The following is a 144,179-nucleotide window of genomic DNA, read 5'->3' as shown; positions in this document are numbered from 1 at the left end:
GTCAACTTCTTTCACTGCCGCCCATCATGCTACCGCAGCGACAGTTGTTGTCCAACTTTCGGCGTTACAATGTCACGCTAATGATCATAGCGTATAGCTTCGTTATGATTTTTATTCGTGAAATTGTGCACTTTTTTTGTTCATCTCGGTGTGAGCCCCTGCACTGTAAATCGGTGTGACGTCATTGGCTTAGTTCTAGGTTCGACCGAGAATACGGCACGATTTTTGTTTTGTGAGATTTACAAGTATTACTAAGGTCATAAGCGCCCGTACATAACAAAGCAAAACATTACGCAAGTTTCACAACGCAGCCACACAGGCAAGGTTCCACAAAGTAGCGTTCTCTTTAAACGGGCTAGACATACCTCGTAGGGAAATGAAACCCCATCGCCGATACAGATCTGGATCTGAGTGTTGTAGTACGGCTATAAAATCCTACTTCACTGAGCTATGCTTCTCACATTGCTGTAGTGGGCATTCAGGCTATGGGGAGAGTGCCCTTAGCAGAAGGGAAATAAATAGCTAACCTTAGCGCTCCCCTATCTCCAGGGCAAACCCTTGAGCAGCTCGAGTGTCTGCCCGATTGCCTGCGCATTGTCCGTATTGGGACGGTGTATTTTTCGAACATGGCGCCCGATTGCGACAAAGCAGCACTCGAAAAAGGCGCAAAAGTTGGCGACCGCTGTAGCAGCGGCCCCATGAATTACGTGCGAACAAGGCCGGTGGAAAGGAGGAAGGTCGCGTAGTCCCCTTGTTCGCGCGTTTGATGTAACGTACTACATTGTTGCAGCCGCATCCTATCACTGCTTTTGTGCGAGTGATCCACCATTGAGCGAATGCGCCGTTAATTGTGTCACTTTTAATCGCACGGCGGGATCTACGCCTGGTTCCAAGAAAGAAACTGAAAGTTCCGGCTTTGCGAAGGCGGATGTCCAGCGGACCTGTTGGGAAATGGGGATATAAAAGCCTTCACTGCTTTCGAGCAATGGTGGTGATACCCGCATTGTAATCGCTGTGGTGCACCGTGATCGGTTCTGTTGACGGCTTTGGTTGCATTCTTGACGAATACTTAATGCAAACACGATTTGTACCGCGTGGTTCACTGATCGTTGTAGCACGCAAGCCCAGAGTTGTTTCTGCAGTCCAAGGTCGTCGCGATGTCAGCTTTAACGTCGCCGATGATAATCACTTGTGTGTCGTCTTGTGTGGCCCATGCAAAAGAACATTTGCGTGAAGTTCTCACTGCATACGTTCAGGTGCTATGTTCGTCATACTGCGCGAGCTTTGGGACATGCACGAAGTGCAGAAAACCCGGAGTAAGCGTTGGAAATGTTACACCACTACGTTGCTCTGAGGGTGTGTATTGTGACGCTGTGGGAGTTAATTTTTGCTGGCGTACCTGCGGCGAAAATGCCCCGACCCACTAGAGGCTAACAACTTCGCTGTAAAATTTGCTTCGTTCTGATGTACGCAGTTGCGTAACTAAGGGGGGGGGGGGGGGGGGGTACACGTACCCCAGGCGCCACTTGGGAGGGGGCGCCGAGCCGAGTCTGCCCAACTTGTGGCCGAGGGGGAAAAATGGCAGCGGGGCTATCTTTCAATAGCAGGGCGGCACAGCTGTGCAGAAGTCGCTGTTGGAGATAGTTCTTGCTTGGGGTTATTGGTGCGGCATTGTAACACAAGGATAGCCCTGCGGAAGACGAGGACGAAGAGAAGGGACGCACACGAGGCGCCGGCGCCCCCCGCATCCCCGGCAAAGCGCCCCGTGAGTGTCCCCCTCTCTTCGTCATCGCCTTCCGCAGGGCTATCCTTGTGTTACAATGCCGCTGTTCAAGCAGTTAAACTGTTCTCCTTGTCGAGAAGCGCCGCACACATGTATGAATACTTATAGTTCATCTCACAAGCTAGCTGCAGCACTGTGGAGGCTACATTGTTATCAATAGTGCGCCCACTGAGGGCGCCTAATCCGCCGTGAAGGGGGTCCTGAAAGGACACTCCCTTCTCCCCTCTCGGCAAGTGGCACCGCACGGCCCCGGTGCCTTTTGTCGCTTCCTTCGCGGTGAGTTAGGCGCCCTGAGGGGGACAACAATGTAGCCTCCACAGTGCTGCAGCTAGCTTGTGAGATGAACTATAGGTACGCCCGGATGATGGAGTTCGGGAGGCAACACGGGATGATATCCGGTGTGCTTACGTGCGTGCTGTTCGCATGTGTTTTCATGTGTTCTCGTTTGTATTCCAGCAGCGTCGAGAGGGGGGGGGGGGGCGTGCTTAAAATTTGCGCTCTTATATTTCGATTAGCCTTTTGCAGGTATTCTTACAAGGCGAGGGGAACAACGTGCAGGGAATTGTATACAGATCCTGGTATTTAAAAGTCGCGGCGCCTATTGTTGTCAAGTATGAGTCGGAGACGGAGTGCCAGGGTCAAAGCGGTAAAGCCAGTCAGTAGGTACCTTGAAGACATACTTGGAGTTTTCCAAGTTATGGCAAATAACGACGAAGAAACGAGGGAAACGAGAAGTAATCGCACACTAGCTATTGCACCAGTGGATGTTAAGATATGATGTTTTATTTCGCTCGGCTTTTGGAACAAGATACTGGTTCGAATAGATCCTGCTTAAAGGCTGCAAGACTCAACAATGAACTTTTACGAGGCTGCTTTAGACACGGACGCTTTTAGATAACAGTTTCGTGACGAATGGGAAACGCTGGTGAGTGAGTCACTCGATGAAGGGCTTGGTGTCTGTGAGTCGTGGGATGTAAATGTTGAAAGGCGTTCGAGACGAGAGAAAAAAACAGATGGCTGGTGAGAAGTGGAAAGAAGAAGCGTGAACGGCTAAGCAGAAAATACAAAGGGTCATGAAATCCACACTCGACCATCTTCATCCTGAAATGGGCGAGAGGTTTACTCGCCTGCAGGATACCGATGCCAAGTTTGGCTTTCTCCTGGACATAAACAAGCTGTGCTACGGTGACGACGAGAACGAACTAGGAACAAATTGTTACACCTTTGACGAGTTTTATCGATCCGACGGTAGCACGCAGGACCTCTATGAAAAGACTTGAGATTGCCACTGCTGCTTTCACGGCGTGTTGACCGGAGATTATCAAAACCTGAAAAACTTCTGCAATTTATTATACGGAATGACGAAGACAACGTATTTCCCAACCTTCGCATCGCGATTCCGTTAAAGTTAGCTATAGCCGTTTCCATATCCCTGGCTGTGAAAAGTCCTTCAGCAGGCTAAAACTAATACTTTCCTGTTTGCGGGCCACAACGGTCCCCGACAGACTTTCTTATGTTTCTCTGCTGAGTGTGGAAAGAGAAGAAACTATAAAAACAAACTTCGATGACCTTATAGAACAGTTTTCTTTATCGAAAGCAAGAAAAGTGCTGCTCTTATAGTTGTTACGGAGTGCCGTAGTGTATATAATTTTTCATATTTCTGTTATTATAAACAACTGATCTAATTAAAGCGTTTCAAACTCAAAGAATGCGTTTCTCGACAACTTGTTCATAATGAACATCAGCACTGGCGTCACAAGAGGCAATGATATGCTACTAGGAGACAACAGTGACTGCAGGAACGAGTTTTTGAATGCATCATTAGCAGTTATAACACAATGTGGGCATACTATGCAGATTTCAAGTATGATTAAATATTCTGAGCAATCCGTTTAACGGTAAGGCAGCGAAAGAGAAACGATAACAACTGTTTACACGCGTACTTGGTCGTTTTCTTATGAGCGTCGCCTTATTCGTGTCATGCGAGGCCACAACAGCTGACCAGCAAGCTCCATTTCTTCTTTCACTTTTTCTTCTACGCAGTGTCTAGAATTGGCTCCGAGTGATCCCGAAATTGAAAACAAAAAATTTTTAATTGTCTACAGCCAGTGCCTACAGTTACGTTCGACGGAACCCCAAATTGCCAATTAAAGTCACATTTGACGTACCTTCAACCGAATGATTTCAGTTACGTCCGGCCTAGCCAGGTATTCCACAGTAAAAAATTAGAGGGCGAAATAGAAATTGAAACGAGCACATCGGCCGTACGGGACACTACATAGGCGACCCGGAATATCACAAAGGAGCAGAGGACGCCGCACCTGGCAGTCGGCGCCCGATAAAAGAGGGAGTGGCGGCAGTGTCGCACCATTACCTCCGAGACAGTAGAGGTCGTACACTATCCTCTCAAACAGGAACGAAAGCTCGTTCCTCGTTCCTTCCAAAGTTTGAAACGAGTTCCCGTTGCAAGTTCATTGCGAAAGGAACGCGTTCCAGTTATATTTCCAACATCAAAACTTATCGCTACATTCACGTTACATTTGATATTTCTGTATTAAAATACAGTGCCGGATAATCCCGACGCGAAATAAACTGAGCAATTCAAAACTCACATCGAGCTTTGTATATTAAACGAACACCACCGTATATTATATATTATGAACACCACCGGAAGCAGATTATCTGGCGATCAAAAGAACCAAAAAACTCCCACCTCCCCTCGCGGGAACCCCTATGTAGATGCGACGCATAGGGGGTTCACGTTGCAGCGTTGGACAGCGGAGGAACGGCGCTGGAACGATGGAGCGGAGCGGCGCAGGCACCGCGTTTTATAGCGCGCATAACGGTGAAAGGACGCGCCGACGCCAGTGTGGCTGCCGCGGCTATGACGCAACACAATCCAACACAATCCACTTTAATCCAATCCAATCCAATCCAAGCCAAGCCAAGCCAAGCCAAGCCAAGCCAAACCAAACCAAGCCAAACCAAACCAAACCAAGCCAAGCCAAGCCAAGCCAATCGAATCCAATCCAATGCCCCTCGCGAGAAAGTGCTCGCTATCGGAGAGGAGAGGGGGTGAGCGGCGGAGAGCGCAGCTGGCGCGGCGAGGAGAATGGGGGAGGGGTGGACGCCGACAACGCCGGATGGATGCAAGGACAAGGCGAGTGAATGAGATGCGTTCGCATCTAAAATCAACGCTCCCACACGAATTTTTTTAGGGAGCACCCGACATACTCCAGACATGTCTAACTCCAACTTCCTATGCGGCATGCCGGCATGGGGGAAGGAAACTACAGGAGGGACCGTCACGGGACAAGCTTGAAACCTACCCAGCTCCCTGTTGTGTTACCTAGTCATAAAAAATATAACAGAGAACTCACGAAAAAAAAACGCACTATAGTCAAGTGACAGGCAAGTGGTAGTAGTTTTTTGCGCCTCAAGCGGTCACCAATCCTAACTGTATATTACGCGCCGCGTACGTGCGTGCCAATTCAATGCCGTGTGCGGCGAGCGCTGCGCGGCTTGTAAATCCGAGACGCGCAGATGAAAATGCCAACAAAGTTGTCGTACGCACCTGTCCCATACGCACCGCGCCTTGGCCATAAAGTGTCGCGTGCCGACGCGCACACCTGTTTTATAAAGCAATTAATATTCCAGGTAACTCATTCCATCGGCGTATTACGCAGGATTACAGCTCGAACAAAGGCCTTAAAGAAGCAGAGAGAATCCACCTCATACGGGCATTTGTAATAAGCCGCACTACGTTATCTCTGCCATACGTAAATACCGCTCCGCCATAGCGCTCAAGCAGAGTTCGCAAAAATTAATTGTCTCATTCACCGGATGTGCAGGATGGCGTTGCAGTTACCCCTCCCTCTGCCAGCTTGGAACAGCTGGGCATGTACACCACTGCAGAAAAAATAGTCAAGACCCACCGACTCAAACAACTTGAACGCCTATCGGCAACACCCACTGGTCAACAGATCATGCGTAGATAAAACCAGCGAGCTCCTCTAGTAGCTGATCTTAAAGTCCCTATTCCCCCATTCATGCACACCTCTGCATACGCCCTCTCCCACGCAGTTATAACCCAGTGGAAACCAACACACGCAGGGAACAACGAGCCCGGGCTTTGGCCGAGAAATGCCCCGTTAGGCGGAGCACGCTTTACGTAGACGCGGCAGACTACAGGCATCCCGACGCGCACGCTGTGTCGGCAGTCATCATCATCATCGTCGTTGTCGTCATCATCATAAGCCTGTTTGTGTCCACTGCAGGGCGAAATCCTCACCCAAACATCTCCAGCCACGCCCATCGAGTGCCCGGAGGCACATTGTGTAATTGTATAACCATTAGGAGGTTTTTAGCGAATGTACTCAACCAGTGTTGCCAAATCTTTGTTTGGTGAAGAAATTCCGTTTCGTGTCCCAGGGAGCCTCACTTAGCATGGTTGAACATATCTAGTACAGCTTCCCGTGGTATCCGGCAACGTTATGACCGGACCAGGCAGCATTTCGGACCTGGTAATGTGATGGAGGGCGGTTGCTGAGCATCGGTGTGCTCAGAAATTGTGATACCCTCCGTTGATGCTACTAAACTGTGACACATACTATACGACATGTGGCGGCAATATTCAGCCCTAATTTCCCACCCCCCAGCTCCCTCACAAAACGCACCCGTCATCCCGCAACAGCGGAGGAAGCGGCAATAACGCAACGACCAACCTCCACAATCATCATCTCTTATTCGAAAACGGCAATTCAGGACTTTTGCAGAGGTATCATCTCTCCTCAGGCGCTCAAAATTCTTATTCAAAATACCCCTTGCACACCCCGTGGAGCTGCTCTGGACTCCTACCCATACAGGGCTGGGGCAGCCAACGAAGCACCTCAAGAACTCACTGTCCGAGCAGGCCCAAGCGTCGTCCCCTTTCGCCCGATCGGTGCGAGGCAGCTTTCTTAGCCATGGGGAAATAACTGTGCATTACTGCCTCACCCTCCGCATATTCCAGCCCGCTCATCGTGTACCATCTCTCACTCTGAAGAACGCTTATGGCGCCTCATGCAAACAAAAACTTTGCCCTGTCGCGTTAAACTGCCCCTAATTCACCTCACCCTGTATGAATTCCCCAACTGTCCCGCATGTGGCTTGAAGGACACCGTCACTCATACCACGTGGGAAGGTAACAAAGATCCCTTCCCATTAATCCGTAACAGCGACCAATAGGCCGTACTGGGTATACCGCCGGCCCACAGATGCAGAAAAGTCTGACGTAACGGGTTGCCTTGGTCACCGGCAAGCTGCAACTACCGGTCACTCACTGCCCCCTTCTAATCATGACTTGCAATAAAGTTTATTTCATCTCTCTCTCTCTCTCTCTCTCTCTCTCTCTCTCTCTCTCTCTCTCTCTCTCTCTCTCTCTCTCTCTCTCTCTCTCTCTCTCTCTCTCTCTCTCTCTCTCTAACGTCTGCTAACTTCTTACTCTCCCCAGCAGAAAAGTTCCAAGCCTACCCCTCAATCTCCCTCCCTCCCTCCTTCCCTCCCTCAGGAGAACAGTAGCGGTTCCTCTTCGTCCTGCATTTCGAATCTTCATCTGCCGCCTGGCACCACGTCCGATGAAAGCTTTTTCCTCCTCTTCTTCCTCCTCATCTTCTTCTTCTCTTTGACCACGTTCTCTCCCCCTTCTCTGCCCAGGCGGTTACGAAACAGCGATTGCAGATGTTGCGGCGCTGCGTCGGAAACCGTGACGCACAGTTACGAAAACGGCAGAGCGCTCACGAGTGTGTGCATCTCTCTACAGAAAACTTGCCAAACCGGTGATTCACCGATGACGAACGCCTCGGATCTCGTCTTCCGAGCGTGATTCTAAAGTTTCCGCTTGTTTGGACGCCGACTGCGAGTTAACGAGACTCCAAAGGAAAAGCAGAGAGAGAGAGAGAAGGAGAGAGAAAGAGTCGATATCTAGAGCAACCCGTGGAGATGAGACGTGACAGAAATTTTAAAACAACCGCGACCAGCTCTTATTGTTTTCCGTTCTCGCCAAAACACCATCCGTAAAATTTTGGGTTTTAAACGACCTGGAAGGCTGTTTGCTGGCAATGAACTTAATAACACGACGCGTGCGCATTGCACCAAATACATTTCTTTTGATCTTTTTCTCTAGTTCAAATAAAAAATACTGCAGCACCTGCACTGTCACGCGGCCACTGACATCAGAACAGGTAGTGCCAGTACCACTTATCACATAAAAGAGCCTTGTGCACTGAATCGCAATGGTATGATCTTTTATAAGAAATTTATGACAGGCTTATAATTCTTCATATTCATAGATGTCAATACAGAAACATAACGACCATTCCGGAGAAAGCCTCAGGTGCAAGGGTCGATGAGAAGGCCTATCTTATATGTACAAGGTGTTCGCTGAGCGATCCTCGTGAGGCAGGCTCGAATATCGCTAGTATCGTCGCAGGTGCGAGATGACAAACACCTCGGCCGGGGTATCAGAAGAGAGCTGAAAGAGGCGATGACGTGGACGTGTCGATGCTGCTTGTGTGGGACCTGAGCCACGTTTGCCGCGTTGGTCGATGCCTTGCGACGCTTCCAAAGCGCGAAGGAGGCAAAAGACTTCACAGAAAAAAAAGAAAAAAAAAAGGCTGGAAAGGCTTCCCTAAAGAGCCACGGAAATATTTTCTTAAACTTCTTTAAAGATGCAAAAGGCGCTTAGAACGCGGTCAACGAGCGGGTCTAGTATTTATATTAGGTCACGAAGAAACATCTGAGCCAGAAATTGCTGCTCCATGCAGGTGAGATAAGTTTAAAGATTGCTCAAACTTTTTCTCCCTTTCACGAGTTCTACATTGTTTAGTGGCCTATGTGATGTCGTGAAGGGAACATGGTAGCTGTGGGCCGACTTTCCAGCATCTGCAGAAATAAGAGCATTCGATGGCCGCTTTCAATCATATTCCCAACATAAAGGGAGGCATAGACTGAGAAAGGCCTCATCTGCGTCTAACAAATTGTCTATCCGGGTAGGCGCTGCCGATAACTATTTTTCGCAGTCGCTCGAGACACGAAGAAAAAAGGGGCGTTATATCGTCCTTATGCCCGCGATTATAGATTCATACTCTCTCACCCAAGTCTAGTTTTAACAGTAAATCCCCGTCCCAGGTTCGTGAATGGACATTTCTTCAAAAAACCCCATCACGGTATTTTGTTGTGGTCGCAACGTCGAGGTTTCGATTCTTGGAAGCATCGGTCGGATTCACGATAGCGGGTAAACACCGTAATGCCGGCGTCCGCACAAAATTTGACACGCGTTAAAGCTGCTTGAGTGAACCAAATAGCTCGCGTGTTTTTTTTTTTTTTTTTCGACTCTCGGTAAGACCCAGATTTGAATACTGTAGAACGCGATCGCTTTTGACGCTGTTGCGTCATCGCCACAGTTGGCTGTACTTATGCCACCTTTTTTATATATTACCTATGCGTGCCGCTCCGCGGTACGCTGGACATCGCTAGCGAGAATAAACACGTTAGTGACGACATCTTTAAATAGATTATCCGGACGACACACACGGACTGTTTGTATCGAAAAGGGCGAAGCCCTTGCGAATAAAAGCGAAGAAAAGTAAGCGGCCAGCTTCGCGGAACCCGTGACTGGCACCGGGCCCAGAAGGCGCGGAACGGCCGAACACGTTCCTCACGTGAGTGCGACCGACGCCGGAGCGGCAATCGAGGAAGCGAGACCGGTCGAGCGACAACCACGACGGCACGCGCGGCGTCTTTTCTCCGCAAGTTGCAATAGCCGGCCGAACGCTTAAGACGCGAAAAACGCAGGTTCTTTATCTTACATTCACGTCTTCTCTGTCGCCGCGACGCGACGCGTAAAACGTGGGTACTGTGTCAAACGGTGTATCCTGCGACGTCACGCGCGCAGCAGTGAAATCACCGCTCTTCCACTTAAAAGAGTCAGTGTCACGGTGCTCGCCGAGCCAATACTGCAGGGCCTGCGCGGTTATATTTAGCAGAGCTTAGTGCGAATTCGCACCAATCTCGTTCGCGTTAATGCGATATCTCTTGGGGCGGTAATTCGATCGTTTTCGGAGGCAATACCGCGCACATCTTGTAGGTGCGTAGTATACGCGGACTTTCGCGAATATCAAAACCTTCAGGTTGCGCTGCTGAGCACGAAGTCGTGGGTTCAATTCCCGGCCGCGGCGGCCGCTTTTCCGATGGAGGCGCGAAACGCAAAAACGCCCGTGTGCACGAGGTTTTGGCGCACGTTAAAGATCCCCAGGTGGTCAAAATTAATCCGGAGCCTTCCAATACGGTGCGCCTCCTCGCCTGCGTTTCGTCGGCGCGTCAAACCCTACACGCAATCAATCAATCAATTACAATCAACCACTATCAATCATTCAATATTTCAACCAATCAATTTATCAACGAAAGCCTTCAGGGACAGTCACCTTTTGGTCCAGTCGCGCGCACCCGAAACAGGAACGGAAGAAACAGCAGCATGGAACTTCTGCGCAGGCTCGCAACAGCCCAAAAAGAGCATGGTTGGTCCGTGCTACATATCTTGGCGGCTCGTTTCTGTTATCGCGATATTTGTATACGCCAAGCTTTGAAACGCGTGTACTCTCGCGGGTTGCCTGACAAGAGCAGCGTCGTAGACGCCGAACCTGCGTGCCTGTAGAAGACACGCGCCGCCCGCTCGAATAGCCCATTCAGCGTCTCAATAAAGCTAGCCATTGTGACGAAATGGGATAAGTCATCAGCAAAGCGTTGCACCACCTTAGCCTTCTTCGGAACGTTCTCCTTCTGCATTTAGCTTTCCCTGGTCTTTGTATCTGCACCGCCTGAAACTTGGCCACGCGATTTTACGAGGTACTTTAGCGCTTTGATCCATAATGCCTAAAGTGACGTCAAAGTCTGCGGACGTTCTTTTTTTTTTTTTTTTTGTGCCGCATCTTGCTCCAAAGGTGTTTCCCGACTATAGGAAGACCCCTCAAAAGCACGGGTTCAACTGGCTTTAAGGTTCAACTGGTTTTTTTTTAAAATCAGTGACACATTGTCTTTACTCATTGGCTCCTCTCACTGACACATTGGATGTTTTAGTGTAAAATTGCCTTTTCGTAACAAGCGTTTATTCAATTAATCAATTTTACTGCATACGGTCTGGAATGGCCGCAGTGGCGAGACTCGTTTGCATTCATCAAGTTCGTGCATCGCCCAATTTGGTTTATCCCGCTACGTATATGCAACAAAGACATTGATCAAATATGAATGAAATTGCCAATTAGATAAAAAAATATAAACTTGTGTGTTGAAATAATCAACAGTTTCAATAAATAGCAGCTTCCCTTCATGCTGAAATTCCCAGTACCGCTGCGTGGCCGTCACTTGGAGAAAGAAGATTGGCTAAAACTAGATCAAGCGGCTGATCAAATGAAGTCTCAATCGATCGATTGCAATCAAAAGTTAAAAATCACTCAGTCAAGTAACTCCAAGTAAAAATGCTTTCAATCAATTCTTTATGCATAACGTCGTGACCTTGTCAAGTGGTGCTTGTCTCAGCTTTTTACCCTGGCCGCCATCGCTTTTGTAATGGCCGTGTCCAAAGCATAGAGTTTCTCACTATGGTCCAGAGTGCCGTCCGACGGTATTATAAGCACTCCACTATATCGACGTCCCCCGGCGCTTTGTAGCAAAATTGCCGCGTCTGGCACTACATCCCTCTAGATAGCATAAAGCTAGGCAACCTAACCTGAACATAATATACCATGACCTAATGTACACAAAGAAATAATTTAAAAAACCAAAAATAACCTAAGCCATAAAAATCATAGTTCAATTTAAAGACAAAAACAACCTAGGCAACAGCCGCTCACGAACTACCGTCCTTGGGATAAAAAAACTTAGATGGATCCTCTACACCACAACGGCAACCACTTTCGCCTGTACTAGCCAAGTCTTAAATATTCGAATGTCGTCGGACGTCACTCTAGGCAATGCGTTTTGTAATTTAAAGAACAAATTTCTTCTTCTCCCTATTCTTACGCTGAAATTAACATCTCGCCATGTGCGGTAAATCCCTATTTTTTTCATTGTTCTTGAGTTAATGTTACGTAATTTCTCGCAGCTTAGTTTCGACTTTAGGAGAAGTTCCGCTATAGAAGCTTCAGTCCCTTCGAAATGCCGGATACCCCGTACGAAGCGAAGTTTGCCGTCAGCGACGGTTTCCGCTGCAGCACTCAATCGAGATAGCACACCGGAAAGCTAGTTCCGACAGCGAACAGTGAGCAAATCTTCCGCGGTGGCAACAGACCATCTGCCGCCGAGCAAAACGCAGCACTGTAAGCATACGCTGAAGTTCTCATTCAGACTTCATTCTTAGTTTTTACTTCGTGGTGCTTCCTGTGCGCCCGATGAATTGAAGAAAAAAAAAGCCTGATTTGCTCCCTTAACTCACACTCATTATGGGAGAAAACTGCATCCAGTCCCACCGGTATCACAGCGCAGCCCGAGCTCCGAACACGTCATGGGAAAGCTCAGTACTTTCCTACGGTTGGGTGACAGAAAAGGATTGATTGATTGATTGATTGATTGATTGATTGATTGATTGATTGATTGATTGATTGATTGATTGATTGATTGATTGATTGATTGATTGATTGATTGATTGATTGATTGATTGATTCTAGGGCTTAATAACGCTGCGACGCTACACAGGCGATGAGGCGCGCTGTAGTGGAGGGCTCGGGATTAGTTTTGTCCACCTGGGGATCTTTAACGTGCGCTGAAATCTCGTACACACGGCGTTTTCGCTTTTCGCCTCCATCGGAAAAGCGGCCGCCGCTAGCGGGAATCGTACCCGCGCCCTCGTACTCAGCAGCTCAACCCCTTAGCCACTGAACCACCGCGGCGGGTCAGAAAAAGAATTCCCCAACCAGAAACGCCTCTCTCCTGCGTATACCGCCTCTTACTACGTCAACTGACTTCGTTATAAGCGATAGTTCGTTAAATGTGGATATGTTGCAGTGCATCGGTGACCATAAAGCAAGATTTCGCATAAAGCGAGATTTCGAATAAAGTGATTTCGGTATAGCGAATGTTTAATTTTCGCGTGCAAGAAAGCTAGAAATATCAATAAGGACTCGAACTCGTACCTGTTTACTATGAGGCGGCATATTGTTGCTACGCAAAGGAATGCCAACTCAAATCCTTCCGGCCAGGCAAGCTGTCGAATATTGCGGACGGGGAACACACGAACGAAGGGAATGGCGAAGGAGGAAGCCAATCGAGGGGAAGGCAAAGGTGCGGTTGAGGACTTCCACGTCGACGTCAACGACGTGCGGACGCTCGTAATCCCGTGGCCGCTCCACATCCCGCTGCCGGCAATCCGCCCGGAAAGCAAGGAACAGAAGCTCCGACCGGGAGGTTCACGTCTGTTGCCACAAACGAGAGAGTCACCCTGCGGCCAAGCAAACCAGCGCAACGAAGCAGACGCCCTCAGGCCGCCTTCTGCCAGGGGTGGAAAGACATCGACTAAGGAGAGCTGTGCAGATTGGCCTCCCCTTCCCACACACGCACAACATACTCAACAAAATGACGAGTTGCAGGCACTCCGAAAAGAGAAAAATACTCTTAGAGCGCGCTTAGCAGTAATGCAAGCACGCATTAAGGAACTCACAAATAAAAACACTCAGCAGCACGGTATGATTCAGTCCAACACGAAATCTTCCCCCTGCAAGCCCAGCCGCGGCAACATGGGCAAGTGCAACCACATCTGCCACCTTCTCTGGGGGACATCTACCAGTAAATCATACAAGAGTTTAGAGCCTTTCAAGAAGAAACACAAGCTCAGCTCCAGAACACATAGCAAAAATTCACAGAAATGGGAGAACAAATTGCAGAAAACAGAAGATACATCCAAACGGCCATCACCGCGACACGCAGAGAAATGCAGGGAAGGAAAAAAAGACTCATGAAGCCAAGATCTGTGCCAGGAGGCTGGTATATACAGACTCCATGTGCCACACGCCTTTAAGTTAAGCGTATGGCCGTGGAACTGCCGGGGCTACGGGCGTGAACGATCTGCCCTAAGCCTCTATATCTCTCAACAAGGCAGACCCCGGCAGCCATTCTCCTACAAGAACTCTATGTGACGCCTATCAAGTTAAAGTATTACATAACATACCAACAAGATCAGTGCACGGCCACAGTAACGCGCAAACAATACACGGCCATTTCACAAGACTCATTGTGGACACATCACACTGTCATGCGACCATCCTTCCCATCAAGAGAAGTGCAGCCGGAATGCATATCCCCAACGTGTACAGCCCTCTTAAAGACCATAATCCGAAACTGGCTGAACTCATCAGAGGCTTCTTGGGGCGAGCTAAGAGGGAACCGGCCATTACTGGGGGCGACTTCAACGCCCCGCATCCCGGATGGGGATACCCTAGTACTACCCCCAAAGAGAGGAAATTGGAAGAGGCGATCAACCAGGAGGGCCTGACTCTCCTGACAGACATTGAATTTCCCACCAGGATGGGCAATAGTGTAAGTAGAGATATATACATGCCCAGACCTTACAAGGGTAAGAAACGTCAGAAGCCCAAACTGGAAAAATCTCGACCAACACCTAGGTAGTGATCACTATATCCTGATGACCGAATTCGGCAGTATTAGATGCAAAAGAAAAATTGGAGAAGCCAGAATCACTGAATGAGACAAATAGAGAGAAAGTAGAGTCAATGCGGCTATTTCTATACGAAGCACCGAAGAATGGACGAGAAACGTAATTGAAGAGATCAAGGCATGCACTAAAATCCTAAATACTATGGAGGATACCCCGGCTGTAGATTCCCGTCTCCTGCACATATTGGAATCTAGAAGAGCCCTCACAAGGCGGTGGAAGAGACAGAAACATAATAAGAGGTTGAAGAGGAGAATAGAAGTGCTCAATCGAGAAGTGGAGAGCTGCGCCATCAGCATAACGAAACAAAACTGGAGTACACTGTGTGATCAAATTCGAGGAAAATTAAGCGTGTCGAAAAATTGGAAGCTGTTAAGGGCCTTGATAGACCCGAACGGGACGTGAACGGCCACTCAAGAACGCCTCAACAAACTTATACATCTAACAGAATGGTCAGATGAAGATGTTATAAAGCCCTTATCAGACAAATACCTCTGTGCCGATTCCCCAGAAGATCAGCTCGAGTACGAAGGTGACCGAACGAAGAACTAGACAGACTGGTAACCACTGAAGAATTCAGAGCGGCACTAACACTCCTGAAGAAAACAGCAGCTCCTGGAGCGGACTGGACAAGTGTTCACCTTGAACGACGCCACAATCACTCAACTCGTGGAACACTTTAATCGGCAATATTGGGATCTGTGAATCGCGACACCAAGCTAGAAGAAAGCCGAAATCAGATTTATCCCGAAACCCAACAAGGCACTAAAGCTAGAAAGCCTGAAACCAATATCGCTTAGGGAACATATTGGAAAAGGTAATAAACACGAGGCTCACTAAACGTACTGAGAAGAACTCGCAATTGGCAAACTCGGAACATTCGGATTCCGGCGACTCATGTCCACCCGAGACATACTGCTGTGGGTGGACAAAGATCTCCTAGAGAAGCCAACCAGGGCCCAGAATAAGTGCATCCTAGCTCTCGACTTAATGGGAACGTTCGATAGTGTGCTGCACAGCAGTATACTCAAGGGGCTAACAGAGATCGGATGCGGGCAGAAGACTTACCGGTACATCAGAAGCTTTCTCACAACGCGGCAAGCTGCAATATGCCTGGACAACCTCAAATCGCAGCCGATAACACAAGGTTCCAGGGGTACTCCACAAGGTGCGGTTCTTTCGCCCCTTCTCTTCAACTCGGCTATGAGAGAATTCCCCGTTGCACTGGAAAACATTCCCGGGATTCGTCACGTCATATATGCAGACAATATCACGGTGTGGTGCAGAACAGGGAACGACGCAGTAGTGGGGAGAGCTTGCAAAGGGCCGCCGTTGTAGTTGATGACTATGCTAAAAGCAGGGGTTTCAATTCGCCTCGGAGAAGTCTGCTCTACTAATCTTAGAGAACACCAGAAGAGGAACAAGCGATAACATCGAAGTTCACATGAATGGTGAGCTGGTCCCTCAACCCAACTGTATCAAAATTCGGAGACAACACATTCCAGAAGGCATGGGAAATGGAGCTACGCTAAAAAAACTCGGGGCAGCAATAGAACAACTCCTCAGGATGATCAGAAGAATCAGGAATAAACGCCACAGGCTTGGTGAACGGGAGGCTACACGGCTAATAGAAAATTTTGTTGTATCGCGTATCATCTACGGGACGGCGTACCTCCTACTCACCAAGGTCGAGGTAGAAAAACTAAACATTCAAATTAAAAAAGCGTACAAGACGGCCCTGGGGATTCCAAACTTGACATCTACCATCAGACTTCTGGAGCTCGGTGTTTATAACACAGAGGAGGAGCAGTGGAAAGCTCAGAAGATAGGCCATATTAAGCGGCTCAACCAAACATCCAATGGAAAGTGCCTATTGGAGCAGCTAGGTATCACCATGCCCGGCGGGCAGCCAGAGCCGCTAGAAGATCTTGCCCTAGACGTGAGAGAAAAAATTACAATCAGTCTGATACCTAGGAATATGCACCCCATACATAACGCCCAGTAGAGAAGGGCCATGGCCGAGTCCCTGGGGCGATTACGGGACAATAACAGGAACCCCTCATATGTGGACGCCGCCGTACCTCAAAAGGGAAAGATGGTAGTGGCAGTTGCGACACCAGATGGAAGAGTTGTAAATTCGGCCACCCTAAAGACAAAAACCGCCACCCAAGGGGAAGAAGTAGCCCTCGCTCTATCCATCGCTTCCAACCCCAGGGCAATAATTTGAACTGATTCGCAAGAGGCCTGCAAAAACTTTATAGAGGGCAATGTCATCAAAAGCACTCACCAAATTCTTCGTACGGAGCCGCCGGAAAATGTGCTCATCACATGGACGCCAGGGCACACGGGTCAAAAGGGGAACGAAGCCACCGACGCCACAGCCCGAGGTCTTCTTATCCCGGCTCCTTGTACCAATCCCCGCCCTTGGAAATGGTGAGCGTAACCTTCGAACCTTGACCGAATATTTAAGCGTATTGAGACTAAACAGAAGAACATTTCCACTACCGGACAAAAGGCTCGCTGAAGAAGAATTACAGACCACACACTACCCACACTAGCTAAACTACACTCCTGGTGCCCCTATCTATATTATCCTTTTGCCCGCACTGCAGGGAGAGGGCGGACGTGTACCACACAGTATGGGCATGCCAGTACACACCAACAGTACACCCACTCACAAACACGCAAGGGAGCAGTGGGAGGCCACCCTGCGCAGCGATGACCCTGCCTGCCAGCGATGGCTGGTAGAGAGAGAGCCATAGCGGCGTTAGAGGCCAGTGGAATCCTGAAATTGGGACAGCCACCTTCTTTCCTCCTTTTTTCTTTCGAATAACGATGTTTTTAATCAATCAAGAGGTGGTGCAATTTGTTTGAATTTTTTCTCAACAAATTTGATTATGATGATGATGACTGTGATGGTGATGACGATGATGATTATGATTATGATGAATATGACGACGACGATGCATGATGTCGCCGGGCTTGGACGAAATACTGGAAATGGATAAATAATGTAAAAGCTTCCAACATAAAACTTCACATGGTGTACACCCAAGCATGGTGCCCCCTTCGGCAACGATGTGGCATTGTCGTCCCCCTGAGAGTGATGTGCAAAAAAAACAGACATTTCGAACCTTTGTCACCATTGTCTACGCGTATGCACCCCAACTTTGCACGCGTGGAAGCGTCTCGATGGAGGAGAAAAACTTCACCATCCCTTCTTAAAGAAAGTCGAGAGAAGCGCGAAGGATAGAAGTGAGTCGTATACCTTCGCTCTGAAAGTGCGTCCAATCGATCGCCAAACCTTCAAAGACCGAAAATCGCAAACGAAGAAGGAACCCATGCGACGATTTTTCGGGCACTATACGTAAACGCATCTACGAGTGATCTAAATGTATAACGATACGTGGTTCTAGGAGATAAAGGTATCCTATCCTGCTCCTCCTTCATGATCCATGCAGGTATTACCTTATCTGGAACCGCGCTGATTTTTCGCGATTTTCAAGTAACCGGTTTGACACAATGGAATCCCGGATTCACGTACGCGCCGTGTGTCCGGAGATCTTATCAGAGCTTTTCGGTCGACCAACCGGTCTATGGGGAGATGCTTTAGTTTTTCGACATGACGCCATCGGTCCCAATAAGAAAGCTTTCGCGTCAAGAGGATGGCATCCCGCGTGAAAACATTCCGCTGGCACTGCACTTCGCGGTACCACAGTGTTGTGGCCGATACCACGTGATCTATTTCTAGACTACCAGCGGCGTAAAGTAAGTATAGCTTTAGCAAAAGGCCGAACTGAAATCGATTAAGAACGTGCTCCTGCCAAGTTCCTTGGCAATTCTGCGTCGGGTTTTCTTTGCCGGTGATCACGCAGGGCACGACGCTGTTGCAGGAAAGAGAGCAGAAGGTGGGGATTGGAACTTGGGGGAGGGCAGCAGGATTACAAATGCGTGGGCAGAACGTAAAGCGGTGCCTCGCCCTACAATGAGATAACATTGAAAAATTAAAACGAGACCAAAAAAATAAAAGGGAAGTCTGGTTAAGTGCTCGTGTCACTGACGTCTTGGCAGTGAAGCTTAAATAGTCAGGGCCCATCTTGAAAATCTGATCCTGAAGTCTTGGTTCGCATTCGTTTCAACCGCGCACGTTTCTAGTGGGTATGAAGGGGCCACGAACACAAAGTACAAGTTCGTTTCATTCAAAAGACGGCATTCTTCAAACAACAGCTGATGCCCGTTTCAACGCTAACTTCAGGCAACTAAGCTAGATTTTAAGGAAATCAGATAAAGCAATGGTGACTCCTTTCTCTCCAGGTCCTTACGACGTCACAGGGACTCCTTCGTGCGTTAGTCGGCCGCTGATCGAACCCACCACCAATAAAACTGGCCACGCTATTGTAGATGCCCCTATAGTTTCGTTTTATCGCACCATTTGGATGCTAACACGCTGGCAGCTGTTTCTTGGACTTCCCTTAGTACGTCACCTTTGGCATTGTCAACCCTAAATTTCAGTTTTCCAGTATTTCTATGCTTCTAACAGCAGAGCTGTATAATTAAGCTTTTAGTTCCACCGTGTTACTAAAGAACTCAGCCCAGCCGAGCTCACGTGAGCGTACGTTTCGTCAGGAGCGACCGGCGTCATCCAGGCTAATATGTGGGCTTGCGCACGTGAGGGGCTCGCAAAAATATACCATGAAAAATTGGTCGCCATACCGCCCTCCGACAGTGGATGTCCAGCAAATTAAGCTGTTTGTAAACCACTACAAATGGTGATAGAGGAGGGTGTGACATGTCTAGTCGTCCATACAGGTATAGTCATCTAGTCATGTCTACTCGTGTAATCGTCTATCGTCGTTTGCGCTCGGCTGGTGTCACTAGGCTGATGTACAGAGTATCGGCACTCTTTCCTCCTATTGTCCCGTGCCGCCGCCATGATCCTTGGTCAGTCCTCAGTCCGTGACATTTGTTTACACTGCGACGGTTTATAGGCGCCGCCATTTTGTTGTTTGTGCGTTTTATGCGGTCAACTTTGGTAGGCTTAGCTTTTCCACCCTGCTCTGCGGCTGCGCGCGACTGACGTCGTTCCGAATGCGAATCAAAGATGACGCGTGTAACAGCGTTTCTGCTGCAGAAGTGTGTTCAAAGATGGGGCAAATCCTGCCTAGCCTGACGCACGCGCTCGGCGTCTTGGGCAAGAACTGCTATATTTAGTGACTCGACTCCGTCCTAGCGTTCAAAGATAGTCTGCAAACGTAATCTTTAGCAAGAGCACATGGTGAATGGTCCCATTTTTCACAGGCGCCTTGCCATCCATAATGCGGTTTCCATGTTTGTTTTGTGGTTTCCTTAAACGAATTCTGAGCTCTGTGCCGTATGCCTGATCAGCATGCGGCATGCACTTGGCGTCTTAGGCCTTGGCGCGTTGGCGTTTTTGCCCACGGTGATGAAACCATTGGGGGGTAGACGTATACAGCTTTGCTACAAAACTACCGAGCACGCACACGTGAACGTGCACCACGTGAGGAGTACCCGGCGTCGTCCAGTTCGACCTTCGAAAACACTCTGTCCAGCGTTCGATCTCTCGCGTGGTGTTATTCTCACCAGTTCACGTGCGTTTGCGCCTGAAGTGGGGAGAACTACGTCACTAAATAAGCTGCGCTTGAGAGTACTGTCACTTCGTGCACGCGGAAGCGTCTGGGGGCCATTTTGTTCCTGGCTTGCAGTGTTGCCATCTCTCCCAACGAAACCGCCGCTGGTTGTGACGGGCAGAGTGTGACCGGCCGCTCTCTAGCGTCCGCACAGCAAAGAGAGAGGAGAGGCGCCCCGAAACAAAATGGCTGCGCCCCTACGTAAACAAATATCACGTGGTGCCGACCGACCAATAAAAATCCTGGTGGCCCATGACAATGAGAGAAAAGAGTTGCGATACTCTAAAAGCATTTATTTAGACGCTAGGGAGAACAGGACAGCTCGCGCTACAGACGCCGAGTTCGCGAATCCGGTTGCCGCCGCTTCTAGCGAGTGCTAACGCGGTCAACTTGGGAGGCATGTGAAAGCCCGAGGATAAAACGATCCAGGCCTGCTAGTCATGGAGAACTTTCAGCGGCACGTTCGGAAATAAATGTGGTCTCCGACGAAGAGAGATGGACCGTCAGCTCCGCTGTTTCTCCTGCCTTGCACAGTCCAAGCTGCACCACTTTTTGTTAGAACGCAGACTTCAGTGCATGAATACGGTTAGTGAGTAGGCTAATACTTTTAAATTAAACAATGAAAGCTGTATTCTGTTTTCCGGGCTCCTGCTCCATTGTTGGTACGGAAAGGGACGCTGAAAATGTGGGCTTTCCGTATGCAGCCGTCAGCCGCGCACAGCGCGACTTTGCTCCAGGCGGTCGCTTTCTAAGCGAACACAAACACGGAAATCTGCTCCTGGTGTGTGCGAGCAGTCGGACCGTCTGAGCTTCTCTCGGCTGCGCTGACTGTGTCAGGCTGACTGTCTGCGCTGGCGCGCTGTGTCAACGAACCTAAGTGGCAAGCGTCAGGGCTTCCGTCTCGTCAGCCTGTTAATTGTTATCGAGTTCCTTGAGATAAAAGTTTCCCCAAGAATGATCTCATTGTTTTGTTTACCTTCGCCGTTCGTCATTCACGGCGAATTCTGCGCCGTTAGTTTATATTATCTTGCCCGTCATTTTATGGCTGTTTGTTACGCCTAACATAGAGTAAATTATTGATACACGTAAATTAATAGAATAAATGCCGACTAAATGTATTTCCCCCGGGTTTGCTTCAGCTGCGTGCTCCTTCTCGGCTGTTGCTCAACCTTGGAAGTTTTACGTTCTGAGCTATATAAACCCTACCAGAGCTTTATAAAAAGTTACGGCAACTGTAAGCGCGGCCTTGACGCGATTCGCCTTGCTTTCTTTGTACAGTAACAGCTGCGTATTAGAGGGTTATTGCGTTCCATAGCGCCCCCGTACGAGTGTGCGCGATTACCTTAACCCACCTTAACAGTGTTCCTGCTACAAGGCATGCCTGGGACCTGTACCGGTCCTGTACGGTTCACGACTGTCTATATAGGTGCGAGGTATACGGGACGGAATACTGCAGGGAAGTGCAACCATTTCGATTTTTCTGGAGCTGTTTGGAAACTCCAAGGTCACTCACAGGCCCCGTAAGTCTTCTCAACGGGTGACCCCACAAGGCAAACGCAACATGCAGACTCAAGGGTCCCCTGAAAGTGCCGAGAGTTTGGAACAGCTTGCCAAAGGAGCAACGTCACCATGCTTCAACTACTGCAACAAATCGCTGCAATCGTGCGCGCCATTTTCCTGATATGCGTTTACTTCGCCGTCGACGTCTTTCCAAAACCAACGCAGCTCGAACAGGTTCCGTCCAGCAGGCTTATGGAGGAAAGAGAGAATAAACTTTATTGTGTTTGCCAACTGTGATGCATATGGAGGAGGAATAAACTTTTATTGAACAGCAAAGTGGTGGCGCTGGGGGCACCCGCCTGGTGATAGGAATCCTGGAAAAAGAAAGCCCCTTGAACTTGACCCTTGATGCCAAAAACTAATTTTTTTCCCTAAGATTGTGAAAACGTTTTTATGGTCTAAAAGAACTTCCGACATCACAAATATGTAGAGTAAAAAAAAAGTATGGCTCATTAGGACGTACACAATGACCCACTGGACACTGGGAAACACTGGGCACTAGCTGCCCATAGATCAGTTGAACAAGAAAGTTATCTTGGTCAGCATGTTTTAGGGTTCAAGTGAAGGCAATAGCGTAAAGTTTTTTTTATTGCTATCACTTGTATTAACAACAAAATTGCATAATTCCGCTGACCTGTCACGCGCCCATTGAGCCCCCGGGCTCGATACGAAATGACACGCATAAACAAGATTTTTTTTAGCACACGGAAGTACGTGCTGTCCTCTTTTTTTAATTTCAGAAGGTCTGGGAACCTTCATCTGTCAACATGCAGGTGGTGTTAAATGTAAAAAAAAAAGTACAAGAATGGAATGGAATGGATGACCTTATTAGGAGGAGGCCAATAGGCCCTGTTGTGGGGCATGGGAAAAAAAGGGTAGGGGAAGATGGTTCATATGAGTCTTTTCGCTGCACTGTGAACGTCCACTGAGCACTATACGCACAATTGAAGTAGTGGCGAGGACACTCTAATACGACAATCATGACCCCCCCCCCCCCCCCCCAAAGTACGAGAGAAAAAATATTGTTTGAGTTGTTGCTCCGAGCAACATGAGCATCGAAGGGTTAACTAACACACGCAAGGAACAGCGAGCCACTCGCTTTCTCCGATAAGCTTAAAAACGGATACCGGTTTAGCTTCCCGGATCACGCATACGGACTCGCGATTGGGCGCTAATTGCATCAGCATCGAGTGTGTAGGGGTGACCGAGCCATTCCGTAAGAACTCCCAGCACCCGGGCCAATTAAGCGTTAAGACGGCCGAGATTGCGTGAGCGCAAAGGCGCTTAAACCAGCTCGCATGGGACCAGCTGAAGGGGGAAAAAGAATGCGCTTGACCCTGCAGCGTTAACTGCCACCGCCGACGCCAAGAACACGGCCAAGCGTGCAAGGCTGTAGTATCTCCGCCACGCGGGCAGCGTTTGTTGTTTCTTCGGCTTTTCTTCTTGGCACGGCGCCCGCAGGTGTTTCGTCTCGTCGCGGAAGAAGAAAGTAATGGTGACCCCCCGCCGCCGGTCGTTTGGCTGCCCGGGCACGCATATTCTCGGCACGCGCGGAAATCGGGGAAAGCAAAAATAAATGAGGAAAGGGGGAAGGAACGGGCGATGCTTACGCTTCTTCCTCCTCCGTCGTCGTCGTCGATAATTGTAAACAAGCAGCACAAATGCCACTTTCGCTTTGCTCAGTGGTTTCTGCGCGCGATCGCGCCGCTCCCCTCTACAGCAGAGCATGCGGCGGCACTCGTTAGTAACTCTGCTGTGATGATGCTGTCTGCCCGCGAAACTGCGCGAAATTCAAAACAATGGGGAACTAGCCAACATTTATCGTGAAATCTCCAAATGGAGCAACTACACGTGCGGCTTTGATGTCTTAAGCTGCGCATGCGCGTAGCTGTATGCGTCGTCGCGAGGATCGGAAACGATTTTTTTTTGTGCGGTCCATTAGCAGCATATTCAAGCGTGCTTATATCTGAAACCGCTTGGAAGTATCAGAATTGCCATTATGCATCAGTTGGAGGAGACGGGGAATGGGGGGTCTGCTATCGTAGTAAATGAAGCACTGAAATCGTACGCTTTTGATTGATTTTAGGGTTTAACGCGCCGACGCAACGCAGCCGATGAGGCGCGCCGTTGTGAAAGGCTCCGGATTAATTTTGACCACCTGGGGATTTTTAACGTGCGCCGAATTGTCGTACACACAGGCGTTTTTGTTTTTCTCCTTCATCAGAAAAGCGGCCGCCGCGGCCGGGAATCGAACCCGCGTCCTCGTGCTCAGCAGCGCAACGCCTTCCACTGAGCCACCGCGGCGGGTAAATCGTCCGGTTTTACATGAAGCATACATTCCTGCATTTGGATTAATTTGGGACGGTCGGTTATAGATTAACATCAATTTACTGTGTGCAGGACTTTCTGGTATTTCTCAGGAATGTTTAGTTAGTGGGTGCATATATTACAAGGCGGCGCATCTCAATCGTAGGTCCTTTCTACATCGCTGCATCCTCAACTTGCGTTCTTTTCTTCTTTTTATTCCTATTTTATGTAAGACAACTCCGAAAGCTTTTTTTTTTAATAGTCCCTAGGAACTCATTCGTTGCTATCCGAAACGTGCGTCTGCCGCAAATGACGCAAGCGTGGATATTGACCGAGCTGTGAATGATTAGCCAGTCCCCTTATCGGAATTACGGCCGGGTGCTTGCCGGTTAATCGCTCTTTTTCTGTGAGTTTTTCGCAAGCATTCTTTATCGACACATTGCCTCGACAAACCTTGGCCGATCCTCCGTCACTGGAATGCGTCACACTGGAAATTAAGGGAGAATGAAGAGGATGGGAGAGTACGCAGACGAAACTTCGGTAAGGTTGTTTCCTTCTTTGAACGCCTTCTTCCTGGACTGTCCTACTGAGTGAGTGTGAACCATCTGTCCCCGGCACCACCACTTCTGGAAGTATATTAGGAGTGAAGCCCGTTAGGGGTTGGGGCTGTTGGCGTCTCCTGTCGTCGTCGTAATCATTGTCTCATGTAGTCACGGTACTAAAACACCGGGACACTCGTTTACACCTCGCGCTAGAGATCTTCGTGCTTCAAAGACAAGGCACTTTTACAGATAAAGCTGTATACATCTACCCCCAACTGTTTCATCTCCGTTGGCATAAGCGCCAAGGCGCCAAGAATACACTTGTACACTGCATGCTTCGCCCCTCCCGCTAGCGGAGATCTTTTCTGTGTGTTTTCTTCAACATTTGGACCCTATGAGCTTACAAATGAAAAACTGAGCTTGTGACGCAAGTAACTAGCAATTTAATTAAGTCATCAGGCAATTACAATTTAAATTTACATCAGAAAATGTCTTTTCTCTGTTCAGGACAGAACGCTTTCATTTTCCTGCGCCCCTGAACCACGGTTTTATTCTACAAAGCACGCAAACATTTTCCATTGTATCCTCATCCGGGCGAACTGTGTTGCATTCTTCCGCGCACAAACGAATTATCTTTTGGCCCACCAGGTAAGAATACTTCTCTATGAAAAGGACGCACTTATCGTTTCTTCTTGTGAAAGTAAGCGCTATCATTGTCAGCAACGTGGACTTCTTTAAAGATTTATCTCTTGAGGAGGCGGAATAAACATCTCTATCTTTGACGAGTTGTGAGCAGATTCTTCGCGAGGCGAAGCCCTCAGTACAGGACCCCATTCTTAAGAGTACACACGACGCGACCGAGATTGGCATCTGGCTTGAAAACGAGCAAAGCGCCGGCCCAGTGATCAAGCAGAAATAATAAATAGAAAGAGAGAAATGCGTAAGTGTAAAACCCAAGGACGTCCCGCGTCTCCCCGAAGCTGCGTCAACTTGCTAGGACAACTGACGTTTAGGGCTTTCTTTTTTTTTTTTTTCATTTTGTGATACTGTTACACCGTTAATGACCCAACACGGTAAAGAGTTTCGTCATGTTTTGCGTGAGACTGCAGGCATAACTGTCTAGGCCGCCGGCCATAAGGAAATACGAGACGAGGTGCACTTTACGCCGCAGCGAATCCCTGTGCCCCGCGTATATGCGCATAGTCGGTTACAGTCTGCGAACTGATATGCGCACGCAGGAAGCATCCAGACTTGTTATTTTTTTCAGCAAAAACCGAGGGTTTATCACAGAGCTCAATCGAGCGCTCCTGAACGTGAAATAGATTGTCCTTAATGTTGCCACAGCTGCAAATAAAACCGCGGTGTTTCACCTTTTTGTTTTTTACAGCTGCTTTTCGCAGAGAAGGGGGCGCTAATTTTGTAATGTTGGTTGGCTACAACCTTAGCGTTAATTAGTCAGTGTATTACTGTCCGCGGTGCTAAAAAGAACATCCGAAGTGTTAGCGGGCTACTAAAAGTTCAATCTTGGATTCAGGGAAATGGGCCGTTGACACTGTAATTTCATTCTGGACGGCATTTACGAAAAAAAGCTTACCAGCAATAAGGAAGCAAATTTTATCCCTTTGCGTCAATAAGGGAGAAAATTTGCTCCATTACGGGCAATAAGGGAGCAAATGACCAGAGGGGTCAGATTTCGGAACTATCCTCCGCAGCCTCAACGAAGGCCAGATACTGTCCTGGCGCATGGTACTCAAAAATTCGGCGCGGGTGTTTTAAACGTAACTTTTCTATTATTTCTTTGACAGTTGTCCGTTTTTCATGGGCCTAGCACTGCCTACCTCAGGTATTTACGGATGATGCCGTTGTGTCTTACTGCCGCAGAATTTTAATCGACCCGGCCAGTTCTAGGCTCACGTGTTCATCTCCGTTCTCTCCAACACGTTTACGGAATAGCTTGGTCGAGGCACCCTGCCGATTTGTCAAAAAAAAAAAACAGTAAACCGGTGAAACTTGCCTTTCATAACCGCCGTAGACCACGGACAGCGCATACCATTGTACGAAACAAGCGAATAACAAAGAAACGGCGAAGGCAGCGGTAAGAGCCGGGCCCAGAACAATGAAGATATTACGTATCGACGACATTCGACGCCCTATCAGCTCCGGTGAGGGCGATCGCTGAGGCGAGCAATACCGCTAGTATCGCGCGCGCACTATCGTCGCGGGATTCGCAGTACACGCTCACCGCCGAGCTTCATTCAGTCCGGAGTGAGCCAAGTGCGCAAACGCACATCGTAGTCGGCACGTGCTTCGAAACCGGAAAGGCGGTGCTTCGAAACGTATCGCTTCCATCACGTGCCCGCGCGGCCGCCAATGAAGTCGGGGAGAGTGTTCTCATCTACGTGACGTGCCGCGCGACGCGGGGGAGAAGAGTAGACATCGCTCGGGAAACGCCAGAGGCTGTGCCAACCGGCCGTCGTTACGGAGAGCGCAGACAACACGCCGCTGGCGGAAGCGAGAGCGCGCTGCCCCAAGTCGTTCGTCGCTCCTGCGAAAGGGATGTGTTTAGCGAGTGACTGAACAGTGCCGTCGTTTCCCAATGCCTGCCGCCGCCGAGTTAGCGATGGACGGCGGCCTCTCGACGGTCGCTGCCGGCGCCTTCTCCTTCGAAGACCTGTCCCTGGACGCCCTGGGCACGGACCTGGACTCGCTCTTCTCCAGCGACAGCGGCAGCCTCGGCCACGACGACGACAGCAGCGCGACGGCCGCCGGCAGCTACGCCGACATGGTCATGCAGCTGCCCGAGTTCGGCATCTTCACCGAGCCCTGCTACCCGTTCTCCGAACCCTCCGGTAGCGGCCAGGGAGTCTGCTGCAGCGCGTGGCCCGCCGAAGACTGCGGCCGCGACCTCCAGAAGCCCGCCGACTTCAGCCCGGACTCGGGTTACGAAGACGCCGCTTCGGCCACGTCCTCTTCGCCGACTCCCGACGGCTTCCTCGAGGTGGACTGGTGCGACGAGCTGGCCACCGACGGCCTCGACGACTTCGTCGTGCTCGGCGTGGGACTGAAGACACTCATGTCCAGTTTCAGTGAAGGTGAATCCTTTTGCGGTTCTCTGCCTAGTCCCGCGCCGGTTCTGCCCGCGCCGCCGCCTCCACCGCTTACCCGAGGAAGACCGCCGAACCAGAGCTGGTTGCAGCCGCGACAACGGGCCGGGGGCCGCAAGCCCAAGGCGAGTGTGCTTCTGGACAACCAGCCGGCCGCAACGCGACGGCATGGCGGAGGACGGGCGCCGCAGCAGCCGAGTCCCGTTGCCGCTGAGGAAGAGAAGTTGTTTTGCTGTTCGTACCCAGGTTGCAGCAAGGTGTACTCCAAGAGTTCGCACCTGAAGGCGCACCTGCGCCGGCACACGGGGGAGAAGCCGTTCGCGTGCCAGTGGCCCGGCTGCGGCTGGCGGTTTTCGCGCTCGGACGAGCTGGCTCGCCACAAGCGCTCGCACTCGGGCATCAAGCCGTACCGCTGCCAGATCTGCGACAAGCGCTTCTCCCGCTCCGACCACCTGGCCAAGCACCTCAAGGTTCACCGGAGGGACAAGGTGGCCGCGCCGGGGGGAGCGCAGACCGCCCGGTCTCGGACCGCGCACGCATCGGCCATCGCTCGCGCCTGAAGACCCTCGCGTTCTCATCGCGCCATCGTCACCGACAACTTATACCGTTAATACTCTCGGACACCTACCTGTTAGAGCGGCCAAGCCGCGTGTTTCTTCCTCTATTTCTTCTTCTTTCGCGTATTTTGTCAAGTGCCAATCTCAGGACCCTTCGCCCCCCTCCGTCATTTTGTGTGTGCGGCGGCTTCCCGCTGGTCGGATTGAGTGAACTTGCGGGCGACAAGAATCACGTGACGCTTTGTGGGGACCACGGGGGGGCCTCAAGACACGACCCGGGGCTCTGAACTGGAATAAAGCGCCGTTGACTATTTCTTTTCGTTGCACATTGTACCCATGCGTGCCCTTGTCTTCGTTCGTTGGCCGTCTCCGACACGGCGCATATCGGCCGCGTGGTTGCCGCGCGGCAAAACGCAGCTCATTATCGGCCGGGCTGTCGTGCGACGCTATCCGTTGCCCCATTAGTCAGAGCGTCCGGAATTTGCCCTCCCGCCGGCCTCTCTCTCTCTCTCTGCCTGGCGGAAAAACTTCCGCGCGGATGCTGCGCCTCGGTCTAACCGAGGGTTCTCTTTTTTTCAACCGAATTCGTTCGAGCGGCGGTGCACAGTCAGCCAGGATTTCCGGAAGCTCTCGCTAGCGTAATGATGCGCCCATAGATCCCGTTAACAGCGGTCATTGCTTGCTCACTGGCTTCCGGTGAAAAGCCGATCACCAGCGCTGAACTTGTCCTACGTGGGGCTTTTACCGGCAGCAGCACTGACACGATATATTTATATTAACAGAACGACCAACAGGAATTATTTGACCGAACAGAAACGCTTAATTGATACACTAACTTTGGGTTGTGTTCTAGATCGTTCATATTGTTGCGCTCTTTTTATTACGAATCCTACGAAAAGACGACGCGTTTGAAAGTTCAGTGTGAGCTTCATAATTGTTAACGCCATTCCATCTAAATTTCAATTCGGTCCTGTCTCAGTTCGCTTCACGTTATCTGCCCAAGGCATTCAGGATTCCTCGCCGGTATTTTTCTTTACACTGTTACGTATGGTGAGGTGCGCCGTGGCATGCGCAAATGCGGAAAAAGAGGCACCATCAATGGGGGGAAAAAAGACATCACATCTGGTGCGAGTAAGCGAGCGCGGTTTGAAGAACGAGCCAGATACTGCCTCATAATCACGAACAGCGTGCTACCTGCTTCAAGCATGAGCCCACGTGACTAAAAGAAAAAACTAAGAAACTGGAACTCCCAGTCTACTTGCATAAATTTGTAGTAGTCCAATTAAATGTACCCCCCAATTATCGCTTTTTGTATTTCACAAGGAATGCATGCATATATTTCTTTACAAGATGAAAGGTCAGTGACCCCGTGTTTGGAGAAAAGTGGGGAGTACGGTATCATGTTGGAAAAGTGACCTCTAAGTAAACAGGAAGAATTGTACACGCGCCTCGAAACTGGTCGTTGATGATACACATGTTATTGCGTGTGTAATTGGATGCACCAAACCATGTCGCTAACGAAATATATTTCTATGCCGGACGTCATTTCTGTTGCGTCGCTAATGCGCGCGGTTGGGGGCAAGCTACGGCAATTTTCGCCACCAACATGCTCAAGGCAAAGATAATCTCTGTTCCGGCAAAGTTATCGAGCAGAAAGACTGTGTAAATGCGAATGGTGAGTTACAGCTGAAACCACGTTCCCCTTCCTTCTATCTCTTCGCTTTTTTCTATTTTTCTTTGTTTTGTTTTGCACTGGAGGTATCGCGTGGGGTTTTTTTTTTTCTTTTTTTAAAAAAGATTAGCTCGCTTACTGTCTAGGTCACTAATCGTTCCCCCTTCATCGTCAAAGTTTTCAGGATCCCTCCGAAGAAGAGTTGCCAAGCTGGATTTAGTAGAAAGTTGCGCACCACCACCTTTTTTTGTTTTTCTAATGGGAAGCATGTTTAAGCAACCAAAATTTTAAAACATTTTTTCTGCGTTTTAGCGTGGCGCCTCATACTTTGAAACAAGAATGTCACGCTTGCCTGTATAAGAAAAAAAAACACCATGTGTAACTGCGTCGATATCATACGCCCCAGTACGCACTAAATAGCTTTGTTTATAAGTACGAATAAGTCGTTAACTCCTCTCGACTAACCTAACCTAAACGTGATTTCTGTGCACGCAGCCTTAAGGCTGAGGTGGTCGAATATGACCGCATTTTTCGATCTAATTAATGCACCTGATCTTCAGACATGTAACGTCCCCTGTGGCCTGAAAGTGTAAATTGATTGATTGATTGATTGATTGATTGATTGATTGATTGATTGATTGATTGATTGATTGATTGATTGATTGATTGATTGATTGATTGATTGATTGATTGATTGATTGATTGATTGATTGATTGATTGATTGATTGATTGATTGATTGATTGATTGATTGATTGATTGATTGATTGATTGATTGATTGATTGATTGATTGATTGATTGATTGATTGATTGATTGATTGATTGATTGATTGATTGATTGATTGATTGATTGATTGATTGATTGATTGATTGATTGATTGATTGATTGATTGATTGATTGATTGATTGATTGATTGATTGATTGATTGATTGATTGATTGATTGATTGATTGATTGATTGATTGATTGATTGATTGATTGATTGATTGATTGATTGATTGATTGATTGATTGATTGATTGATTGATTGATTGATTGATTGATTGATTGATTGATTGATTGATTGATTGATTGATTGATTGATTGATTGATTGATTGATTGATTGATTGATTGATTGATTGATTGATTGATTGTAGAGTTTAACGCACCGACGCACCGCAGGCGATGAGGCGCGCCGTAGTTGGGAGCTCCGGAATAATTTAGACCACCTGGGGATCTTTAACATGGGCCGAAATCTCGTACACCTGGGCGTTTTTGCTTTTCGCCTTCACCCACCTCCCACCTTTCAGAGCCGAAGCGACCACACTCCGCCGGCTACAGACCAACTCCTACCCGCACTGTACCCTCCTCCACCATATCTACCCTACCCAGTATTATAGTACCTGCCACTTTTGCCCCCAGCCAGGCACCCTTTACCATCTGGTCTTGGAGTGCCAACAATCCCCATCCCTCACACCCAATCCCCGTCCCACGTACGAGCAGTGGGTGGACCGGCTGTCCAGCTCGGACGTCTCGACCCAGCGCATGCTGATAGAGAGGGCACGAGCAGCCAGAAAGGACCAGGGCATCCCGGACTAGCGGACGCCCCCCACCGGTGGTGCTTTCACCATCCTGCACCATTAAGCTCCAAATTAAAGATGTTTATCCTCTCTCTCTCTCCATCAGAAAAGCTGCCGCTGCGGCCGGGAATCGAACTAGCGTCCTTGGGCCATGCATTTCGAGTTTTTGGGACACATGACCACTCGAAGTTGTAGATGAAACGCACGTGGCGACACACCATCGTTCAAACGATGGCGATGATTCATGAAGGCGATAAAGTACCGTTGTTGTTGTCAGCGCCACTGCCGTAGGTTGGCGTTTGGTAGACGGTCCCGATGAACACACCGCCCGTCAGCAGTGCAGTACCAGAACATTTACTATCCCTTATTGAAGAAAGTTGAGAGAAGCGTGAAAGCTAAAAGTGCGCCCAACCTTCGCTGAAAGGGCGTCCAGTCGATCGTCAATCCTTCAAAGACACTATTCGCAAACGAAGAGGAAACCCATGCGACTATTTCTCGCGCACTACGTAAACGCATCTACGAACGATCTAAATGTATACCGATACATGGTCTGTGAAAAATGGTAGACTATTCGGCTCCTTCAAGTCATGATCGATGTGTTTATTATCGTATCTAGAACCTTCCCTTTTTCGAGATGTTCAAGTGACCGTTTTTACAGAGTGTCAGCCCGGTTTTGCGCATGCGCCGTGTATCGAGATATCTTATCAGAGCTTTCGGTGGACCAACCGTCTATGGGGAAACACGTTACTTTTTTAATAAAACGCCCTGGGTCCCACTAAGAAAGGTTTTGCTTTAAATTATTTAGGATTGCCTGGGATAGAACCCCGTTAGAACCACGAACTCTGCTTGAAAGCCACAGAGGTCAAGCGGCGAATCGTTTTGAGCTGTTGGTGAAAAGACGGGCGGAAGGTCGTTAGTGTAGAAGGGGAACCAGGAAATGGCGCTAGGTGCTTGCCGGAAGCGCCACTGCTGTGTCGTGAAGGAAACGAAATGCGACGTCCGGAGCAGTTCACCCTGCTATCCACAGTGCTCATTTCGAGCTTTACCATTTCTGAAATAAAGCAATAGGAAGGATTATACAATTGTAAAATTACCCGTCAGTTTCTTTCCCTTTTGTGACCGATCACCAGAGGTTGCCAATCTCTACAGCTTCTCTACACCCATCATTTTTCGCTGGTTCTACTATCCCCTTGAGCCACGTAGCTCAGTTGTTACGCCTCTGCACGCAGTATCTGTACGCATAAGCAACGCATAGTATATGCTTGCGTGGTGTCTTGTCACCCCTGGGGTCATGTCGCGTCACCAATGTTGTTCTTTCTACTTCCACTGAAGATCCGTGTGGTTTCATTTTGTAGCGTGAGCTACACTGGCCGAGGTTGAGCAGTTTCGAGTGGCTACTGGAGAGCCGTGCGGCGCATGCGCGAGGAACAGTGACGTCACACGGCGCACAGAACGTTGCTCGCTGCCCGGCGTCTCTCACACACCCCACGCGCCCAGCGTCCTCGCCGACCTCCGTTCCGCACGTGGCAGCCCGGTCCACTTGATGATCATGCGAGGGGTGGCCGGGTGTGCAACCGATGGCTCGTGCGTCGCAGCAACACCGGCGTGCGCCTGTGGAACCAGCTTAGCTTTGGGGCGATTGGTGACGCTGCGCCGGAGCCGCTTGATAAATATACATGTGTTGAATAATGCGTATACCGTGTGTGTATCATTGAAGCGGCAGTAAGCATGATAATCAAGCTAATCCTAGATAACCAGGAAAGCTGAGAATAACCAGCTGAACCTTAACTCACGCTACGTATATCCTGGCATAGCCGAACTAAGCCACTGGTAATTTTGTTATTGTTCTCATTCCTGCCATTCGCCACCTGGCCCACTTTTCAGAGCGTCGGTACATTGACATGCTCGAACGAGCAACGAATTTATTGAGCAGACGTTGTAATGATAGGGCGACTATTCTCCTTTGGGCGCAGTACCTCAGTCCAGGTAACTGTGATAGATGGCCGCTGCCATGGCTCGAGATACCGGAGTCTTGCAGCCTTCCAGCCGTGAGCTCTAAACGTCGCTTTCTTTCGAATCTCAAGATATACATCGCCAATCTACCTGCGCAGGAGGAGGTCCCCACCATTTTCCTGTTAAAGGCAGTTGTTCTGTTCGGTCCTCCAGCGTGGCACTGTCTTCCATAACGGTTCTAGGGATTTAGTTCCGAGTTTTAGTGGTTTTACTTCCGACGCCACGCTGCTTCAGGCTTTCTGCGCAGTGTTGAATTCTTATAGACGCAGTGCAAAACATGAACACAGGACAAAAAAATGGCAGCATTTTCACTCCGTGGATGATGGCGAGGGTGCGGAGTACGGGGACTCGAAATGACATCCAACATCCAGTGACAGCCGATTTGTGCCCCGGCCGTCATTCTATTTGAGCCGTGAGTTGCCCCTTGATTATTCCCTAAATGAAACTGCAACTCACGGCTCAAATCGGTTTTCGCTTGATGGTGGTGTGCGCACGGATGGACGCGGGCGGACATTGGGAGGTCCTAAGGTACTCCGCACCGTTACAGGTGAGGGAGTAAGCCGTTTGACTCTCGGATACTAACTCACGGTCGTAGCCCAATGGGTAAGCCGACTAACACTAACTCCTTTTGGGCTACCAGACACAGGCTCGAATCCTGCCGGTGCCTGTGTAACTTTTCGCGATTGTAAGTGCTATGCGCGCGGACGCAGACGGACATTGCGTGGTCCTAAGTTACTCCGCACGAGAGCAAGCCTTCGCGCTCATCTTCGTCTCTTCTTGTCCTGTGTCCATTTTTTGTTGTTGTTCTGCGCCTGTAATAGTGCTTCACCAACAAGCCCAACTTCACACTCTGGTGTTGGATGTGCGGGGCTAAAAATAGCAGCAGCCACGACGGCCGAGAAGGCCTCCCATCCGCGTCCTGAATGTCGGGGCTCAATCGGAAGCGTGCGTGCGCAGCTGTGGTTGCTCTCCCCAGCCGCAGGACACGCGGCTCGACCTTCACGCGTCCCAGTCACGCACCGCACTGTTTTGCCAGCGTTGCACGGGTGTTCTTTCGCAACAGACCTCCCTTTGCCGCCTGTCCGCTTCCAAGGCGGAGACTTTCGGTGAACGCTAGAGTCAGAAATCAAAAACAAAAAGACACATTTGAACAGCTTGTTTGCAGGGTTTAACGCTTCGCAAAAGGCCGCTGTCGAACGTGGGCTCGCGCGTGGTGTCACCAGACTCAAGGTGTTGCGAACTACTGTAAATGCATAACGTAATCTGTATAAGTCGCACGTTTGCAAACGCTGTGTGCTGTAGCGGCTGTTGGGTGCTAAGTCCGTAGCAGTGGCGCGGGTAGTGGTAGCTAAGAAGCTAAGGGCTTCTGTTGCATGCACCTCACTCGTTCGAAATCAGAGGTGACTTTCAAATACGACGGAGGCCACGTCCCATCGAAGAGTGCAGGTTTTGAGTGCCTCTAACGAGAGCCAACTGAACCGTAACTACAGCGAGGATACGCGTTGCCACGACGGCTGAGAACTCAGCGGATCAGTGAAACAAACATTTTTATGCTGAATATATCTCACTGGAGACTTTAAAGGCAAGATCTCTACCGAAGTCTCGGTCTTTGCCGTAGAGCTAGCACGAAGCTTTTCGTATACTGCCGCTGCCGTGGCGTTATGTGACTTAACCGTAGTGATCACGGGACAACTCTGACCCCTTCCCATACCAGCACATGTTTGGCGTGTTGCGGCCGCATTTTTGAGATACAGCCAGCTGACGTAGAGATGGTATAACTGTGAGCTCTGAAGTTGGGCTCACTGTTACAGACAAATACGTTGGCCACATGACGAGAAACCTCTCCCCAGGGACCTCGGTAGCCTGAATGGAAGAGATAAAAACACAAAGCCCTTCCACACGTCGCGTACACCCTTAAGAAATCTGTTTAATATCATTTCTTACGAAGCATATGTGGTCCTCCTGGCAAATCAAAAGAAGAGCCTCGGTCCGTCTAGCTCCAAATTTGAATGTATTACAGCGTTGGCTGATATAGGAAGCATGCCGGCTGTTCATCCTGTCCGCGTCACTGCAATCAATCATGGTTGAAGTGATCCCCCATTGGAGAATATGATAAGAATTTGTGCTAACAACAGTGATAATGTATGTCAATTTATGACGGAGGAGGCTGAAAGAACCTGCAAGGAAATTCCAAAGCTAAATTGATTTGATGGGGGGGGGGGGGGGGGGGTTAACGCGCTGACGCTACACGGGCGATGAAGCGCGCCGTAGTGGAGGGCTCAGGATTAATTTTGACAACCTGGGGATCTTTAACGTGCGCCGAAATCTCAAACATCTCAAACGCCGAAATCGCCCCATCAGAAAAGCGGTCGCCGTAGCCGGGAATCGAACCCTTGTCCTTGAGCTCGGAAGCGCAACGCCATTAGCCACAGCCACCGCGGCGGGTTGCCGAAGCTAATGATTTCACGTTATGTTCATGTAATCGCGCGGCCATGTGCGTTTTTGCTCACTCACATGAAAAAGCCGCGAAACCGAAGCCATAAACAGCTTTGCTGAATTAAAAAAAATCTCCATAAAATCGCGGCGCGCTGTCATCTCGTGCTGGTGCATTGGTCCCCCCTTCAATAAAAAAGACGAAAGGCATCTTTTTTTCCTCGCGTCCGGCGTGGAAATGATCACTGCGATATTTCACTGACGTCAGTGCTACTGTTGCTCACTGGTGACGTCTCTGAGGTTTTGCGTGAATGGAACATGTTATCGCAAAGAGCGCCGCAAAACAGCCTCCACCGCACGTGAGGAGCACGTTAATTTATACCGCGCAGTTAGTGACGCTTCTTTCGTCCGTACCGGCGGCATCTTCGCAACTTCTACCGGGCCACTCGGGACTCTCCTCTGGGGGTGCTATTCCGGAACACGTCCAAACTCGTGGTACCTTTATTGCGAGTAGAAAATATTGAAGCAGTAAGGAAGAGTCGGGAACGACCAGCTTGAGAACAACCGACAAAATCGTGTGTAAGATCATCATTTCCGCTATAGAGCCAATCCTTGTCATCATCGTGGTCATCATCGGGGATATGTGCCCGTAACCCGGGCACATACGCCCGAACTACTAGAACACATAGCTGAGGAAGCCTGTAATTATGAGTTGGGAATGCGAGAGCTTTAATGCCCAATTTAAGGGGTACTCATCCGATCATATTCCTATGGGAATTACGAATTCATGACTCACGGGCTTAAAAAGCACCGTGTGCCGCTTGGAAAGGTTTTACGGATTCATAAAAATGTTCCCAACAGCCTACTTTGCTTGTTTTAGAAATATTTCACTTCTCTACTCAGACAAAAAATAATCAAGAAACTCATTTTGGCTTATCCAGTTTCCACTAGATGGCGCTAATTGTCAAGCAACAAGAATTTTATTTTATTTCTTATTTCATTACAGAAATGACATATATCTCGAATAAGAAAACTAGGCCACTGTGAACATCGATATGTAACTGTGAAGCTTGTTGTGTTGGTGTACGGTGGTTTTTAAGTCCGTGGGCCATGAAGTAGTTGACAGGTGAGTCACCCTTTTAACAAAGCGAAGTGCTCCTTCAAACTTTGCGTTCCGAGTGGCGAGATTCCATTCCCTCGTCGGTACAAGCCAGGTATTTCCGGTGCGCACTCAACACCATCTATTGTTCGCTTGGAACATTCATTCTGCTCGGTTATGCAACTGCCAAAAAAGCTGCGCTTCTCTGCCTCAGTAGCCTAGGAGTAGAGTCATGGGTTTTGGAACGAACGCTCCGGGTTCGAGCCCCAGCGATGTCAATACTTTAAAGCGAAGCTTTCTGCGCCTCAGTGATCGCGATGTATACTTACGCAAAAACACACTGCAGGAAATCCATCTCTACACAATGGGTTTTCACAAAGGCACAGCTAAGTCGTGATGCTGTTCCAAAAAAAATACAGCGTCTCGAGAAAAGAAATGTTTCCCGTGGCACGAATCGAGCCTGGCTCCCTCGCGCTGTGGAGACGACGTCTATCCGATTGCGTCATTCCGATACGGTTTTAAACGTTCCATCATCGCATTCAGGCCCTTTGGGTTCGTTAGGCGGGCGTTTGCTACGGTCTTTGGCTGAATTGGAGTGGACTTTGGCAGTTTCACTTTCGGACAAGCGTGAATTTGGGACTTTGATTTGACTTCGTTTGCATTCTGAAAGTTTCGCGTGTTAACCATCTTCCTCTTAAGAGAGGGGTTTCAATTTTTTTCCTAGACGCGTCATTTTTTATTGTAGAATGTTCTTTTTGCTCAATTCTGTTTGTTATTTTTGTATATAAGTGTGGCTTGGTATCTTTGAGTTTAGTTTAGAGGTGGGGCCCGGTATATCAAGACGCTTAATAAACGTTCTGCATCGCACGGGAAGCTCCGGGCTTGTACTTATCTTGGAACGGAATATCGCTTCCGAGCAGCGTTCGCTGGGGGCCCATCTGGCTGCGCACTTCAACTCGCTTACTTCGACTGTGGTGTACGGCGTAGAAAGCCAAGAAGAGCGCTAGCCTCGTGTCGCTGCCACCGGACGGAGCATTCACATTCCATATCCCGTGGCCGGCCAACAGGGTGACTCGGTGAGCGGCGGTTCTGGCATTGAGGCACCACAGGGGCCAATTATGTACCTCTGGGCACGCTTGAACATATATCGAAGTGCCTGTTACATTCTGTTTAGACAAGCTTCGGTAGGCTGGTCTTGTGATGTAGTGTTTCTGATTCTAGTTAGCGATCATGCGAACCAGGTTCAAATCCCGCTGGCGGAGGTTCCTTTACTTCAAAGCTGTATATGGCTAGGATCCCAGTGTCTCGCGCCGGCGGCAACAATTTACCCAGCGGCGTACGTGTGCTCAGCCCGCAAAATAATTTATTAAGAACAACAACAAAAAAAAAACCGTCTCGGAGTCTCCAATTTTGATATAGGACGGGTTTTGTTGCCCCTGGAAAAGTTTTTTTCCAGCAATGCATTCGTGCTTGGATGTGAAGCCGACTTTCAGGAACCGGTGTAACCTTGTCCTTTGTAAGCTGGCTTTCTCGCATCGTGTGTGGCGAAGGGAAGCATATGGCCATTTATGGAGAGAGTGTGGATACAGCCCCATTGTATACTTCTACCCGTCGCGGTGGCTCAGTGGCTAAGGCGTTGCGCTGCTGAGCACGAAGTCCCGGGTTCGATTCCCGGCCGCGGTGGCCGCTTTTCTGATGGAGGCGAAAAGCAAAAATGCCCGTGTGTACGAGATTTCGGCGCACGCTAAAGATCCCCAGGTAGTCAAAATTAATCCTGAGCCCTCCACTACGGCGTGCCTCATTGCCCGCGTTTCGTCGGCGCATTAAACCCTACAATCAATCAATCATCGTACACTCCTCTCCACCGCCACCACCACCGCCTCTTTCCGGAGTCGTGTACACTCCTCTCCCCGCGTGGCGTCTTATCTCCCCCCTGCCATTGCGCAATACCACGCGCTCTTCGGCGGCCATCTGTGCGTTGCAACTGACCCTGGGCTGTGATTGGCGTAGCCGCACTATAATAAAACGTCATTGTCTTTAACCACCAATCGTGTGTGTCCGTAGTCTGTGACGGAGAGGTCGGGCCAATTCAATTTCGCAAATTCCGAATATAGGTTAACTACAACATAGCAAATCCAACGAGAGCGCCAGCTTCGCTAAACTTCCCCCTGCACAGGGTGGAAGGGCTCTGATTTTTTTTTAATTGTTTGTTTTACTTGACACATTTTTTTTATCACTCGTGTTGTTCATTGACGGCGCATTCGTGCATAATGAACGAAATTTCGGGCAGTTTTGCTGCCTTTAGGTCAATCCCTGCTCTTGTTTTGTACGTTTCAGCGGTTTAGTCCTTTTATGTCGCTTTTGACCATTGTTCTTGAATATTTTTGGATATTCGCTTAATTTTATCCGAGGCTAGGTGGTTTTTTGGTTCAGAATTTTTTTTTTAATTCGGTGGTTTGGTTCTTTAGGTCGGCTTCAACAGGCCAGTAGCTTCTCGAGCGAGGGCTAGCTGGAGTACGGGTAGTGCATGATTGCTTTGTTTTGTTGTCAACTGGGGCTGTTTTGCCTGTTTTAGGTCAGTTTTGACTGTTATTACTTCACTTAGGATGCCTTTTACGTTCTTCAGGCGTGTTTCTGCCCAAGCAGGCACGGGTCTCTACGGGGTATCAATTGTGAATACGCCAACGGACGCCGAACGGAACTCGTTCCAGCCATGCGAAATCTTCACTTGAACGGAAATAATGCCGAAACATGCCGTGAGCAGAACGAAACGCAGTGATGCTCCATGCGTGGACTGTTCTATGCGGGGACTGTTTGCGGCGTAGATTGGGGCCCAAAAAGGATCCTTGTTAGTTTTCAGGGAGTGTCAAATGATAGTGGCGCATACGCTGAAAACAGTCACGTGTTTCGCCATTTCCTGCGCCGGGTCACCTGCGCCTGGTCACCTACAGGCACATTATCGAGTCGGGTCTATTTGTTTCCCGTCGGCTGCAGGGCTGGGGCATTACGAACTAATGGGATTTTTCTACCTCAAAAACAGTCGCTTATCTATTTTGTCTATACTGTAATAAATTGTTGTAGTTGGTGGCAACTGCACTCAATTTGTTGCCGAACTGGGATGACGGAAACGGACCAGTATATAAAAGCGACAATATTTACAGCCAGAAAATGATCTCATTTTTACGTATCTGCAGCTCAAATTGCGGGCGTGGTTATTCTCGGGAACATTTTGACCTAGTTTCGCCTCAAAAGTTTTTATAGTCCCGCTGTCCACACCATACCATTCAAGTCTGTTTTGCTACTGCAAACTTTTGCTACCTTTCAAACTGTAGTTACTGAGAACTAATATTGATTAAGATGAAGTAAGATGAATGAGGGTGGATTTATGTCGACTAAGTGAATTAGGATGAAATAATGATTGTTTAGTGATCGTTACTAATGATTAGTAAAGTGGGATTAAGGTGCATTAAATGAAGGTAGATTACGATAAATTAAGACGAATGAAGGTGGGTTAAGGTAGAAATTTGGATCGTTAAAATGCATCCCAGAGGATTAAGATGGATTAAGGTGGATTTAGGTGAATTATGTTGGTGCTAAGGAGGATTAAGATGGTATAATAGCGAATTGAGTTAAGGTGAAACAAGGCAGAATAAGGTGGAATAAGATGTATTGAGAACGGTAAATTGGCGTGGCTACTATGTCGACGCGTGGACGTGTGTATAAAATTTACTCGTCCCGACAGTACTGAAGGCTTTTTCTACCTGAAAGCATGTAAGATGACTTAAGTGTGCCGAGATTTCTTTTGTGTGTGCACGTGTACCTTGTATTAATTTTATGATTAGTTAACGCACTTACCAATTTTGATCATTCCGGACGTGCGTCCCAGCGAATATATTATTCGCCGTTATTATCGCAACAACTTGTTATTTTCAAGCACGCGGTTTGAATACGCTTTTCTAAGGTAGCCTCTGCCAAGAATTTTAAACAAAAGCCCCATTAGGTTAGGCCTAATGTCGTGCCGCTGCGGCCGCTCCTCCCTGTGTTGCGCCAGCAGTTAGGACGCCGGCTCATATGCGCGTTCGCATCACATGCCGAGTCGAAGCCAATAAGGATGCCGTGTGTGTCTGTCCTCACTCCGTCCGTGTCCCTTTTTAGCGCAATCATTTTATTTACCAATAAGGACGTCAGGCCGGCGCACACCGCTTTCGCGGCCAATGCATACTCCCGTTCGCGACCACACGGAGCATCGCAGCCATTGAAGACGTTAGCAAGAAGTGTTCCTACCTTTGCAGCCAGCTGGAATTTTTCGCACAATCTTGCGGTTACGCTGATCAGGAGAGGGCGTTTTTTGTCCGCAACTGAACCAAATAATGCTTCAGGGATAATTGTCTGTGTTCAGGAGGAGAACTGTAGTAACTGCCATGTGGTGAATAACAACATCAATAGTATTGCTCAGATCGAAATACACAGTATCGAGGTGTTTCCGCCAGTGAGTCACTTGTGCGCTTATTGCAAGCAAGAAAGGGTTTTAGTAGTTTCTGTTCGAAAAGCAACATGCATTTAGCAGTGGAAGGCAAAACAGATCATGTAAAACAGACCCAAAAAGCTTAAATTCCGCGTGAAAAAGCAAGATACATCGGTAGTTCGTAGCATTAGCTACAGCCTCTGCATGTTTTAATTAAAAACCGGTACTACGCGTGCTACCTAGGAATGCAGCAGATTATTAATCTTAGTGTGTGTGTGTGTGTGTGTGTGTGTGTGTGTGTGTGTGTGTGTGTGTGTGTGTGTGTGTGTGTGTGTGTGTGTGTGTGTGTGTGTGTGTGTGTGTGTGTGTGTGTGTGTGTGTGTGCGTGTGTGCGTGCGTGCGTGTGTGTGTGTGCGTGTGTGCGTGTGTGCGTGCGTGTGCGTGTGCGTGAGTGTGTTTTCCTAAAGTGTGGCAACACATATGCTAAGTACTGAGCGACAATTAGAACACTGGGGGGGAGGGGGGGGGTAACCTCATCACCTATGACCATCGCTAATCGAATATGACAGACTGACAGTCACCCGCCGCGGTGGCTCAGTGGCTAAGGCGTTGCGCTGCTGAGCACGAGGTCGTGGGTTCGATTCCCGGCCGCGGCGGCCGCTTTTCTGATGGAGGCGAAAAGCAGAAACGCCCGTGTGTACGAGATTTCGGCGCACGATAAAGATCCCCAGGTGGTCAAAATTAATCCGGAGCCCTCCACTACGGCGCGCCTCATCGCCTGCGTTGCGTCGGCGCGTTAAACCCTACAATCAATCAATCAATCAGACTGACAGTCGCTCGCGACCCAGTGCACCCTGCGAAGACAGGCGTGAGCTCAAACTTTACTTATTCAATCCGTCGTACCATACCAAGTCAGCAGTCAACCATCCATCATTCGTTACAAAGGGATCGGAGTTTACCATCGCTTATACCATCATCATCATCATGATCATCATCATAAATGTAATTGACAGGACAACAGGGAATACATTGCATCCGTGTTCGATCCCTCTGCGTACAGGTAATCACAGCGTGTCAGTGTTACGTTAAAGTGGCTTTCTTCACACAAACCGAAAATAGGTTGTATGATCTAAAGCCTATGCGAGATATATGGCATGCTCAGATGCGTTGCTAGGAAATCGCCCTCGTATGCGACCTACTGGCGAAAGCAAGTTTTATTGAGACCTACTTCGTCCCGCAATCGCGCTCTATATTGAGCATACGATGCACACTCGCTAATTTTAGTCTCGCCTTCCATTACATCAGTGGCTCCCACGTAGACAAATTAGGGTCAGAACTCAATGTGGGCTGGTGATAACCGCTACACCGTGTGGCTTCTATCGGTCGCTGAGCTCAGCGATAAATGTCGTGCGATACACTTGTATATCCCCGTTGAAGCTCGCAGTATCTCGTGTGGCAAGATATTCCACTTAAGTGCAACTGTCTCCTCCGTAATCAAATTTCTAGGAGAGCGGAGGCTGCGGTAGAGAGAGGGGGGGGATTGTCTAATGAAGGGAAGGTCGTCTTGACGAAGTGCTCTGACCTGCTACCATCCGTTGAGAGGAGTAAAATGGAAGTAGAGGAGGGAAGAAGCGGTATAAAGATGGCGGAGGATGGTATTTATGTAAAAGGCGTCCATGATTACAGTCAACTGCTCCAGGTATGGACGCGTGACAGTCGTTGCAGGGCGGCGGGGTTTACATGCTTCCGAAACTCACACGCGAAGTCTTAACTATGCAGCAAGCAGTGCACTCTAGCTTTACGAATTGACGCTCCTTATTTGCCAGGGACCACTTCGTAATCACAAACCTCACAGGATAACTCTAAGAGGGAGCTTCACAGCATCCAGTACTTGCACGATTAACTCGTTGACTGCACCCGTATTGCCTTCCTTCACTTTGTGGTTTTCGCCGGCAACGGTTTCGTTAAAATTTCTCCAGGTGACTTTTATCCTGCTGTCCCGGTCGATGGGGAATCATTAAAGCGAAGTTGCATTTGCCTCTCTCGCGGCTTTTTGAGGCGATGCTACTGTTCCCTGACCAAATGCACCGCTGGGATCCAGACGGACGGCCTCTCCCCGTCCAGAAGGAACATCCTGTGTTTCTAACCGAACCTCCAGATGGTGCACTAGTCTTCGAGAATATCGGCCGCCGCCGCCGCCACGGTTCACTGTAGGCGCTTCAGTTTCTGCTTAATTATGTGGGTCTAGCGTCAGTAAATAAAGGCTTTTAGAGTATCGGCACTCTTTTCTCTCATTGTTATGTGCCACCAGGATTTTCATTGATCGGTCGGCACCCCGTGATATTTGTTTACATGTAGGCGCAGCCATTTTGTTTCTGGGCGCCTCTCCTCTCTCTCTCTCTGCTGCGCGGACGCTAGAGCGGCCGGTCACACTCTGCCCGTCACAACCGGCGGCGGTTTCGTTGGGAGAGATGGCAACACTGCAAGCCAGAAACAAAATGGCCCCCAGACGCTTCCGCGTGCACGAGGTGGCGGTACTCTTAATAAGCGTAGCTTATTTAGTGACGCTAGGTGGGTCCGAAGAGCATGCTGGCAAAGTATGCAAAAGGAGCACCTAAAGCACGTGGCAGCAAAATTGCTCAGCAACATTCCCGCAGCGTCCAGGACATCGAGACCAGAAAGAAGTGTCGCGCAAAACAGGAACGTCTTCGCTAGCAGCTAAACGTTCGCTAACAGTGAAACACGCCTGGTGGCATTGAAGGACGACGAGCCTCGTGGGAGCTACGCCCAGAAGCAGCCAACGGAACAAAAATGCCACATGCACTTTCGTCTCAACCCTGTTTTGTCACGACGCCCGTGCAATCACTTAAACCACGACGTAAACATTAGTGAATGGTTCGCTTTACATCGATTCCCCCATATGTGTGCGATACGCCAATTTTAATGCGGAAGCATTGCTCAACTGTGTGGTCAAAATCCGGCGTCCGTGGCACGCAAAATATGTCCGGCTGCTCAATCACTCGGTGTTGCCTAGTGTCGCTAGATAAGGTTACACAGTATCGGCACACTTTTCCCCTATTGTTCCATGCCGCCGCCGTGACCATTGGTCAGTTCGCATCACGTGACGTTTGTTTACACTGCGACGGTTCATGGGCACCGCCATTTTGTTGTTCATGCGTTTTGGTCGGTAAACTCTAGTAGGCTTAGCTTGTTCTCCCTGCTCTGCGGCTGCGCACGACTGGCGTAATTCCGAACGCGCATCAAACATAACGCGCTTCGCAGCATTTCAGCTGCAGAAGTGGGTCGGAAGCCGCCGTGCTGCTGCGTCTTCGGCAGTGTTGTTAACACGTGACCTCGTCAAAGTTAGCGCTAAGCCCGCAGAAGCGGCAACCTGGTTACACTGATAAACACCAAAATGTCCGCCGTTACTCACTTGCGTGCCTCAGTGACGGTGCTCTGTATCTTGTCTGTGACACTAGTGTTGCCTTCCCCGTGAAGCCCGGGCTCCTGGAGCGACGTTTTTGCCGGTACCTGCAGGCACGTTCACATCCCAGACGGTAGCCCCTTTATGCTTGCGCGCTTGCGGCGGCTGGACGAAACGCACAGGGGGCGGCTTACCACGTGGCGCAACACGGGACGCCAACGTTACGTCATTGTGACGTCATAACAACGTGACGTCACACGAGCATGGTAATTACGCAACTAGAATTAGGCGAGTTGCAAAGTATGCCCCGCTGAATGTCATCTTTGCTTGCTTGGCGATGTGATTGCGGGCGTGTGCTGAGTCAGTAAACGGAAGAAGCAAAAGGCAGATAAGGTGAAGGACGATGAAAAATCCGAGCCCTTCCGCTCTGGGAAGAGGAACTCCAGCGAAGCTGGCGCTCTAGTTAAATGTGCTATACTGGAGTATATTGAACTAAAATGACAGTGGCATGATTTCTGTGTCAAAGACTAAGGACACACACGATTGTTTTGTAGGGACAGTGACGTTTTATAGTACTGTGGCTACGCCAATCACAGCGCAGGTTCTACAGCGCCGCACAGATAACCGCCGAGGAGCTCGCGGCATTGTGCAATGGCAGGGCGAGATAGGTGGTGGCGGCGGTGGAACGGAGCATAAAGTGAAGCTGTAATCATACTCCCTCCATAGATGACCGTGCTTCACTGTGAAACACACAATGTGGGAAAGCCAGATAACACAGGCCAAGCTTACACCGATCTTCTTAAAGTCGGCTTTACCTCTAAACACAGATGCATTGCAGAAAACATATTTTTGCAGGGGCAATATAATACATTAATATATGAAGGCCCTGTTTTTAATTTAATGAGCATTTCCATATCCTGAACGCACGCCGCTGAGAGAGAGAGAATAAATACTTTTAATTCGTCGAGCAGAGGCTAATGTTATGGGCCTCCCCGTCAAAGGCATCCCTATACGCGGGTACAACTTAAGAACGGCAATGGAAGTTGCCGCTGTGCCTCGTCACCGCAACCGGATGTTAGTCCGCGTGACTCAAGTAGTGCGTTACTAGGAATATTTTGAACACGGCACGAGCCGTTTCCGTGACTTTTTGGACTTGATATGCTTATACACTACTGCACCGACGACAAGTAATGTGAGAAAAGGCAGAGAATGTCACGCATTCATTGCAAACTCCTTTCAAAACGCGCGCGCCAATTGACATCCTTGTCCGTCGCTTATAGTCCGGGATTCCTTGACTTCGGCTGGCTATCGTTGCCCGGGGCAGGTCGATCTGAATAACCGGGTACGGGCTGGCCAGGGAAGTAGGTGGGGTTGGTAAGTAAGGGCAAGTCTGGAGTGCGTTGGCACACCCATACTATGTGGTACAGGGTGCCAGGCTGCATAAAGGGAAGGTTGTGGGGTGGGGAAAATGAGGTAGATGTGGGTGGAATAGGGGTAGGTATTCGTCTGGAGCTGCCGCCAAGTTGTAGCGTCCTCTCGGGAGATGCGCCAGTGTGGCGGTGGCAGACTGCGGCGAGTTTGCCTGTAATGGGCTCGAATGTCTGCGTGGCCACTCAGTGGTGGGCAGGGTTGATCTTGAGGGTGGTTAGCGATTGGCCACCACCGGCACGGGGTCGGCGTATGAAATCGCTAGCCGCGGCGTGAGCCGCTTTAATGCCGGGGAAGACGGCGTGTCTAGGAGCCCAGACGATGTGGATGTCAGGGGTCGTCGAGCAATTTTCGAGGATGAGCTGGGCTGATGAAAAGATGCGGGCAATCTGGTAGTTTCGGCAGGCTGTCTGCGAGTCCGTGAGAATAGTGACTGGTGGTTCAGCGCGGGAAGTGGCGGCCAGGGCAACGGCTATTTCTTCAGCGACACCGATTGAGGTTGTGGTAGTAGTGGCGGCATTGATGCGTTGACCAGCATGCGTAACTACACAGGCTACGTGGCCGGCGTGCCCAGGGTAGCATATGAGTATTCTGCAATGTGACAATAATGCTTTCGCCATCACTACATTATTAGCAGTGCTTAACCGTACTTTTTAACAACGAAGCTGTTTAGCAAATCGCAATTTTTCGTGCCCGCAGTTTTTCGTGCCCGGGTGGCTGAGGCCTCTGTCAGGCCACGTTCGCCTTTAGACTCAGCCTCCCCTTAGTTTTTGCCAAGAAATAAAAAATCAAATAAAAAATACCAAGAAATTGCCGAGCGCGTGCACATAAGCGCGGGCCTCGCGGCTACAGCTCGGCAGTTCACATAACCAAGAAAATGCCTAGTGTTACGAATGAACCCGCCGCTGGGCTTTGTTTCAACACTCCACGGCTGTGCGGCGAAGCCTCCACTACGTGCGCCTTTCAAACAGCCCCCCCCCCCCCCCCCTGTCGGTGACTCACGCTTGCACGTGTCGACTTGTCTGGATCCCTGGCGCCTATCTATCGGCGTGATCAACCTTCGATGGCGTGTCGACGCAACACGTAGAGGCCTGCCCCAAGAACATAGAAGCCCCGCGTTCGCTGCAGAGACCTCCTCTCTCCCCTCTCTCGGACTCAGCGTGCGCCGCTACTACCGACTGCTCACGAACTCTGGAAAGAGTGTTGTGTGTGTCTGTGCCGTTCGTGTCGGGTGCACAATCTAGATGGAACGCTTGTTTCGACCGTTAGCGCTTTGGGTATAAATACGACCGCCCTCAAGCGCTATAATTCATTCCTGTTTGAGCAGTGAATCAATGCTGTCACTCTGCTCGAGTACTGTAGTATAACCTCGCCCGTCGGAGCATTGTTCTTTGTCTTCGGCTCACCTCTCGCTATGAAGTAAACAAGTTACGTTTTGCCTACGGCTTCTGGGCTTCTTCACGGCTGCAACATTGGCTGGCCGCTCGCTTCAAACCACGCTACCACACGTACGTCGGAGGCGACGGAGCTCAGCTCGGCTCGGCCTTCCCGTACGCAGCAACGGGTTGTCAACGGTGGGATAACAACGTACGCAACACTAGGGATAGTGTGTGCGTGCCTCGCGACGACCACCCAGCCTTCCCTACGAGCGTTTGTCAAGCCAAGAATGCCCACTTAGGAACATTGACGAAGATTGCGGCGACCGCTCGGCAGTTAAAGAAAAAAACAGGAAAATGCCGAGCGCTCATGTGTTCGTGCCTCGCGGCGACCGCAGAGCGTCCCCGGCGCTCGCTTGTCAAGCCAAGCATACCCACTTAGGGAGATTGGCCAAGATTGGCAAAAAAAAGTCTCCAGCGTTCGAAGTAATCGTGGCAACACTTGGTCGGAACGAGAAAGACGCGTCAAAGTGTACGCCCCTCCAAAGTGATGTCCAATGATTATCACTTCAAAAAAAAAAAAAAAGGAGGAAGCTCCAAGTTATAGCAACAACGATGGAGTAAAAGTCGTTGCGGCTGCGAAGAAAAGGAGAAAATCGGCTGCAGTCGTGGACGTAAACTTTCGTGACCGTTCGTGATGCGTACAGCTTCGCTACCTTGAAGTCTGACGCGTTTGTGTGAGCTTCTTTAATGTTTGTTCAAAAAAAGTTTGTTAGTATTCCACTGTGCGTCTCCATTGTTTGAGGGGAGTGGTCTGTCCATAAGGAGTTATCGCATTCGTCGAAAATTTGTAAAGAGTAGCGAAAAAATTCTAATTTGGGAGCTTCGTAATTCAGAGAAGGTCATTCATTGGGAGCACTGAAACAAACCGTCAGCGCACATTCCTGGCCGCTGTTGCATGGAGATGTTTCGGATAACTACATGTGCGATTCATCTGATGTCAGCGTGCAGTATTAGTCTACATTCTTTCTGAACAGCACAGCAGCGGCATACTAACCTTTTTGTTGCCCACTCTCACTTCTCTTTTTTTTTTTTTCCATGTGCTCTTACAGAATGTTGCCGGCTCTGGTTACAACTCACTCGGATCGAAGGAGTCGTCGTTGAAGAACGGCAGCCCGCAAACAAGGAAGCGAGTTAAAATTACGAGCGTAGTGACGAACAAGGCCACGCTACAGAGCTGCCAACGCGGCCGCCGATGCCAAGGCAGAGACAGTTCTCACATAGGACTAAACTGTCTCTCACACACGCGGTTCGGCGAGACGACCTGGCGGGGTATACCTCGTTGTTGACGTCGTTTAGCGTGAGTCAGTCGAGCGCCTCGTAGTCGCAGCCTGATTTACAATGACGACGGCGCCCGTGAATAGCAAGGACAAGCGACCTCTCGCTTGCCGCGCCAGCCCCCCCAACGGCGCTGGATGAATGTACCGCACCTGACGTTGGCAGTTGGCTCACGTCTGCGGTGACGACGAGGGGAGAGGGAAGCGAGCGCAGGGCTGTTAGTGTTTGCGAGCTTGAAATTCAAGACCGATCGGCGAGGACGTGATCGCGGCTCACCTCAAAAACACGCGCTGAACGGTCATTCCGGCCGCCGCCGGAGGGGACTACAAAATAGAGCACTTTGTTTTGTTTTGTTTGTTTGTTTTATACAGCGTACCCTTTTGCAATGACACTCAGCTGTTATCGCTCATACGCTAGCACCCGGCTGTAGAATGAGGTGTAGTTCGACTGACTCATATGTAATCGGAACTAGCTATGAGGGTTGTATTGCATCTTGGTTGCCTGGCGGGAAGAGCGGCCGCATCTGACATACTTTTAAGCAGCGCACGGGCTGATGAGATGGCCTGAATTAATACAGCCTTTGCAGATAGATCAGGTAGCCTTTGGGTGCGTTCCAGCTGTCCCTACTCCGTACAGAACTGCACTCACAAGTTGAGTGACCTGCGATTTCTTCTTGAGGGTAGTCTGAACTGGTCCTACTTTCGCTGTACAAAGGCATAAAAACACGTGCGGGAGTTGAACCCCGGGTGCCCAGGGTATCCTAGTACTACCCTTACCACAGCGGTAAGGCACCCTGCCAAAAGTGGAGGACAAGAGTTAGCCTGGTGTATGGTGTCAACTGATCAATAATTAACGACACGTGAGGACAGGTAATGACAAGTTAATTAATAATTGATTACTGGTTGATAGTAATAACTTATCAGGTGGTATTACTGTGGGTCAAGATGGATTAAGATAATTTCGGTTGGAATAACGTGGGTCAAGATGAATTGCGATGTATTTATAATGGATTAGTGATCGATTGTAAGAATTTTTAAGGTTGATTGATTGATTGATTGATTGATTGATTGATTGATTGATTGATTGATTGATTGATTGATTGATTGATTGATTGATTGATTGATTGATTGATTGATTGATTGATTGATTGATTGTAGGGTTTAACGCGCCGACGCATCGCAGGCGATGAGGCGCGCCGTATACAGTGGAGGGCTCCGGGTTAATTTTGACCACCTGGGGATCTTTAACGGGGACTCACCTGATCGCCACCCTTAGGGATTATTAATTCATTATCCACGGGAATAAAAACCATCGTGTACCTATAGGAAACATTTTACAAATACATATAGAAGTTCTTAACGTCCTAGCTTGTTTCTGTTACAAATACATCACTTCCTTACTGAGATAAAAAAAATTAACAAGAAACGCATTTTGGTCTATCCAGTTTTCACTAGGTGACGCTAGCTCTCAAGCAAGCAAGAGTTTTATTTATTTTTATTTCAGTACGGAAGTGAGATATCTCTAAAATAAGCAAACTAGGGCGTTGTGACCAGCGATGTGTATTTGTAAAGCTTTTCGTATTGGTGCACGATGGTTTTTTTTTTTTTAATCTGTTGGTGATGAAGTAGTAAATGCCATAGGAATATTGTTAACAGGTGAGTCCTTAAGAGTACCGCCAGTTCGTGCAACCAGAAGCGTCTGGGGCCATTTTGTTTCTGGCTTGCAGTGTTGCCATCTCTCCCAACGAAACCGCCGCCGGTTGTGACGGGCAGAGTGCGACCGGCCGCTCTATACTCGGTTACAACTTAAGAACGGCACCGAAGTTGCCGCTGTGCCTCATCACCGCAGCCGGATGTCACTCCGCGCAGCACAAGTAGCGCGTTACTGGGAATATTTTGAACATGGCACGAACCGTTTTTGTATCTTTCTGGACCTAATATGCTTATAAACTACTGCAGCGACGGCAAACAAACTACGTGAGAAAAGGCAGACGATATCACGCATTCGGGGCAGTCTCCTTTCAAAACGCGCGCGCCCGTTGACATCCGGGTCTGTCGCTTAGGCGGAGTGATACCGTACATGAGCTGGTGCCGTTCTTAACTTGTTCCCGAGTATAGCGTCCGGCAGCAGAGAGAGAGAGAGAGAGAGGCGCCCAGAAACTGAATGGCTGCGCCCACATGTAAACAAGTATCACGTGGTGCGGATCCACCAATGAAAATCCCGGCGGCACATAACAATGAGAGAAAAGAGTGCCGGTACTCTAAAAGCCTTTATTTAGTGACGCTCGCCATAAACGTGTGCCTAAATCTCGAACACACGGGCAGAATATTTAAGGTGGCGTCAAGGTAAATTAAGATGAAATAAGGTGAAATAAAATAAATATAACGAATTAACTTGCGGTTGAGGTGAATTCACAAGGAGTAAGATTAATTATGTTGAATTAAGGTGCATTGGGATGGATTAGGGACGGTAAAGTAGCACGGCTGTTGTGTCGACGAGCGGACGTATAGATAGACGGTGCCTGTCAGAATACTACGCCAAGCTTTCTCCTTCAAAGCACGTAAGCTGACTTAAGTGTACCGAGCAAATTCTTTTGGCGTGCTGAGGTGCATCCGGGGCCCGGAATTGGTCCAGAATCTTCACATTGCAAACAAATTGCATTGGTGATCAGTGAACGACCTTTAAATCCGAAATTTTCAAAATGAAGTGCGTCCGCAGCGTGGGCCGCAAATACGGCGTATAGGGAGGCAGTGCCTCCGGGCGCCGCAGAACACTCCATGAGGAACCCGCTGACGCGCAAGCCTGGATGACTCTCTATGATTGGCTTTAAGCTTGCTGCTGTGATTCTCACAGAGGATGAAGAGCATCATTTTATGGGCGGAGTCCATTGGGGGCTCTGGCTGTTGGCGTCTAATGTCGTCGTCGTAACCGTCGTCTCATATAGTCACGGTACTAAAACAGTGGGATACTCGTTTACGCCTCGCGCTGGAGCGCTTCGTGCTTCAAAGACAAGACACATTTACAGCAAAGCTGTATACCTCATCCCCCCAACGGTTTCATCTCCGTTGGCAGAATCGCCAAGGCGCCAAGAGTACACTTATACGTTGCATGCTTCGCTACTCCCCGGGTTGCACGTTAGTGAAGATGGCCCGGGTTTTTTTTTTTTTTTTTGCTTACTATTTGATGGAGAGGGATACTGCTTGATTTGATTGATTGACTGCAGGATTTAACGTGCAGGCGCAACGCAGGCGATGAGGCGCGTCGTAGTGGAGGGTTCCTGATTAATTTTCCTGCAGCAATCCGGCAACCCATGCATGGGTAACCGAAAGCTTATTGATGTGTATGCGGAAAAAGGATAACCTATATTAAAAAAAACTAAAAAACAACCATTCAACAATTCATTTTAACCACGTTATAAAAAATATCGCAACATTCTTAGCAGCTTACTTAAGCAAGCCAAAACAGCTATTACGAAGAAGCGCTTTCCCAAATTAAGTACAATGCTAAGAAAAAGTGGAAACTGTTTACTGACTTTTTTGAACCGTCGCCCACCAAGATCTCCGATACCCTTCGCGGCACTTTCGAACCCATGTCACGCACCTCACTCATTCTTTCTTCGCCCCGTTTCTTCTGAGGAAGTATACGTTACTATCACTCAGCTTAAAATTACAAGTCCCGACCTAGACAATATTTCTATGCGTCATTTAAGATTAGTTGCCCATCTCATTTCCGACCCTATCTGCCACATAATTAATTTTATATTCCATTCAGGCGCGTTCCCTAAAATCTTAAAACGATCGCAGATCATCCCTCTGTTCAAAAAAAGGTAACAAATTCCTAGTTCCCAATTACCAACCGATTTCGAGTCTGTCCTCTTTCAGCAAGTTAATAGAGAAATTATTCTGTAAAACGCTAAATAACTATTTAACAAAATTAAATTTAATAAATTCTTGCTAATTCGGTTTTCGCTCGGGCCGCTCTACCAGTCTCGCTTTAATCTTTTTACTCGACTTTGTCAAACATTCGTTAGATAAATCACTATTCGTTGGCCCAGTGTTTTTAGATTTTACAAAAGCTTTCGATACAATTAATCACGATATTCTATTTAGCAAGCTGCAGTTATATGGTGTATCCGGCCCCCCGTTAACCTTCCTGAAAAACTATTTACTTGATAGACAATACCAAGGTGTCCCGCAGGGGTCCATTATAGGTCCTTTGCTTTTCTTAATTTATATCAATTATCTGCCTGATATTGCTGGCTCATCTCATTGCGTCTTATACGCAGACGACACAACCGTTTCGATGTCTGACAAATGCTTAAGTTCCTTGACAGATAAATTAAATTCTGTTCTCATTAATATCTTGGATTGGTGCGGAAAGAACCATTTAATTGTTAATCCTAGTAAGACTAAATTTGTGATTTTTAGGTCAAGCCACAGACAGTTGCCGTTGGTCCCTTCCTTGTCGCTCGGTAATCCTTCAATTCCCCCTTGTGACTGCACTACATTCCTAGGTATCCACCTCGATTGTTGCCTTAAAGGAGCCATGGAGAGAAAATACAAGTTCGTTTAATTTGAAAGCACTAGGACTCAGTATCTCACTCAGCTCCATTAGAGCCACAAAAGGTGTTTTTTTAATGAAAAAAAAGCAAGAAGTAGTTAAAAACTTTCAAATTTTGCGCCACAGTGACGTGTTATGAGCAAGAATGACGTCATACGGGCGAACAATAAAATATAATTTTTAGTGCGTTAACTGCACGTTAGCATTCAAGTGATGCGGTCAAATGGAACTAGAGGCCCCATTACAGACGTCCAGTCATGTGTCGTCGCGACAGCTCGGTTAGGCGGCCGCCAATCACACAAAGAAGGTTCCGTGACGTCATAGAAAAGTTGCGGGAAATTGCCTAGGGGGTCGCCACGGCTTCACACGTTTTCTTTAATATCTCCATTATTTGTTCGAAGATTGCAATGATATTGGTATCATTTTTATCGGGACTAAGCAGTCTTTATAATAAACCCAACTTGTATTTTGTCTTCATGGCTCCTTTAAGTTTAACTATCACATAAACCACCCAGAAACAGCGACTGCGTTCGGCATTCGAGCACTATTCAAGGCTAAGAATTACCTTCCTACGCATACCTTGCTGTCACTCTGTTTTTCATTCATTCACAGCCACGTGAATTATGGTATCATTGCACGGGGCAACACTTATAAATACGTTTTTCACTCTGTTCAACACATCCAAAACCAAGCATTACGCATCATTTCAAATAGTACTGTTTATATAGTTCGACATTACTGCAACGCAAGTTTAATGTATTGTCAATCAACTGCCTGTTTCATTACAGCATTGCTGTGATGTTGATTAAATTAATTAACCACCAAGTCTCTTTTAAATTTATCAATAATCAGTATTTGCGTAATCCAAACCCCACTAGATTTGCCTGTCAACTAATTTTTTTAATGCCAACAGTTTACACTGACTACGGAAAAAGGAGTGCTCACTTCGATTTCTCTGTGGAACTGTGCACCTAAAATCTGGCTTGTCCCTATCGGCATTTAAAAAAAGCGCTAAAAGATCTTCTTTTGCAGAACTAGTATATTTCTTTGCAGTTCATTTATCCCTGTCTAAAAGTGAATTTTCGATATGTCTCATCACACTTTGTTTTAAACATATCACTTCATTAAGATTACTTTTATTTTTTTCGGGCAAGTGCTGTCCCTATTGCGCGAAATATTATGCATCCTGAACTTCTTAGTGTTTAGCATGTGTGTGTTTGTGTGTGTATAGCTATTGTATCTTTGCACAAGGTTTCTACCTACTGTATATTTATGATCTGATAATTATTTACCTTTACCATTGCATAAATTTTTCATCGCTGTTTCTTTAAGCGTCCATGCTTTGTAATTGCTCATCGAGGGTCCCGTGACAGTCATGGGACTTTGGACCCTAGTCTGTATATTTTAAGAATTGTACTTCTCTTCAACGGCAAAATAAACTTTACTTGACTTTTGACCACCTGGTGGTCTTTAACGCGCGCCGCAATCTCGTACACACGGACGTTTTTCTTTCCGCCTTCATCAGAAAAAGGGAGACTTCCTCTAAGAAACAAACGGTGTAAAATTCAACTTTGTAAAATAGGTTTTTACTAGAAAATGTCGCGCAAAGGTGAAAACGTTAATTCGGCCATCTCTTTCCCAGCTTCGTGTTTTTCGTGCCTCCATGATGTTGTGCGTTCGTGGCTGCGCTGGTAAAAGAAAGGAAACGGAGCGAGTGAAAGAACAATGTCGAGAACGATTTAAGTAAAGACATTCATTCTCGCATTTATCTCGATTAGGCCGTGGCATTCATCTGGACCGCTTTCCCATGTTTTAGATGCGAAGCATCTCATGCTCGGGGCTGTGTCCCTCCCTCCCTCGTTGTGGTTGTCCGCCGTCCGCCGTCCGCACTCTACTGCGCATGCGCGTCTCTTCAGCCCCGTCAGCGTTTGGGCTGACGACAGCGCAGGCCACTACAAAAAGAAATAGTTATGCGGCGCCCGGTTTCGATCCCATGACTCTCTGGCCGCAACGGGAGGTACGTGGCGCTCTTCCCACTGCGCTACAAACCGAGACAGGAGCATGTGCTACGAACGCGTCTTATGTCCTTCACTCATTCAAACTACGTCAAGAAGCTAATGATACAACGAGACAACAAGGCACGCGGAGCTGAACGTCAACGGAAACGACGAAATGAAAACTAATGGGAACTTCAGTCGACCCCATGGCTGTTTCGCATACTACTCACGGTTCCCCTTCGGGAAGATGGTGTAATTGGATTTTTTTTTTTTTCGGAATTCACAAGTTGAGGTCAAGGCATCGTCCTGAGAAAACAATCCTGACTGCAGGGAAGGAAGTTTTCGGTGCTTAAGTAATTTTAAGCGACTTCCCTGAAAGCATGTCTAACGCGTCACTCGATGCCCTCGATGGGTGTTATGGTGTATATTAAAAAAACTTTATTCCCCCTTCCCAAACAAAGTTGAGAGAAGCGCGAAAGCTTTTTCACATCAAAAGTGCGTGAAAAGGTCGTCAAAAACTTCTCTAAAAGTGCGTCCACGCTTCTCTGAATGTCTGTCCAATCAATAATCAAACCTTCAAAGACCGAAATCGCATACCAAGAACAGACCCGTGGGATGATTTCTCGCGCACTAAGTAAGCGCATCTCTACGACCGATCTAAATGTATGCCGATACGTGGTTTATGAGATAAACGTATACTTTTGCACTCATTCTTCGTGGTAGATGTGTGTATTGTCTTATCTGGAACCGTTCCTTATTCGTGATTTTTAAGTAACCCTTCTGACACAACGGGAGCCCGGTTTCACGCACGCGTCGTCTGCACAGAGATCTATCCGGGCTTTTCGGTCGACCAAGTGGTCTATGGAGAAACGCATTAGTTTTTTGACAGGAAGCCATCGGTCCCACTAAGAAAGCTTCCGCTTTAATAAAAGATCATGGGACCTCCATATTTTGACGCAAAGCTGGTAATATTGAACCCAAACATGTCATTCCACCAAAGCAGCTATGTATATCATTGAAGCCGATTCAAAGGTGCTCCGTAGGAACACATGGGGCGCGGGCACTTTGCTATTAGACTGCCTACATTGACCCTAGAAGTTGACCATTGTAGTTGCCCGGTACACAAAACGGCAGTTATCGCAAAGAGTAAATAAAAAAAATTAAAGCCGTTCCACTCAACGTGAAATCTGTCGTAAATGCAGAGCAGTGATTCGCCATAACGGCCTGTGGCACCGTTATCCGCTTACTGCTACTACCCATCACGCTCTTCGCCTCCCTGTCTCACTTCTCTCTTGATGAATTGAACGGAGGTTTGTCCAAAGCAGTTAAAATTTCCTGCCTTCGCAGTGCTCGCGCGCCCCCTGCCTGGAACGAACAGCGCGAGCGGTTCTCGCACGTGCCGGCAGTCCACAACGCGTTCGCAGTCCACAACGCGTTGTTTTAAGTGCACTTTATAAGCGACCCCAAACCATCCACCGCCGGCGGCGGCGTCGGCGTCCGCAGTGCTCCTCTATAAAGAAACAGCATCCGGCGCCAGGTTTCGATCCGCGGACTTTGCGGCCGCAGCGCGACGCTCTACCGATCAAGCCACGGACGCGACGGTGATATCAGTGTTGACGCGCCTTATATCTTTAACGCATTCAAACTACGTCGTCAGCGGCGTGCGTTGGCGACTCAGCGGCGTTATAGCGGCTTGATAACTGCGTGGTGTACACGTGATACAACAAACCCGATGGAAGAGATGGAAGAGAAGGCGGCGAGGCGGTGGGCTGCGGGGGCCGAGCGCAAGCGCCGCAAGCGGGCCGACAACCGTGCATTCGCACTTTCACATTCTCCCCCTCGGGGAAATGCGGGGGAATTTTTTTGGCGGTCCCATCTCCCCGCGAGGGGGACTCGAGTAAATGCGTCGCATAGGGGGTGGGTGTATTGCGTTAACGTTTAGTGTTTGGGGAGTTGGTGGTAGTGAATGCGTTGTATCAGCAGCTTCTTGACGTAGTTTGAATGAGTCAAGGATATAAGGCGCGTTCGTAGCCTCCCATTCTGTGTCGGCTTTGTGGCGCAGTGCATGGTAGAGCCCCATGTACATTGCGTTCCGCCCCGCAGGGTCGAGGGATCGAAACCAGGCGCCGGATAGTATTTTTTTTATATAGTGTAGGGGGAGGGGTGCGGACTACGACTACGGACGTCAACGCGGGTGACATTGTGAGTTACTGAAATGCTCTGCATTTAAAAATGGATTTGAATTTTTATGAGATTCGAACCCTGGTATCCAGAGTAGGAGTCCAGTAGCGTATGCTGCACGTTGATAGCAGTGGAACAAAAAGCGAGCAGCGCGGTCACGAGGCCTTCTGGACTAAGGAGGCTTCCCACACCCCTTCCCCTTCCCCTGTTGCTCCAATAAACGTTCACCACAACCAGGACCACCACCCTAAAGTGCAGAACACTTTAGGGACTCGCCTTGTCGTCGTAGCTCGCTCGCTGGACCCAAGTAGAGCCACACGGCGTACCGTCGTAGCGGCGTAACCTAGATGCTTCGAAAGCCAAGCGGTTTATATAGTCATAAGCGTTCGAAACTCGTAAACCACTGGCTCTTGTAATACATCTCTCCGTTGTTCAGCGCAAAGAAAACTGTAGTTGAGGCAAAATATACGTAATTAACCGGTAGCGCCCGCGTTCATTTACTTAGGAACGCTTGTTGGGTTGGTTTTTACGGTAGTAAGCGAAAAAAAGTGGCGGTGCAACGCCGGCAAGTGCGGGAGGAAAAGCAAGCACAAAGAAGAACAGAACTCCCGTTGGCGCAGTTTCAGGCAGGGGGAGCGCGAGCACTGCGAAGGTGGGAAATTTGAATTGCATTGGGTGGTAGCAGTGAGCGGATAACGGCGCTACAGCCCATTATGTCGAATCCGTGCTCTGCACTTCCGACAGGTTTTATATTGAGTGGAACGGCTTTAATTTTTACTGTTTCGTGCTTTTTGGAACATACCCACTTAGGACATTGGCCGGGAATCAGTTGGTTTGAGGGGCTAATGTGCCCACTTCACAAAAATGCGAAATTTAAACGTACAAGTCATGGAATAGTGCGTGACGCGCACGTAAACGTGATGGCGCGTGTGTGGGACAAGTGACCACCAGCCACGCAGAACCCTAATTCTAGGGAAGCTGTTGTGTGTGCCGGTCTTCTTTCTTTCGTATTTCGCGCCGTAAGACCAAGAAACGAAGAGAAAGAGAGAGAGCAAACATTTATTTCAAAAGCCTGGTTTAAGTGCGTTCGGTGACCGATAGCCGCAGCCTGCTGGTGTCTGTGGCAGCTCTTTCCGCGAGACCCTGCTGGGTTTGCAGGTCTGAGAGAGAGAGAGAGAGAGAGAGAGAGAGAGAGAGAGAGAGAAACTTTATTTGAGCCCCATTGGGCTAGTCTGGGTGACCGAGCTGCATAGCGCCTTCTCCCAGAGCTTGACTGAGGCGATCAAGGGAAAGGGGTCTTCAGAGCATGCCATATGAGATGGGCGAGTGTGTCTTCCGCACCATATGCAGGGCAATTAGGTGACGGATATCATCATCATCACCACCACCACCAGCCTATATACGCCCACTCCAGGGCAAAGGCCTCTCCCATTAATCTTCAATTATCCCGGTCCTGTGCTAATTGCGACCAGTTTATCCCCGCAAACGTCTTGGGATCCACTCCGTTGCCCTTAATGACCAACGGTTATCTTGTCTCCGCATTACATGCCCTGCATTACATTCGCATTACATGCCCATTTCTTCTTAATTTCTACTAGTATGTCATTAAAACGCGTTTGCTCCCTGACCCACTCCGCTCTCTTCTTGTCCCTTAATGTTACACCAACCATCTTCCGTTCCAGAACCCCTTTAGCGAGCCTTCATGTTTCTGCCCCGTAGGTAAGTGGCGGTAAAATGCAGCTGTCATGCTTTCTTCTTCAGGGGCAATGGTAGGCTGCCATTCATTATCTGGGAATGCCTGCCGAATGCACTCCACCCCATTCTTATCCTTCTAATTATCTCTGTCTCATGGTTGGGATCCGGGGTCACAACTTGGTGACGGATATAAATTCGGGTGAATATGTTGCAGTATGGAGCGACATGGCAGTGCGTCTGTCTGTAGTAGGCGCCACAGACGTTCTTCGGCTTTAGTAAGATCCCGATGTGTGGGCGGATACATTCGGCGGGAGAGGCGGTATTGTGTGGTGATTTCTTGATAGCTTAGTAAGCTGTCTCGGGCTGATCGGGCTCCTTGTAAGGGGACGAGGCTTGGTCCTGCTCGGGTCGTGAGCTCTCGAGCTGCTTTGTTGACCGCATCGTTACCCCCCCCCCCCCCCCCCCCCCCAACCCTGTATGGGGAGGGAGAAGATACGTAAACACGGTGTTACAGTAAGACTTTCGCCTTCAATGCACGTAAACAGACGGAAGTGCCCTGAAAAGCTTTTACGACCCCAGTTTGCGGCTCTGAAGCGCTCCCTCAAAAAAATTCTGGCCACGAATCGAATACTCCGTGCGGAATGCAAACACCCGAATTTCACTCGTTTGGCAATTAGTTTCCTATTCTAATGCATTTCGTCCATGATGGCACGCGTGCAGTGCTTTGGAAGTAAAGATCAGAATTTTTGAAAATACGCGGACTAAGCAAACGCTGTAAAAAGTGTTCAACCGGAAGGCTGCACCTGGCGCACTTGAATACAATGGTCGCAACAAAATTGTGCTGTATTTAATCTGAAGATCGCGGGATCCTAATGTTGTGGGATCTTGGTGGGTAGGGTGTACGTGGTGTCTCAGTTTCGCTTGACCAAACGGAAGCACATTAACGAACACAGCAAGCACGCCGACAGTAATTGCCGCCTGTATGACCATTTTTAAGTAAGTGGGCATTTGATTTTTGAGCGATTCGCTGTTTAAGTTGAAAAAGAAAGGGAAAAAATTGGCAGTTTTGCTCGATGAGTCGGAGGTCTGTGAAATTTTACGGCGGCCACGTCGAAAATTTTGTTCACGGCGTCTTACTTTTACTAGTTTTTCTACATCCATGCAAACGCATTTGAGAATAACGGGAACGTTGACGTTGCATTAGATTACTGGCACTTGCGGCGGTGAGTCGATATTTCTCTTGGCGCCTGAGTTACCCACTCATTGCGAACAGATGGCTGCACGTTCCGCATCGAATATGTTAATCCTTTGCTGCTGTCTGCCGCACTTAAATTCACCCCACAAGATACGAGATGTGGGTGTGTCCGCACGCCATCCGAGGAGACTTGAGCTGCATGTGGCTCGGGCAGCACGTTCCTGCAAATCCTCCGAAGTGGACGAAGGACCTCGCGTTACCCGTTCTGCAATAGACCCGATTGGGTGAGTGACAGCTGGACACACTCAGGTCCCACGTGAGTCAGAATACCAAGGTCTGGGCACTGGTACCATTTTTTCACAAAGCGCAGTGGGAGGTGTTTTTTTCTGCAAAGCTGAACGCGACCGCGTTCAGTTTGTCGCTCGTCCGATTTGTTGTCGCGCTTGAACCTGGTGAGTGGCTTCCGTTCAAGGAATATCCAGAGCTCTCCTGCATCCTCGTAGGTGTTAACGAAACGGCCATCGATGTGGCAGAGGACAGCTTCCGCCACTGCGACACCCACCGGAGGATCCTGACGTCACCATCGCAGCTCTTTGACAACCACGTAAACGCTTCGTACACCATGTTCAATGGTAAAAAGTGAATTGTGGCGACGGACGTAACCATTACCATCACAAGTGTCTACACCAGCTGCACAAGGTTACCGGAGGCAGATCTCCTGAAGAATATCCTGTTGGAATTTAACGCGACGATAGTCCCGTATCACTTCAGAGGGACCGGAATCGGCGAAGACCACATTTTATACAAAGTCCACAGAAAGGAAATCGACATCTCTGTGTTGCCTTCAGGACTTTTTGAATACGTCGGCGGCCTGATTGACGTCCGGGCTATCAGCGCCTACCGCTCAATCAATTGTTTGTCTCGCGAAAGCACAAAAGTTCCTCCACGGTTATTCCGCACCATCCTCTACTCTGGCCGTCTTCTGGTGGCGGTCATTGGCGGCGCTTTTGTGGTCCTTGGAATCTACTTGTGCCAAACACCGCTGTATCACACGAGCTTTGCCCGATGCGTGCTTTTTCTTGTTTCTATCTGCGTGTGACGTGGCTATCCAGCGCCACCCCCATGTCGCAGTAACAGGACTCGAATCCTTGTACTCTCCTGCGCGTTTGGCATGCTGTTTGTCTGCACATACCTGCAGTCTATCATAACGCCGGAAGTCAACGTCTCGACTTTAGAGAGGCCGATCAGAAACATCGACGACCTTGTTAAACAGGCCAGGGCGAAAAAAGTGCTTCCCTGCCTAGATCTGCCTTCTCCAGGGAACCGTTCCATTACGACTTTGACCACGGACATTGGCAAGACACCGAACAGCCTGCTCGTAAACTGCAGCAGCTGTACCAACACCCGTGATGGACAGGGTGGGAAATGTTTAAGGCGCGCTATGCTTGGGACGCACGTCTACATCACGAGATTAGATGTTTACACCGAATTGTCTATTCGCAAACTTGGAGTTCGCGCAAGTCAAGACAACTTCCGGTGCCTAAGAACTTCCCTCGCGGAGCGGCCCTGAAGAGAACAGTCACGAGGCTGCTGGAACACGGCCACGAGCAGCAGCATGACTTGATCATGCTGCGGAAACTAAAGCCGACGCTGCGGCTCGGTCGAACTTTGCACTCCGAAATCCCTGCAATGGCACCCGTAAGCTTCTGGGAAAACTTCTTTGTCTACATCAGCGGCGTACTGCTCGCCTGCATAACATTCCTGCTGAAGATATTCCCCGAAAGGATCTCGCACGGAAGTCGTTTCAGACGCGCAAATCAAGCCAAACACGGCGATGTTGCATATCTGAAGGACTGATGAATGATCAAAGAAGCTATATGTGTGTTCTTTCAAAGGTTTCAGGCCTTTTTACATTTAGTGCGCATTCAGAAAATTTGCTCGCGTATTTGTTCGACTAATGGCGAGGCTGAGTTATCCCGAAATTCACGGAGTACATCTATTTGTACGCTCCGCGTGCATTTTGATGGGGATCGATGGACCATTAAACAACTCACAAGGAATCATGCGGTAGAAATGTTTCCGGGCGACAGACGGTAACGAAGAAAAATTCATAGAAAGCCCGTATCGGATCATTGTGGCCTTGGTTTCATATAGTGTACTTTTTCTGTCTATTTGTATGGACGGCAGATGCATGTTATCAGGAAATCACGAAGTATTTTCAAATTATACGAATCTGCCACTCTCAACCAATGAATTTTTCTCGTTTTCTCGACGGTATTAGATCCTGCACCGAAGCAAGGTTGTGTCCGTACTTACGTAAACAACCACATGGAAGAGCATAATTGTACATCCGTACAATTGAAGTGATTTGCGCCGAATGACAGACACATGAAAGTGAAGATATAGGCGCAAATACAATGCGGCTGTTTAAGAAATCATTCGTACGTATCATCTAGCTTTCGCCTTCAAAGCACGTAAGCGAAGGTGCCACGAGGAATGTCTTGTTTTTTGTGAATTTTACAATGCGACTATGGCACGGGACAAAAACGGCAGTGGAGTAGCAACCAGTTTCGCGAATCTACCACTTCTGTGTACTGGGCTTCTTTACTACACTACACTGACATATAAGGAGACGACGTCAGCGACAGTGAATTCGGTGCGGTAACCGGAAGTTAAGCCACTTCTTAACGATGCACTTAATTGGTGATGTCACCTCAAATTATGGTGTCATGTTTTAAAGATCTCCACTGGTTCTATCTTCCACAAGGACACCTGTATTTAGCTGGACCCATTATTATTATTCGCATCAGCGCGCAGGTTGGGATCGCTTTGGAACTTTCCCTGTAACGTTGGCTTTGGGTGCGGTACGCGAGAATTTTTGATGACGTCACTTCCCGTTAAAGATGTGTATGAGTCCCCTCATTCGTACCTGCCAACTTTCGAGCCGATGGCCTTGCAACATCCTTGGTGTCCCTCCTCAGGTAGCCCCTTATCTACGGTATGCCCAGTGAGGTCACATGACTGATATGGCCGTGTTGGTTGGTTATTGAGAGGAACGCTTTAACTCGCAGTCACGTTTAAATTCATCACTATGACACTGAGAATTAGCTGCTCTTGTCGCTTTGGAGGCCGTGTGGTGATCGCGTAAGATTGTTCTGGAATTGTTCTGGACTGAAACCTAAAGAAAATTAGTTGTAATTGCACTGAATAAAAACACCACATAATAGCGGACGCTGAATATGTTGTCACGGTCCTTCAGGGTGACCCCAATGTCATTTTTAGCGTGAACCCATTGTAGAATAAAAAAAAAAAAAGCTCCCCGTCGGGGAATCGAACCCCGGTCTCCCGCGTGACAGGCGGGGATACTGACCACTATACTAACGAGGAGGACGGGTGGTGGGGCTATGTAGTAAAACTACATTTAAATTGACTCAGCCTTTTAATCATTTTGAATAGTCCTTAGGTTAGGTTAGGTTTTACTTTATTGATGCCTTCAAAAGTACTTATTGGAATATTGTGCAGCTTTGTACAGTATTCTTTACGGGTGAAGTTACTATAGCATAAGCCCTATATGCCCCATTATAAGGCCGACCTTCGAACTACCCCGGCGTCTAAACGAATGGTACAAAAACCCACGTGGCCCAATTAATAAATTCCAGAAGCGAACCAAACCATGTCAGCCATTTAAAGGCCTGATTAATGATGCCTAAGTTAATGAATGATCGATTAGTGATTGATAGCAATGATTAGTACGGTGCTATTTAGGTGGATTATAAAGAACTAGGGTCCAATAATCACTGATTAGTAATCGATGGCAGTTATCAGTAAGACGAAATAAGGCGGATAATGTAAGGATTGAGGTAGATTAAGGTTGAATTAAGAGATATTTAGGTACATTAATGTACATTAAGTTATCGATTAACACAAAGAGAATTAAGGTAGTGGAAGATGGATTGTAGTGGATTATTAATATTATTATTATTATTATTATTATTATTATTATTATTATTATTATTATTATTATTCTGGGCACGTAAATAAACATGATTGATTGATTGATTATTATTATTATATATAGTTGCCTGTTTTTGAAACTGTTTACTTATCATGCTTGTCTTATCATTTGTCTCTATACTCTTCTCATTGTTTTTGCCGTATTACTGTCAAACTTTGTTCTCTGCTTGTTGTGTATTCATTACAATAAGCTGAGCCACAAAGGCATCTTCTTTTTTTCTTTTTTATCTGTACCCAGGCTCCGCCTGTGGTTTATTTCTGTAATTTTCGCTACTTCAATTTGTGTGTGTCTTGTCGCTTGTTTGTTTCTTGCAATATGTTTCTTGTATTTTGTTTTCATGTAACTATCCGTGCGCCAGCACTCAGGCCTCTGGCTGTTCCTGGGCACGTAAATAAACATGATTGATTGATTGATTGATTGATTGATTGATTGATTGATTGATTGATTGATTGATTGATTGATTGATTGATTGATTGATTGATTGATTGATTGATTGATTGATTATTATTATTATTATTATTAAAATGGGAAATAGGGTGGATTAAGGGGATAAATGTGGATTAAGCAAGTTAAAGGTCAACTGCACTCAAATTTCACCTCGGCCAAATTCACTTCGAATTCCGTACAGTACGTACCACCAAACCAACTGGGACACGAGTGGTAGCGCCGTGAAATGCGTTATTAATTAGTTATCAGCGCCTAAAGTAGCTCCGTCGCAGGCGACGTTGCACCTGACTGGCGGGTCGCGCAAACAGCTATGAATAGGAAGTGACATTGCGGCCGGCCCTGCGCTTTTTCCTACGTCCAGGCAGGAGAAGCGGTCGAGCTCCGCTGGGCGCGTTTCTCCTAGGACTGCGGCAAGGGTGATGCGTTGCGCGCAGGTTTGCTCCTGGCGGCCGGCCGATTGCCGTTGCTTGCTCGCCGGCTGGGCCAGCTGGAACATCTTCAGCCTGGCCGTAACGGCCACGCTCTCCGAAATTTCGATTTCCAAATCTCCGATTTTTGATGGTCATTTTCGCCGCGGATACGCGTATTTCAGCTGTCATATTCTGTATCTTGCAGTTATTTAGGCAGACTATACGAAAATGAGGTTTTCAAGAGATCGAAATTTTTAGTGCTGTTTGCCTTTAATACGGATTATGGTGGGACTAAGGCTTCTTAAAGTGGATTATGGTATATTAAGGTGTATTAAGGCCGGTAAAGTAGCGTGGTTATTGGGTTGACGGGCGTATGTGTATGCAGAACGTCCCCCCACATAATAGTCTTCCAGGCTTTCAGCTTCAACGCACATAAGCAAACCTAGGTGTCCCGAGATATTTTTTTGTGTGCCAAGAGAGCACATTTTCTCAACATAGCGTTCATTATTGTACGAAGTACTTACACTCTTATTGGCGGATAATGACGTAAAACATGTCGATACTGTTTCGAACGGCTTTGCCAAAATTGGTCCGAACTAAGGGGAGCGCCATACCACTAGAAAAATGTCTCAGATATCGTTTTCAACACCGTTGATACAGATGTACCTAAGAGATCAGAACAATAATCTGGTTGAACAGGTCGCAAGACGGGAGGCCAAGGATGAATGAACGCAGACACTTTGCGGTTCATTTGTGTGGAATGTTTAAAGTGCATCTTCAGCAATATTTTAATGATGCAGTTGGTTTTGCCCTTCCGCGTACTATTAAAAAGCAGCCCATGCCATACATTAAGGCCCTGTAAGATAATGCATGGTTCAGTAACTTTCTTCTCCATAAACGTAGGAAAGACTTCACATTATCTTAGCAAACATGCGACACTCAACTTTTTGAATATACGTATCATCTGAGTGTTCCACGATAAGTAAATGATCATATGGATGCCAAGGCTAGCGGTGCACTAGAATAGTGCAGGTGCATTGTGCAGCTAGAATGAGTGAGTGAGTGAGTGAGTGAGTGAGTGAGTGAGTGAGTGAGTGAGTGAGTGAGTGAGTGAGTGAGTGAGTGAGTGAGTGAGTGAGTGAGTGAGTGAGTGAGTGAGTGAGTGAGTGAGTGAGTGAGTGAGTGAGTGAGTGAGTGAGTGAGTGAGTGAGTGAGTGAGTGAGTGAGTGAGTGAAATAGAAAGTGGGAAAGAAGTGGACTGGGGATATTTTGAACTAATTTGAGTTCACCAGCATACAACGCAGTCCGGGAGAGGGGGAGAAGGGGAGTGAAAGGGGATAGGTGAGAACAAATGGGGACAGAGAAAGAGGGATAGAAAGAAAGAGACAATGAGTGCGTAAGGCTGGCCCGCAGTCATTGGGCTACAGCCATTTCATGAAGTTAATCTTCTCGAGGAAGGACAGGACAAGCCGGAAGGCTTCCCTCCGGATGTAGTCGGGGCCCGTCGGGAAAAGCAAGTCCATCAGGGTGTGGCTAAGCAGCCGAGACGCTGGAGTGCGGCCCGAAGCACTGCTCTCGGGGCATCGTGCTGGCGGCAGGAGCAGAGCATGTGCTCCAGGGTTTCCGGCTCTGGGCAGTCAGCACATGTGGGTGATAACCGACTTCCTTGTCGGCGCAAGCGGGCTGCCACATTGCAGCAATCGAGCCGCATGCGGAGGAGTATGGAGCGGGCGTCCTGTCTGATGCGGCCAGGCAGGACCTGTGGAGCTTGGCCGCTGATGACTCGGGGGTCCGGGGGCATCGTCTCCACCTCCCGCGCCAGGATGAAACTGTCATTAGAAAGTACTTTATGGAACTTACGAAAGCATACTAAATTAGCTTTACATGATCATTTACAATTGCTACCTTTGAAAACAGAATAGCAAAACCTAAACTATTTATTAATTAATTAAACTAGCTGCGCATCTCGTTTATGCAAGCGGACTAAAATTCTTCCGGATTTAAACAGACAATGCGCATTACGGTTCTGCTCAAAGGCAGCTTGGTTTCCAAACCGGAGTGCCCGGACATTCAGGTGTCCATGAGCGTGGTCAAAAGGCATCTGGGGCAACCTAAGCGTGCACTCAGCTTGCACTTGCACTTTTCTCAGTCTGGCAATGAAAACTATACGTCTCCGCAATGCCCTGCACGCGACGCTCTTTTTAGTCTTGCCGAAAGAAGAAAGTTATTGATAGATAGACTCAGTAAGGCTGACATAGCGAATCCTTTTCAGGGTGAAGTATAGGCGCTGACCTCCCGCATCTAGAAGAAGATGCGCTGATAAGAGGTCTGCCACAACAAACTGTTACGTCAGGTCTTCTTATCCCGGTATTCTCGGGCCGATATGCGTGGAGAGTGTTCTTACCTATCCAAGAAGGCACTCAAGATTCTGCTACACTCTCGAACTGTTTGCTCTGTATGTCAGTGTTGTCCGTCCTTGTCCGCATTAAGTCGGAGATGCGAGGCAAGATCGACGTTTTTCTCCCCCATGGCTTCACCTTTCCTCTACTGAGGGGCATGTCGCATTCCTAGTGCCCAAAATGAAAACTACTGTTTGCACTAATCTTTAACTGCCAATAATTACTCACGTTTACTAGGAGAAAAAGCTTAGATTAATCAGATTCATTTTAGATTCATTTTGACTTAATCGACTCTTTTATTTCTTTTTCCGTCGCAGCTATGTTCACGATGGGCTCCGTGAGATCTCTCTGAACGGCCCATGAGGTATGTTGCAGTGATAACGTGAGAACAGCGGCTCCAATTGTCCAGTCGCTCGCATAGATTCGTGAAACTTGAGTTGTACAAAGGCAGTGCAGGCCGAAGTGCGAGAAATAAAATTAACTACTAAACTCTCACCTTAGTTAAAACATTTAAATGTGCACGAGTAATTTCGAGTATACTGCGCTCTGGGCAATTTTTCAGTTAGGCTTTTTTTTTTTTTTTGCGCAATGTTGCATTTCGTGGCGTACGTCTTTAACGGAGGCAGTGTAAAAACTTCTACAGGCCGAAGAAAACTTCAAGTGAGGGTTTTCGCACGTCGAAACCTTACTTGTACTTCGAGATACGCGTGGTGAACGTATATGGGTCCATTGTGAACCCATGTGAACCTACTTGACCGAACAGGGCCCAAAACCCCTTTAGCACAGGTGTATGGAGTTTCGGGGCTTTTGTGCTGTTAGGGCTTTTGTGCTGTCCGTCCGTCCGTCCATCCGTTCATCCTTCTGTCAATCGGTCGGTCCGTTCGTCCATCCGTCTAGCTCCCTCTCAGCAGGGCCGTCCTGACCGTCAGGCACTGGTACTGTGCCGTTTTGGCCGTTTAGGTACCCCTCGAGGAAGGTTCGGAGAACCTTCGCCTTCTCAAATATTTCAGGCTTCTGAACACCACCAAATGGTGCATCTTGTCGCCCTGTCTCCACCGCACCGTTGTGCCATTGAGGCCCCTCGGGTCAGCTGAACGCTGAAAGCTAACGATCCCTGCGCACGTTCTCCTATCCGGAACCAAGGCCATGCGCTTCGCCCTGTCCCTCCAAGGAAATGGTCGCAGCCTATAGGTGGTATTCATGGAAAAGTTTAACTGTCAATTTCTTCGTTTGACAATACTGGAAACGGCCACGGACTTGGCCGATGCGCCACGGACATAGCGCGGCTTATGCCCCTGCGCCCGCACGCCGAAGAAGAATACACCGGCGTGCGTCGTCTGTTCCGTTTGAACCCGATTTTCAACAGTGGTGTCAACAGAGATGTAATTAATCGCACTCACATTGGACTCGAGGCATTACTTTGTGTTCGGTGGGGTAGAGTTTGGAACGACCAACCCAAATAGTGTGCGTAGCACGGACAAGTGCCGCCATCCCGCGGAGCCTGACGTAACCAGTAGCGGCGCACTCACATGGTTGTCTGCATGCGTGCCTCGCCAGTGATCGAATACAAGCTATAGCCGCAGGGCAGGGCAGGCGTAAGAGAACTACTTGTCGACCGTTATCTCCAACGTTCGGCTGACTAAATTATCATTATCTTGCGTCAACCTACGGGAAGACAGTAGCATTGTAAACACCGTTTCATTCTAGTAGCACTAATATGTGCTAGAATGGTGGGGACCCGCTGAGGCGTTTCATATCAAGTGGGAAAGAGGCAGAACTCCCGATACCCCAATATCCTGCTTGGACGCCGGCCTGGATTAGAAAATACTGACTTATGTCTGTATTTTCAATGACAAAATCGCTGCTTCCCCAAGCTGCTGTAGTGCCGCATACGGCTAGGTCACCCCTCGTAGCCTGCTGATGTCTTCTGCAGCTAGCGCTCACGTGAAAGGTGAGATTAGGTAGCCCTTTTCTCTTGCCCTGAATACAATCTTGCAAATATTGTTGCTTTTCGTTGTTTTCTGCTGACTTTCTCGCCATCACCACGCACAAAGTGGTCACGCCGAATCAAGTGAGGTGCAGGAGGAATTATTACTTATTTGAGCAAGAGGGTATACTGTTGCGTATATTCCTCTTTGAAATTCAAGTAAGTTGCGTGGCTCTGCTTGTCAATGTTGACAGCGTAGCTCAAAACTTTCTCCTCGTTCACAAGGACGCAGAATGGGGCTAGTTAGTGATGTTTATTGAACTGCGCTACGCATACAAAGACACATAGGACGCTAACAGGACTGGGACGTGCAAAATACCGCGGCCAGCACGCAAAACAATACGGATTAGCCCTCGTCTTTGCGCGGGAACAATTTAACAACGTTTCGCGAACGAACGATTCGCCGTATACACCTGTTAAACTGCAGCGGTCGAAAATTCCCGCCACCGCACAGCGGACGCGAAAGGCAATTGCAGCCGCGTGTTTTCCCAAAGCCAGCCATGCCGTCAGCAGAAAACTTCCGCCACCGTGCAGCTATATACTACCGACGGCGCGCGTTCCCGCGGTCAGCCGTCCGGCATGCCTACGTGATCCCAGTAGCAGCGGGAGCTGATGTATCGAGGAGGGACGCACGGGCAGGCCTGGAACGTAACACCGATAAGGCGCGTTCCGGAGACAATGCGCGGCGCTGATTAGCAATCAGCCGATGATTTACCGATCAACTAGGCGCCGCGCCGGAGAGTGCCCGCTATCGCTGACGACACCGTCACGCGCGCGCGCTTGACCGAGACCGCACAACGACAAAACTATAAAAAAGAAAAGAAAAAAAAGAAGACGCGCGGCCGCGATTGCCTACCCATTTTTTGTTCTCTTCTGCCGCTACGTACTCCACAATCCGGTCAGGACAAAACGATAGGAGATAGTATGCCGGCCTGCCCATGGCTCGGTCATAGTTATCCTGCGAGGCACGCCGAGTGGAGGAGAAAAACAGTGGACGTACTCTGACAGGTTAAGTGGTGCGACAAGCAGTGCGAGACGATGTCGCGATGAGCGTCCGGCCTGACCAAAGTCAGTGAAATCGTGTTGTTTTGTCGCCGTCGCAGTGTATGCACAAGTTAAGAATTGCTCTCGCTAAGTATACTGTTGGTTGCGTCCTTTCGCAGTAACGTGCTCCAATGCAATGCACCGGTGTATACCCTCTTCAAATACCTGGAGAGTGTGCCGAACCCAAGCGATGTGTACGAATAATTCAACTTCGTAAAAATATCGAAGCACGGGGCAGAGTTGTATTGATCAGTTAAGACTGAAGAGGCTTAATTCAATCGATCAAGAAATTGGCGTGCCCTGGGCTTCAGCTCATTTGGGCATGCGGCTCAGTAGGAAGATGATGAAATTCTTGAAGACGAGGTCAAATTGAAGAGTTGGAGGCTTGGTTGCTGCAATGAGAAGAAGCAAAGGGTTTATGCAACTATCTACACTACACTACAGAGGTTATGGGGTAATAAAACAACAGCGTCAAACTAAAAAGACTAGCTCCAAGTGCACATAAATCATTTGAACACCTCAAAGTACAAGTTTAACTATTTTATATACGGGTACACATAAATCCCCGACGCGCGCGCCTCAAAGTGCAAGTTTTACTCCTTTAGCTACGGGTACACATGAATCCCCGCAGCGCGCGCCTCAAAGCCCAAGTTTAAATCTTTTACCTACGGGTACGCATAAATCCCCGCAGCAACATCGAAACAGAACCTACTTCCCTCCAGGATCCGCCTTGCAAGCGCGGGTGAGCACACATCTCCCAAGCTTAGACGACAACTCTTTTTGCTGCCGTCGTACAACGTTGTAAACCCTCTGTGTTTTTTCCAGTTGTCCATCAGCTTGCCTACTCGCACAAGCATGAACCCAGTAACTGTTGCACCGCGCAGGGTGCAATTCCTGCGCACAACGCGCGCCGGATCTCCATACGCGGCAAAACAACATGCCTCAGAGCGCGGTGTAATGTTCTGCCTACGATGCAGTCATGCAGTCAAGAACAAAGGTGACTTCCCTAAATACTTCCCATTTGCAGGTACAATCAGTCTGTACTGCACGTGAACCGCCGCAGTGAACGCGTCTGAGGTTGCAATAGCGCTGCAATAACCCTTTTTGTCGGCGCTCCCCTGCGTATTTCCGTGGCGGTATTCTCGTTTTGTCGATTGTGGAGTGTCCATTCCGAACGATTCCTGATTGGCTAAAGCCAGGCTACCCGGATGTGAAGCAGCGCAAGCAATGTGGGGCATAGGCTTCTGAGCATGCCATTGGTCAGAGGCCTCGCAAGTGAAACCCAGTCCCGACTGAAATGGACGCGACGTGGACATTTTAAGAAGTGCAGAGCACTTAAGGGGCACGCCTTGTTGTCGTAGCCCGTCCGCGGTCATAGACAACGAAGTCACGCGGTGTTACGCACCCAAACAGAGGGTTTGAAAAGTTATCCGCTTGTCCCTCGATTCCGCCTTCTGGCCAAAAGAGGACAGTTGAACAAGAGGTTCATATAAGCAGAACCGTACGAACCTCCTGGAACCGCTGGAACTTGTCAATATGTCCTCATTATTTGGCGCAAAAAAAAAAAAAAAAAAAACAGACTGTGGGTACATTTGAAGCAAAATATGTAATAAATTAGCAGTCCCCGCGTCCATTTTGCTAAAAATGCTCATTGGATTGGTTCTTACGATGGTAAGCGAAAAAAAGTGGCCGCCAACGGAAAAACGACGCGTTCCTCCCCCACTCCCGCCAATCTCCAGCGCCTAATCTGGCACTGCCTGAAGTTCGCGCGCTACAGAACCTTCAAGCCTCCTCCAAATGCAACCTCTCTTTACATCGAGCCTCGTACACTGGAACCCTTCATGCTGGCTTTAATTGCACGCTTTTCCCTAAAAAGCGGTCTAGCGCGAGCAGTCTAGAGTCGTGAGCCTGCTCTCCTCACCCCACGCGGCCTGTTCAGCCTTCTTAAGGAGCCCACCTGTTTTGGGTCGAACTGTGCGCATTTAAGATGTCCCAAGTTACAAACCCCCCACTTTCTACTTCCCCTTCCCCCACTTGACGTAGAGTCTTCCTGCCACAATAAAGGTTACCTCCTCCTCCTCCAAATGGCGCAGAAAGGCTCCAGCACGTACGAGGTGAAAGCAAGCACAAAAAGAACCGAACTCTCGCTCGTGCTGCTCCAGGTATGCAAAACAAGAAACAAGAAATGCTAGTAAAAGGATGCCAGCTGTCCCAGGAGAAGGCACGCAAACACTGCGAAGGCGGGAAAATTGAGTCACATTGAACAAACTTCCGTTCAATTAAGCATGAGAGGAGTGAGACAGAGAGGGGAAGGGCGCGATGAGAAAAGAGCGGAGAACGATGCCACACTGCTCTGCACTTCCGATGGCTTTCACGTTGAGTGGAACTGCTTTAGTTTTCTAAAGAGCGAAGCAAATCTTTAGCAACTCCTTAGCAAATCGCAATTTTTCGTGTTCGCAGTTAAAAATACCAAAAAATTGCCGAGCGCGCGCACGTCAGCGCAGGCCCCGCGGCTGCCGCCCGGCAGTTAACAAAACCAATAAAATGCCGACCGCTCGTACGTGCGTGCCTCGCGACGACCGCCCAGCGTCCCCTGCGCACGTTTGTCAAGCCGAGCATACCCACTTGGAGAGATTGGCCAAGATTGAGGCGACCGCCAGGTATTTAAAAGAACCAGGAAAATGCCGAGTGCTCGAGTGTGCGTGCCTCGCCCAGCGTCATCGTCACACGTTTGCAAGCCAAGCATACCTACTTGGGAGAGTGGCCAAGAGCGGCAAAAAACAAAACAAAACAAAACAAAAAACTCCAGCGTTCGCCGTTATCATGACAACACTTGTTCTGACTCAGAAAGACAGGTCATAGCGTACGCCCCTCCAAGGTGATGTAAATTTATCATCACTTCTAAAAAAAATGAAGGAAGCTCACGCTTATATAAAAAAAGTCCCCGCATTTCCCCGAGGGGAAGAATGTAAAAGTGCGAATGCACGAGTTGAATTTGCGCGGTTCGGTAATGTTCGCGAAAGAGAGATCACACACACACACACACACACAACTACAAAGAAAGAAAGATGCATTTATTCACAGACACCTATTTGTGTTGTCGTTGTACTTGATTGCTAGAGCGGATCTCAGCTTTGAAATTTCGTGTCAGTACTCCTTTAAGCGGGTGCATTAGCCCTTCTCACGCCCGATTCTTGGCCAATCCCCCACGTGGGTATGTGCCATGTCAGCGGCCAGGCAGCGCGCGCCCATCTCCCCCCGTTGCCAAGGAAGACGAGGAGATTCCTGGCCAATCCCCCACGTGGGTATGCTATGCGGACATCGCCGGTGGACGCAGGTTCAGGGTCGCTTAAGAAGTGCATTCGCACTTAAAACAACGATGGAGTACAGGTTGTTGCGGCAGCAGTGAAGGAGCAAATCGGCTGCAATCGTGGACGTGAACAATCGTGATGGTCGTGAACGTTGCGTACAGATTCGCTACCTTTGAGTCTTGCGCTTTAGTGTAAGCTTCCTTCATTTTTTGTTTGCGCTCCCTACTCCAACAGCTGACGCCGACCATCTATCATAAACCTGCGCAGAACTTCACACCGAAGGCGTGCAACACTTCCGGGGCACGAAGCTCAATCCTCGGGAACCCACAGATCTCCTGCTGTAGATGTCCCAAATTCGTTCTGCCTTTTGTGTGAGGAACGGGAGCAGTGCTACATTCGTGGACCCCAATCTCCCTCGCGGAAAAAAAAAATGAATCTGGTCTTATAAAACGACAGTGCCATCGTAGCTAATCCGCAGAACGTTAGCACGGCACGTCATTTGCTGTGTGGTAGCTGGTCGAGAACAAAGTCCAAGTAAGCACTGCAAACAGCTTCCGTACGCAAAGTGCTGAGTTCGCAGTGGCCTCGACTCATTGCACTCAGCCTCGGGAATTGTTTCACTGAGTCTTAGTATCGGTTCTCTCTTTCTCCATCTCATTTCCGGCATCCCTCACCCTTCTCCTGCCCTTACCACTCGACTTCTGATGTAGTGTGTCCTGTAGTGGATTGTATGTCTGACTTACGCAGAACCATTGTCCCAGACAGGACAGTTACACGGAATAGGACCGAAATTATGGAAGAATTCCTTTCATTATACCGTTGCCGGAAGAACGCTAACCCAGCATAGCAGGATGCATCCGCTAGGGAGATAGCCGGCTTGGATAACGTCCAAAATTACCCCCGACGCAAAGACACGAGGAAAGCAAGAAAACGGAAGATAAAACTGCGGTAAAACAAATCCTCACCTCAGGAAACACATACCTTGTTTAAGGATCCAGACGTCCGCAGTCGATCGAGTGGGCAGTGACGTAAGGGATCCGAATGGGTAACCATGAGCAGTGCAAATTTTGTTTATGCTCACATTCCAAGACGCACAAACGCAAGAACGAGCTGGGGTCGCGTAATTGTTGTTGTTGTTTTTGTTGTTGTTGTTCCTTTATTTGTGGCGCATACCCACTTGGTGTCGCTAGGCACGTGTCCACGTGCTACAAGCGGTGCGTGCGACAGACGAAGCAAGTTCAAATTAGGCCGGTCTATGTATACAACTGCACATGAGGAACGCCGTAGTGAAGGGTTCACTTGGATCACCTGGGGATATCTCATGATGCTGACGCGTTTCTGTTTTTCGCTTTAGTCCCAAAAGCAGCCGGAGCAGCGGAATCCAAGCCATGACATCGTGCTTAGCGGGCACCGTGCGCGGCGGAAACCATGTAAACAAATATCAGAGCAATGAGGGACTATGCTGTACGTATACGTATGTGTTTGCGAGGGAACGGTTAAAGAAGAGTAGGGACAGTTTCTTGATGCATATACTACGGGCAAGAAAATGAGAATGATAGAAGAAAAACGTGCAACAACACAGCTTCGCCCTTCTAACTAGTGCTTAATGAAAAAAAATCACTGCTTATATGCAATAACTATAACACAGATTGAATCCATCTATAAACCAAAAGAAACAGTTGGACGAGTGCAGATATTAACACGTGATGTGTTTTTTAAAGCAAAGCTAAACTTCTACCTCAACCAGCCAACGGTTCTTTCGTGACATGCGGGACAAGAAACTCCCAACACGGCTGGGGGGGGCGGAGGGCGCTTTTTACTCACGGAGCACTGTGTAGATGGCGCGGCGATAGGGCGCTATTACCCAGCGTTCCCCGTGCTCACCCCGTTGGGCGCGTCAGCGGGACCCTTCCGTCGGCTTTGTCGTCTGCTTCACCGACGATGATGGGCCTGTTTTGGCGCAGCTTCGCGTCCATTGCGGGCTTACTTCACACGGCTTGATTAACTTGCCCGACAGCACCTCTTGGGTAACTGACTCTGACTAACTCTGTCTGAAGGCCGGGGAGCCGTGCAGTAGCGCAGCCAATTGCGAGCTCGGCACCTCCTGACGTCACACGAAAACGCCACAGAAAATGGGCGAGCGTAAAGAGAGGAGGACAGCATTTTCGAATTGACCCGCCGCGGTGGCTCAGTGGCTAAGGCGTTGCGCTGCTGAGCACGAGGTCGCGGGTTCGATTCCCGGCCGCGGCGGCCGCTTTTCTGATGGAGGCGAAAAGCAAAAACGCCCGTGTGTGCGATATTTCGGCGCACGTTAAAGATCCCCAGGTGGTCAAAATTAATCCGGAGCCCTCCACTACGGCGCGCCTCATCGCCTGCGTTGCGTCGGCGCGTTAAAACCCTACAATCAATCAATCAATCAATCAATCAATCAATCAATCAATCAGCATTTTCGAATTAATTTTTCTACTAAATAAAATCGCGTAAACGCGCCCAGAGTGGTCGAAACATTCCTGGGGACTCCGGGCTACAATTTGCGCTAGTAATCCCGCAATGTTTACATATCACTTCAGTGTCCCTTTAAGGCCATTACTGGAAAAGAAAATTTGTTTAGGGATGAGGTGCAACACACTGGGGATGACCATTATTGGACCAATTTGGACCAGGTTAAAACTACACTGACTCAGCTGGAATAGTTTGTGAGAATAGCCCAGAACACACGAACACTTGTCAATAGTTTTTTCTTCTGCTGATAGTGACAACCTGTATTACCGTATTTTCGTGTGTATACCCGCACCCCCACTTTCCATCGTCGAATAAAAAATGTATCCCCGCGTATTGCCCACATATTTTATACATAACAGGATTCACCAAATCTACTACCAGGCAACATTACACATTTGTTTATGCGAAAGCACTTACCTAGCTGACTACGCAACTAGATGACTTGCTGCATACATTTTTTCAGGTTGGTATATTGTTGAGCTGTGTGTGCAAAATAAGCACTGTCAATGGGATAACAGTGGCTCAGTGGCTATTACTGCTGTTGGGGCATCACGGCCCAATGCGTATTGCGATGAAGCTGCACCAAAGGAAATACCTCGCATATAATCCACACCTCTACTTTACCCCTGAAATTTTTGCATTTTTGGTGCGGGTTATACACGCGAAAATACGGTACTCTAAGCTCTCCGGCACAGCACCCCAACAAATAATAATGTGTGGCAACAGATTAGGCTTAGCTGTCATAAGCCATAAGCTCACTCTACCCTAGTGGACAGGTGAGTGGCTAGATAAGGTTGCACTTCCACGAGCTGAGAAAATTTCACCTGCTTCCCCCATTTTTACTGCTACTTCAGACACCAACGCAACAGTCTCCGTGACACAACTTTATTCAATTCCTTTGTATGCTCCGCTAAAACGCTTTCAACTTCCGTCGGCGCAAAACGAGCTTATCCGTGCAAGTCTTTTACAAGGACAAAACGGACATTTTATATTACAAATAAAGAGGCACCACAGGAAAGAAGCAGAAGAGAACACAAATACTGATCTCACTCTCAAAAAAACGTGCACACAAGCTAAATTCCAAGGGCTTGCCACATCGCAATCACAGGTTAAAAAAAAAAAAAGAACGATCGAAACACACAACAGGTAAGTCAACCTAACACAGACATTGAGGTACTCCGCTTATCTGATGATGAGCATAGAACATAGCAGAACCAAGCAAAAACGGGAGGCCAAAGCAAAGTGAGCGAGATGGCAGGAATTGCCCAGCAAAAGAAAAACAGATCAAATGCACACTTTAACACAACCATAGCAACATCGCAGCTCTCTCGCTCTAGAAAGAGAGACGCTAATTAGGAGAAAAGTTAATTTGCATAAATTAAACAAGAAACAGCGGCAAAGGGATAGCGCACGTAGTAAAAAGGAGTAGCGGACTTTCACAAGAGGAGCTTGCGAGTACGTCTGGCGAAACTCCGGACCTAAGTTGAGGGGAATGATGACAGAGGCATGCACACGGTACAGGACTCGCTGCGGACTTCTCCGGTGACTAACAGAGCCGCCGCCGCTCGGCTAAACTCGCGCGCGGTCGCACTTTTGGCATCCCAGCGAGGTCACCCAGTCTGCCATTGCACATTTCAGCCCAAACTTTACTTCATTTGGGATTCGGCCGCCCCCTAATCACAGTCATTAAGCTACGTTGATGCAAATTGTAAGATCCTGTGGAATCTAATTCCCTTCTCGTTAAACCAAGTGAAAGACTCGAGCGACCGTGACCAATGCTCGCTTAGACAGACCTCCCGTATCTCTTCAATGAATCAGTGCCACTGTAGCAATGGCAGAATGGATGAGCTTGCTGCTGATAAGCCAAGCCAGCGTTATCTGCCACACGGTAATATACACAAACCGCTACACGACATCTATAGAATGGCTCAACCTCCGAGTCCAGGTACGAGCAATGCTGCAGATAAAAAAAAAAAGGTAAACAGTGCTAAAGCTTTGTTATTCTATGTTACACATCCGCGCTTCTTGTATGTGTTTCTGTGTGTGTACGCCGTTTTTTTATTCTCTGTACAAAACCGATAGCGTGGAGAAAAACGATGGCACTTGACAGTCCATTTCTTTTCTAGAAGGTCGATACTATGTACAGGCGGCAAAAAAAAAAGGAAAAAAGAAAAAAATTGTTTCTTATCTACAAGCAAGGTGTCGACCTTTCTCGGAATACAAAAGGGGGAACACTGTACACATAACAAAAAGCTCGGTATTAAGCATTGAAATTAGTCAACGAGCACAGCGGCAGTTGTACTTAAGGATCTGTGATTGGTGAACAAAACCTAACTAGCATCTAGTAGGGTGAAAGGGGAAGGGGCCGGGGGGGGGGGCATAAAAAACTAAGCACAGGGGAACAGTGCTAACCGCTCAAACCAGCATCCATTTCAATGCAGCCAGGTGCTAAACGAGGGCAAAATTAATCGCCACACCCTATTCCTTCACAGCTTCGCACGCTCCACTTTATCCAACACTACCAAGTATTGTAAGGCAAACGTGTGCCTTGTGTGACCCTTTAAGTGCTCGCAGAATGCATTTTGTTTCCGTCAGGTGCACGACAACTTATGACTTGACAGGGACAAGTCTTCACAACACAAAGTTTGAACTATTAACTTATCTGAAGCGTTTGACGCTGACAACTTTGCTCCAGGTGAGATGACTCACTAATTAAGGTAACACCCCCAAGTTGCGGTTCAATAAAATGGCACAAGAAACCACGGGGGTTAGAAAAAAATGTAACACCTCACAAGGCTTGCCAAGCTGTGCAACAAACCAAAACACAGGCAGTGGGCACTAAACAGCAAGGCCAGAACGTCTGCCTGGGCCTCGCTGATCGCTTCTTCCTTATCTGCCTAGGAGTCTCCGAGCCAGTACAAAACTGCGCTAATTAGAATGCACAGCAAGCTATGCACAGTGACTTGCTCCAATGACCGCACTACAGGAATAGCCACTTATCGCCTCTATCGGCTTATCGCTTGCTCAAAAATTGAGCCGAATTCTGAAGTAGTGGCCATGTAGCACACTTCACTTGCGGACAAAGCCGGATTTCTACTTGGCGAACAAGGTCATTCTGCCAAAAGCCTCCTACAAACACTGGCTCCCAACAGGCAACAGTGTGATCGATAAGTGTTTATTGAGTGTCCGCACGCTTCCACGCACACTTCTCAAAAGTAGCCACACTAAGCAAGTGAACCATAAGCCATCCCAAGCACAGATTGCTCCCGACCATCCCCCCCTCCCCCTCCAGAAAATTGCCCATTCACAACACTCGCGTGTGCTTCAATTGTGGTATCAAATTCATTCGACAAAGAAAGAAAAGTAACTGTAAGCAGCCAGCCTTTCCTGCACAGCACTACGCTCTCTGGACGCACAAGTTCCATCACAGTGCGTACACGCGTCACACCGCGCAACTATTCACACAAACGTGCGCAATCGTCAATCGCCGCAAAGGTAGTGCGCAAACGGGAACAAAAAATGGCAAAGGATGACAACCAGTTAGGCCTAACGGGAGGTAAGGTTTGTACTCACAAGGGAAAGGGCAAGAAGCGTCAGCTCGGCAAACACAGGCGGGGGAAAGAGTTCTTTTCTCCACGCTAAACGCACTAGAAGTGAAACACGTCGAAGCTGCCGTGCGGAATCTGTGAAACAAAAACACGTCTTCTTTGACGGCACGCCGACTTCTTCTCTGCTGCGACGCAATGGGTCACAACCGGAAACAACTATAAGACTCTGGTTGGCGGGGAGGCGATGAGGAAGTGGCGGCACGTAGGGTGCTGACGTCGCGAGTAGTCACTCCAAGTCACACGACGCGACCGGCTCTTCACGGAGTGTCGGCCGTGGCCGTGAAGTAGGAGAGGGTTGGGTAGAAGCCCATGAGGATGGCCAGAACGAGGATGCAGAGGGGAATTATGGAGCACGCTGACGTCTGCAAAAAGGGGGAGAGAGAGAAAAAGAATCATTCAAGACCTCCATTATTCTAGTAACTCCACAAATGAAATTCTTAGAACTGAGAAAGCCCGCTAATTAGATTTGATTGTAGGGTTTAAAGGAGTGCTGACACGAAATTCGCGTTACGTTTTTTTTTTGCTGCTATTGGTGCCTACCAGCCCACTAATCGTAGAATGGGACATTAGACGGTCGATCGCAGCGGAAACAACCCTTTACGGCGTCGTTTATTCATGTAATTTTCAGCTTCAACAAAACTAACGTCGAGCGGCCGCCATGACAGGAGGGTGTACGAGACGTCGTCATTCTTATCGCACCACTGCCGGTCTGGATGCGCGAGCGAGCGCACACGCTCGCCCAGACCGGAAAAGTCTTCCCAGGGTGTCTAGCAAATTGCCTAATTCAATTTCCCTGACTTTTCCATGTTTTCCATGACCATTTTTTTAAACGAAATTCCCTGACCTATACAACAGGCGTCATTCTGTAAAGCGGGTCCGTGAAGCATGTAAAAAGCGTAGAAAAAACAGTCTATCACTGGAAAAAAACACATTTGGTGCAGGTGCCCGAATTCTCAAAATGCACTTTGATTAAAGGGACCCTGCAACACTTGTCATCGACTACTAGTAATGTATTTTGGGATAAAGTCTATTGTCCCAGAAATCTCCTCCCGCAAGAATTATGAAAATCCGTTCACAATTAACGAAACTACGCGCGATGAGAAATCGCGCATAATCGTTCCCTCTCAACTCGACCGCGGGCAACGCGACGAAAGCTGCGCACTTTCTCCCGGAGAGGGGGGTGGCTCGCGGCGTTCTCTTCGGCGGCCTTCGATATATCCCATGCCGGGTAGTTTTCTCCTTTTCTCCGCAACGCGGAGGGGCCTATTTCCGGTCTGGTGCCACAAAAAAGCAGGCATGGGTGCCTGCTCGCAAGTGCGCGCTCGGGCTGGTAGGGCGTTTTTGAAGCAATAAACATTTGTAGTCGAGTTGTCCCGTTGAAAGGGAAGTATTGAGCTCATCACTCAAACTCCGCGCGCACTCAAAACACAAAAGAAACGACAAAACTGTGCCTATAGGTTCAGGCATAGAAGAGGTTCGTACACAGCGATGATGACGACGGAAATGGGAGAATCTACCCGCGAGGTTGACCAGTGACAGCCGATCGGGCAGCCATGGCCTATGTGACGTCCCTCAGGCCATGCATAATGAGGACAACTGAAGAGAGAGCAGTTTGTTTTTCCGCGTCTTTCACATCGATTTGCGCGCTCACCGCTTCACGTGCACGTGTAATATTTGGCTCAGGTATTCCTGGCAGTGTAATCTAAACGTTGCGCAGGTTTACTTGCACTGTTCAAAGAGTGTTGTAGGGTCCCTTTAACTTCAGTTTGTTTTGCCAGTTTGAGGTTTGCTTGCCTTCAGTTACGGCTTCGGAGTTTATTTCATCTTGCAGGATAGAAGCTTCAAGTTGCGCTTCAGCAAGCACCGTATGCTTTTTTTCTTGATTGTCCTGGCTCGACATGCAACGTGAACTGCATGGTGTGTTTGTGCACGCAATTCGGGTGCGCCGGCGTTGCGCGCGCGATTTTTTGACGCCCGCGCCGACGATTCGCGCGCGCGGCAGCTTCTGCCTCGCTCAGAAAATGACGCGCGGCAGTGGGAGGAGCCTGACGACTTGCGCCAATGGGGAGCCGCGCGCCTCATGGCGGCAGTTTCGAAGCTGTCGAGACAGCCGGCTGGCTCCGCCAGAGATGTTTAGGCTTACCACCGCGGGCAGGTATTGCATGGGCGCTCTCACTAGCGGCGCGGATGATGTTTTATAGTACCGCTTTCGCCCACATTATAAGCTCCTTTACCTCACAAGCAACTTTGTGCGTGCCTTGTGCGGCATTTTAAAGACCGTTTGGCTCCAAATTAGCTCCAAAGCATGGTGAACAGTGTGTAAGTGAACACCATCCATTTCTTTGTATGGAAATGAATATGAATTTCTAAACCGTTATATCATGTGATAAAGGTGGTGACATGTGTGCGCATGTGCTGGTGTAGGTATATTAGCATGCTCCCTTTTTCAATAAACTAATTGTGAGTCTGCACACGTCCTGTGTCTTCTTTTCCTTGTCCCGTCCGAATGCGCAGTTTTAAGTGTGAATATGAACCAACTAGCCCAACAACATGCTTTGCCCAGCTTCTTCTGTTGACAAACTTTGCCAGACAGTGGCACTTCGCTTTTCAGAAAACCAAAAGAGCACAACTTTGTTGACGCCTGGAAAGGTAGCACTGTTTTGCTTTGCGCAAGTGCGCCATTAAAAAGTGACGGTTTTGCTTTTCAAAATTGCAGAGAGCGAGCTACATGTGGCTCCAAACTCGTCGGCGCTATTCTCCCTTCCTCCACGTGGGCCAGCAACTTGGGCAATGATGGTTGCCTTTATCTTACAGCGATAAAAACTTCCGCTTTTGGGCTGGCGGAGGCATCTTATCGAGAGCAAACATGATGATCGCCACACACCCAGCAAACGCGCGCGCGTGCTGTTCAGCGGTAGTCGGCTAGCTAGCTCAAGCTTTGCCGCGAGTCACCATCCTGACCGAAATTGTCTCACCCCCTGGTGGTGTCACCACTGCGGGGCTGCCACCACAGCACCTGCTGCATGGCCATTTTTGTAAGCAAATACGGCAGCGACCATGCAAGTGCACTGTGGCAGTGAAGCTTACAAAAATGCATTCGAGCCCTTTTTTTGGACACTGTTATTAAGCTCGAATGGGTAGATAAAATGCCAACCGGACTCGCAGTGAATTTTGTTAATGCAAGTTCGCTGTCTAAAAAATTAGAGCCGTTCCACTCAATGTGAAAGCTGTCGGAAGTGCAGAGCAGTGGTTCACCATAACAGGCTGTAGCGCTGTTATTTGCTCACTGCTACCACCCAATGCAATTCAAATTTCCCGCCTTCGCAGTGCTCGTGCGCCCCCTGCCTGAAACTGCGCCAGCGGGAGGAGTACTGTTCTTTTTGTGCTTGCTTTTCCTCCCACACGTGGCGGCCTTGCACTGACACTTTTTTTTGGCTTATTTTCGTAAAAACCAACCTAGCGAGCATCCTAACTAAATGAACGTGGCCGCTGGCGGTTAGTTACGTATATTTTGCCTCAAATGTACCTGCAGTTTTCTTTGTGCTAAACAACGGGGAGATGCATGACAAGCGCCAGCGGTTCACGAGTTTCGAACGGTTATGACTATTTAAACCGCTCAGTTTTGGAGGCCTCTGGGTTACGCCGCGACGACAGCCACTACGACGGAATGCCGTGTGGCTCCACTTGGGTCCAGCGAGCGAGCTACGATGACAAGACAAGCCCCTAAAGTGCTCTGCACTTAAATATTACGTTGCTCAACTATATCAAATACATGGGCTTCTATGGACGTTCCCCGAGGATCCGAAAATAATTCGTTGCCGCGGGAATTCTGTAGTCGTGGGATTTCATTATTGCTAGGTTTTACTGTACAAAGTTTCCTTCACCAGCAGGCCTCGGTCTACTGATCGAACTTTTGGAACATCAGCCGCGCTACCAAAATTATGACCTGAACCCAGATTAACATAGCACATGCCATAATAAGATGACAGCCAACCTTCTACCACACAAATGGTGGCAAAAGGAAGCCACCAAAGAAAAATCCAATGTGCCTCCACTATTATAGGAGTTTGCTAAAGATTGAAAAAAAAAAATGAGGGACATTTATAATGTTCATATTATCAGAGCCACAAATTTACAGTAGGTGCACATTACGGGCATCGCAATAAGAGCATGTCCCTCCGATTTGAGCGTAACGCAAAAACTGTTCACGTACAGTAGAATCTCGATGATACGATTCTGGGTGATACGAATTTCGGGATGATACGAATTTCTGAAAAGTCCCGGCAAAATTGCATTGTTTGCAATGGGAAAAATTTCGGCTGTTACGAACGGACCTGCGCGGCCCGGCGGATGATACGAACGAGCCGGCGAAGCGCCCGACTGCCGAACAAGCAAGTGACGGCTCTCTCTCCCCATTTGTCACTCTTTTTTCTCCAGAAACGGCCGGGCTGTTGTTTTCTGCTCGCAAAAACGCGCCCCGCACGCCCCATGCGCGCCGCGAAACCTCTCGCACGCTGCGCGCGCCGCGGCCGGCGGCGGCAACATGGCGGCGGCTTCGGCCGCGAAGTGGCACGGCCGCTTGAGCGACTGCTTCTAGCCGCTCTTTAAAATGCCGCTCAAGGCAGACACGAAGTTTCTTGTGCAGTAAAGGACCTCATAACGTTGGCGAAAACGGTACTGTAAAACACCATCCGCGCCGCTAGTGAAAGCGCCCATAAAATATCTGCCGGAGTGCTAAGCCTAAACATCTCGGGCGGAGCCAGAGGGCTGTCTCGAGCGTTTCGCAAGTCGTCAGCGTCTTTTTCGGACCGAGGTAGGAGATACCGCGGGCGCGAAATCGTCATTGTGGCCGTGAAAATACAGCGCGCGCAAAGCCGAGGTGAGCGAATCGCGTGCGAAAACGCACCATGCGGTTCACGCTCGACTGTTGCGGCGTGTAGCGAGCTTGGACACCGGGAGTGAGGAGACAAGCGCGAAGCTAGGCGAAGCGTTACGCGCGCCAGAAAGGACTGCTTTGTGACGTGGGGGTTTGAAAAAAGCAGAAAAAAACACGGATTTGTTCACGCGAAAGTAAGAAAAGAAATAAACGAAAACTTTTTTCAGCGCTCAATTTTTTGGTCTGTGTTGGTTCATACGAATTTCGGATGATACGAATATTTTTCGCGGTCCCGCGAGATTCGTATCATCGAGATTCTACTGTATCGCAAAATGCAGCAAGGGCACCAAAACAAAAATGGCAAGGGTCATGGGGAAAGTTAAAGCACAAACAGTGATGCTCTTTCTGCCCTACAGGAGATACAGCGCCAAAAAGCTCATTCTGGGCTCGTGACAGTGTGTGGTGACAACGCCCCAGCTTAAGAATGCTATGAGCTTGGCTTAAATGCCTGCTCATGCTATAGCCCTCCTGATGAACACTGCCACTTCTGTTCTGATGACTGCGTTGTTCCGCCATGCCATACAGAACGCTAAAAACATGCTATACAGACCCCTAAATAACCAGAAGGTCCTCTGCTCATTCCCATGCCCACAGTAAATATGTTCTGAATGAACTATACGAATACTCCTTGTATGAAGGTAGAAGCTCTTTTCTGTAATGTGCCCCCTTTTAGACAAACAATTACTGCCCTGTTCCACACATGCAGTTGCCTCGTCGCTCAACAAACTCCCTCGACAACCCTTCCACTGTTTCCACCTGCCCCCAGTGTCGCAGTAGGCCGAGCGAACAACGCGCACACGTACCGTCTTGGACTGGTAGAGCAGCAGCTGGCGCTCTTCGTCGACGGCCCTGAGCTCCTGCTGCAGCTGGGCCTTCTCCAGGGCGCAGGCAGAGTACTTCTCCTTCAGCAGGGCCAGCTCCTCCACAGACTCCTGCAGCTGCGTGCGGGGAAGGGAAAACGAACAAGTCCTCACTTTTGAGTCTCCTTTTGCGCTTCGAAGGCGAGAAAGCCTGGTTGTTATCAAAGAGTCGGTTACTGCCTCTTTCTTCGCTTTCATTTCTTTGTCTTTTGACCAAAATTACTCCGACAGGCTGGTGCCACTTCGAGTGACAGCTTCCCCACATCCAGCTCTCCTGCGTGTTCACCTTTCGCGCAGAACACATCAAGCCAATTCTTGTTCCATTCTGGCAGGATGGCAGGTTAGCGCACTGGTAACGCATTCAGATCCCGCTCTGGCAACCAAGGTTCAAATCCCACACGAACCGAAATTTGTTTTTAACAGCACAATGTCTGTTCGCGATACCTGTCACACCAGGCGAAGGTACCCTGCTGGGCGGACAGATGGCATCCCCACCACGATGGCTGTCCAGCGTGCCTTTTGACGGCTGTCCAGTGCGCCGAGGTACCAAAAACTACCAAACCTCCGTGGGACAGCATCGAGGACGCCCATACCATGGCGACTAGCACTGTTTGTAGTGCCAGTCGCCGCAGTATGTATGTGGAGGTGGCTATTAGAGTGCCAAGGTCGCCGAAAACAACCGACGTAGTCAAACGAAAGGTTGCCGTGCACGATCGTGAGGGGCCATTCTTCACCGGCCGTGCAGCATCACTCTCTCCACCCACCTGGTGCCTGGTGTTCTGGGCCTCTTGCTGCAACTGGTCCAGCTGGTCCGGCCAGTCGTCCCCGTGGTCACCCGGCTTGGACGAGGGCGCGGACCGGACCCCCAGCTCCCCACAGCTGTCCCGCAGCCGCTGGCACTCCGTGAGCAGCTTGGCATTCTCCTCTCGCTGCCTGCAGTCAGAGGAGGACAACCAAGCATTTCATACGGGTTGAGAGGGCATGAAGGTCCAGCTGAACGCCCGAGACACCTTGCCTCCCGCTCACACAGTCAAAAGGCTTCGTAATATCGTCGTTTTGAGACACTGCTTTGCAATCCACCTGAATGCTTTCTTTCAAATGCAGAGTTTGCACAGGCTTCAACAGCAAAAAATTCAAGGGTTTTCAAGCACTTTCAAGGACCAGAGAATACATTGTCAAGGACCTCATCTAATTTTTTTTTATCTGGGATTATTCCTACTACAAATTTTTCAGCACAATGCAAAAATTGTCAGCGGACCAATACCTAAGAACATAAGGCACTCAAGTACAACATCAGGTACTCATTAAAGGAACTACTAACTCCAGTCTTCGTGTTGGTATGGCAGCCTCTCCAATCAACCAAATGTCAAATGTTCTCGCAATTCCCGCTTCATTTTTGTACGTGTCCTTGCTCATTTACAGCCTCCGAAAGGTGCACTTCCCAGGTTTGACAAACTTCAACTATGTCCCCGTTAAACACAACAGGAGCCTATGAGGCGCAGCCAAAGAAGCAATGAGCGAGTGTCCACAGGCTACAACAGAACAAAGACGCTAGTTAGCAGAACCCGGATTTCATTGGATTGTATCGTGACATGGATTGGATTGAGAAGTTCCTGCTCCCAATGCTGCCGCAACCGCAGCTCTAGGTGCAGGAATCCGCTGCCTATCCGCTGAATGTGTTGTAATTTTGTATACTGCACTGCAACTTAAAATCAATGACAAACAAATTATATTCGTGTGGAAAAGAAAGAGGCACTGATTATGATCGTGAAAAAAGCCAAGGGTTTTCGAGAACCGCTAAAAAAAATGAAGACCGCTAAATATCTCCGCTATTTGTTCTCAGTTTGCGATAAAACTGGTATCGTTATCGGGACAAAGAAAATCTTGTATTCTGTCTTTACGGCTGCTTTAAAGGGGCCGAGAAGAGATTTCAAAGGCGTACCATAAATTTCAGAAGCAATGAATTGTGAAAATTTTGCGGATTTATGTTCTTAGAAGGTTGTTCAAGCAGACAAAATTATTCAAACACAAATTTGTTTTCTCTTCACAACCCCTTTAAGATCCAGCTCTAATATTTTTCAGGTACTACATTCTTTGGTACTTATGGTACTTGTAGACTGCAAAAAAAAAGAGAGAGAGAGAGAGAGAGAGAGAGAGAGAGAGAGAGAGAGAGAGAGAGAGAGAGAGAGAGAGAGAGAGAGAGAGAGAGAGAGAGAGAGAGAGAGAGAGAGAGAGAGAGAGAGAGAGAGAGAGAGAGAGAGAGAGAGAGAGAGAGAGAGAGAGAACTGCCTTTTCGACGAATGTTCAGTTTTAAACAACAGTGACCCCCTAGAAGACAGTCAAAAGGTTCAGCGCTCACTTCGAGGCCTCGTCTTCGGCTGTGTGGAGGCGAGTGCGCAGCGCCTCGCACTCTTCCTGCAGGGCCTCCTGGGCCTGGTCAGGAACTGAGGACCGCTCCACGTTGGCGCGGTTGCGGAGCTCTTCCGTCAGGCTCCGAACTTTCTCTGCGGGCGTCCAACAGCACACGCAAGGTTTCGTTTCAAAAATGCAACCAAAAATTAGCTACAGAAAGATTACGTCACAATTCCATTTCAATGCATCGGACAAAAGAAAACCTTAATAGGCTAGCTCGAAGCTAAACAACAGCCCTTCGCCACAAAGGACACTATCATACTTATTATTATGACATATTGACGTAATAACTAAATTCTAGAAATGTGTTACAAGGAATGGCTACCCAGTGAAAGAAACCATGCTGAGGTTTAATGCACACAAAAATCTTTTGATCATGGCAAGAGACCACCGTAAGACCATTTCACAGAGTAAGCAAGAACAAAGAAACCGTACTCGAGAGCACAGTGCGTTAGCCGAACAGATAAGCAAAGCTAGTATCCATCTATGCTAACATTAATTCGATATTGCACAATGCTAGCCAGAAGGCACGATTACAGTATTAGCCTATCATTATACGCCCTCAAAGTCGGAGACAGCACTCTTACAAAGGACCACATAGACAATCCTTGTATTTGAAACAACCAGCCTTTGATAGCTCACTGGACTACATCTTGGCCCCCAAAAATATGGCCTACATGCACACACAAAAAAAGAAAGAAAGAAAAGGGGAGAAAAAGAGAAGAAAAGGAATCGAATACTGATGATGCTAACTTGGGACACTTGTGACACTATCATTCCTTGCCGAAACCCAAAGGCGCAGATGCTTGCACCACTTTTCATGCCCTTGAAGTCAAGTACCGCACAAAAATATGCTGTAGAGCTTTCTGCCTTCAATAGAGTGGAAAGTGCAGAAAGAGAAGGCCGTACAGATTCCTTGCCGTACAGAAAAGGCACACTCACTCCTCAGGTGCTCCGCCTCCGTCTGGTGCTGTTTGGCGCTATTCTGGGCCTCGTGAAGTTGCTCTGGAGAATTTTTTAAAGAAGAGGGGGAAGGCGTTAAAGAAACGCATGGGGGTTCACAATAGTGCACATCTAAACGAGGGCACTGTACTCCATGTTGCAGTGTATCCATATGATTTACGCTTGTTTAAAAACAAGAGGGGACTACAAAAAACACCCCCCACAGATGTGACCCCAACAAAATAGAGTCAATTGCACATTCAGGTATCTTTTGACTTCTCCAGTGTTGATAGGAAATGTCGTGTGAGGCTAAGAAAACTGTTCAAATGCCAGACCGAACACATAATAGTTGAGGATGTTCACAGTTAACTTTGTCAGCGCTTCAAATGTGCGCAACAAATTTAAAAGAACTAGCTTCTGGTAGCTTAAAAGTCATATTCTAACTGAAAAAAATATATATATATTGAAGAGCTTTCAAAATTTGCGCTGCAACACCTCCGGTGACGTAATACAGGGAAACAATCTGTATTTTCCAGTACTATGAATCCTGCTGAGTGCAATAACAGAACGTGCTGTTGGGCGAGTTGGTACATACTTAAATGGAAGGTTTAGCGCAAAAAAGACGAGGACGGTGGCAAGCGGGACAGGCGCTACTAACAACTGAGTTTATTTCGAAAAGCACAAACATATAAATAGCAGGCATGCACTGAAGAAAAAGAAAGGAAAGGGAAAACATTACACATCACGGTCATCTGGCGAACATCAGAAAAAAGTTTGTAGAAATGCACTTTCCTTATCATATATAGAAAGTGACGGTACACTTACGCACATGGGCCCTTTTCTTTTTATGAAAAAAGCCTCGGCAACCTCACGTGCGGTAGCATCTCTGCTCCTTTCGATTATTTTTGTTTTGTCCAGATTGGGTTTACAGATTGGGTTTACAGAATCACAATCTTTACAATGTTGTGGCAAGTGCGAACCAGTTCCATTTTTTATCGACAAGGCATGTTCTCTGAGGCGGTCATTAATGCACACAACCTTAAGAAGGTCGCTTCCAAGTACAGTATACCGGTTGTGTTTTCAGCGCCCTTGAAACTCGCCACGCTGTGCTCAAGAATAGCGCCAGAGATGAAACGCAAAAAATGCGAGAAGAAGCATGCCACGACGTTTATTAAGTGTGCCATTGGTGTTGTGTACGAGATTCCTCTGATTTGTGGTAAAGTGTACATCGGCCAAACCGGCCGATGCATTAATGACCGCCTCAGAGAACATGCCTTGTCGATAAAAAATGGAACTGGTTCGCACTTGCCACAACATTGTAAATATTGTGATTCTGTAAACCCAATCTGTAAACCCAATCTGGACAAAACAAAAATAATCGAAAGGAGCAGAGATGCTACCGCACGTGAGGTTGCCGAGGCTTTTTTCATAAAAAGAAAAGGGCCCATGTGCGTAAGTGTACCGTCACTTTCTATATATGATAAGGAAAGTGCATTTCTACAAACTTTTTTTCTGATGTTCGCCAGATGACCGTGATGTGTAATGTTTTCCCTTTCCTTTCTTTTTCTTCAGTGCATGCCTGCTATTTATATGTTTGTGCTTTTTGAAATAAACTCAGTTGTTAGTAGCGCCTGTCCCGTTTGCCACTGTCCTCGTCTTTTTTGCGCTAAACCTTCCATTTGAATGCAATAACAGAATCGGTTTTTTGATCTACTGCTTCAAACTAATTTTGCAGCTCATTAAACTTTAGTGTTTGAGATGGGCATTCAAAATAGTTCCTTGCCACTGGTGCCACCAAAGTTCAATGAGCTGCAAAATTAGCTCCAAGCGGTGCATCAAAACACAGATTCTTTTATTGCACTCAGCAGGGTTCATAGTACTCACAAATACAAAGATTACAGTTTTATGACTACCACTGCTTTGTTTTAAGCGGGGAGCCATATCCCCCCTTAAAACAAACTTGTCTCAGGCAGGCATACTAAAGCCCACAACGCACAAAAATTTCCACAATGGGGAAACCAACACCACTACCTACTGCTACTAAATAACAGGCTCATTAATCTCTTTCTAGCATTGGCTGAAGCAACCATACACACTCCTCCCCCGCTCCCCAGTAAAAAAAAAGATGCTGATAAAGACGGCCCACCATTGTAATAACACCACCACCACAATCAGATTCAGTTTTAATGCTGAAAGGAATGAAAAGACAAAGGACGAGACAAGCAGGAAGGGAGAACGTCCGACAAAAAAGCACGCAGCTTAATAGAAACAGCAGGAAAAGCAAAAATGGCAAACCAAACATACTCTTGACAGCCTCGGACGCAGCCTCAGTCCGACTCCGGGCTTTCCTCTCCTCCTCAAGCAGATCTGTGGTCGCACCGCAGTTGCGAGAAAACGAAACGAAAAGAAGCGAAACTCAAGGGGCGGGAGGGACAAAGCGGGGTACCCAAGGAAGGGCTGGTGGCAAGGAGCAGTTGCTCCATTAGCGGACTTCACTAGGAGAAATACCACAGTGGCAAAAGTGACAGACACACACACAGCTTTCAGATACAGCTAGAGCTTTTGGAACCAGATACAGAATAAATTAATCGGTTTCAGAGAAGAAGAAAGAAATAAAACAATAAAAGCACACAAGCCAAGTTCGACCACCTCCGACATGTTCACATGGCTTACCGAAACTTTAGCTGAATTTCCGCACCACACAAAGCTGTTCAACATTTGAAGTGCCTCCCCTTTTCCACCAATTTTCTGTGTGGCAAAGTTTCCTTCAGGGATTCTCCATGTTTTCTATTCGTCACTGCCTTGAGAATGCCAGATATCCCCCGTGTTTGAACCATTTCCCACAAGAGCCAGATGCAATAAACCGATGCGCTAAAACTCAAGTCTGCCTTGCTCAAAGGCTGTCAGAAACTGAGCTAGTAGGCAGATGCACACTCTCTGCAACACAAACTTCTGAAATGCTGGAGGACACAAGAATCTGCTTGGTGCTGCCATCCACTATATCACTTGATGTCTGATTGGGAAGTATATGATGCAGTCACTAAGCTCATAGATCATTCTGGCTTGATTGGCACTGTTCCAATTGCACTGCACATTCCTCAAAAGAACTGCATTTGAGCATGAGTCCAGGCTGAGCCATTTCTGCAGCAATTTATTTATGCTGCCCACAGTCAACCACACAGGTCTTGTATCTGTGAGACTGCTTCTTCACTGTCAGCTCCCTGTCATTTTAAGTTTTGCTCCACAAAAACTGCATTCAGTATGCTAAACCTAGTGTCCCCTTTGTCTATAAAATATCAAGAGAGTTTGACGTTGTACCTGCTTTCATAGCTAGCTCTGTGGTTCAGGGTTTGTTCACACCTGTTCCTGCCGCAGATTCTCGTAAATGTAGCAATACAGGCACATCGGCAGTCAAGTTTACACTGCCTTACACTCCTGCACTCTTCCTAGCTGTTTTGTAACTATCGTTTTGTTATTATTTTATATCCCACTGTCCTCTACTCCGCCACTCGCAAACACTGGTCAATAAACAATTGAGCCCCTGTCATCGCTGGGCATCAGTGAAAAATGCATTTTTTGGTGGAGTACGGTGCTTGCGGTATTCACGTAGTACCTTTGAAATAAACAGTTTGTTTTTGTACTTTCTCATTGTTATTTGTGTACATTTGTATCTCACTGACAAGTATTATGCCATTAAATCTGTGCACACTTGTTTTGTTCAATTCCGAGATATTTTGTCTGGCCTGCACTTGTTCCCTGCTTTTGCTGTATCCCTTTTTGCTTTGTCCTTACTAGCAATTTCTTTTAATTTTTTTTCTCTCTGCTGAGTCTTTTGCTGACACTGTCTGCCGTGCTTGGCTGTCTTATCTATGAAGCGAAGAACATGTTTCCTTCTCATTTTTTTGCATGCCGCACAGGCTATCTTACTTGATAGGGGTAGCGTTTCACCCTGTCATTACTATACTAGAATGTTCTGTGATCACCAGTGTTCTCAATCTAATTTAATGGTTAGGGAAAGAGTTACATGGAAAGATAAACGCTCGCAGGGCAAATGTGGCATTCATTCTGCCGATGATCATCTGTGCACGTCACTCTGTTGACGGCTTCTGTGACGCTCGTGCATTTTTAAAGTTCCTTGTGGAGCACAAGTTCGCTCCAATAAACCTTAAAGATGCCTGTATCATCCTTGGCTATGTGACAATATCAATTAATAGAGTAATTGATAATGAGGTTTAATGCACAGACACTACACAGGCAATGAGGTGCACCATAGTGGAGTGCTCTGGATTAATTTAGACCACCCGGGGATCTTTAACGCGCGCCCAAATCTCGAACAGACAGGTGTTTTCGCTTTTCACATCCATCAGAAAAGCGGCCTCTGTGGCCAGGAATTGAACCCTTAACCTTGGCCTCGTGGCAATATTAACATGACTGCACCCTACTCCTTAAAAGTAATAGAAACTGAAACACATTTCCCCCAAACACAAACGCCCTCTTGCCATCACGTGGCACCGACTCACTCTGGAGGCTACTGAGCTCCTCTTGGTCCAGCCTCCGGTGCCGCTCGTTGTCGGTCAACTGCTGGCGCTGGGCGTTGAACTGCTCTCGCAGCTCGCACAGCGCGTGCTCCGACTGAGATAGCTCCCCTGCACAAAAGCAAAGTATTTAGAATGCTACAACCCCACCTCCAGGATTTACGCCGCTTTTCTAAAAACAACAGCACGGCACGGGATCCTTGATTGAATTGACGATTTGCCACATGTCACAGAGCATGAATAATGGACAAACACATCACAGCCCCCGACAAGAATAGAACGATTCTTGAATGCAAACATGAATGAACAATAGATGTCACTCAAACAGATTTAGGGGAAATCCCCAAGGTGGAATAGGTTTCTGCGAAGGAAAGTTTGGCATCCACCTAAATGCAGCCATACTTCATTTCATTTCATTTCATTTATTCATCCTTAAGGGCCCGGAGGCATTACATAAGGCTACAAAAGAAAGCTATACAGCTTTCTCGTAAACTCCGCAGTTGAAGAAAAATTCGTCCTGGTCCAGGATTTGAACCTGGGACCACCGCTTAACCGGAGAAGTCGCTCTACCAACTGAGCTGACCAGGAGGCTAGTCGTTTGTAGCGTGAGAGCGAATCGATCAACAACTCGAAAGAAAGGACAAGTGTTAATCGACCAGATTTTGGGGAAATCCCCAAGGTGGAGTAAGTTTCTGCGAAGTAAAGTTTGGCATCTACCTAAATTTTTCTTCAACTGCGAAGTTTCCGAAAAAGCTGTACAGCTTTCCTTTGTAGCCATATGGCTGCATTTAGGTGGATGCCAAACTTTCCTTCGCAGATGTGTTACTATACGTGCGTGGTAGGCATAGGTCACCAAAGCTGCTTCCATCTTGATGGTTGCTGGTAGGTTTCAGTTGTAACAGTTTCGAAAGAAACTTGGTCTATTAGTTGTGCCCGTGTTGCAAGAGAGAGTTATGCGAGCAAAAGCATCAAGAATTTTTCAGATTCTACAAGGACATTGCAAAACTGTACCTGAAGAGTACCCCATTATTCACAATTCGCACATCGTACGGCAATGCATTATCGACTTGTTGAGCCAAACTCGAATTGTAATGTTAGAAATCCCTAACACGCATACTGTCAACGTTAAGCCTAACCTCAATTCACCCACATTTGCCAAGCGCGCCTCACACCGAGAGGAGAAGGCAAGTGCCATTTTAATTATAAACCCTCCCGCAAGCGAGCAGCCAATATATTTGAAAATTTGGGAAGTAATCCTGATCTTGTAGTCACAATTATGCACTTCAGGCCCAAGAATGCCAGATTATGCAGCCATAACAGTGTGATGATTCACCCTGGCAGGCAGGTTTCTAACCATAGACATCAATGCATGTCCATAAAAGGGAACCTAAAATCCACTCGGCCTTCCCCTTGTTTTCCAAACTGGGGAGACGTTCTTCGGTTATCTGATCTGGGCTTGTACGGCCCATGAACTACCTGGCCTTTCTAAACCAAACAGACACAAAGATCTCTGCCAGTGCAGGTATGGTGCAATTTTAGGCACTTGCCCCAGCAAGTCCCAAACATGATCACACGTGAAGGTTTGGTTAAAATGGCACAGTAAGAGTTCTCTCAAAGCAGTGAGTGACAGCTTTGTAAAGGGCAAACAATTAACACAATGCTTCAGGTCTTGCTTTTGCCATGGTCTTCGAGCCCTGGCGTCACTAAAATTATCCCAGCATGAACCATTTCCTACTTTCAGCAAGGAGTCCCACGTAAGCTCACACATTTTGCTTCTAACCAAATAACAAGACACTTAAATATCCCCCCCCCCCCCCCCCTTCCTGCTCCCAAGAAATACTCAGGTATTTTAAAAATCCCGATCGATCGTCATCATCAGCCAGCTAATGTCCATTGCAGGACGACGGCCTTCACTACAAACTTTGATCCGCTCCGTTCCTGCACCGTCCAAATCTATTCTTTGCCGCAAAATTTTCTCACCTCACCCCGTCAGCAAGTTCCATTTCCCACAAGATATCAGAGAGACATCCAGCAAGACATCTAGTAAGAGATCTAGCATGACATCTCGATGACATCCAGCAATACACCTGGAAAGACATCCAGCCCCACATCTGCTGAGACATCCAGCTACACGTCGAGCCCGATATCTAGTCAGACATCCAGCCAGACATCTATCGAGGCATCCAGCCAGACATCTATCGAGGCATCCAGCAACAGATTCAGCCAGGCATCTACTGAGATGTCCAGCTACACGTCCAGCCAGACGTATAGCCAGACATTTAGAGAGACATCTAGAATGACATTTGGCGAGACATGCAACGGGACATTTCACAGCAACCTAAAGGCAACACGAGTGTCAGCCCAGAAAAGGCAAGCAGACGATCTCTGAAGGGGCCAAAGCAGGCCAACGCTGAACGCACCTTGGAGCCGGACGATCTGGCACACTTGGTCCTGCACCTGCTTGCGCGCGCTGGACAGCTGGGCCACGAGGGCGGCCGTCTCCTCGGACGGCTCCTGAGGGGGAGCAGGGGGAGCGGGGGGCCGCTCCTCGACTTGCTTGGCCCTGAGCAGCTGCTGCTGCGCCTCTGCTCCACACCAAACGATCACAGCATGCTCTGATTAGCGCGCCAGAGAGGTCGGGGGAGCAGAACACGCCTCGCTTTCCACGAGGACACAATGACCAGCAACGGCAAATAAAAAAACAACAGAACAAGAGCCACTCTCGAAAAAAGTGATCCGATAACATTTTTTTTAATAACACAATACAAGTTTCCAAGCAGTGAAAAAAAATGCAAGCACTCTAATTTCAAACCTCTTCCAACGCACTATGACCACACCGCCTAATGTGGTTTAAAAGTCGAAACAAACAAAAAGGGAAAGGGGCATAGGCTACTTCTTTTTGCGCAAACAAGAGTACAGGTGTCAAAGGGGATGATGATACACTAACCTACCGCTGACATCTGACAGTACGATGACAGCCAGACCAAATGTGGAAGCTGTGGAGGCCTCACCAGGCGGCATTTGCCACGTTACCACCATGTCAAATTTACTTTTTGCAATGTGCTATTTTAGAATCAGTTATTAACCAAGCCTCAGAACACTACATAACAGCAAGGACTACAGAAAGCTGTGAGCTTTTTTCCCCCATTCTCACTTGCTTTCTTTCGAGCATATTGTAATACCAGCAAGTCTGAATCGCTCACTACACCCAACAGCAGCTTCCGATACACCATGTTCGTTAAAAGTATATTAAAGTTAAAAGTTAAAAGCACTCTGCGTAACTTGAAGACAAGGCGAGAAGCGCCGTACGCACCTTTCATGGCGGTGATCTCGAGCTGCGCTGCGTTCATCTTCTCCCGTGATTCAGACAACAGTTCTGGGAAACGCAGAAAGCCAGGGAGAGAAAGCGTTCAGAAAGTGGCTACGTCATGTTTATCTGCCGCAGCTGAAGGCACAATATACTGATAAAGACACTGCAGATTATGGGCTCGATTTATTTTTTTTGTCACTACAGCCCATTAGCCAAAATTTAAAACTAACCCACTAAACTCGGCCCAGATGTCACAAATACAAAGTGGCTAAAAAAATGACTGCTTGGTAAGGAATGTTAAGTCAGAACAGTTAGGCATGCAAGTTATAGGGTAAAGGCTATAAAAAAAACTTGGAGGGCAAAAATAAAAGGGTAAAACTTTTTAAACACATGCAAAGAAACATGCCGGCACACTTTTTAGTATTGGTTAGACGTGGTTTCAAGTATTTAAAAAACAGGATACTTTTCATGCAGGGTAGGCAATCAGCAAAAGCAGAATGGTGCGGTATTTCCAAATGAACACTTCTACGTCTCCCAGCCACCCACCCATCACCCTTTAGAAGTTGACGAAGAATTTAAGAGTGAAGATCGATATTCAGTCTATTACCGATACATACGTTGAATAGTTTAACAGATGGTTCGGCTGACTGTCCTTGAAGGAGCGGTCTGCACTATGAAAATTGCATTGGTACTATTAAAATCTCTACATTATTCCCTTTGGAAGCTGAGCAGAAAACAACACCAGACTACTATTAGGGGTATTAATAGGAACAAGCACGTCACTATCCTAACGATAAAATGAATGCTACCTTATGTCACCACAAAGAAGAAAGCTGGCAACTAACTGCTTCATCCTGAATAACATGTTACCGAATAAACATTTTTTCAGGACAGCAGGCTCAACTTTCCCCCTCTCCTCCCTGAGAGCTTCTGTTCACCCTTTCAAATGTGTTGCTGCCCAGTAATCAAACTTTTCAGTAATGCAAAAAAAAAAAACAGATCAAATTACAAAAACTAGTATGTAGAAAAAGTTAGGCTCTGGATGTAAAAGAAACATTGCTGTAATGTCCCTTTCTTAAGTTTGCCATTTTTTGTTTGACTGCGGCAAAACAGAGCCAATATTTAACCTTCGCAAGCTTCCTCTTATTCCAGCACATAAACAATACGAGACGAAAAAAGTGCAACATAAGCTAAAGACACGCTTCTCAGGGTTCAACAATCATCCATCGAGCTACAGCAACAACGCCACTGAATCCCACCAAGACAAGCCAGCAGCCTAGAACTACCAACAGTAGTCGTCGCCGCAGCGGACTGTGCATTGCCGAAGCCCGCACGCAAAGCCGAGCCAAGCCAAGCCAAGCCAGAGAATGCGTATACCAGTGTGGCCAGCCTAACCTTGCACCAGAACCAACATGCACGACTTCTGTCGCTCGAACAGACTTGCAAGTTCGCGGGTGTCTACAAGGTGGGGGAGGGGGGGTGAGGGGAGAGGGAGGGGGAGAGTGCAGGCAGCATTTCCACCACCCATCCAGTGCAGTGTCAGTGACAGGGGGGTGGGGGGTCGTGCCACAAATTGCGGGGAAAAACAAGGGGATAAGTACGGGTTAAAACAGGCAGAAGACAAACAACACATCACTCCACACACGGGATTCTAGTACATGCAAAACAGATTGACCGTTAGTGGCACAGAAAGACAGTACAGTGGTACACAAACAACACTCTACAAACTTACACATTTAAGCTGTTCACTCGTAACACTGTTTAAGTAACAACAAGGGGAATCTGGGTGCTTGTGGTCGTTGAAGAAACATTATTGGAGCCAAGATATTTTAAAATTAAATGGAAGGCGAAATTTTTTTCTAATTTGAGCTACCACCATTAAAATTGCTGCATGCTGATGGGGAAAACAAATGTTCGGATACTAGCAAAAATCGTTTTTAAATTTGCGATAATTTACTAAATAAAAGCTGTCGTGCTTTCAGAAAATACTGCTGGATTAGTACTTAAAATTTTCATGAAACCATAATACAGGAAAATAAAGGTGTGCAACGAGGGTTGTCTTAAACAACTAGCTCGTTGCCTATTTCAAAAAGCTATGCATGTTCAAAGTTTATGATTGAATAAAAAGACATTATTTACCATTGTGTTTTTGTTTCACAATTATTTTAGGAGAGCTGCAAGTGTGAAATTAGAAGTGTGAAACAACCATCACTCCACTTTTTGATACTGCCTATACTACCTTATTTGTTCGATTATAAGGCAGTGACGATTATTAGGCGAGGTTGTAGTTTGGAGAGTAAAAAAACTCTCCATGTATGTATGTATGTATGTATATATATATATACTATAGTATATATATATATATATACATATATATATATATAATATTATATACTGAGCTTCAAGTATAAGGCGGGGTATGACTTAAAGAGTATGGATCTTGGAAAGAAGCGTCGCCTTATATTCGAATATGCATGAACCTAATTTTGTTCCTAAAGTCCTAATTTTCCAGGGACCCAACGAAACCTTATGGAAACCTTATGGCACCATTTTGTCTATTGTTCCTCCAAAAATGACTAATTATCTTTAATTATCGTGGTAACTAATTGACCAACTGAAAAAATAGTGAAATATTTGGAATTAGTGGGAAAACAAACCAGCAAGACTGGCAGGTTTCACAGAGTTTACTTGAAAATTAAAAGGAGCTGTTTGAAGATTTTAAGAGCAGCGTCATCCCCCCTTAAAGGTATTTGCTGGCTGGAACGGCACTCAATGAGTTACCAAACGCTAGTTATTGCAAGCTGAACAAAGCTGTACTTTGTCTCAAAGGCCCCTTGAAACAGGCATGCATAGACACTGCTAGAAACTTCCCCATGTCAGTCAAAAAATAAAAAAAATAATAAAAAAAAAATAATAATAATAAAAAAAGAGTTCACCTCGGAGCTCTGCAACCTCAGCCTGCAGATCGTTGACGGAGGGCCGATTATCGTCTTTCACTTTATCTTCCAGACTGTGCAACTGTTCCAATTGTTCCTCCAGCTCGCAAACTTTGGCTGATGAGAAAAAGAAAAAAAGAAAAAGAAAGAGGTCATAATTAAATGTGCAAAGAAGTTTATCTGCAAGCACACTTGCAAGTTGAAATGCATGCCAGTAAAGGCTTTGGAAAGTTTGTAGTTATTAAAATGACAGAAAATTTATCCAACTTGTCCGCGCCGGTTACAACAAAATGCCCATTCCACGAACATTTATAAAATCCCCTGTTAAAACACCACTGGAGCAAACGCTAGTCGGTATCAATTCGATTAATTCCTGTACAGTGGCCCACGTACCACAAATTTGGCACTGTCTTAAAGTCCAACTGCACTCAAAATTTCGACCTCTTGAAAACCCTATTTCCATATAGTCTGCTTAAAAAGAAAGCAACATGCAAAATACAACAGCTGAAATACGCGCGTGGACGCCGCAAGCGGCCAGCAAAAATCGGCGATTTTGAAACCGAAACCGAGGAGAGCGCGGCCATTGCAGTGACGTTGCAGCCGTCCAGCGAGCGGCCGGACGGTCACCAGCTCGGGAGAAGGTCTGCGCGCAAGCCCTACGCGCGCACAGGGCAGCGGAGCTCGACCGGTTCTCCAGCTGCGTGGCTGGCCAGAGGAAGAAGTCCCCGTCGGCTGGAACGTCACAGGCGCGTCATGGCTGTTTACGCGATCCGCCGGCAGGTGCAGCGGGGTCTGCGGCGGAGCTTTTTTAAACGCTTCTGACTGGTTAACGAGGCGTTTCACGGGGCTACCACTTGTTGTCTAGCTGATTTCGGGGTACTTACTACGCATTAAAAATAAATTTGGTCGAGGTGAAATTTGAGTGCAGTTGGCCTTTAATTCCACACTTCTGTGGCCTCAATTAATGTGGCCTCAAATTATCGCATAGCGGGCTATGAACCGTGTAGCTGCAATAAGGCAGCAAAAAACAATACAGTTTAAGGTAAACGCACTTCAGAGTATCAAGTCCAATGTATTCAGCAAAAAAAAAAAAAAAAAAAATCATGCGTACCATAAAAAATACAGATTGTGTTAAACTTCTTGACAACAATCTTTTTAATTAAATTCCCCAAAACACTATTAACTAGACAAATATTACACAAGTGTTTTTTAAGAGGGGGTTTACATCAGAAAAACTGGAATGCCATTAAAAGCTGGGCCACAACTTCATTAAGCCATAGACGTCCACATTTCAACACGAAACATGCTTAATTAACCATGGTTTGGTGTGGTACAAATTAAGCAATGCATGTCGCGCTTAATTTAAACAAAAAAATCTACAGTAGCGCAACTCCCAAAACTTACCCTGAAGCTCGTTTGACAGCACGCTGTGTATTTTCTCCTCTTCTCGTAACGACTCCATGTTCGCTTTATGAAAAAGGGAGACAGAAAACGTAGCGTGCAACAGTCAACGGGAATTCAATCAATCAATACAATTACACGAATGCAACTCTCACAGGACAAACGAAGCTTACAGCTTAGGTTGATTTCCAGCTCCTTGCTTTCCGACAGCTCCGACTCTTTCTCAGGTTGAGTGGGAGACTCTGGAACGAAACCATCAAACGATGACAACCACTTCTTATGCTGGCCCACAAGACAAAAGGGATCGCAGCATTACTAAACTGTAAGCGTGGAAAAATATCCATGTTTTGAATTCTAATCAAATAACGACTTACCGAATGACTTTATTTAAAGTTTCTGGCCTTGCACATACTAAGCTCAGACAAGCACACTTCGTGAGGCATATTTTTTGGTTGCCCAACAAAATGTTAAAACAATAGCTCCTAAAACAATTTATTAATTTTTTAGTAAACTCTGTCAAATTTGTCTTGCTGCTTTTTTCCCCACTGATTTAAAATATATGCCCTTATGTTTTCGGTCAGTGAATTAGTTACCAAGATAATCAGAGATAGTTAGCCATTTTTGGAGGAACAGTTGATAGAACAGTGCTGGTCATAAAACTGTAATCTTTATATTTTCCAATAGTGTGAAGCCTGGCGAGTGCAATACGAAAATCAGCTTTTTGATACACAGCTTGTAACTAATTTCACAGCTCATTAAACTTTGGTGTTTGAAATGGGCATTCGAATTGGTTCCTTGCCATCGGTGCCACCAAAGTTTAATGAGCTGTATAATTAGTTCCAAGCTGTGCGTCAAAAACGGATTCTCTTATTGCACTCACCAGGGTTCATAGTGTTGGAGAATATAAAGATCACAGCTTTATGGCTAACACTGTTTTGTCTATTGTTCCTCCAAAAATGACTTGGTAACAAATTGCCTTACTCATCACAAATCGGAAACATTTCTTGCATCTTAAACATCTGCTTAGCAATTTCCAGAAATTTTTTTATTGCTTCAGAGTGCTTATTTTGTAACATGCTGCGGGAGAAGAACATGTTCACATGCCAGTCCTACACATCTATGTGTCGCACAAACACCATTAGCCACAATGGTAGAAAACTACGTCGGCAAAAGTACGACTGAAGACCAAGGCCACAAGTACCTTTTACAGATTCATCGGCGAGGCTCTTCTCGAAGCACAGCTTGCCGTCCGTGTCATCAGCATCTGCAAATACCGAAGAAAGTGACCCACGTTTTATCATTCCGAGTAGGAAGTCGCTGCTGACTAAGTTATCAGCAAGCGAAGGCGGCAAGGAAACCTGAAAGCCCTAGTACGCTAAACAAAATGTTGTCAGAAAGTTGCAACTGTTTTTAAATCTTAATCCTAGAACTGCAGAAACTAATAGCAAGAGCATGGACCAAGGTCAACCTAAAGCTGGAAGTTACCACAGAAAAAAACTACAGTCTATGCTAATTATAATGGACCCTGTTAATCCGCAAAAAAAAAAAAAAGAATTGTCTGCTGTATCTAAAGAATGCAATATCCAACCGGGAAGATGAGGGGGGGGGGGAGTGGGTGGGTGTAGTAAGGAAGTGTTATGTGGGAAGTGCAACCAGTACATATAAATGTACTGGTACATATACACACTGCGTATAAATGCTACGGAAGAATTATTCTTTCTACACGCCTGTAGCATCTCTGAAAACAATTGTTGAACATTGTTTCACAAGCATAGCACCGTTGCTTAGAAATGCCCTACCACATGCGGTCGAGTACGTAGATACAAACTAAGCCGAGCAAATAAAGTAAGAATGTAATAGGAGCTATTACTAGCCAGCTATAAAAATCAGCCGTGGCCAGCAGAATTAGCCAAGGGCCCTTCAGGCACTTTGAGACAAGGTACGTTGACCCGAGACGTTTCGCCAAACAATCACAGCTCGACGTTCTCCAAGGCTGCTTCCGCGCTTTTTGACGAGTGCATCCTGGTCAGTACAACAGCCAATATGAAATAATTTGACGAAGGCTGGCTGTGAAAACGAAAGTTGGGCCAGCTGGACTCCACACGGTCAGCGGCAGATTGCACGCAATAGAAAAGACCCATATCCCTAGTTGAGGCAATATTTACCTTTTTCCCATCGAACGGAATGGGAACGATGCAAATGTGGGAAGTGATGAAGTTCACTGAACCTGACCTCTTTGTTGCATAACAACCACATGCAATGACGGCCTTCAGGTGTGCTACTCTGCGTATTTGAAAACGCTGTTCCTCGATTTCACCAGAGTAGTGTTTTTGGTGGCGTCCTTGTTTCTGAGAGTTGAGTTGACCGGCTGCTTAGACAGGCCCGTTCTTCTGGCAATGTCAGCCCGTTTTTCGCCACGTTCGACAGCGTTAATTATGCCTAATTTATCCTACAGTAAAATATACTACCCTGCTGCTGGTCGCATTAAAAAAAAAAAAAAAAAACACTGCCACTGGCATTGGCTTGGCAACGCCGGCAACCTGTTTTATGCTGGAAAAAGGTAGCCAGACGTAGTAGTTCCCTAGTGAAAATCAACAAAGAAAAAGCATATTGGGTGCCGCCGCCGTAGAAGTCTGCTCTTCACGTTCAGTCCAAACAATTTTCGCCCAACATTTAGTGTCTTGTAGCCGGTAGTCTGTTATAGCCGGGACCATTATAATAAGCAAAGTGGATTCCATTTAAAAAGCATGGGGACCAAACAAAGAAACACAAATGGTCCGTCGTAACCGGAAATCCATTACTGCAAGATCCGCTGTAACGAGCATTGACTGTAGTTGCTCTCAGTTTACAAACAAACCACACTCTCATACTCCAGGCTGAAAGGAACACTCTAGACATCACTAAGACGCACAGAACTGAACATAATACAAGGTTTTGAGGTGGCATACCCTGATGGTTCGGCATGTTCTCCGAGTTCAGCACCGGCTCCAAGCTGTCTTCAATGTACTGGGCCTTCTTCACCTGATCGAAGCGAGCTGCAGGAAAGACACAGGGTATATGAGCCATCAAAGCGCAATCCCCCGGGTCACAACAGCAGCTCAAAGCCAAAGGCTGGAAGCAACCTGTACTTGCAAGACATTTTGAAATTCAAGCGTGGGCAGCAACTGTGCAGAGAAACTCACCTTTCATGGCCGCCAGCTGTTCCTTTGCAAAGTCATTGTCTGCCCGCAGAGACTCGATCTAGAGGAAAAGGAGAGGTGTGTCATTACATTGGCACGAATGCTAATGGTTTAATTCCACTTATTCAAAGTGCCCCACGCCAGAGTGTCCCACAGCTAAAACGCCCCACAGCTAAAGTGCTGTATAAAGATTTTATTCATTCACCCATTCATTTAAAGTGCAATGTAGTCACCTTTGCCGCAAGAACCAGCTCAGCTTTCTGAAGCTCCTGAATCTGATTCTCCAGAGCCGTCTTCTCCTCAGTCATGGCCTGATTCAGCTCCTCAGTTTCCTGCGCAAGAAAAGAAGATCCAATAGAAGTAACATTCCACACAGGACGTCCCCGTACAAAAGTTTGTTCCCCACAGACTCATGTGCTCGTGTCACGTCAATTCTATCATGTTAAAAAAAAAAAAAAAAAAAAACGGTGACAAATCACCTTGAGTTGCGTCTGCAACTGCGCGATTTCCTTCTGGTGCTTGTCGTTGCGGCCTGCAAGCGCACTGATCTCTTTCTGCGTCGTCTCGTAGACCTCTCGAAGCCGGGCACACTCCTCCTCCGTACTGGTAACCGTGTACTGTCGGGAAAAAAAAAAAAAAAAAAAAAAAAAAAAGGAAAGAAAGAAAATTTAGCAGTTCCACTCAGCGGGGAAGCTGTCAAGTGCAGAGCAGTGATGTGCGAAAGGGACTGTGCCAACCTCTCTTGAGTAGTTTCAGTATCAGCATGGCGTTGATACTGACAGTAGTTAAAGGAGGACACTGCAGCCCTGAAAAGGTCTATAAAGCCACACTGGACTGAGTTTCAATTACTTTCGGGTAATTAAAGGAGCCATGAGGACAAAATACAAGTTGAATTTATTAGAAAGACTGCTCAGTCTCGATAACAGTGATACCAATATCATCGCAATCCTCGAACAAATAACGGAGATATTAAAGAAAACTTGTGAAGCAGTCGCGACCCCCTAGCCAATTTCCCGCAACTTTTCTATGACATCACGGAACTTTGTTTGTGCGATTGGCGGCCACCTAACTGACCTGTCGCGACGACACATGACTGGACGTCTGTAATGGGGCCTCTAGTTCCATTTGACTGCATCACTTGAATGCTAACATGCAGTTAACGCACTGAAAATTATGTTTTACTCTTGGCCCATATGACGTCATTCTTGCTCATAACACGTCACTGTGGCGCAAAATTTGAAAGATTTTAAATACTTCTTGCTTTTTTTTTTTCGTTAAAAAAAACATCTTTTGTGGCTGTAATGGAGCTGAGTGAGATACTGAATCCGAGTTCTTTCAAATTAAACGAAGTTGTATTTTCTCTTCAAGATTTCTTTTCCTTATTTTGTGTTATTGTGTACTTATTTGTGGCCTAGCAAGGGCAGCCGCGCAGTGCAAAGATCGCCCCCAAAACTTTGCATATGAGAAACATGTGCCTCTGTGGCGCAATGGGATAGACATCAGCTTCATAACGCGAGGAACCAAGGCTCGATCCCAACCAGGGAAAGCGGTGATCTTTTCGAAGCCTCTGTGTTGGTGCGTGACGCCGTGTTACTGTAACTGTGGCTAGATACCGTGACCCAGAACAAGCCATGGCGACAAGCCGGGCCCCTGAAGTGCGCCACACTTCAAAGAAAGAAGGTAAAAAATGGCAGGCCCGTCGAAACAAAACAAAGGTGCTGCCCAACAAATGCAGATCAAACGTTACAGTATCAGCTTTTTACTCAGGATAAACATTTTTGAAGTGCATTTTGCTGAAAGGCTCCAGTTTGACCCACACAAGTTTGCATCCGTTTGAACATGCCCAAGTTTCAGTACGTGGGAGCCTGTGTATTTTGCCACTAAAATACTGCCACCGCAGTCAGGGACTGAACTTTGTCGTTGGCATCAAGAATGCTTCAGACATGCCAGCATCAGCCCTGCATTCAGTAGATGCATGCAACGGCACATGACAAAACTCAGCAGCTGCAATCACATCTCCCCCTCCAAAGAAAACGAAAAATAAGAAGCTACCCAGTGCTCCCTCACTCCCAAAGAACCACAGTTCAAGGCGACTCAAAGGGCTTCCACACCTGGCCCTTCGTACTACCACTTGTCAATTAATTCTTCTATCTCGCTCTTCTTTAACTCGCTCGCACGACTGAATTCACTCATGAATCAAAATAGCAAATTTTTTTTCGACAATTCAATTGACCAGATGAGCCTGAAATCAAATCAGGTTGCCGTTCGAGCCTGCAAGGCCTTTTCCAATTATTACGCACCCCTGTATTACAAACTGATTTACAAAGCGGCATTACAAATGCTGAGTTACAACTGCTGCAATACAAGCGCTGCAATACAAACGCTGCAATACAAACGCTGCATTAAAAACCGGCTCATGCTTAGCCGGGAGCATACCTCGAGTTCTTGAACCCTCCGGAGGGCCTCCAACTTCTCCTGGAGAACTTTCTTCAAAGACTCCTGCAAGTTGCAGACGAGAATAGCTCTCAGACCCAAGTCAATTAAGGAGAGGTAACACAAGAAACTCACCTTGGCGGTGTTCTCATATCTGCCCCGATCTTCATGTAGCCGGGTTATCTCTTCCCTGAGCTTATCATCGGTGGCGGTCTGCATAAGAACGGAAACAAACATGCATGCACGTCATAATTGTCATGCAGGCCAGCTTTACGACAAGTTAGAAAGCCCCATTCAGAACTACGCGACCTGAAAAACCATAGACCTAAACCAGAAATGAAAACTGGTCATCAGGTTCAGTGAAGCGTACACCAGCATCAAATTAAGGCTGAGGCAGCAGTAATTGTAAGACCTTTTAGTTTCTAAGAAGTACTTGCAACGATCGATGTGTTTGCAATGCTCCATTACGACTTTGTTATGCGGATAAGATTGGCCGAACATTGACCCACCAGACGACAATACCACTCGCTCTCTTTCACAACACCAGCCAAACAGTGGCGAAAAAAACACCAATGACTACGCTTGTTCTAGTTTTATTTTGGCATTTCCTGGTCCCTCCACCTAAAGAAAATAAGCTTATTGCAAAGCTCTCTGGGGCTGCACTAACAAATTATTCAGCTATCAGAACAAAGAGAGACTTGGCTTTGTTATTTTGCAACATGATGGGTGAATCTTCCAAGTTGGTGTCCCCAACACAGCACGTAACTGCCCAGAGCCAAGTTTTTCAATGAAGACTAAGTCAGTGATACTAGACCGAGCGTATGCTACTCCAGGACCATATGACACTTACTCTGAGACTAACATAGCCACACACTAAAGTTTTATAACAGCTATTCAGGGTCTTATAAGAGCAAACTACCGTATTTACTCGCATAATGATCGCACTCGCGTAATGATCGCACCCTTGAAGTCCGTCGTCAAAATATGACCTTTTTTTTTATTTCCCGCGCAATGATCGCACCCCTGAACTTGCCACAGCCGTATGTCGTTGTGTGTCAAGTCTATACTACGATGGTCCTGCTTACATCAGTTTCCTCCTCTTTCAAAGCGGACACGGCTACGTTATTGCCGCGGGCTTGATTATATTAGCGATATCGGCAAGCGTGCATGAGTTCTTTATTGGTGCGGAAGAAACTCTCACTAAATGATCTTACTGTACTCACAAAACATAAAAAAAAACGCGCTCGGCTTGCTGCGTCGGCAGCCGTGTCTTGATGTCCCACACTGTGACAGCAGCAGCCACTTATTGGTCGACCTGTTCTCACCTCACAGCAAACTCGTTCCGGCGCATTCCGTAATGAAAACACTGCATTTTGCATCATTCGGTGGTCAGTGGAGTTTTAATTATGTTTTTATTTGTTATGTTTATTATGTTCATGAGACTTATCGTAAACATTCTGACCTGCAACTTGCATTTTCTGCGCTGAAACCTTTTCCCGAAAAATTTACCTGCGTAATGATCGCACCCCTAACTTTGCATCATATTTTTGAGAAAAAAAAAGTGCGATCATTATGCGAGTAAACACGGTAGGGTCTTATAACAGCCAATCGGGGTCTCCCGAGAGCAAATTACAGTCATGGCAACAAATTAGTCTTATAACAGTGACGACAGTAGTACCTTAGCACAGGCTTGTAGCTGGGCCTCCAAGGTCTCGATCCTGTTCAGGAGTCGGTCTTCTTCAATCATTGCCTGCAGAAACAATGCACCTATTAGTACTATGTTGCCCATGGAAATTACAAAGTTTTATCTACAATGCTACAGTTAGTGGCCAGCTGGTAATGTGTGCTAACGTAGAACTTTGCTAGCCAAGGATGGAAAGACAACGCATTTATGAAAACAATGAAAGGCCGACACAGCTCATACTTCAACTTATTCCACACACAGTCAGTCTATAGACTGTGCAGTCTTTCTGACCAAGTTCAGTAGACTTCTATGCTCTGAAAAAAATATATATATATATAGAAGGAAAAAAGCCGCCTTCTGATTCAATTATCTTTTAGAACTGCAGAACAATTTCTATAGAACATTTATGCCCCAGCTTTTCTCGTACTACCAGGGTGTAATCTCAGCCCACCATCAATCAATGGTCCACAAGCCTCAACTTTTTATATTGTATTGCTTCCTGGAGCTATTGAAAACTACCTTGAAAGTTCCAATGGTTCGTTTAGTACGGACAGAAATTAACAGTCGAATTTATGATGGGGGGGGGGGGGGGGGGGAACCCCCCCACAGTCACTCACCTTCCAATTGTTCTCTGTTGCCTCCTGCGTACTCGTCAGCACCCTCGTGAGTGTGGCCATTTTGTTCTGAATTATTTGTTCCCTGTGCATGGCCTCCTGATGAACAAGAAGGAACGGAGTTAAAAACAAAACAAAGGAAAGAAGTTCAGTACAAGAACAACAACCCTCGTGCATACACAAAGGAAACAGAGCAAAAATATATTTACAAATGAGCCCACTGCCCACTGACACTCGCCACTACGGCCAGCAACCAGTAAACCCAGTGGCTGGAATTCCAAGTGTAATACGGCACACTACCTGGATGCACTGGGAGAGCTGGTAGAGTTCCTGAGTGGTGATGGCTGTGCCAGCTCCGGCAGGAACCAGGGCTGTAGACGGACTGCAAAATAAAACAGGACAGTTACAGTCATCCACCACTGGCGCATCAATCAGAGAACAAATGCAACTGTTTATTTTTTGACACTCATAAAATATGATAAAGAGAAGAAAAAAAAATCTGCATTTCGAGCCGAGACAGCGCTTTACAGTGCTTGTTAGCACTCCACAAACAATGCACAAACAAAAAACCACAGGCTGGAAAATTTATGTGGGTGGCTTTGCTCTAGGGAGAGTCAAAGACAGATTCAAGCTACCAGAAATCAGTCGCTTAGCTCCCACACACACCAACAGCCGTCCCTAAACTTTTCCCGGCTAACTGGCCGCTGCGCACCTCCACCCATTCTTCCAAAAAGCACCAACACTAACAATGCTTGCAAACCCCAAGCATTTCGCTAACTTCCATGCAAAATGCTTCAGGCTCTGGTAAACAGAAGATTTGCTCTCTCCACACCAAAGGAAAGTGAAAAATGAACCCTGAAACTACAAAGCAACCGGCATGGCGAACGTTTCAGTCCGAATCGAAAGAAACAGGTGTAGCCGGGTAAAACACATAGCGTGAGCAGTAGACAACATGTAATAACATGTGGATGTAAGTAACAGAGTAGGTAACGAGAGATAGAACGAGGAGTATAGGGAGGGGCAGTCTGCTAGCTGGAGGAACGAGTAACAAGAAAGTTCAGGGGGAAATAAACTGGTACCATCAGCATGGCAATGGTGAAATTTGAAGTCTTCAAGAGAAGTCTTCCTTTTTCAAAGGCTGTGTTCATCATTATCATAGTTGACCACTGATCCGAAGTCATCATTACAACCAATGAAAACAATGAATGATGAATTTTTCCCAAAGTGCACCTTTACGTTGGGCATTGTTTCACAGAAACGTAACATTTGCAGTTTTAACATATAGTACAACATGACATAACGCAATAGTGCTACGTGATTATAATGTAGATCCCAGCACATCAAAAATGTTGTATCAGAGAAAAAGAGGAGAGAATGAGAGGCCAGAAGTGAAGTACCTGGCCTTGGCTTCTTTCCCATCGGGCAGGAAAAGCCGCAGTGTAGCCACGATGCAGCCATGAGTCACTGCAAAGCAGAAAGAGTAAGGACAACTTGCAGTAGCCCCTAATTGCAATTCCTTGCACTGCGGTTGGCCAAAAGGATGAACCAGTACGAATCCATTTCTAAAAGCAGAAAAGCGCTCGATACTTACTGCAGGGAGGGCTTAAACAGGGAAAAAAAGTGTTACACTAAGTATAGTCGATTCACAGCAAAAGTAGGCAGCGTAGAAATGAATTGTGGCATAAATGAATGAGCTAGGCAAGTTTGCACCTTGTAAACATTCAGCAAATACTGTCACCAAGTCAGAGCTTCAAATTAAAGAAACATACAACTGTCTCACAGTCTCTGGTGCAGTCACTAGAAACCAGCATACGCGACGTGAATAAAAACAAAACACTACAGTACATGTTTTATCTAGATAAGAACATGCAGAACATGAAGTTTTAAATTTTAACACACAGGGGTGCCAACACTCTCACCAACTTTACAAGAAAATGAGATGAATTTAAAAGCAAAGCAGCAGTTCCTCTAGAAAACAATTTGAGAGAATTAAAACATGCGTATTCATCTGCTACAACACAATTTTGAATGCTAGAATACAGAAACGCACCCTTTTAACCGGAAAAAAGAGAAAGTCACTTCAGGACATTTCTCTCAATATTGCAGCCAAATGGTGACACCACGTTACCCCTACGAAGCAGCCGCTGCTTTTAAATGTCAAATGGCAGCTTTCGGACAGCCCTGAGCAAATTGCACGCCTTAATTGCATTTCCACAGTTCCGAACTTTGACGTTTTGACAGTAGCTGTGATCGCAAAAAGAGTGACTAATCCTGCCACTCTTTCGCGAAATATTTAACGCTCCTGTCAGTATTGAAAAGCACCGCCCATAGGACAGTGAACGAAAGAGAACTACGAGACCAACTTGGTCCATTTTGTAAGCGGCGATACACAGCTCGGCTTTGCTTCATTCACAAGTTACGCCTGCGTTGTCATAAAGGAAAAGAGCCGGTAGATATCTCCCTTGCAAACAAACGAAAAAGAAGGTTCTAAAATGCTTCATTAAGGAGGCACACTGGTCTTAAATAAAAAAAGTCCATTTTTACAGTTATGATGAAAATTGGGGGATGTATGCAGTTTTTCATTCTAATTGTAGATAATAAAATTTGTGTAAAATGAATATATTCAAGTTTATTTGAATTTTTATATTTGATTTTTTGGCAGCCCTTGTAAGAAAACTGCTGGAGGGATGCAGCTGAACAAGGTACCAGTGAACTGTGCACAAATCAAGGTGTGCAAGAAGACAAATTATCATTCTATCTGGTCTGTAGCAGATGCTATGGCCGTTTGAAGTCTTGGGTTTGGAAGGTGGAAGCGAGAAAAACCGGTTTAAGCCTTCCAGGCCGAAACTTTGAACGGTTGTAGCGATAACTTTAGTCTTATTGCACTCATTGATTTGTGCACAGTTCACTGTCATCTTGTTCAGCTGCATCCCTACATCAGTTCTTTTGCAAACACTGTCAAAAATCAAATAAAAATCCAAATAAATTGGAATATATTTGAAAAATTTTATATTTACAACCAGAATGAAGAAGAACTACATAAGTCGCCCAAATTTCATCATCACAACTGTAAAAATAAAGTTCTTGCTCAAAGACCCATGTGCCCGCTTAAAGGAGTACTGACACGAAATTTTCGTATCACCTTTTTTTCGCTGCTATGCGTGCCTACCAGCCCACTAATCATAGAATCACACATTAGACGGCCGAACACAGCATAAACATTCATTTACGGTGTCGTTTATTCGTGTCAGTTTCGGTTTCAACAAAACGAACGCCAAGCGGCCACCATGACAGGAGGTATCACGTGACGTCACCATTCTTGCCATATCGCTGCCGCTCTGGACGCGCGTGTGAGCGAGCACACGCGCTCGCCCAGGCCGGCCGAGGTCTTTACTTTCCCCACGCGACCGGGCAGCATGACGTCAGTCCCAAAACCATGATGTGTACACACGCCGGAGCAGCGCGCGCCAACCACAGCCAGCGCGTCGGCTCCGTCACGGGAGCCCCGACGTCGGCAGTTTGGGGCAAGTAGCAGACAATGTCATGCTGGCCACTCTGGGCTTTCTCGTGCGGGCAAAGATTAAAATAGATTTAAAATATGCTATACTGAATGGCTACTGTTGAAACTTGCAGGGAGGTATCTCCTGATAAAAAGGAAGCATTTTACATAGTTATATCTCCGCTTTGAAGTTTCGTGTCAGTACTCCTTTAAACAGCCATGCCACGGAGGAAAGAAGGCCTCACCTTTCCTGGAGTTTTCCACAACGTCCACCCCAAACTGTACAATGTCCCCGGAACAGACTTCCTGAGCTGGGGACTCCTCGGAGCCCTTGCTGAGGCGCTGGTTGTTGACAAATGTGCCGTTGCTGCTCTTGGTGTCTTGCAGGTAGAACTGGGAGGGGAGAGGGGAGAGACAGAAAAGGAAAAAAATTATTACAAAGATTCTAACCCAAGTCACAGGATCAAATGGGGGCCTGCTGCCGCCTCTGTGGCGTTTGCAAGTGATTCCTAGCTTTATTTTCCGGTTGCAGAACACAGCTTTAAATTTTTGTTTTAACTTTCAAGGTTATCCTGTGAATTTCAGGCTGCCCTCTAAAGGCAAAGGAGAGCTTCCAGTAATTATAAAAGTACAATCCAAAATCTGGGCGAGCATATTGAGAAGGACCCACTGGAGGCTACAATGTACAACTCAATGTACAACTCCACAACTCCTCTAAATGGCTAAGTGTGTTTGCTTTACTACTGATGGCTGCAAACAAACTTGGTTTAAAACAAACTCTGAAACAAGAACACCTTTGGCACTGCCACAAATGGGTGCAACTAGAGCACATAGGAAAGACATTGCCCTCAAACTTCAGGCCCACTTCCCCCTCGATGCGTCTATACACCTTTTCTCCAATTCCTTTTGCTTCCTCGTGTGTTCGCAGGGCAAGTCGGGAATTCCCTTTTTCGCCATCTTGAAAAGGATGTACCAAATTCCCTTTGGTGTCATTACCACCCAACAGGAGACTACTTTCGTCCACGACCAGACTTGACTTCTTCACCACTTTCCCAAGTTTCATTTTGAATGCACACACAAAATCACTGCACAGTCACTGACTGCAACTCCAGTCGAGAGAACGTAACCATCAGGCAGGTACCACCAGGCAGCAAACTGCAATAAACATGCACTGGGCAAGCCAAAATGCAGATATGTTCGTCCACGCCACTTTGCTAGCAAAAGAAATCTGAAGCTTAGAAAACCTGTCGGAATGTGCCAGTGAAATTTTTGAAGCCACATGCGATGCCAACGATTCAACTATTGCCACCAGCTGTGTAATTACAGGACAACTGAGCTGCCTGTACGGTACAACAGATGTCCCTGTGACGTGCCATCAATCATGAAGCGTATTTTTAGGAGATTCGGGCGGCACGTGCAAAGGGGCACCCTATTAGATGAAAGATTTAAGCTTAAAGCTGTTCGCTGCTGCTTTCTCGACATGGCTTGTGACTGTACTGAGACAGCGCTTTGCTACAACAGCTTGAGAGGGAAATAAAGGAGAACATGCACTTTGGATACGTGACAACTCCATTAAAACTGATCGCGTTTACAATTACAAAAATTTCTGCGGAATTAGAGAGCACGAACTGCGCACAACCCTATTTGCTCTCTTGCTTTGGGGAGAGAGAGGTGTTTTAAAACCCTTTCAAAATGGCTAAGAAAGGACGAGAGAAAATAAGCTTTAAAGCAATCAGCACATCGCTGTGAATCCTCAAGCCCCTCTTCAGTTCCTATGATGCAGACTCCAACTTGCCTATTTTTCCAACCTTATAAACGCCATGCCCGTATATTTTGCAGTTCAATATAACCCATATGTTAACCCTACGCACAATAACATTAAAACCCTGTGGCGAAGAAAACAACACACGGTGCAGATCAGTCAACAATAGGCAAGGCAAACTTGCAGTAAACCCAAAGCGGCTCGAAGGATAGCTCTTAAAAAATGGTGATGCATATCGCTACAAACCATGCACTGAATTTGTTTGTTTTTGCTTTTACCGCCCGGCTGTGTTATCTGTGTGCCAAGTGAAGCGAGTGTTCCACTCTTTCTTACGTCGCACGGGTTATCTCGTCTGATAGGGAGAATGTTTCGCCCTAGCCGAGAATAGTCCTCTCTTATTTACACTGTTCTCGGTGCAATTCGATGGTTCGAAAAAAATACCCGCGCTGAAAGATAAATGCCCGCATAGCAGACGCCGCGGCATTCGATTCACCGACACTCGCCTTTCGATTTGCCATATAGTAAAACCAGACAGAAACATGCCCTCATTGAGGTAGTTTGTCTTCTTAAACCATGGGCCCTAATTGAGACTCAAAATTTCAGAAACTGCAACAAGTGCCTTGTTTGAAGTCATACTTTTAAGCATGTCTAATTGAAGTACCTAGGTAGTTCCTTAATTGAGTTTGCAAGTTGTTATTCCATTCGCATTAATCATTCCCTCTTTCTGCCCCATTTGGAATGTCACAAGCATTTGAGGAATACGCTCAATGCACAATCATCCCAAGGAAGACCAAAATACAGCCCAGCTGCTGTTTACGCTTTCACCCAGTTTAGGTACACACCACCCACAGGTGCAGTTGGTCCCCAGCTTTTTTTTTTCATCAGCTTCTGAACTGCCTCCTAAAAGCCAGAATGAAATCCACATGTGGTCCAGAAACGTACAGTCGGCAAAATGCTAGTCTATAACACGCAAGCGTCATACTCCGGACTGCGTGGGAGACGCCTAGAGATAACGCCCAGTTTGAGACCACTAGAATGTGAGCATGTGCGACCCGCATCAGCGTGATGGCTGCTTCCCTCGTCACTGTGCCCGTCGCCTTGGCTTCCGTACCTTATTTCGCCTAAGAAGCACTGCCTGTGCAGCCATTCCGAGAAACAGTAGTGGAGATTAGAGATTGTTAGTACAACTACGTGCAATGCTTAATTTTCGCAGCGCCCTACGCAATTTAGAAAGTACGCAATTTAGAAAGGCATTTTTTTTTTTCAGTACGTGAGAAAACGAACAACAATCACCAAAAACGCATCGCTGCCGGTGTTCTATAGAGTGACTAGACATCGATCCATGATCGCTTAAGTATTGTGGCACTACCCCGTCAGCAGTGACGTGCAAAGCCGAGCGCAGAAACCTGATAGTGGTGCACGTGGTATTCATGCAGCGCATTGGCAGAACTGTGACGTAACGAACAGCTGTGCGCCAAAGCTAACGCAGACCATTTTGTATGGCGGGAGCACTTCTTGGTTGCCCATGAACTGCTCAGAACTGCTCCGTACTGTACTAACAAAAGAAATCCACCTGCTTGCGCTTTCCAAAAGCGTTAGGTAACGTTACGATTATTGCAGCTTGGCATTCAGTAAGCTCTATCAAAAAAGTGTGCTGACTTAGCACTGTGGTTAGTACACTTGACTGCGGCTCTGGCAACCAGGGTTCAAATCCTGGAGAAACCCAATTTATTTTTTGTTTAGAGCAGTGGCTATTTTGGAACCATTCGTGTTGGCAATGACAAATACGGCCACTTTTCCTCACGTTCGATGAGACACCTAATGCTTATGCCTGAATAAAGGAATAATGGCAAGATTTAAGTAGAGGAAGCTGTGTGGCAATCAGCAACATGCCCCAAACAGCAATGAGGAATGAGCTTCATGCGCCGTTCGCATGAAGTTCATCCGGATCACCCGGAGCGCTCCGGATCAATTTTTACCCCCTGGAGTTCTGTAATGTGTGCCAAAATCTCGACACACCAGCGCTTTCACTTTTTGTTTCCATCTGAAAAGCGGTCGCTGTGGCCGGGAATCGCACCTGCATCTTTGGGCTGAGCACCACAATGTTTCAGACGCTGAACCACCCCAACGGGTGAACAGCAGCGAGCGACGGGAGGAAGCGCCACGCACCTTTCCGGCCTCGTACCAGAGCAGGGCGTGGTTGCGCGAGAGCACCTTGCAGTCGAAGATGGCGTTGTTGGGCGCCTGCCGACAGCGGGCCACCGAGCGGCCCACCTTGGCCGGCTGGTCGAGGCTCAGCACTCGCTCGGGGAACGGGTGCGAGTTGGGACGGCACGTGAGCACCGCACGGGCCACCCCGGGCTTGAAGGGAGGGGCGGGGGCCACCCCCGCCTCACCCACAACAGCCGAGGGGGCAGGAGGGAGAGGGAGGTGGCCGTTGCTGTTGCCCACCACCACCAGGGGAGGCGTCACGTCCCCCGGGGTGGAGGTGGAGGAGGAGGAGGAGGAGACGGGGGACGGGCAGAGGGTGCCATTGTTGCCCTTCATGGGCTCCGCGTCGTCCGACGCCGAGCCGTTCTCGCCCGGGGTGGCCGTGGTGGCTGCAATGTCGGTCTCCACCTGCAAGTGCAGAAAAGGGGGAACAGAGTTACGAGGGTGTCCCTCTTCCGCAGTATTTGAGTATGCAGAAATGGATACTTTATAAAAATCACATCGTTCAGCTCTCTGAATTTTCTCCAGCGTTCACAATCCGTAAGGGACCCCAAGAGAGGCAGGACTTTTAAAAGCAGTCATACAAGCTCACGAGCACATACGAAGATCTAAATGCGCCACACGCAGTGCAACTGCAATCAGTCTTTGCCCTAATTCTTATCCCTTGGGCCTAAAAATGCTATAGCCTGTGACAGCCAGCTAGCTGTTGCAGTCTGTCGTGCTTTTAGGCCCGTGACGTACAGACCTGGACAGCTTAAAAAAGCTGGACACCTTGACAACACTACACAAAGCCTGCAACTCAACTTGTTTCTATTCCTGTGTGCTCACTACTGCGTTGAGCCATCAATAAAGCAAAGGGATCGGAGCCGACGGCATGCATCTTTCACTAGAAACAGATCCGCAACACATCAGCACCCTCCCGATCAATGCATTCTGGGATCATTAGTGGCGGCCCCCGCTCCCGCAAGACTGTTCGTATATGAGGAACAACAAAACCGCCACAGTTGCTAAACCCCAGAGAAAAAGACTCTAAATGCCAACAAGAGGAGACGTAGCACATTGCCCTTGAGAGGTCTGTATGTCTGGCCATGCTCCCGCTTCTAATTACAGCCCAATTCAATCCCCTCGACGAAAAAATCTACCGTTAAAAACGAAATGTCGGACTTGACTGTGCTGGTGGGGATGCAAAGGTAGACAGGAAAGAGTTTGGGATTATATGCCGCTAACCAGATGTCTGCCGTTACTTTTCAACTGAAGAGCATCAGTGGCCTCCACTTCTAATGGTGGTGCTTTTTAAACAACGCGTAAGTAATAGCTTGCGCACAGGTCTGTGCAACACTGAGAGGTCACTGAAGCTTGTGAGATTAGCCGAAGCCTCGCATACGGACAAGAGAAACACTTGTGATAGTGGAATGAAAAAAAAAAAAAAAAAAATGAGCGTCCAAGGCAGGGAAAGCGAGCTCAAGTGTCCTGTATACACTGCAATCTCGCCCACTATTTCGCACAATGATACCGCACCTGCTACTATCAAGGCGCACAATAAGTGCTACGAGAAAATTCCACTGACTCCCCCCCTCCCCCCAATCACCACACAGGGGCATCCTGTACCATTCAGTCTTTCAATGAACGAGTTCACATAATAGGAAATGCAAAGTGGGTGCAAATGGCCCATTCGAGGGGTCAGCAGGATATTTAGCTTCCTGCATAACGTAGCAACAGGGCTAGGTTCAGCTTTAGCATCCCCATCAGTGAAACGGAGAGTAGTTTATGCATACTTGAATGAAAACAGCACGCAAGCAGGACTGCGAAAGGCACTACACGGTGTCTCGTCGTTCCTGTCTGTATGCTAGTTTCCCCTTTAAGCATTGTGTAAAAGCACATTCAGCCTAACCGGCCCTGATTAAATTTGAATTTCACTGAGCACAAACGAGTAAGACGGTCATTAACAAACGGCTGACACTGAAAATTAAAACAGCTTTATAGGTGACTAGCACACGCGGATGAGTGCATTAAACAAGTCAGCATCAAAACGGAGAAATCTCTGCACAGGAACTCGGGTGGAGACCCTTTAGGTTGCAACATGTCCTGCACTTTTTTTTTAAGCTGAGAGCTTCAGACTTGTCTTTTTAAATTTAAGCACACAAGCAATCCATTCCTCGTGTAAACGTGTGAAGAACAAATCCAAAGTGAGAATTTTATCCTGTTACAAATCTCTGACGTTCTCCATGGCTTCACCTATCGCGGCATTTTTGAGAATTCTAGGGTGGGCAGCTTGGCATGCTTATGTAGTCTAAACGAAGGCAAAAGATGTGACCAGGCTCTGGCTCGAAAGCGGTTTCAACTAGTTCAAAGTCTGCGGCTTGCCAGCCAAGTTTGAGTGCCTGTCTTTGGCAACCCCGAACATTTGACTGCAACAACCTGTCTATGAACAGACCAATCACAGAACAAAAAACGACTCAGTGACAAAGGATCCCAACAAAATCTACAGGACTGCGTTTACGCATTTTGAATTGGGAATCTGTGGCAGCACCAAAGGCTGCGCACAACAATGCTGCATCAAAATTGAAGAACAAGCTGCGTACCACATCGCACAACACTGTGTGGCGAGCTTTCATCTCAAGCTCCTCAAGTTTCAACGGTGGACCAACCTGAACACTGCAGTCTTCATATGGAGTCACTGGAACTTGGAAACCAACGTGCTTCATAGTGGCAAGGGCAGTTATTGTAAACCAAAGGCTCAACCACAGAATTATTTGCTGTAATTAAGCTAGGTTGGCTACGAGGTCCTGTGCTCAAAATCATAACACAGCTGCAAGCCAATATGACTGAATTTGCTCTGCTTGAGATAGTGGGACGCATTTGACGACTGAACACCTGGCAACAGCGGAAGCGGCACTCTTCTAACGATACACGCTACTCAGGACTGTCGTTTCCGCTGGGCCGTCGTTTCAAAACCGATCTACGGTCCCAAGCTCAGCATTTCAAGCGGGGTTCAGAAAACCCAACGCTCCTTGTCATTTGACACAACTTCACGCTCGATGCGGGCGACGTTTTCGCACAGAGGCTTCGAAAATTAACAGAACTCGGCGTCAAAACTTGCCGCTATAACACTAACGACTGACACACGGAGGTTAACGGCAATTTACGTACGACGCAGAGCATCTCGGAACACTCAAAGCTCTTGGCGGCGAAGAATGTCGAGCTGAATCCGAGTCACACGATCACAGCAGACATCGCGCCCGGAAATCTGGTGTCGTCGACACATCGCTGTGCATTCAAGCGCACGACTGTGACCGATGGGCGGGTGTTGGGGAGCGGCTGACGGCCCCAACTGCATCCGTATTATGGGGGGTTCAGAGCCAGAGAACTTGGGCGGACACAGGCGTCGCCAAACGGAGTCAAACGCGCGTCAAGGCTACATGCCCATGTACCCGCCCTTGAAGACGCGATGCCACCGCTGTCACAATCAAGCGATACTACTGTTTGACAGCATTAAATGCCCCCACGGGTCGGCGCTCAAAACGCGCTACGCCCGCAAAGATAACTTCGGAACACAGCGCAAACCGCGTTCTTATTTTTTTTTTCTTTTTTTTTTTCGACGTTAGTCAGAGCGTTCCGCGAGTCTACGGTTCATTGCCCGTTTCGGCTTTATTTGCACAGCGACGCTGACTGCGGTGCCCCCGCCCCGAAAATAAGCAAATCAGCGTTTCACCCGCTAACGAATGGCTAACGTCGCTGTTTCGCCGGGCTCGCAAACCGTCATACAAAACGCCTTCCGCTAATCGAGAGACGCCGTTCGGGGCCTATCTCGACGCAAGATCTCCTGCGATTTAGCCGCAACCGAGTGAAAAAAGAAGCCGGAGTGATCGCGCGTGCTTACCTTAGGGGAATCCTTTCGGTAGACAACCATTAAACCAGCGACACCCGTAAAGTCATTTGTAGACTGCACTGTAGCTAGTAGCGAAACACAAGCACGTCGAAACCATGGTCACGGCACGAACGAAAGACATTTTTGTTTTTCTTTACAGAATACTGCTTCCCTCTGCACCAGCAGCGGAGATGGGCTTAAATAATCCACGGGAGGACGAGCGAGCTAGCCAAAACACATGATCAATCCCTTCCCGCTTGCAAGCATTGCGGCGAACCACAGGAATTTTCGGGCGCAGAGCGTGCTTGAAGGTGCCGGTGTCTTCCGCTTGTTTCTAGGGGTGCACGTAGGGTCAGGCGTCCAGATCGCGATGGACCCGGTGAAGACTAGGCAGGGAACGCTGCAATGTTCCACACACGGCACATGAGAGTCGTCGTCGAGGCAGGCCTACCTCGTTCCCGTAGGGGCAAGCAGTTTCTATAAAAAGCAGTCATCTGGAAGAATCGGACGGTAGTGGCCAGCGTAAATCGTCATTTGCCCGGTTCGAGAATACGCGGACTTGGAGAGAAAACGGACAAACAGCAGCAGACTCGGACGGGCCAGCGAACCGCACACACATACGCACACAGGTTTCTGGGATCCGATAATCGGGGCAAAAAAGGGGGAGGGGGAGGAAGGAGTGAAACAAGACCAAGTCGGAAAACCTCCTGCGGAAACCCGATGAGAGTGCTCGCCCAAAGCAAAGGCTGAGGTGCCCGCTCGGTTACTCTCGCCGCTCGCTCGCTGCTGCCGGCAGAGAGACAAAAATCGGTGCCGAAGAGATCGCCACCTGCTGGAAGTCGGATTCACTTCTTGGAGACGCAAATTCCAAGAACGTCCTCTCCCGACTGTCGGAGGCAGCGACTCGACAAAGAAAGCGGGACCGAAAGTGCCGAAAGTTTACAGTATTTTTCACCTCACCCCGAACAAGCACTTATGCATGCCGTTAAAGTATCGAAATTTTTCTGTGTGCGCGAGTAGCGCTTCAACAGCTATCGTGGAGAGAGAACGGCCCCAGCTTTTTTTTTTTATGTTCCTCGATCATCGATGCAATTAGAAAAGATCAAAGACTTCTTCCCTATTGTGTGCGTCCTTATATGTGGTTGTCGTCCTTGGACGCGAATTACTTTGACAGGCAGTACGTGGGGACACCTCCTCAGCTGTACGTGGCGGCACCTCACGCCACGTACAGCTTCCCCAGAATGAGAGTCCTCAATGGCTGTGATGAACGTGTTCTACTCACGCGCAGTCACGCTGGCCTGTCACGCGATATGGCGCCAGTGTCGTGCGCACTATAGGCTAAACGGTTTAGCCGCTGGCAACGTGCGATGTATAGTTTTACCCATGGAGCGACGAAGCAGTCAACGTCATCAGCGTCGGCGAATCGAATACAGCAGCGTTTGGCCGGCGAGCAGTTATTTCCTAGAAACAGTTCCCACGAGAAAATGTAGCTGGTCCCAGCTGGTTTATGGTTATAAATTCCCAGCTGGGACCAGCTGAGAATTTAACCTTAAACCAGCTGGGACCAGCTACATTTTCTCCTAAGTTTATGGAACAACCAAACTAGAGAGAATTACAGCATTCTACAGGTTTTCCCGCTCAATTTAATCCAATCGCCATACAATTTAATCCAAGCGCCAGCCAATTTAATCCAAGTGCCATCTAATTTAATCCAAACGCCATCGAATTTAATCCAGGTGCCAGCGAATTTAATCCAAGTGCCAACCAATTTAATCCAGCTTTTGGAAGGTTGTTCAGGGGTGTTTTGTGCGTCATTAGGCGAGCTTTGCGGGCTTTGATGTGCGTGATGTGATGAAAACGTGGTGCTCCTTGATGTCTTACGTGCGAAATGTCATGTGCGCGTAGCTCAATGGACATTTACTAACAACCGCAGATCAGGAGAGCGGTCTCGTTTGATCCGTAGGTGACGTGGGGTGATCGTCTGCGAGATCGTCAGATGTGTCGTCTGCTCGCGTATTGTTACCTCAGCAGATTTTTCAGCGTATTTTTACACGAGCAGACGACACTTCCGTCGCCAGCAGGCTATATTTCTGACGATCTCGCAGACGATACTATAATTCGGAAATATTGCCTAACACTGCATAAAATCATTGAATTATTGAAAATCAAAATGCAAAGGGCATTTATGTAATGTGTCTTTATCAAAGGAAATTCTGAGGGCATTGTTACACGAAGATGAGACAGTACTTCTGACATGTGTTATCGACGGTACTGTTGCAGACGATCAGCTCACAGAAATGATCTGCGCGTGTTGGTAAATGTATATTGAGGTGTTCGCATAAGACATTTTGCCCATAATGGATCAAGAAACACCACGTTTTCACGACACCACTCGCAACAAAGTCCGCAAAGCTGTGCCCAATTTCGCCCAAAACTCTCCTGAACATTCTTGCGGTACCTGGGTGAATTTTGATGGCGAAGGAATTAAAGTGGTTAGCGCTTGGATTAAATATTTTATGGACATTTGGATTAACCTGAGCCGGAAAACCTGTAGTTGCAGTCAGACTTGAGAGTGTTAAATAATCACTTAGACATCTCACCACTTTTACCCCCCCCCCCCCCTCGATTCTGCCGTTACCCGGTTATGGCCAAACGGATATGAAATAAGCCCCTTTGATTTACTCGTTTTCATGACACACGATCCGCACGTCTTATAAAATTGCATGTGGTCATAACGGCTATATGACTTGACCATGTAAAATTCTTTATTTAGTGGGTCTTTCACATTACAGCACACAAGGAAAAAGTGAACAGTCTTACGACACCTCGCGATATCTCGAGGTGAAATATGTAGCCATCGTACTGAATGTGGTTACATATTCTCCATGTTAATGGCAGCGCGAACTAACGAAACGTTGTGTCTGTCATACGTTGCACATTAAACGGGACTGATGTTCTCAATGGCCGTTTTAACGTTTATGGCAAGCGTCTCAGCTAGAAGCTTCAAGTCGCCACCATGCCCATAAACCTCAACTATCCGGGCTTTGTCGACATTTGGAACGGAGTTGTACTTTTTCTTGCCTTCACCCGACGCTTTCTTCGGTCTTCCTCGGGACAGTTTTTAACACCCGCAGGCCAGGACAGCGGTATTTTTAATCCGTCAGTGCCGTGTGGTGATCGTCTGCGAGTTTCTTAGACGTATCGTGTGTTCCGGTATTGTTACGCCACCCGACTTGCCAGCGTAGCGTAACTCGCGTCAGAGTTATCGTCTGCTCCTCACGTAACAATGCCTTAAAACATTTCGTTGGTAAAAACTCATTCATGATTTTCTGAAGTGTTAAGCAATATTTCTGAATTATAATATCGTCTGCGAGATCGTCAGAAATAACGCCTGCTGGCGGCAGAATTGTCGTCTACTCGCATGAAAATACGCTGGCAAATATGCTGGGGTAACAATACGCGAGCAGACGACTCATGACGATCTCGCAGACGATCACCCCACGCCACCTACGGATCAAACGAGACCGCTCTCCTGATCTGCGGTTGTTAGTAAATGTCCATTGAGCTACGCGCACATGACATTTCGCACGTAAGACATCAAGGAGCACCACGTTTTCATCACATCACGCGCATCAAAGCCCGCAAAGCTCGCCTAATGACGCACAAAACACTCCTGAACAACCTTCCAAAAGCTGGATTAAATTGGTTGGCACTTGGATTAAATTGGTTGGCACTTGGATTAAATTCGCTGGCACCTGGATTAAATTCGATGGCGTTTGTATTAAATTAGATAGCACTTGGATTAAATTGGCTGGCGTTTGGATTAAATTGTATGGCGATTGGATTAAATTGAGCGGGAAAACCTGTAGTCTATAGTCACGACCGGACCGGGCGAATCACTGCATGTATCAAAATTGGATAGCTTGCCCGGCATAGAAGAAAAAGCAACGAACACGAGCTTCACTTCGAAAACAGATAAGATGTCCTCGCGCTGCCAGAGGCTATAGACAAAACACAGAAGTAAACGCAAAGCAAAACAAAAGCAAAGCACAAAAGTAAAAGTAAAAGCAGAAGGGGTGGTTTGGGCCAATAGAAAGCCGTAAATAACCAAACTGCAACAAGATGAACATCAATGATCTGATCAATTGGCGGCATTCTGTAAAAAGGTATTCCATGAAACAGGCAGCTGAACTGCGTAATAAACAGACTCGGTTATTGATTGATTGGATTGACTGATTGTGAGGTTCAAAGCGCCGACGCTACGCAAGGGATGATGCGCGTCGTAGTGGAGGGCTCCGGATTAATTTTGACCATCTGGAGATCTTTGACGCGCGCCGAAATCTTCGAACACACGGGCGTTTTCGCCTGCATCAGAAAAGCGGCCTCCGCCGTCTCGGGTATTCGCCCCGAGCGCGAACACAGTCGGCCCCTGGCGGCGGCGGGACGAACCGCTCCTAGTGTGGATGGCGCTCTGCGTCGTCTGCTTTTTCACGTTGCGTGCGCCGCAAGACGCGTGCTGCACACGACAAAACAACCAATATGTGTGCTCGTTTGGCAGTAAGCAATGACATAGTTACCTCTGCTTGCGCATTTCCTCTAGAAACGCAATAATCAGCGGCCGTTGCGGGTTAATGCGCTGGTTTAATTCCACGAAACATCTTCGCCCTGGTCACCGCTTGAGTGTGAAACGTGTTATAAACATTGCTTCCACACATTGCACTTTTCTTGTTGAGTGCAGTCGTCTGCCGTTTCGGGAACGTCGAAGGGTGCTTTTTGAAGGTGGCGTGGTGATTATTTAAAGGATAAAAGTTTAGTACGCGAAACGGGTAAGAAGCGACAAGACCTGTGCATACGCGGGCAAATTCCACACCCTTGTAAAATTGCGCTGTGTCCTTATAGAAAGAAGAAACAAACAAAAACATTTACACTGCACACGACCCGTACGCTATCGCCCATACATTACCGGACGCGTATTTTACACCCGCAAGCGCCTGTGTGATCGTGTCCTTCCCGTACCTTTTCTAAAATAAATACCATTTTTGGACAGTCGTTGTTTACACTGAGGAGGAGGAATAAACATTTATTCAACTGTATCGAGTTGCTAATTTTACGTATTATATAAAATACGTTTCTATGAATGCGCAAGAGTATTTAGGGGGATTCTTCGGTAAAATTAAGCAGTTGTGAGTTTGCGTCTGTCATGTGGCATTTCGTGTGTCATGTTCCTATATATCATTTTCAAATCCGACATGAATCACCTTGTCCAGAAACGTGTCTCACTCAGCATAACCAAATGCCTAATATGGTACTGCCTTAACTTCTTAAGGTGGACCTAAGTTTAAAGAAAGATGAGAAAACGCGAAATATAATGCACGTTGTTGCCCACATGTGTGAGGGGTGTGTGTCATGGCTCGCTGTTTTTTTTTTTTTTTCCCACAATGCTTGCGTTCAATACAATTTTGAAAAAGGCGAGCCACAATTCCTGGACAATCCCTGAACAAAGGGGGGTTAATCAGTTTTAAAAATACGTACTGCTTTTTCACCGCTTCAGAACACAACGCCTAGTGTAGTTTCGATTGTAAGTAATACTGATAACCATAGTTTGGCTTTTCGCGTTACATGCGTTCTCTTCTCGCTGCTCTTGCAACGTTGGACCCCCTTCCCCCCCCCCCCCCCCTTTCTTCCCGAAAAAAAAAAAAAACTAAATGCACAGAATTTCATTTTTTAACCAATCCTCAAGAATTAAATATGCCAAGACAAAGGCGATATTCAGTTTACAAAACAAAGTAGTCACCGGGATCCCGTTGCGCTGATTCGCAACGAGAAATAAAAAGGAAATGCTTTACTACATCTGCAACAGCACAACATCATTTATTGCCATCTTTAGGGTTGGTAAGCGACCTTATATAAGCAAGAATGCAAACACATCTCGCTGTTGCAGGCACCTGTTAGATTTTAAAAGGAACGCAAATGGTCAACAGATTCGCGTAACAGAAAATTTGTGCTCACTGTGATGTCCCAGAAGCTTACACACTGTAAACCTGCGAAAACCTAGCTAAACATGAGATGATTGTACTGCGTGTGTTGACAATTCAATTCGCAAGTTCACTAGCGACGAAAGCCGTAAATAAGTGATCCGAAACCGTTATTCATCAAACCTTCCTTCAGAGTCGTTAAAATTTCATTTAAAAGACCCGTTAGAGCGGTTACATTTATATTTCTGCGCTGATCAAAATTCAGTAATTTTATGTTGCCTTTTGAACACACAAAAATATCGTAAGCTCTTAGAAAGAATTTCGGGGCAGTTAAGTAGTGTTACCATTTCAGGGCATCCCACAAATGCAAGAATGCGTCATGCTACCAGTGAAAGCGATTGAGATTGTCGTTGTAAACTGAATTTCAGAGATCGATGCTTCCTGATTTGTTTCTATTCATGCTTTTATTGAAGGCTCAAAGCCGTAGTCTGGAAAGATCGAGCTTGCTACGAGCCACAGCATACAAGTTCATTGTCACAATTACGGCCATTCTGAGATTCCCGATTAGTCGCCGCTTTTTTTTTTTTCGTAGTAATGAAAACTGACTGCCCTTCCATGCTATACATTGAACGTTGAGGAACCGAACTACAGCATACCACTCTTGTTTGCACCTTTCGTGCGCACATACGGCGGGGAAAAGGCACGAAGGGCGCCCACAGTGTGCATTCTTACGGGCCGCTCAGCGGAGCATCCACACTAGCAGCGTGACGCTGTCGCCACCTACATGTCGAGCTCGCGGCGAATAGAGTTATAGAACTATATGGTCTCGGGGTCACAAAAGGTATGTTTAATTCATTTTACAGCGAAGCTGTCATGCACGAAGTTCTTGCAAGATTGCGTGCGTCTATCGCGTCGCGTCGACAAAGGATCGTACGCGTTCGCTCCAGAGCTCATGTAGAATTCTCTGTAGCTCTTAGGTATCTTGGATATCTCGGAAAACATAAGGGAGTATGCAGCAAAAGGGAAATTTGGGCCAGTTGGTTCGGAATCATGATTTAAGAGCGCAGGGAACGAGACAAGGAGCAAAAAGACGATGAGCGCTGACTATTAGTAGAAAGACCCAGGATGAGCGCTGACTATCAACTGTTAGTCTAACTGACTAACTAACAGTTGTTAGTCAGCGCTCACCCCATGTGTTTCTGCTCCTCGTCTCGTTCTGATAAGGGAGTATGGTTACAGAAAGTGCTTCAAACACAGCGCAGAAAAAAGAAAAAAAAACGAAGTGACAATCTAGTTTGTCACTGTCTTCCATCCTCGTCTCTGCGCTGTTTTTGAAGTGTTAAATATGAGTGCTTAACTAGCCCAACATGACGACTAAGTACGCTAAGCGGCTGTCACTTTAGTTTTGTAGGCACGTACACCAAAACAAATTATACAATAATTTAGAGTTAATTCCAAGGAAGTTGTGCGCATGACGCCGCCTCCGACCAATGTAGTAGGTCACCAGACATAACTCAATATAACTAACTATCCTCCAACACACCTTTGCTGGTCTTCCATCTTGACAGTAGTGGAAGGGAGGTTCTAATTTTTTTATATAAACTGACTAGCTGGCTTTGTTACTGTAAAATGTTTCGTCACATTGGAGATTTGTTTTGCACAAGCACCACATGGATGCCTATTGCGGGCCGGAAGGAAAGGTCGCCCAGTATACGGACCACAAAAAATTTAAAAGAAAAACTACAAGGAATGTGAAGCCTTAATTATCCCCAACCGGCTGCAGCAGACATAGGTTTGTCGTTCTGTCGTAACAGGACCTATGAGTCACAGCGGCCCGGTGACACCTGCCAGCGAGACCTTGCACTACGACGGCTTGCTTGCCCGGGTATACGTAGCGCACATGCACAATATCCAGTTGAAACAGGACTGTTGCTACATTGGGGTACGCCTTAAAAAGGGGATCTCCACAACTGACTTGCATAGGCGGCAGCGACCCGCAAGAAAAAAAAAAAAATTGTTGTCCTTACACTATTGCGAAGATGGAAGACCAGCGAGGTTGTATGATGGCTGAATATTTGACCGAATAAAGACATTCCCCCAAATTCCTTTAAATTAACTCTGAATTATTACTCATATAATGTGTTTGGTTGCAGTTTTGATCAAATAAGAGTTACGGACGGAAATTCTGTAACGTTTACAACTCATCCCTGGGAACTAATTAAGTAAACTAAATTGGGCATAATGATATAGTAATTTTCGCGATTTATTTCTGTATAATTTTTTTTAAGGATACCTCTATTAGATTTAGAGCTACAGAGCGTTTTCCACTAGCTCTGGAGCGAACGAGTGCGATTCATTACATGCCCGGACACTTCATCGAACGCCGTTTCGTAGAATCCGCTTCATCGAAAGCCATTTAATCGAATATCTTCTCATCGAACGCCGTTTGATCGAAGCGGTTGAGACACGATGCGAAAGGTAATTAAGAGAACGATATCATCTTTTTGTCCTCCAAAGCCCACCCATCTAAGCATTTTAGTTGTGGCCGATGGGTTAAGAATTGTCGGGGACATGCTCCTTTAATTCGACAAAACGTCTCCTGCAACACACGGATTGTGATATTCGCTACGCCCCAAAGCTTAAAGGGGTAACAGCACATATTTTCAGGGTTAATATTACGCAGTTCGATTCCCTATCTCAACGGAATAAACACCCTGCCTGAAGTTTAATGGGCCGCGACGCGTGGGGCATTTTAATTTGACATGATTTATTGCGCCGACGGAACAGGCCGGCGAGCGGCACGGGGCGGAAAACGTGGCGGTTTAGCCGAGATTCGTCGACCTTTGGCGGGGACTCGTGACGTCACATTACATGCGCGGCTCGACAAGCGGCCGGCGCGGCACGGGCAGCGTTCACAAGCTGATACACACAGCCCATGCTAAATATGTCACCAGACGCCGAAATGGGCCTCTTGGTGAAGAAAACAGCAAATAAACGCTGGTATTCGAACCACCACGATTTCCTCCGCAGTTGTGGCCTGCCTCGTGGAGTGGTTGGGTAAACTTGCACCCGGGGCCCAGAAAATTTGTCACCCCCTCACATCTACAAAACAACTATTAATAATAAAACTAGTGTTATTGTTATTAATAATATTAATGTCTTCCATTGTTACCATATTAAGGCTGTTTCACACTTGCGACTGGAGCTATCAAAAGCGATTTCTGTCGCTCTTGTCGCTCGGCATCGCTCTCGTCGCGCGGCAAGAGCGATAGGTCTCGACAAATTATGTATCTTTCATTTAGATACCAATGTAAAAAAAGAACCTTTCAGATATTGAATGCGTGGACTTCGAAATGTTAATGCAAGCATGCATGCAATATATCAGAAAAGTAAGCAGCAAGATAAGAAGCCGTGTGTTGTTTAGGCAAACTAAACCATAATAGCTACATGATCTTGGTTTAGAGTACCCCAGACGCCGATTCGGGTGCAGATCTCGAATACACAACACCAATCTGTTCCGTGAATTAGGCATCGATAAAAATCCCAACAGTAAGGAGTATCGTGGTGTGTCGCTCGTGAGCACGAAAACACCGTTAGCAGCCGGAAAAGTGGCCAAAAGCTACTTGTGGCAGTACAGGGTGTAATGCGCCAAACCAAAGTGGGGTAGAGGAAAAGTGAAGGCTGATACGCGGCAGCGTGAGAGTACCTCATCTTACAGTTTATACCAAGTGAATGGATGCTTGCAAGAGCACTGGATGTGTGAGAGTCTCAGGCCTCGTCAGAAAACGACACTAAGGGGGTCGCCAGAGGCGTCCGGAAAGCTTTGCAGCCCGCTGTTGCCGCTGTGCCGACTAAATCGTGCAGAAGTCACGCGGGCCTGAAGGAGGGTGTCCGGCCTGCTCATTCACGCGCCGGCAATGGGCGGCGGCGTGAGAGCGGAGTTGTCAGTTGCCGCCGCTACTTTCGGCGGGGGCGCCACGCATCGGTGACAGCTCCCGCGGCGGTCGCTTCGGGGCGCCTACGGAATACCGACGGTTATCGTTCCTTTAAAGGAGTACTGACACGAAATTTTTATGTTACGTTTTTTTCGCTGCTATGCGTGCCTACCAGCCCACTAATCGTAGAATGACAGATTAGACGGTCGAGCGCAGCGTAAACATTAATTTACGGCGTCGTTTATTCGTGCCAGTTTCGGTTTCGACTGAAAAACGCCGAGCGGCCGCCATGACAGCATGTATAACATGACGTCACCATTCTTGCCGTATCGCTGCCTCTCTGGAAGCGCGCGCGAGCGAGCGCACGCGCGCGCCCAGACCGGCCGAGGTTTTCGCCGTCCCCACAGGCCCGGGCAGCATGACGTCAGTCCCAAAACCATGACGTGTACACACGCCCGAGCAGCGCGCGCCAACCACAGCCAGCGCGTCGGCTTCGTCACGGGAACCCCGACGTCGGCAGTTTGGGGCACGTAGCAGATGATGTCACGTCGGCCCGCTCTGGGCTTTCTCGTGCGGGCGAAGATTAAAATGGATTTTAAATATGTTTCGCTGAACGGTTGCTGTTGAAACTTGCTGGGAGATATCTCCTGATAAAAAGGAAGCGTTTTACATAGTTATCTCAGCTTTGAAATTTCGTGTCAGTACTCCTTTAAACGTCGTTCACTCGCGTTCTAACACACGTATCAGGGAAATAATAACACCACAATTTACGGCAAACATATGTCTTCAATGCTTAAGAATTTCATCTGTTTGATAGCGGTAATTCTTGTTCATGGTTTAAAAAGACGAGTGCGATGCGGCCGCTCCCGCAACCCAGTTCTCGCCATGTTCGGGAATATGACTGTACAACATGCTGCATCGCTAATTCGGTTTAAACACTGCCGCCCGTTTGTGCTGGAATATAAAACTCCATTACTGCTGCCATTCACCATGCTAATTGAAGGACAATTTTAAAACGGCCATGTTTTAACTTTCCCAAACACAGGCTCAACAGCCCCATCTCGTGTTTGAATTCAGGCACGTTAATTTTACTCCGAGCCAAATGTCCCGAAATGCCGTGAAATTGTAGGTCACATTTATTAGTAAACCGGTTATTTACTCGTTAAACAGGGACGTAAAATCCTTAGATGCACTGCGTACCTGATTGCTTTGTGTGAGAGAACACCTGTGTACTATCGGTATTGTGTTTGTGATTTGCTTTCTTCTTTCCATATTTCGTTTGAATCGTGGTTTGATTTCGCGTGTGCGGTCGAGTTTTCCGTATGTGTGAAATCTGATGTGGGAAGTCTGATAGGCCGCTTGGGTGGAGTTTCATAGTTTTAATAAAAACTGCTTGGCAGTAAGAATTTCTGTATTTTTGCGTGATTGTCTAGCATTTACGCTGCTTGTCGTTTTTTTTTTAATGAACAACACAGAATTAGCTCAGCTTCCAGTTTTAATAATCTGTACATGTTAACTCCAGGAGGGTGGAACCGGAATTAACGCGGGCAAGCAACACGGTTGGAAGGATTAATGCGGCTTGCAGCATCGCGCGTCGGCGACGGGCGAGGGCTTGGAAGCGAAGTGTACGGTTGCCGTTTGTACTGGCGGTGGGGTGCCACGTATCGGCACAGACTCCGGTTTGGGTGCGAAAAGCAGCAGCGGTGGGAGTGTTGAAGTTCGCGTGAGCGCTTTGAGCTTTTCGTTTCGCAGGATTTCATGAACCAAGCGTGTAATATAGCGTACTAGTGTGCTCCTTGCTATGAAATGCTCAAGGCGTGTGCTCAAGGCGTGTGCGTCGGCATCTCAAGTACGCAATCAATGGCAAGTGAGCACAATGGTTGCAGGAAATGAAACGATCGAACGTTCAATTTTGGGCCTAACTGTGAATGAAGAAAGAGATCAACCGCACTTACCGACAGAGGCAGACCCAATCCTGTACGCTCTCACGGACATGCAATCATGCGGCCAACGTAATTTTGAGACTCGAGAATACCAGACTTCGTTCGATCTGACAGGCTTTTTCGATAACACCAGGAGAAATGCCGCCGCCTTAAAATGAAAGCAAACAGACTAAACGAAAAACTACAAAAACTGCAAGAACGCTGCGACGAATTCCGCGAACAAGTGAAGAAGTTCGAGGAGGATCGCGCCGTTCAGGCAGCTTGACACAGCGGACAAATTTGTAAGCTCCTTTCAAACACCGTATTCCCGCACCTCGCAGACTGTCCGCTGATGTGGTGCGCCAGCAACAGGGACCCGTACCACTGTTACGAGCTGTGCGAAATGTTCTTGAAAGAGCTATTGAGGCCGCTAGCTCTTTGGAGAATGTACTGCAGCTTTCGCGAAAACATTTCTTGCCAAAGGTTTTCCGCTTGTAAAACGACTGCCGCGGAAACCGTAGGTTAAGATGACTTACATATTTTCTGACATACGCAATAAATCCCATTTTAAATGTTTAAATGTTTAAACCTTTTTATGTTCCAGCGATTTAATACAGTTTAATTTAACTTCCAGCTGTATATTACGTTGTGCGACTAGTGTAAATCAAAAAACGACTGCCGCCGTTTTACACAATTCCAACTGCATCCTGTACTCATTTCCGTGTTTTGGTTCCCATGTGAATAGTGTTCTTGTTGCAATAAATCAGTTCATAGTTGCGTTCGCTCTGTCCACTTCATTCCCGTGTCCTTCATCATTTTGTGTACCCTGTAACCTAACGCACAGTGTAACAATATTTCCAAAGCAAATGAACCTATGGACCCTAAAACGTATTAAGATTAGTCCAGTTTTCTTTGAAAACGCAGTTAAAGCAACGTGTGAAAATAGTCATTAACATTTCTCAAACGCGCATTGAGAAATGGCCGTGTACGACACAGCGTGAAACGTTTATGTGATTTTCACGTACGCGCAGGTTATAAGCTGTTACGTAATAAACAGAAATGCGGTTGCTCAGACTAGCTTGCAACGCCAAATATTATTCCTGAAAGCTTTGGGAAAGTCTTTAGAAAGAAATCCGCCTATTGCGCTTGACGTTAGCAATGCGCCACCTGCAAACGTCGCATGCGGTGCGCTAAAAGGAAAACAAATGCAGCGGTGAGCCTACTTCGGAAATACTAGTTAGTCCGTGACGCCTATATTCTGAGTTTCCGCGTCACGTATCACCGCATTTTGTAATAAATTATGAAGATGCTGACTTCGGCCGTCGGTGCAATCATGAACAACTTACACCGCATTGAAACCGTGACCACGGCCGGCAGCCGCCGCTCTTCTTTCACCGATGATTAGCGCTACGACTGACGCTGCGGCGGAAAGGGAAACTAACGCCGTCACCGGCGGAGAGCCGCGTTCGGCAGGCCGGACCTAGTTTCCATCGAGCGGCCGTGGTCCAGCCATGATAGGGATGTTTAAAGGCAACACATGCAAGACAAATAGTCACTCTATTCAGATAGATTTTCTTGTGTCTAGGAACACATCTCAAACAAATGAAGTTTGAAGGACCAGAGGCGGAGCCGCTGAGGAGAAAGAAGTCGTCCCAGCAAATAAACAGAAGTCGGACTGGCTTAAAAAAAGGTATTTCCAAATGCATATTGCGCAGGAAAAGTGGTATAATATGTGAAAGAAAATGACCGCCACAGAAATTCGGAGAAACCGCCTGCGCCTACAGGTTTGTCACTGAAGGCAGCCTCTGTGGCAGCAACTGCATGCTGGAAATTTCTCTACGTACAGGTGCCGTCAGAAGTAATTGGAGCACGAGAGCTGTGGTCGAATCGCATAGGAGCGCCGTGTAGCTGCACAGGCGATAAACGAAAGGAGCAGAACACACATGCGCGCCTACCGACGGTGAAAGCCTATCTAACTAGCCTATCGAAAGCCTAGCGAACGAATAAAAATTGACGGCATGATACGTACAGTGCTCACGGATTAATTAAACGCGACACTGCGAGCGCGTGGCCTGAGGTACATGCAGCGCCGCCCGTGGACGCCCGTGGAAGTTAGGTGTTGCATTGTGGTATACCACGAGGATGAGAGAGTTTTAACCGTAGGCTTGCTGCTTCCGGTTGCCAATAAGCAGGGCTGCGGTTCCCCTCAGCGACAGCGGTGCGCTGCGAGCCTGGAGCGCGTTTACCACCGCTCGGCGGCCCGCGCAGCCTCGTCTGCTCGCGCGCTCTTCTTACGCGTGCCTTCCGATGTGACAGAGACAACGTGCATGTAAGGCAGGGTCACGCTTATCGGAATAAAACGAGCGTCTGCACGAAGGAGTAGCCAACTTTATTCCATTAAAAAACAAAAAAAGAGGAGAGCCGACGAAGTACTAATGCACCGCACCGCACGCGAACGTGCCTGCATAGGCGTCTTTCCTTTTTTTTTAGTTTGCGTCCTGGAATAAAGTTTGCTGTTCCTTCGTATAGAAGTTTCTTTTATTCAGATGAGCGTGACTGTGCATTACATGAACATTACTGTGCCGCATTGGAAGGGCACGCGTAACAAGAGCGCGCGCACACGATGTCGCGAAATAGGCTGCGCGCACAGTCGGCCATGGAGGAAAGAAAAGCTCCGTCGGCGCACAAACGCGTTCCAGCGCTCCTAAAGTCCCTCTATTTTTTAAAGTAGGGACACTCTCCTCCCTTCGGCCGCTTTCCTCCTCGGATTTCACTCTCGCACCGGCCGGCGCGCTGCACACGGCACGCTTTGTCGCCCTGCGCTCTCGAGACGCTGCGATAGGGTCAATGGGATCGCGTGTTGCTCCGGCGTTTTTACGTGTTGTTATTAAAGCTGTCGCATGCAGACGTCACGATGGCTATGCAAAGGCCAGACGATTGTGATGTACAGGTTTTAACCTCTTCGCGAAGAAGTGGCGACGAGAAAAGCGACGACAAACACAGAATCCTGTTATTTTATTGCCAGGTACATTGCCACTCCGTTTGTTGCGTTTGTTTTAGTTTCGCTCTAGCTAACATTTTATATACTGAACCATGCTTAAAGTGCTTTTATTTACTATGAAGTTTCTTAGCGAACAATACATAATTAGGAATCACTATCTTCAGCAGCGTTTTGGTACTTTTTTATGTTTCTGTACCCACTCCCCTCTGTAATGTCAATTCGCCCGTGACGGTATTATTTATAAAAACAAATAAATACACGCTGATTAGAGCACTCTACGAAAACTCTTTATTTGTACTTCGTCTGTAATATAATTAGGACACCGTGCTGCATCCCCGAAATACTGGACATATAAATACATTTTTCGAAGACATATGCTCACGCGAAGGAAAGGCGCGTACATTACATTTTAGGATATATACATGCAGTTCAAGAAGACAATCAGAAAAGAACACGAACAAGAATGAACATATCTCTCTAACAAATTATGCACAAAATAACTTCACCGCACTGTCACCGAACCTCGCAACAGCCGCACGCATGCCAACACTTTTACTGCCGCATTTGCTACTTTTCATCGTAGCTACTTTTGCATCTTCATTCGTGACAAGCATTTGAACGCGGTGGGACTTTAGGAGCGCTGGAACGCGTTTGTGCGCCGACGGAGCTTTTCTTTCCTCCATGGCCGACTGTGCGCGCAGCCTATTAACAACACACGCAAAATGTCTTTCAGGGCCTTGCTGCAAGTGTGTGCGAATTTCGCATCTTTTGGCGGGAGGTTTTCGTTTCTTTGGAGCCGGCCGGTGGGAAAGCAAAGTTGGAACGGCGTTTGGTTTTAGCCTCTTTTTCCCATACTTCTTCAGTATGAATGGTTCGAATTGATCTTCAATAAAATGGAGGTGCAAAACAATAATACGATTATTGGAAACTGTGGCATCACCAACACTTCTCTGGTATTGGTTTTAAAACCTTCCGATCGGCGAAAAAGAAGAAAAGAACTGAATCATAGCCTCAATGTCCTCCTGTTGTGATGTGGAAGTTCATATATGAGCTCTAACCAGTACTTCACGAATGGACAACCCGTGTAAATATACAAAATACAAATTTAAATACCGAAATTCAAATATTGAAAAAAAAATACGTGTTGCTGAACATGATAACATATTAAAGTAAGCGGCTTTTTGTTTACTATCAAAAACAACTTCTTTACAGCATGTCTAAAACAAAATACAGCTGTACAGCAATTTTTAAAGACACGTGGGAAAAATTCTACCGAAATAGCACATCGTTACAGACCAATAGAGAGGGGACAATAAATGTATACATTTTTAATAAAAGTATCGTAAATCCGCTTTAGAGTTTCAATCGATGCAGAGGCGCGCATTTTACTGGACCTCACTTTGCGGTGTCCCGACCCGCTTCTCCATAAAAAAAGGGAAGCCTTGTTTAGCAAAAATTAAGAATAGCTGTGAAAGTGAAAGAGTGAGTTCACCAGATTCTGTCAACTCCTCGTGCACGCGCGAAAATACCGAAAATCGTAGCTACGTCGCACAAAGAAGTCCTTCTGGTATGCGCAAAGTATTTCCTTCCGATGTTGTGCAGCCACTGCTTCTTGCGCTGGACACCTCTTTTGACACTCAGAATGGTAAACAGCGAGATTCCTTTTTCACTTTTACCATTATATTTGTAGACGCAGCAGAACGGCATTGCGATTATGAACAAGCGCGAAGAAGCGCAAGCGCTCTGAAAGTCGCCGTGGCCACAGGGCGGCAAATGGCGTCCGGCGGAAAAAAAATAAAAATGCAAACAAGTTCGACACCCGCTTGACGGGCGGCGGAGATGTCACGGTGACGTTTGTTGACGTTTCCGCTCCCCGCAGCCAATTACGGCCCACGGAAGCCCCGTCGTCTCCCCTCCTGAGAGGGTGTGCGAGGAGGGCAGTGGCGGGTAAGGGAAACGGCGGCAAAGATCCAAGAAAGTCGCTACTTTCCCAAATAAAGGGGTTTTAAAGGCCAACTGCACTCAAATTTCACCTCGGCCAAATTTGTTTTTAATGCGTAGTAAGTACCCCCAAATAAGCTGAGACACAAGTGGTAGCCCCGTGAAACGCCTCGTTAATCAGTCAGAAGCGTTTAAAAAGGCTCCGCCGCAGACCACTCTGCACCTGCCGGCGGATCGCGTAAACAGCCATGACGCGCCTGTGACGTTCCAGCCTACGGTGGCTTTTTCCTCTGGCCAGCCACGCAGCGGGAGAACCGGTCGAGCTCTGCTGCCCCGTGCGCGCGTAGAGCTTGCGCGCAGACATTCTCCCGAACTGGTGACCGTCCGGCCGCTCGCTGGACGGCTGCAACGTCACTGCAATGGCCGCGCTCTCCTCGGTTTCGGTTTCAAAATCGCCGATTTTTGCTGGCCGCTTGCGGCGTCCACGTGCGTATTTCAGCTGTTGTATTTTGCATGTTGCTTTCTTTTTAAGCAGACTATACGGAAATAGGGTTTTCAAGAAGTCGAAATTTTGAGTGCAGTTGGCCTTTAAGCGCTCCAGGCTCGCAGCGCCCCACTGTCGCTGCGGGGAACCACAGTCCCGCTCATTGGCAATAGAGTCCCTAAATACCGTTCTGGTCACGAAACTTCTCCGTCACTCTATGGGAGAGCTTGATATGGTGCCAAGAACGGCCGCTACGCGGCGCAAGCTGTCTTAGGGGGGCCATCGCCCCGCTGCGCCCGGCGGAACGCACTGGCAGCGGCGGCAGCCCGAAGGCGTTGTGTGGAGGCAGCTCGGGGTATTCCTTCCACCAAAGTTTGTGCATCAGCGTCACGCGCACTTCATGTGCCAGTGCACCGCGTTCAAGGTTGACGGCATGAAAATTCGAATGCACAATGCCTAAGACGTGCTGTGTGACGGGCTGCAGCTCCGGATACCGAAGCAACAAGGAAAAGGCGTCGCTTTTTTTTTTTTTCCCATGCAGCGCCGAACTTCGAGAGAAATGGAAGAGAGCTATACCGCGGTTGGAAGCTGGCGGTTTCAACTTCGAAAGCAAGAATGTTCGGGTTTGCGAAAAGCATTTTGATGCTAGCGACGTTGTAAGAGCCGACGAGCACATCGTGAACGGGGTGGTCGTGTCGCTTCAGCGAGGGAGACAGAGGCTTCGGACGGATGCCGTTCCAAGGATTTTTTACGGGCTCCAGGCCTACCTGACAAAGCCTAAACCGCGTTCCCGGCCAGCGAAGAGGCGGCGCGAATTGTCTAAGCGGCGTATCATTAGCACCAAATTTAAGATTTATTGCATGCTTTAAATCATAACCGCCCCACCCCCCAGCATCCAAAAAATAAAAAAAAATGTATTATGTGGTGCCTCGGTTGTGGCAAAGGCGGCCGAGAAGCCAGCACTGGCATCAAAAGGAACTTCCAGATTAGGCTGTTGTACTTCCCTTCCCGGGGAAATCACGGGCTGTCGGCCAGTAATTAATAATGCTAGAAACAGTAAACACAAGGAAACGTCAAGCGGCGGGTGTCCCGTGTAAATTGCGTAGAAAAAAGGGATGAATCAAATGTTAGGCACGTGAAACTCGTTTTTAGAGCGGTCGCGAAAGCGCTCGGCTGCTATAACGGCGCCTTCGAAAGTCACCGCGTCAAGAAAGCGATCAGCGCTCACAAACATGCGTCCAAAACAACTGTGCATTTGGGTGTAAACTCAATTGAAAGATCTGGAATAAAACTTCTGGCTGGACCATTCACTTCATTTGAACTTGGGTAGCAGCGCGCGAGAGGCAAGCCGGATATAAACCAAAGTGATTGCTCCTGTACTACCCAGTCGTGTCTCATTCCGTTCACCCTCCTCCCCCTTTTGCAGCACTACCAGAATAAAAAGCTCACCTACCGCATCAAAATAATCGCCCTTTGGCCAGGCGCAAATATAAACACGATGTCGAGCAGATCTAGCAGTAGTTGCTCGCATCGGTAGCATGGTGCGTGAGCATCATCTTTCAACACTTGCGAACTATGATTTACCGCTTCGAAGCATCGTAAGTACGCATATAATTGGGCTATGAGGTAAATATTAACACAATGCGTTATCGCGTGGTGTGAGAACACTTTAAATGCGCTGCTGTTTATTAGGTAGGCCCGCACTCCCAAGCAAACTACGCGTGCGTTCCAAAGTAAACAGGTCTCATTCGTCGTCGACACTGGATCCCGTTTCGACTTATTTATCTGGTGGCATTGATGCGTTCAGAGACGTTTAAGAAAAGGTAACAGGAAGAACAGCACGCACATAATCGCGTCGAAACGTCGGCAGTAGTGCGCATACAAGCCCAGCACTGGCGGCGGCTTGTGGCCCCCCCTACGACGGGTGGCGCCCGCTAGCGAGAGATTTTGCCTCTATATCAACCTCCGGGCGGAGTTTCGTGACCAGAAAAGCATTGAAGGACTCTGGCAATAGTAAGCCTACGGTCAACACGCTCTCATCCTCGCGGTATACCACAATGCAACACCTAGCTTCCACGGGCGTCCACGGGCGGCGCTGCATGTACCGGAGGCCACGCGCTCGCAGTGTCGCGTTTCAATCCGTGAGCACTGTACATGTTTCAGGGCAGCCCTCGGACTCCCTCTAAAAAATCCAGCGACCGCCTCCTTGCACTGGGTGTTAAGTTCGGGCCCCCTCACCTATTAATTAAAACCGCCCGGAAATTAGATATCTTCCGCTGGGGCCCGGTTAGCTTGTTTACCTGAATAGTTTTAGGGGCGAAGCTCCTAAGGCCATGGGTCTGTCCATCCCTTGTGTCTCGTGGTACGTGACCGCCGCATGCTTTCGGAGATGTCGCAAAGTGGGCCGCGTTGCACGCGCAAGAACCGGCTGCAACCGGCAGCGCAAACTCGGCACCGCGAGCGCGAGCTTGTCTGTGTTCGCCAACGGAGGCGCGAGCGCACGTGCACTGCGAGGGGGAGATCACGCAAGAGATCACGCCACGAACGCAGGCAGTCGTTCTCGGAGATCGAACGAGACGCAAGGACCTTTGCTCGTTTCCTCTCGTCTTGTTCGGGCACAAGTTCGCCCTAAATAAAAGTTCTTTCTTTACCGTTGTGTCCCATCCTACGTGACAAATTGTGGTGGAGGTGCGGGGTAGTCCTCGATGGCGTGGGGTCTTTCACCAGGTCTGGGCCTGGGAGCATTGACTCCGAAAATAAAAGTTGATTTGTACAATGTACGCACACAGTCTTACGTCTTTCTTAATGATGTAATGGGCGAACTTTCACGGGAGAGTTACGGTTACCGATGATCTCCCCCTCTCGAGCTTCGCCCCACTTATCATTCATTCCGTGGATATGGCGTGATTTTTTTTGTTTTCACGACGGCCGAGCGGACTGGGTGTGAGGGGCGTAAGGGGAAACCGCGGAGGCTTTTGTTATTCCCCCCGTTTTTGTGTCCACCCGACGAGCTGAAAGCGATGTATAAGCTTTCGAAGAAGGATTTCCTTGCGAGGATCCCCGAAGCGGATCAAGAGGTCAAACATTGGGTCAGAGTTAGGAAGAGGTCACCAGACATTCTGCCTGTGATAGTTGCACTGCGCGAAGTTACTGGGCGAAGTTTGCGTTCGTCACGCGTGTGGAACTGGCGACGCGGCGGCTGGTATGCGTCAATAGGTAGACGGCCAAGCTTTGTTCGGCGCTCCACGTGTTAACAAAGGAAAGGAATTCTGGCGGCGCGGAGCACAAACATAGGCGTGCACGGTATGACAATACTTTAAGACGTGTCGCCCGAGAGCCTATTCCCGGAGTTGGGTCTGCTTTATGTTGGTTGGTTTTCATTTCTGTTATATTTGTGTTTTGCGGAACACCTTTGGGTTTCTCTACGAGAGTGAGAGAGGTGGGTCAAGGGATTATTTTGAACACACCTAGCTTTGTTTGCCACGGTGGCCAATCAGTGGCCTAGTGTGGGCTAATGAATGAGCCATCCTCACTCTGAAGTTGTGACGTCCCATTTGTGGGCGGGGTTTTGTTGGTAAAACCGAGAGTTTGGGTGTTTTCAGGGGGACGGGCAATTAACAAATAGTGAGGAACCTAGTGAATGCAAGAACACCATCCTGTTTTCGCGGCTGTTTGCATTTTTTAACATAAGAAGCAAAATGTTTTGGTTCAGAAATATTTCTTCAGCCAAACTGCAAAGAATGCGATAAGGATGTCTGTATCTTTCAGAAACACTTCACGAGGGATCAGTTTGAACCAGTAATTCTGTCACAAACTGGCCTCAAGAAACTCAAGCCAAATGCGGTTCTTTCCATATTTGCGCATCGGCCTCTTCCGAAAGAGCGCAAACCACCCCGCGGAAGGGTAAATTAAATGAAACCACCCCGCGAAAGGGTAAATAAAATCTACTTTCGATCTACTGAACTTTTGTGTATTTTATGAATGAATCGTTTGATTGTAGGGTTTAACATGCCGACGCAACGCAGGCGATGAGGCGCGCCGTAGTGGAGGGCTCCGGATTAATTTTGACCACCTGGGGATCTTTAACGTGCGCCGAAATCTCGTACACACGGGCGTTTTTGCTTTTCGACTCCATCAGAAAAGCGGCCTGAAATCGAACCCGCGACCTCGTGCTCAGCAGCGCAATATACACACGCCCCATTCTGGAAGTAGGCGTGCATGTGGGGCTCTGTTGTTCCCGGACCAACTCGAGCTCTGATAGCCCTCATATGAACTTTGAGGTGCTCTTCCACATTTATAAACTCAAGAAAAATTCCACATAGACCAGATTTTTCTATCTTGTGAAGCAGGCCCCAGATTAAATCGACCGTGAGTACTACAAACGCAGATTTCGATAGGCCGGCACGAAAGTGCAGTTGGCTCCCTCAAAACGTGGCATGATAGCTAAGGCACTGACCGATCACAAACTGTTCTTCCTACACATTATCTGCGAACACCGTTGTGAATTTACGCCTAGAACTGTCGCGTTTTAAGCAAGCACTTCAACGCGCCGCGCATACGAAACGAAACGGTCCGGCGGCGCGCTCCGCGGGAGTCGCTCACTAATGGCGGCCGAGAGAGGGGGGGCGAGGAGGAAACGGCGCGGGGAAGGGAGTTTGCGCTACCTTTGAAAAATACAGGGACCTTATGGCGCAGCAGCGACGCGCGCCTCACGAACGGTGCCGCCAACAGCGCTCCCGGCGGTCAAAGCATCCTCTGTAACAGCGGCGGCCAAAACCGCCGACAAAGGCACACTGATCATGTCAGGGTGGCCGCGCACGCGCACATGCACCCTATCTCGAACCCGGTATCACATCGTCGCCACCGATAGGCGTCGCCGGTGCAGTCCGCGGCACGCCGCTCGAGTGTTATAGACAGGGCTGTTGCCCTCTGTACCTGTCTTTTGCACTGTGCATTTTATTAGAAGATGAAAAATTTACCGTCATGTGCGCCTAAGTCATAACCAAAACGTTCATGAGCATAACCTATCGGAAGCGTACTCTGAACTTTTCGGTACGGTGACCGCAAACAAGAACTCTGCCGTGTAATAGGCGCACCGGATTCCGAATTTATTTAGGGGATGATGAGCCAGCTATGTATGGGCTAGGAGGCATTTCATTACAACGGGCTACGGTTGCATCTACACCGCTAGGGACTCCGTCCACAAAAGACCATCGAAGGCCGCGCACACGTTTCGCGCCTTCACGAGAACAAAATCAGCGCCGCGGCTTGGTTTCAAACTCAGCTGGGACCTAGAGCTCATCAAGGTTACGCAGTGGTTAGAACTGCAAGCCAAACGCAAGAGGAAAGAGTCAGACCTTGTTTACAGGCATCCATACTTCCGCTCCGGCGTTCACCCTGAACATCTTCGCCCGTTGTTTTTGAACAAAGGTCATGTACTTCGTCAACAGAGCATCTTGCATCGCGGGGGTCCAATCCTCTGTATCCATCCCTGTGCTGTCGTTAATAACGAAGGGCGTTTTCCTTGCTTGCTACCGAGCTACTTATTCCTCGCATGAAACACAAGCAATGGGCCTCTAGAAAATATCACCCGGAGACTGACTGCTGGGCTGCATTCGATGGGGGTCACGCATGCGTGACACGTGTAGCGACACGTCACTGCAAACCAATCTTACCCCCGGAGCCTTCTTGACAAGCTCTCGGAAGTTGCGTGCATGCCACCCCGTTCACTCGTCGCCTAATTGGCTCGGTCGGCCGGGCCGTGATGACGTTTGTTCAAACTTCCACCAGTCACAGGCACGCGATGTATATGGCCTGAGCAATCCGGCGTTTAGCAGTGCGCACTGACTGATCCAGCTTTATCTTGGAGGAACGGCTTTATCATTCACCAACATTCCGGACCGCTGTCGCATTTTCGTGGTACCGATATGAGCGCGACTATTTTGTACAAGGAACGGGTCGCGCGCGTCGCCCTGCGCTT

The 144,179-nt window shown here is 47.7% G+C and overlaps 2 protein-coding genes, 1 non-coding gene and 1 pseudogene across 6 annotated transcripts; 2 read left to right on the top strand and 2 right to left on the bottom strand.

The window, feature by feature from the left end:
* The first annotated feature begins 2,636 nt into the window (after positions 1-2,636).
* On the top strand, positions 2,637-3,403 carry LOC144153283 (uncharacterized; annotated as a pseudogene).
* A 23,399-nt stretch (positions 3,404-26,802) lies between these two features.
* On the top strand, positions 26,803-28,534 carry LOC144153575 (uncharacterized). The gene has a single exon (XM_077685201.1). The coding sequence runs from the start codon at positions 27,137-27,139 to the stop codon at positions 28,202-28,204; it is 1,068 nt and encodes a 355-aa protein (XP_077541327.1). The 5' UTR covers positions 26,803-27,136; the 3' UTR covers positions 28,205-28,534.
* Positions 28,535-63,951: 35,417 nt separating this feature from the next.
* Positions 63,952-64,023, bottom strand: Trnad-guc (transfer RNA aspartic acid (anticodon GUC)). Its single transcript has one exon. It is a non-coding gene; the product is annotated as a tRNA-Asp (tRNA).
* A 13,599-nt stretch (positions 64,024-77,622) lies between these two features.
* On the bottom strand, positions 77,623-143,847 carry LOC144152734 (uncharacterized). 4 transcript variants are annotated; one of them, XM_077684144.1, is made up of 26 exons: positions 143,557-143,847; positions 117,032-117,481; positions 113,346-113,493; positions 110,999-111,065; positions 109,902-109,983; positions 109,605-109,700; positions 108,982-109,053; positions 107,439-107,516; positions 107,307-107,369; positions 105,350-105,487; positions 105,104-105,202; positions 104,874-104,931; positions 104,640-104,726; positions 102,893-102,955; positions 101,865-101,933; positions 101,695-101,757; positions 100,291-100,407; positions 97,358-97,420; positions 96,465-96,659; positions 94,030-94,155; positions 91,814-91,876; positions 89,510-89,572; positions 88,515-88,659; positions 86,920-87,088; positions 86,099-86,233; positions 77,623-80,721 (listed from the first exon to the last, which is right to left on the bottom strand). In XM_077684144.1, the coding sequence occupies exons 1-26, from the start codon at positions 143,686-143,688 to the stop codon at positions 80,617-80,619; spliced, it is 2,946 nt and encodes a 981-aa protein (XP_077540270.1). In that variant the 5' UTR covers positions 143,689-143,847; the 3' UTR covers positions 77,623-80,616. The 4 variants fall into 4 exon arrangements, with proteins under 4 accessions (XP_077540270.1, XP_077540271.1, XP_077540272.1 ...); XM_077684145.1 differs by having other exon boundaries at positions 96,465-96,629; positions 143,557-143,846; XM_077684146.1 differs by lacking the exon at positions 143,557-143,847 and adding an exon at positions 120,954-121,721.
* Positions 143,848-144,179: the final 332 nt, after the last annotated feature.

This window comes from Haemaphysalis longicornis, unplaced genomic scaffold, assembly GCF_048455015.1.
Source record: "Haemaphysalis longicornis isolate Haplotype H1 unplaced genomic scaffold, Haemaphysalis longicornis Haplotype H1 scaffold_9, whole genome shotgun sequence".
Classification (NCBI taxonomy): domain Eukaryota; kingdom Metazoa; phylum Arthropoda; class Arachnida; order Ixodida; family Ixodidae; genus Haemaphysalis; species Haemaphysalis longicornis.
Note: the sequence above shows the minus strand (reverse complement) of the source record. Positions and strands in the feature narration are given on the sequence as shown.

What these genes read in the sequence shown, in the direction of transcription:
- LOC144152734 (XM_077684144.1), bottom strand. Translation starts at nt 143,688, where the DNA reads ATGGATACAGAGGATTGGACCCCCGCGATGCAAGATGCTCTGTTGACG. An exon ending in GGAGGGTTCAAGAACTCGAG is followed by an intron (nt 105,488 to 107,306) that starts GTATGCTCCCGG and finishes TTTTCCCGACAG; the next exon opens with TACACGGTTACCAGTACGGA. An exon ending in CGCCGATGAATCTGTAAAAG is followed by an intron (nt 101,934 to 102,892) that starts GTACTTGTGGCC and finishes GTTTCGTTCCAG; the next exon opens with AGTCTCCCACTCAACCTGAG.
- LOC144153575 (XM_077685201.1), top strand. Translation starts at nt 27,137, where the DNA reads ATGCCTGCCGCCGCCGAGTTAGCGATGGACGGCGGCCTCTCGACGGTC.